This window comes from Thamnophis elegans, chromosome 5 (assembly GCF_009769535.1).
Source record: "Thamnophis elegans isolate rThaEle1 chromosome 5, rThaEle1.pri, whole genome shotgun sequence".
NCBI classification, from domain to species: Eukaryota; Metazoa; Chordata; class Lepidosauria; order Squamata; family Colubridae; genus Thamnophis; species Thamnophis elegans.
The window spans coordinates 67,300,052-67,444,230 of record NC_045545.1 but is presented as its reverse complement, the minus strand read 5'-3'; the positions used below and the strand labels follow the sequence as shown (position 1 = coordinate 67,444,230).

At 39.6% G+C, this 144,179-nt stretch overlaps 5 protein-coding genes and 1 long non-coding RNA gene across 7 annotated transcripts; 3 read left to right on the top strand and 3 right to left on the bottom strand.

Moving 5' to 3' along the window:
• Positions 1-28,759: 28,759 nt before the first annotated feature.
• On the bottom strand, positions 28,760-39,866 carry CHMP4B (charged multivesicular body protein 4B). Its single transcript, XM_032218774.1, has 5 exons — positions 39,368-39,866; positions 36,006-36,183; positions 33,547-33,661; positions 32,275-32,401; positions 28,760-30,905 (listed from the first exon to the last, which is right to left on the bottom strand). The coding sequence occupies exons 1-5, from the start codon at positions 39,558-39,560 to the stop codon at positions 30,838-30,840; spliced, it is 681 nt and encodes a 226-aa protein (XP_032074665.1). The 5' UTR covers positions 39,561-39,866; the 3' UTR covers positions 28,760-30,837.
• Positions 39,867-45,058: 5,192 nt separating this feature from the next.
• Positions 45,059-74,049, bottom strand: ZNF341 (zinc finger protein 341). The gene is made up of 15 exons (XM_032218894.1): positions 73,930-74,049; positions 65,980-66,090; positions 64,007-64,194; positions 62,790-62,939; positions 61,936-62,160; positions 60,028-60,217; positions 58,695-58,779; positions 57,693-57,883; positions 54,821-55,014; positions 53,561-53,769; positions 52,929-53,025; positions 51,185-51,317; positions 50,685-50,796; positions 48,685-48,755; positions 45,059-48,199 (listed from the first exon to the last, which is right to left on the bottom strand). Exons 1-15 carry the CDS (start codon positions 73,958-73,960, stop codon positions 47,688-47,690), a joined length of 2,499 nt encoding a protein of 832 aa, XP_032074785.1. The 5' UTR covers positions 73,961-74,049; the 3' UTR covers positions 45,059-47,687.
• A 1,633-nt stretch (positions 74,050-75,682) lies between these two features.
• LOC116509721 (peroxisomal membrane protein 4-like) lies at positions 75,683-82,759 on the top strand. 2 transcript variants are annotated; one of them, XM_032219001.1, is made up of 5 exons: positions 76,421-76,502; positions 76,683-76,737; positions 78,010-78,072; positions 79,338-79,536; positions 80,492-82,759. In XM_032219001.1, exons 3-5 carry the CDS (start codon positions 78,047-78,049, stop codon positions 80,753-80,755), a joined length of 489 nt encoding a protein of 162 aa, XP_032074892.1. In that variant the 5' UTR covers positions 76,421-76,502; positions 76,683-76,737; positions 78,010-78,046; the 3' UTR covers positions 80,756-82,759. The 2 variants fall into 2 exon arrangements, with proteins under 2 accessions (XP_032074891.1, XP_032074892.1); XM_032219000.1 differs by lacking the exon at positions 76,683-76,737 and having other exon boundaries at positions 75,683-76,502.
• A 4,897-nt stretch (positions 82,760-87,656) lies between these two features.
• Positions 87,657-89,890, top strand: LOC116508629 (peroxisomal membrane protein 4-like). The gene is made up of 2 exons (XM_032217264.1): positions 87,657-87,905; positions 88,861-89,890. The coding sequence occupies exons 1-2, from the start codon at positions 87,672-87,674 to the stop codon at positions 89,122-89,124; spliced, it is 498 nt and encodes a 165-aa protein (XP_032073155.1). The 5' UTR covers positions 87,657-87,671; the 3' UTR covers positions 89,125-89,890.
• A 13,898-nt stretch (positions 89,891-103,788) lies between these two features.
• Positions 103,789-107,768, bottom strand: LOC116509373. The gene is made up of 3 exons (XR_004255498.1): positions 107,631-107,768; positions 104,806-104,992; positions 103,789-104,072 (listed from the first exon to the last, which is right to left on the bottom strand). It is a non-coding gene; the product is annotated as an uncharacterized LOC116509373 (long non-coding RNA).
• Positions 107,769-108,013: 245 nt separating this feature from the next.
• Positions 108,014-136,682, top strand: E2F1 (E2F transcription factor 1). The gene is made up of 7 exons (XM_032218545.1): positions 108,014-108,989; positions 122,487-122,577; positions 123,499-123,718; positions 126,791-126,943; positions 128,056-128,170; positions 130,689-130,893; positions 134,382-136,682. Exons 1-7 carry the CDS (start codon positions 108,762-108,764, stop codon positions 134,630-134,632), a joined length of 1,263 nt encoding a protein of 420 aa, XP_032074436.1. The 5' UTR covers positions 108,014-108,761; the 3' UTR covers positions 134,633-136,682.
• The last annotated feature ends 7,497 nt before the right edge of the window (positions 136,683-144,179 follow it).

Genomic DNA, 144,179 nt, shown 5'->3' with positions numbered 1-144,179 from the left:
ATCAAGGAGTATGTGAAATCCCATGCACCACCTGCCCCACCACATACATCGGACAAACCAACAGAAGAATAAGTGCATGCACTGAAGAACACAAAAACGCAATCAGAAAAGAGGAACCAACTTCTTCCCTGGTCCAACACCTTAAAGCCACAGGACATAAAATTGATTTTAATAAGACTAGAACTATTGCCAAGGCTGAACATTTTAACAACAGGATAATCAGAGAAGCCATTGAGATAGAAAAACGCCCACACAGCATGAACAGGCGGGATGATACCTCCCGCCTGCCAGCCATTTGGAAGCCTGCCCTTATTGATAAACGAGTCCCTAACATGATGAATGACACCAGGCCCACACTCACAAGAGCCACACAGGATATCACCACCAAACATCCACAAAGAAAGCAGACAAAAACCCACACTGATGAGGAGGCACGACCAAGGACCAGAAGCCAGACTGCAAAAGCACAATTAGCCTCCTTAAACCCCTCCTATCCTTACATGCAACACAACCCCCCAACCAATCAGAACACACCTCCACCCAATCAGGACACACCTCCACCCAATCAGGACACAGCCAAGCTCCCACCCAATCAATTCAAACCCCGACTGGCAGTTAAAAGGAAGAAACAGCCGAGATCTCACATTGCTCCTGGAAGCACCAAGCCTGAAGATGACGAATGAGACTTCGTCGAAACGTCGCCAAGACATCTCCAATTCTACGGGGGAGAAAACCCGAATAACTAGAGACCTACATATGTGTGTGTGTGTGTGTGTGTGTGTGTGTGTGTGTGTGTGGTATTTGTCTCCCTTGGAGACTCCTTTTATTTATTTATCAGCACAAATACTACACAAATGTAACAAAGGCAACAGTAAAATATTGGGCTTTCTGTCTGGATGGTCTCTTGTGACGAGCCGATGGACAGAGAATGGAAGCAGTTAGCTTCCTCCCATAATTGGGGCATACCAGAGGTTGTGACTTTAAATAGATAGATAGATAGATAGATAGATAGATAGATAGATAGATAGATAGAGAGAGAGAGAGAGAGAGAGAGAGAGAGAGAGAGAGAGATAGATAGATAGATAGATAGATAGATAGATAGATAGATAGATAGATAGATAGATAGATAGATAGATATAGATAGATATAGATATGAAGTGAGTATTTATAATACTTTGTTGAAAAATGAAGGAATAGCATTTTGGTTTGAATATATGATGTACAAGGACAATAATGAACAGAAGCATAGTCGATGGATGATTGGTGGGATTATATATAATTGAAAATAGTGATATATAAATATAAACAGTTGGTAAATTCTTTTATACTGTAAAAATATTCAGAATGGGATAAGTGATTATATAAAGGTATATTGTTATTAAACAGACAATCAAGAATGTAAGGGAATTGGGTTTATTGAAAAGAAAGAAATATTAATCGTAATTGAATATATGTTGTACAATGAAACTGAGGTATCTAGTTATATTAGACGGAAAATCTGTGATTGTATATGTAATTGAGAATATGGATGCAAAAACACATGTAACCAAATGACATGCTGTATGTAATGGATGAGAATTTTTAATGTTGTTTTTTATGTTTAAAAATAAAACAAACTGCAAAAAAAATAGACACATAGAGGTAATCCAAAAGAGACAATAAAAAAATAGAATCAAAACAACTGAAACACATCCTCTCTAGCAGCCAACACCCAGATAAGCAGGAATTAACACCAGACACAATCAAATAAAAAAACAATATTCTAATCAAGGAACTACCAAGGAGAAAACCATACCCCTCCACCAACTCTGACAGCGCAAGATGATGCTGTATATAAACAAGAAGCAACCACCATGCTCACTAGCAGCAATATATTACCTAGTCAGGTGATGAAATGTCTGCAGACAAACAACCAAACTTAGAGAGCACCAAGGATTCCATAACTGGATAAATATGATAATATAGAATGAAGCAATCTTGAATCAGAATGTTTGGGCAATTGTAGATATGACCTCAAAATTCATAAATCTGCCCCCAGTATCCCATCTTCACTTTTTTTTTTAAGCCACAAGTTAAAAGTAATTGTTTCAAAATATGGAGCTCTTTAACTCTTATTGTGAATTGGACAAATTTGAGTATACCGCATACTTTTTTTTTTTACAAAGATGTATTGATAGTGTCTGAAATTAGAAGAAGGAATACTCTTTTGGCAGTAATATACCTTAGACAAAGTCAAATATTTTCAAATCTCATGACTCAAATTGAGGATACCCAGTGGAAAAAGCATTCAGTGGGATTTAAAGATGTTAAATTTTTGCTGTAGCAAGATTTACGTGATCATCTGGGCTAGGTTATTTAAGGAAAACATTAAAATGTGTTTTTCATCAGAAGGTGCTAAGATAGAATAGATAAATCATTTTTGTTTTGTTGCCTGGAATAAAATAAAATGTCAACACTGTTTTTCATTGGAATTCAATTTTTAGTACATATTTAAAAAACTACAATCTAGCACTATACCATATCAAACCCACCCAAGCATAAAAATTAATAAAACAGCAGTAGAATAAGAAGGGATAAAATAAGGATTTGATCTCTTCCATTTATTCTCTCTTTTGGCAAGAAAGGAGGGGGGGATAACAACCAGACCTCTCCATTTATATGGAAAAAATAATTGTCCAGATGACAAATAAATTAGAGGTAATCCTTGACTTACAACTATTCATTTAGTGACTGTTCAAAGTTACTACAGCACTGAAAAAAGTAACTTGTAGCCATTTTTCACACTTAAGACTGTTGCAGCATCTCTATGGTCACATGATCAAAATTCAGATGCTTGACAACTGATTCATATTTATGATGGTTGCATTGTCCTGGCATCTTGCAACCTTCTAACAAGCAAAGTCAGTGGGAAAGTCAAATTCACTTAACAACTATGTTACTGATTTAATAACTGCATTAATTCTGTGGCAAGAAAGTCATAAAATTATGCACCAAAGACAAATTCCTTGAGAGTCCAATCACACTTGGCCAATAAAGAATTATATTCTGTTCTGTACTATTCTAAAGGTAAAGGTAAAGCAGTGGTGGATTCTGGATCCCGTTCCAACTGGTACGGGTTGTATGATGGCATCCACATGGACGCGGGCAGTACGCATGCATGCATCTTAGCCTCCAAGATGCTCCAGCTGCTCAGCAGAGCGCCGCGCAGGCACTGTACGCGCTGTGCATGTGCACGGAAGCGCCGAAGACTTAAAAGACCGGTAAGGAGCTCAGGCAGGTGGGTGGGCCCTCTGGAGCACCCTACTGGAACAGTATCCGGTGCTCTGGGCAGGCTCCGGTATGCCCGTACTGGGGCATACTGCCTGCAACCCACCACTGAGGTAAAGGTTCCCCTCACACATATGTGCTAGTTGTTCCCGACTCTATGGAGCGGTGCTCATCTCCATTTCAAAGCCGAAGAGCCAGCACTGTGTGAAAGCCTCTCTGTGGTCATGCCGACGTGACTAAACGCCGAGATGCACAGAACACTGTTATCTTCCCACCAAAGGTAGTTCCTATTTTTCTACTTGCATTTTTACAAGGTTTCGAACTGCTAGATTGGCAGAAGCTGGGACAAGTAACAGGAGCTCACTGAGTTACACAGCGCTAGGGATTCAAACCGCTGAACTGCAGATCTTTCTGATTGACAAGCTCAGCGTCTTAGCCACTGAGCCATCTTGTCCCTACACTTCTATTCTAAAATGGATCAGAACTTGCTTAACAAATGTCTCACTTAGCAACATAAATGTTGGGCTCAAGTGTGCTCATATGTCGAGGACTACCTGTATAATGTACAGGAGTTACTGAATAAAAGAAGGCTCAGACATCCAGACACACACAATTATTTTTCTACCCTTTGCAGAAAATCACTCCATTGCACACTTTCCTTACTTCCCCATTTCCAGTCTAGAACGCAAGTCCTCTGTGACAATTCTGAGACTCCACAGCACCAATCCTCTTTTCTTCCAAAGAGCAACTCAGAGCAGTACTTTAATTAGAAACGTATATCACCACTTTCTCTGTGAAGCCCTTTGTCAGTATGAGCTACAGATTTATTCCCATTCTTCCTCAGTTAATAGAGACAAAAGAGGTGTTGAATTCCGCTTGTTAAAGAAATAATGGTGCACAGATAAACAAGAAATGTGGAATGCAACCATTGTCCCTTCATCAGGAGAAATGTTCCAATTAAGCAGCTCATCTTGAAGTATTGGTGCAGGCTAAATGCCAAGGTCTCAGCCAAAGGATGTGCAAATTAATATCTGGCTTGCAGTTTTTAAAGTAGCTGTTTTGATACTATACTATAATCCTATTTTACATAATTATTCATTGGGGAGTTTGTACATGCTTACACAGGAAGCAATCTCAAATGCATTAAATAAATAATGAAATAAGACAGGCACCTACAGAATGACTCTTGTAAAGTGATGACACCGCACACATTCTTTTCTTCCAATCTACCCAATTTATCTGTTTTAAAAGGTTTCATTTGCTTTCTGTTCAGTTTTTCCTCTTCTATGGAATGAATATTCAGCAGAATGAATATTCCATTCATAAAATCTTATCCAGGACAATTTTCTCCTTCTATCCGTGCCTGGCTGATGAAAGCTCACTCTTCTGCTTAAAATTTGACCCAGTAAATACCGTCCAGTTGCATTCACACATGCTCTTCCTGCTCACTATCAATTCTGCATGTAATCATTTCCCCCTAATCAGTTTTCTAGAAGAATTTCATAGAATGGGAGACCTTTTTTTTTTTAAAAAAAAAAACAAATTATATGGCCATAGTGGCTCATATCAGATTCATGTTAATAGTATAAAAAGAAACAACATACATTTATGAAGCCTATAATAGCAGCTGGAGGCAAAACACTATCAATATTAAAATAGCGATATCTCACAGGTTCCCACTAGCCTCCCAAACCTCTTTGCCTTTTAAAGGCTCTATGCATCAAGGCTTTTAAAGCTTTTTGAAAAGCCAGAAAGGTCTAGCATTATTACTATAACTTCATAAAGTAATTTAGTAAAGCAAAGTAACTTCATAAAGTAATTTAAAATATGCTCTGACATTTGGCAGAAGAAAATAATGTATGTTCTGCTAAACAAACAAGGGATGTTAGACAATGAACAAAGTAAATTTGTTTCCAAGCATGAGATATTATTTCCCAAAGTTTGGGATATTAGTCATTTCTTCTTCCCACATGATCTCTTCTGTTTAAGGAAGTGCATCCAACTAAGAACCCCAGTGAGATATAGGGGAAGATTTCCCTGCTCTTCCTCTTTCTATTTCCCCATCCAGTTTTGGAGGGTGTCCTCAATCCATTCCTTAGATTTTCAACAGATGTTTTTTTTAAAAAAAGATGAGACTATGCCAGCAGGAATGTCTGTGAATTCTTTTAATCTTAAAAAAAAGCCTGCAGAGAATGTGTTAGGTTGAGTGGAAGCCCATTGGGGAAAATAGTTCAATAATTTTTTCCCTGGAGATCACTTGTCTTCCACTCATCCTAGAATTGCACCAACTTGCATTACAAAATAAACTCTCAAAACATCATGGAGCACAATTATCTGTCAAAGACAGTTGCAATACATCAGAATAATATTTTCGGGTACTCAGCCTCAACAAAACACCAAGCTAGTTTATAGCGGTAGACAAAGGAGCTGAGGAGATTCTGCTGCAAGAACTTATGGAAGCCAGCTTTTCAGATTAAGGATTGTGTCTCTCTTAAAACACTAGTTATATATGCATATTTTATTCAGAAGTGAGTTCCTCTCAAATCAGTGGAATTAACTCTCTGATAAAAGCAGGGATTGTTCTATGTTAAGCAGAGAGAGGGTTATATACCCATAGTGCAGATGACTCTGATTTGGGCCCTGGCTTCCAAAATGGCTGGTTGCCTTGAAATATTAATTTCTGAAGATTCTGCAGAATGAGATATTAGGCAAAGCTGCTCAAACGAGAAATTGGGGGATGGGATTGCCAATTTTATGCAGCAGCTAAGGGGGCAATCAGTGGATATGTGGACCAGGTTTAGAACCTAAGAGGGCCATCATTCCTGCAGGATATATAACAGTGATGGCAAACCTTTTTTAGCTGTTGTGCCAAAAGCCGGGGGAGCACAGGGGGGTAGTGCGCCAGTGTGCCACACCCATGATGTTATGCACGTATGCCCCCCCCCCCAGTGCACATGCATGCGAGCAATGAACCACAACTCCTCCCCCTGTTTTTGGCATAGTTTTTTCACCTTCCACAGGCTCCAAAGGCTGGGGAGGATGAAAACAGCCTCCCCACACCCCACCCCACCCCGGATGCCTTCCGGAGGCCTCAGAAGTTCCCTGAAGCCTCTGGAGGGCAAAAATGGATCTACAGGGAACATGGAAGTTCAGGAATGGTGACTTTTTGTTTCTCCGTAAGGCTGATTTTCGACCTCCGGAGGCTTTCCTGAAGGCACCGGAGGGTGAAAAATGAACCTACGGACAAACCAGAAGTCACCATTCCCAAACTTCTGGGTTCCCCATAGGACCGATTTTTGACCTCTGGAGCCTTCCGGGGCCTTCAGGAACTTCCGGTTTGCCCATAGGGCTGGTTTTTTGCACTTTGGAGGCTTCAGGGAAACATCCGGATGGCGAAAAACAGCCTCAAAATAAGGCTGAGGTCAGCTGGCCAGCACGCGCATGCGCACTGGCCAGCTGATGACACATCGCTTCGTGTGCCCAGACAAATGGCTCTGCATGCCACCTGTGGTTCACTATCATGGGTATATAACATACTTCCCAGACCATGTGCCAGATTCATATGACTTGCTCCTAGGAAGTTAGGAGCAGTGGCAGTGACACCCTTGGAGGATAAGTAGGATCAAACATGACCCATGATCAGAGTGGTATTCTGCTGGTTCTGACTGGTTCTCCCGAACCAGTAGTGGAAATCGCAGGGCCCCCCGCCTGCCCACCCCAGCTTTGCAGCATCCCATTTAGGCCCCTTTTTTAGGCAAAGTGCATGAGCAAATGCAGAAAGCATAAGCAGCCGTGGTCCATACGCTCCACCTTCTGCGCATGCACTTTGAAGATTATTCAACATCTTATTAAAAATGAGAGTGAACACGAACATTTGCAAACTGGTAGGGAAAGTAAGTGAATTCCACTCATCCCCATGATCATTGACCATTACTTTCTTGCCCATTTTAAGGATGTAAATCATGCTGCAATTTTAGGGTGCGGGGCCAATAAGTAACAAAGGGAAAAAAATTAGATTCCTCTTTAAAGCAAATAAACTTTGATTCAAAGACATTGGGTGTGTGTGTCCATAAAAATGCTAATTGGATGTGTGTCCCTAGATTCTGGCTCAAGAGAATAACATCACCTTTGGAGACATTAACAAATGGGAACAAAACCCTCCACAAGCAAATATTTTCATTTACTTGAGCAACACGTAGGAAGAAAAAAGATGTTCAGGTAATAGAGAGGCAGGACTTAAGGACTAATATTGTTAGAACCATTAAAAAGGGATACAGCAACACCCCCATTTGCTTTTTCAGTAAAAATGTCACCTCTGGTTTAATTTGTATTAAATTCAGTGCTACACAGAGGGTCAGGCATGCACATTTGAATCTAAACCACTTCCATTGAAATGCCATTTTTATTTCTTTTGTAAGCAGGCAGGGAAATAAATGATATGGGAAGCGATAAAGTACAAACAGGTTAGCACACATAATAAACTTCATGCTAAGATTAGGAGCAAATTAAAGCCCATTAAACATGACAGGAAATATAGAATATATTATATGTAAAACCAGAGGGAGCTTAGATTTATAGGGTGCCTTATACCAGGGCTCAGAGCAAATTACATTTGCATTTACACATTTTTAATGGTGAATCGTATATTTTTCTAGGAGAAAACCAATGGTTTAGACTTTACCATGAATATCCATTCTTTTTACAACCTAGTTCTCTCTGCTTTCTTTCAGCCTTGCACTCTGAAAGTCCCTAATTTTGGTTGTATTCCTATTCAAACAATCCTAAAAAGAACAAATGGGATCAATTTAAATGCTTGCTATATATTTGGTTGGTTGATGATAATACAATACAATAGCAGAGTTGGAAGGGACCTTAGAGGTCTTCTAGTCCAACCCCCTTGCTAGGCCGGAAACCCTATACCGTTTCAGACAAATGGCTATCCAACATCTTCTTAAAGACTTCCAGTGTTTGATCATTCACAACTTCTGGAGGCAAGCTGTTCCACTGATTAATTGTTCTAACTGTCAGGAAATTTCTCCTCAGTTCTAAGTTGCTTCTCTCCTTGATTAGTTTCCACCCATTGCTTCTTGTTCTACCCTCAGGTGCCTTGAAAAATAGTTTGCCTCCCTCTTCTTTGTGGCAACCCCTGAGCTATTGGAACACTGCTATCCTATCTCCCCTAGTCCTTCTTTCTATTAAACTAGACATACCCACTTCCTGCAACTGTTCTTCATATGTTTTAGTCTCCAGTCCCCTAATTATCTTTGTTGCTCTTCTCTGCACTCTTTCTAGAGTCTCCACATCTTTTCTATATCGTGGCAACCAAAACTGAATGCAGTATTCCAAATGTGGCCTTACCAAGGCCTTTTAAAGTGGTATTAACATTTCACGTGATCTTGATTCTATCCCTCTGTTTATGCAGCCTAGAACTGTGTTGGATTTTTTGACCTCTCTCTCTCTCCCCCCCCGCCCCCTCTCTTTCTCTTGTGTGTTCCAGCATAACTCTGGAACGCCACAAACAATTTCAACCAAACTTGGTACACAGATGACTTACTCTCTGAAAAAAAATATTGTGAGGGTAAGACAGTGTTGTATAGTAAAAGTTAGTCCTCGCTGTTACGAATGACAGCTCGGCAGCAGCCAGGCGCGTCTTAGCCAATCAGACGCGCCTGTCAGTTGCCGGGCTGTCAGGCGCGCGAGTCTGCGGAACTATAAAAGGCAGACTAGTTCAAACTGTCAGTTGTTCAGCACCAGAGCAGACGAACACTCCAGTCCAGCTGGAGCTGCTTCTCTGCCTCTCTCTCTACACAGATCATCCTTATGTTGCTACATTGTTAAACCAGCACCCTGCCTGGTTGTTTCTGTTACTGTTACAAGTTGTGTTAAAATAAATTGGTTACAGAGTTACCGGACACGAGCCTCTGTCTCATTCCTGAAGATATGATACTGGCGACGAGGACTGGGGACCTGTAACCAGAAGAAAAAGGAACCAACTGCCACTTCTAGTCACATCGTCTACACTCCAACCAACTGCTATGGCCGGAATGCCAATGTTTGCCCCTTTTGGGGTTGGAGGTGAAACCTGGGAGGCATTTCTTGAACGGTTTGAATGCTTTTTAATCGCTAACAACCATCAAGGTCAGTCTCAAGCGAGGAAATGTGGGTTCTTCCTTACGGCTTGTGGCCCAGAAATGTTTGCCACCGCAAGGTCCTTTGCCGCCCCTAGAGCGGTGTACGACCTCACCTGGCAAGAACTAACAGACGGACTGCAGGCATACTACGCACCTACTCCATCTCAAATAGCCAGACGCTTCGCTTACCGCAGGCGAGTCCAAAAGCCTGCAGAAACGGTAAATCAATTTTTGCAAGCCTTGAGAGTTGCTGCAGCGCAGTGTGAGTTCCCAGATCTGGAGGCAAATCTCGCAGAGCAATTCGTCTGTGGCCTAAAGGATATTTTTCTCAGGCGTAGACTTTTGGGCACGCCTAAGGTCACATTAGCTTATGCCATAGACGAGGCTCGCGCTGCGGAGTTGGCAGATTCATCCTCCAACAAAATAGAACGCTACCTCGCGCAGATGACGGTTGCTGGAGGGTTACCTGCCACTCAAGCCTCAACCGTTCCAACGCCTCCTCCGCTCCAGCAGCCAACGTACATTACAAATCTAATTGATGAGCTAGCCCCCCTGCCTGACTATCTACAACAACTTCAGGTAGATAGACTCGGAGCACAACCCCGCCGTCAGCAGCCTTGACAGAGTCAAGCCATCAGCCGTTTTCCTTCAAACACCTCTGCTTGCATTGGCTGTGGCGGAGCGCACGCCCGGGCTAATTGCCCCTTCAAGGCAGCGGTTTGCCACCGCTGCGGGAAGAAAGGACATTTAGCCCATGTCTGCAAGGCTTCACTTCCTACTCCTTCTGCAGCAATTGAGCCACCTCCTCCATATGGTCCTCCTCCACCCCAGCCAAAGAGCTCGCAGCAGCGGAAACCTGCTCAGCGTCAAGACGAATGCTTTAACATCAATCAAGCTTCTTCGTCCCTGCATGACACCTCCATCAACTCATCCTCACAGGGTACGGACAAAGTCAATATTAAAATACTGATTGAAGGGAAGCCGTGTCAGATGGAAGTGGACTCCGGCTCATCAAAATCCCTTCTGTCATGGGACACTTTTTCTATGCTGTGCCCCCACGTAAAGCGTTGTCACTTGTCACCCCTTAACGCAATTGTAACAGACTATCAAGGCTCCCATATCTCTATCCTTGGTTCATATGCCTTGAGGGTTTCTTATGGCAAGTTTTGCGCTGTTTTACCTGCTTTAATTGTTCAGAAACCCTTACCAGCAATTCTGGGGTTAGAGTGGTTTTCTCCCTTGGGTATCTCCCTTCAGGGGATTCATTCTACTGCGGACATGCCCCCAGACATAGCAGCAGTCTTGTCAGACTATGCTGATATTTTTGATGGCCAGCTAGGCCATTACAAAGGAAGCCCCATATCCCTTAGCCTGGACCCCCAGGTTGCACCAATCAGACTGAAGGCCCGCAGGGTGCCCTTTGCATTAAGGCCAAAGGTTGAAGCTGAGCTCGATAAGCTCGTGGCGCAGGGCATACTGGAGCCCGTCAACCACTCACCTTGGGAGACCCCCATTGTCATTGCGGTGAAGGCCGACGGCTCCATTAGGATCTGCGCCAACTATAAGTCGACCATCAACCTTGGGCTTCAGGCAAACCCCTATCCAGTCCCTGTTGTACAGCACCTGCTCCACTCCTTGGGGCAGGGCCGTATTTTCGCTAAACTGGATATGGCGCAGGCCTACCAGCAACTCCCTGTGGATGACGATGCGGCGGCTGCCCAAACCATCGTCACCCACCGGGGGGCTTTCCGTTGTCGCCGCCTTCAATTCGGCGTTTCCGTTGCCCCGGGGATTTTCCAGAGCCTCATGGAACGTCTGCTCCATGGGCTCCCTGGAGTGGTACCTTATTTTGATGACGTCCTGATCGCTGCTGACAGCCGCTCAGACCTCATCAAAGTACTGAGGAAAGTCCTTGACCGTTTCAGGGGCGCGGGTCTTAAATTTAAACGCAGCAAATGTTTCTTTGCTGTGCCCCAAGTGGATTTCCTGGGCTTCACAATTGATGCCCAGGGAATTCATCCTACCCCTTCTAAATTGGCAGCTATCAGGAACGCTCCCACTCCTACCACAAAGGCGCAGCTCCAATCGTTCCTGGGGCTTCTAAATTTCTACACGCCTTTCATCCCTCACAAGGCATCACTAGCCGAGCCGCTACATCGGTTGCTCGACCGATCTGCGCCTTGGCAATGGGGCAGCCGCGAAGCGCATGCGTTCGTGGCTGTCAAATCCCTGCTGACGTCAGAGGCAGTCTTAGTGCAATATAGCGACAAGATGCCCCTGACTCTAGCATGTGATGCCTCCCCCGTCAGTTTGGGGGCTGTTCTGAGTCACGTCCTGCCCAACGGCTCAGAAGCCCCCATAGCTTTTTATTCCAGAACACTGTCCTCGGCTGAGAGGAACTACAGCCAGATTGACAAGGAGGCTCTGGCTGCAGTGTCTGGAATCAAAAAGTTTCACGACTACCTATACGGGCGGCACTTCACCCTATTCACAGACCTCCTTGGGCTACTGGCTGGTGATAGACCGACCCCTCCTATCCTGTCCCCAAGGATGACCCGCTGGACGGAGTTCTTAGCAGCGTATTCTTACGCCCTGTGCTACCGTCCGGGCAAGCAAATAGGGCATGCAGATGCCCTTAGTCGCTGCCCTCTTCCGGACACGGAAGATCAAGCGGTTCCTTGCCGTTCTGTTCTGGCAATTGCTCAGTTAGAATTGCCATTGACTTCTACCAATGTGGCCGCCTACTCTCGGTCTGACCCCACACTGTCACAGCTATTGAACTGGGTCCTAGAAGAGATGCTGAGAATCTCTGGGCTTTATGCCCTCTCGGGGCTTTGAACTTCCCAGAGCACAGGAAGAGTATCCTGATTGGTTGCTGTCAGAGGTCGTAGCTAGCTTTGTAGGTTGTCTGTGTGCTAGGTTTGGTTGAAACTTGGTAGGTGGTACAATGAAGGGTAATGAAATGGCTCTGTCTGAAGAGGGTAGATCTTTGTTATATAGAATAGATTGGCTCAGACCTTAATGGCCCATTGAAAAGGTGGGAGGCTATTAAGAGTGAGTCCGTCTCCTGCCTAAAAGCATGTATAAGGTGAGCGGTATCAATTGATAATTGCTATTAGAAAGAACAGGAAGCTCCTGTTTGTATTGTATTGTGTAAATGTGATGTACGTCTAAGTTGTGTGTGTGTGTATTTTACATGTTTGTTAATAAAAAATTAAATAAAAAACATGTTTCTCCATTTTTCATCCAGGGAAATATAATATTCTGCCTTTTTAATATTTCCCAGGATATTTCACTCTTCTAGGAAAGGGGTGGGTGCTAATGTTCTACGGTATTATTAGAAATACTCTCAGAAATGGTTTCCTGTTAGTGCCTCAGTCCGTCCCTGGAGGAAACGGCTTCTCCAGGGCGGCACCTGGGCACAACAATATCACGTGGGGTCACCCACGAAGCTAATCCTAGAAAGAACTTGAGGGCACGATCTCTCTGGGTGAATGACAACTTTATTATGTAGCAAAGCTGAATATATAAACTTTCATACGCAAATGAGGTTTTCAAACATTGCAAATGTCATTGGTTACAAATTATGCATCTGGACCAATAATAAAATTGATAACTGCGCGCTTCCTAAGTTTCACGTGAACCCTTCTTAGCGTGTTCAAGCAAGTACAAAACAAGCGAATTCTACAGGTGTCAAGAACAGTTTGTGGTCGGCTATATCCGTCCTGTGTAAACCATTTCCTATAGAAGATTTTGCTGCCAGTTACGGCCTAGCAAAAAGGCCTGCTAACAGACAATAAAAGCATGAAAGAAAAGACATTCTCAGAGCATAGCAACATCTCCTCCTTTTCTTTTTATTATCTTTTTGTCAAAAAGACTCTTCCTCTTCATCTACCAGGGCTAATCACAGCATTCTACACATAAACCAATAAAAAATCACATCATGGCAAAGGGGGAATAAACAGTTACAGCACAGCTTAGGGGGGAGAAAGGGCATGTGTGGGAGTTGCTGGCTCACATACTTCATGTTACATGAGGCTGCATAATGAGTCCTGGCCGTTTAGGCCGGAAGGATGCTTCTGGTGCGATGTTTTTGCATCCCTGTGTATGTGTGTTTCAGACAGCAGAAACTGCCCTGCACACACACACCCGGAATGAATTCCAACACTGTTTTTGTTAAAAGGCAGCGTCTCCCTCTTCATTGCTGGGCATGCGGAAGGGATCTTTCCCCATGAAGGGGTTGACTGTTCATGTAACTCCATGTGGTTGACAGTGTGAATGTTCTTCTGTGGAGCCAAGCTAGAGAGTATTCTTACACATAGTGAATAAAGAGGGTGCACATTGAATACAGCAACACAACAGTATCAGCAAAGCAACAAGGGTTATAACAGTCTTGGAAACATTTCCCAACCAGTTAAAATTTGGTAACCAAGAGGTCATCCAATCCCACCAGGAGTCCAAGGCTTTGTATGTTTGTCCAACTGTTTGAACGGTATCATGTAATTTTTCTACACTGGTTTCAATTTGTCCGGACTGGTTCAAATAATGACAACAGGTAGCATTCAACCAAACACATAGCAGGGGGATCTGCGGCGAAAGACAGGACAGCCGGTCGGGGGAGTGGAGGGTGCTCTGCTCTGTGTTCCAGGTCAGAGACAGAGACAGCCTCAAGCTGTGGTTCCTGTTGGTTGGTCATGGTCAGGCTGCTTCTGTGTTTGTGTAGGTGGTTGTATAGGTGGTTTTGGCAAATATGGTCTTACGTGCCGTCCTGGGATCCAAAGAACTTTGTCTTTTAATTGGATTGCAGCGTAGTTCCTTTCCCAGGTCAGCAGGTCAGCAGGTCCTCACCACGTCAAGTCAGGCAAGCAGCGATAGTAGACAGGTGGACGGGAGGTGTCTGCAGTAGGTGGAGCTGCAAAATGACGAGTCGCTGCCGAGGATGGTGGGCTGCCGGTGTGTTGCACTGCTGGGAGGCCAGGGGGCATTTTCCCTATTGCCAATATATCTGTCCAGGGCATGTTTTAATATCTGGTTGGCGCGCTCAGCCAACGCCTGACCCTGGCTGTTATAAGGAATGCCAAATTTCTCTTTTGGGCGTCCCAGCAATGCAAAGGTCCGAATCGAATGATTAATAACATGTTTGGTGGCTTCACCCCTTTGGGGGGATGCCATAATGTAGCCTGAACATGTATAACATGCATTTGCCAAATTTGGCAACACTCTGTCCCTCAGGGATTAACTCCCATAGGGAGAGGGTTTGCCTGCTGGCTACAGGTGGGGCATAGTTGAATAATTGCTGATGCCTCATTTGCAGTAATGCCAAATGGTTTTATGAGCGCTTTTTTATTCTGGTGAAAGTAAGAGCGGCTATCCCAAGGTGTGATAGCAGAACAAACATTGACATGGGGGGGGGGGGCTGATGCCGCAGCGTCAGCAACATCATTGCCCTCCTGGAGAGGCCCAGGGAAGGGCTGACTTCAGATATGGGAGACATGGAAAAAATAACAGCGAGAGGAGACAAGACCTTGTAAAGTGAGAAACAGAGACAAAAGTTGTGAATCAACAGAAGAAGAGAGATAAGACTCACACAAAGAAATTATAATCTGAGTCACATAAAGACTAGCAAGAATTAAGTTAAACGGTTGTTTGTCAAATAACTGAAAGGCCAAGATGGAAGTGGCCAATTCATCTCTTTGAGCAGATTTTTGTGGCTCTGTGAGCTGGGTGTGCCATGTACCATCCTCCTGCCAGGCACATGCTCCCATCAGCAAAGACAGTTATAGCGTCTTTGATAGAAAAAAGCTGTTGAAGGAGGCTTCCACTGGAATGGAAGGGCTTTTGTAATTAGGGCTGCAAAAAGGGTGGGTATCTGAGAAATAGTGGACAAGTGTCTGAGATTTTTCAGCACTCTAAAAGGGAGGGCTTCATAGACGGGAGCAGCGCCCGTTACGTCAACAGGAAAAGCAGAAAGAAGTTCCAGATCATCTGGGGTAAGAGAAGGATCGGCTCGGGCAGAAGCCAAACCACGAGCCACAGCACTGCCAGCTATGGTGGGGAGAGAGAGAGAGGAAGCAAAATAAACGCTGGCAGGATCAGAAGAAGGAGGGGGAGGTGATGTGAGCGAAATGTCAGAAACAGAAGGAGAGGGAGGGGGGGAAACAGAGGGAGAGGAGACAGACGGGACAAAATTTGAAGGGCGATCTAAATAAGGAGGTGGGGGAGTAAGATCAGGGGGTTCTATGGGAAAATCAGGAGAAGGGTCAGAATGATGGAGTCTAACAGCAGCAAGTATAACCTTCCAAGTCAGGAGCATCGGAGTAGGAGCACGAGGTTCCTGATGGAGATAGGTGCCTATTTTCACCCATGGTCCAGGTTTAAGGGAACCATGGTGAGGATAGGAGGGGCAGTTTTGCCAAATGTGTATTAACAGTTGGCGTAATTCAGATTTGGTAGGAAAGACAAATTTCTTTTTTAATTGACTTTAGAAGCTCTGAGAATCTGGCCAAGTTCTTTAACATGACCCACCTGGTCCTTGGACAGATCCGCCCCCATACTTACGAAAGATCAGTCGTTTCCACGAACGACGACGAGCGCGCGGGTAAGCGATGGGGTCTCAGGCACGCAGCGGCGAGGCTGCGTCGGTCCGGCGGAAAAAATCACGTCGGAGGTCACCACTTGTTAGTGCCTCAGTCCGTCCCTGGAGGAAACGGCTTCTCCAGGGCGGCACCTGGGCACAACAATATCACGTGGGGTCACCCACGAAGCTAATCCTAGAAAGAACTTGAGGGCACGATCTCTCTGGGTGAATGACAACTTTATTATGTAGCAAAGCTGAATATATAAACTTTCATACGCAAATGAGGTTTTCAAACATTGCAAATGTCATTGGTTACAAATTATGCATCTGGACCAATAATAAAATTGATAACTGCGCGCTTCCTAAGTTTCACGTGAACCCTTCTTAGCGTGTTCAAGCAAGTACAAAACAAGCGAATTCTACAGGTGTCAAGAACAGTTTGTGGTCGGCTATATCCGTCCTGTGTAAACCATTTCCTATAGAAGATTTTGCTGCCAGTTACGGCCTAGCAAAAAGGCCTGCTAACAGACAATAAAAGCATGAAAGAAAAGACATTCTCAGAGCATAGCAACAGTTTCCCATACTTGGAAACAAAGTATAAGGAGAATATATATGCCATCATGAAGTGACTTGGAATAAATAGGTCTGACGTCGTGCTTCTCCCTTCCTTCAGCACCTCACATTCCTCAGAACTGAGCTGTGGAGTATAAGGAATAGATAAGCTGCCACGTGTACCATACATATTTCACACCTATGGATTCCCTATCACTTCTTCCACAATCAGAATTTGCACTCCTATTTACAGAAAGAAATTCTTTGGATCCAATCTAGCATGATAAACAATTATTGTTCAGAATTACCACGTAGCCAGGTAAATACTTGACAACCAGAGATGCTCTTTCCAGGGTTAGATATAAGAGGAAACAGAAAAATAATTGGCAAGGAGAGAACCACCTTTATGCTCTTGCAGTTGCACAGAAATCTATCGTATCTTTCAATATTATTTCAACATACATAAAATTATTGAGAGAAATGAGAGACATAGAGTGTATTGATATCGGCATTTCTCTGAACTGCAATATTTCTGAGATGTATCCCATCTGTCTTGCTAACATCTCTATGACCTACTAAATGGATATAAAGAGATGTTCATATCTCTTCTGTATCTCTACGATTTTTCTGTTTTTCAGCCAAGGGTACTAAAATAATGAATGACTATCATGGCTGATCATGAGTAAAGGGTTAATTTCTCCTCCTACCTTATCAAGAAAGGAATAGGATAGTGACATTGTAAGAAAAGTTTGTGATGGTTGGATGGAAGAAAGAAAGGAACAGGAGCAACTCAGGTAATGTTTTAATATTTGCCAATGATGGAAAAGGGACACAGTGACTCAGTAGCTAAGACTCTGAGCTTGTCGATCAGAAAAGTCAGCAGTTCGGCAGTTCAAATCCTTAGCGCTGCATAACAGAGTGAGCCTCCGTTACTTGTCCCAGCTTCTGCCAACCTAGCAGTTCAAAAGCATGTACAAATGCAAGTTGAAAAATAGAAATCACCTTTGGTGGGAAGGTAACAGCGTTCCATGTGCCTTCAGCACTTAGTTATGCCGGCCACATGACCATGGAGACATCTTCAGACAGTGTTGGCTCTTTAGCTTGAAAACGGAGATGAGCACCGCTCCCTAGAATCAGGAACGACTAGCACATATGTGTGATGGAAACCTTTACCTTTACCTAATGAGGGAAAGAATGATGACATATTCTCCATAACAGAGACGATCTTGTTCTCCAGATATATATCAGTTTCTATTATCTTTTGGGATAAGAAGAATATTTCTTGGTACACAGGTATCCCTCAACTTATGAGCACAATTGAGCCCAAAATTTCCATTGCTAAGCAAGGCAGTTGTTAAGTGAGTTTTGCTCCATTTGACAACTTTTGCCATAGTTGTTAAGAGAATCACTGCAATTGTTAAGTGAATCATACAGATATTAAGTGAATCTGACTTTGCCCAGTGACTTTGCTTGTCAGAAGCTGGCTGGGAAGATTACACAAATAATGACCACATCACCCCAGGATAGTGCAACTTCCATAAATATATACCAGTTGCCAAGCTCCCAAATATTGATTACATGACTATGGATATGCTGCAATGGTCATAAGCTTGAAAAACAGTCATAAGTCTGTTTTTTCAGTGATGTCATAACTTTGAATGGTCACTAAACAAATGGTTGTTATGGTAGTTGACATCTACTTGTACTGACCAACAATGCTTATATAGGACTGGTCCATATAATAGCCATTCAGAACTTACCAGCAGAGAGACAAAATAGAAAGGAAGAAGGAAAGAGATTACCTTTTCCCCCAGGGTGGGCAGATATCCAAATTAAAATAGGTAGTCTCAACCTCTCCAAGAAGGCAGGGGTATATGGCGTGGGAAAAAGGAGAATCAGGCTTACAAGTTTTGAAAGGTGTGCAGTAGTGGTGGGCATGGCAGGGGAAGGATACTGTAAAATCTCCATTCCCTCCCCACTCCAGGGGAAGGATACTGCAAAATCCCCATTCTTTCCCGATCAGCTGGGACTCGGGAGGCAGATAATAGATGGGGACGGGGCCAGTCAGAGGTGGCATTTACCAGTTTTCCGAACTACTCAAAATTTACACTACCAGTTCTCCAGAACTGGTCAGAACCTGCTGAATACCATCTCTAGTGTGCAGCCTGTAATGATTGGTTCCCAAACAGTTAAAAATTCAGGAGATAATTATATAAAGAGCCAGTTGCAAGCTCTTTTGTTACTAGTGAAAAGATCTATTCATTCACCAGTTCATAGGAAAGCAGCTAAAGCTAAAATAAAGAAATCACCACCCTACTGCACTTTGGAGATATATCAGTTTTAGATGAGAAAAAGTTCCATTAGTTTGAGTTTTTGTAATGCCATATCTTTCTTTTCAATAAATGCTGCTAGGCTTGGGAGAATTATGCTTAGAAAAGAATGACATTCACTTGCAGGTAGAAGCCAAAAAGTGAGGCAGATGTAGAATTTATTTACTCAGTTTTTAAATGTATACACATGTTAATGTTTTACATGTTAATCGTGTTGCTTTTACTGCTACTTCAGTTGATTCTGGCTTATAATCATAGAACTGCCATATCTGGATTGGAAAGATCTGAATGCCAACTAGCCAAAGGCAAGGAGCCACTGAAAACTTCCTTCGTTGCCATTTTAGAAGTTTCCCACTGAAGTTGAATTTCAATGAAACAGTAGTCCAGGGACAAAACAATTCTTAAATTAACCTGGGGCATCAGACACACATACCATCTGCCCCAAATTGGGGGGAAAGACCAAATGGATGAACAGAATGCTAAAAACTATAGCTGTAGAAATATTAGCTGAAAAAGTATCCTGGTGAGACAAGTTAAAATTCCCTTTTGCCTTTCCCATTGTTGAATCAAATTTGTTCTTCTCCCTTTCTCTCTCTCTCTGTCTCTTGCATTCCAAAGAAAGGAAAATGATTTTAATTAACAGAGATGACTGGTGAATTTGTCTCCTATAATGAGACATGTTTAAAACATTAGCCTCTAATTCATGAAAATTTAATATCCTTTAAAGAGGCACTGAAAATGCTTTAGAGTTTCAGATATTGCAAGGAGATACCTAAAACACTTTAGGCAGGGTGAAGCTCAAATGATGTAGCAACTTTCTAAGCAGGTACAGGTAGTCCTCGACTCAAACTACAATTGAGCCCAAAATTTCTTTTCTTAAGTGAGACATTTGTTTTAGGCTAGGCTAGGCTAGGCTAGGCTAGGCTAGGCTAGGCTAGGCTAGGCTAGGCTAGGCTAGGCTAGGCTAGGCTAGAATAGAATAGAATAGAATAGAATAGAATAGAATAGAATAGAATAGAATAGAATAGAATAGAATAGAATAGAATAGAATTCTTTATTGGCCAAGTGTGATTGGACATACAAGGAATTTGTCTTTGGTGCATATGCTCTCAGAGTACATAAAAAGACAAGATACATTCGTCAAGAATCATAAGGTACAGCACTAAGATAATCATAGAGTACAAATAAGCAATCAGGAAACAATCAATATAAATATAAATTGTGAGGATACAAGCAACAAAGTTACAGTCCTGCAGTCATAAGTGGGAGGAGATGGGTGATAGGAACAATGAGAAGACTAACAGTAATAGTAATGCAGCCTTAGAGAATAGTTTGACAGTGGTGAGGGAATGATTTCTTTAGCAGTGATGGCGTTTGGGGAGAAAACTGTTCTTGTGTCTAGTTGTCTTGGTGTGTAGTGCTCTATAGCATCGTTTTGAAGGTAGAAGTTGAAACAATTTATGTCCAGGATGTGAGGGGCCTGTAAATATTTTCACGGCCCTCTTTTTGACTCATGCAGTGTACAGGTCCTCAATGGAAGGCAGGTTAGCAGTAAATTTGGCAGTTTAAGTGAGTTTTTCCCCATTTTACAACATTTCTTACCCAAGTTATTAAGTAAATCACTGCAGTTGATAAGTTAATGACTTGGTTGTTATTAATCTGTGAATCTCATTTCCCCATTGACTTTGCTTGTCAGAGGGTCACAAAAGGTGATCACATGACCCCGGGATGCTGCAATGGTCATAAGTATGAACCAGTTGGCAAGAATCAGAATTTTGACCTCCTGACCGTGCTGAGGAATGCTGGGAAGTTGTAACTGTGAAAAACAGTCATAAGTCACTTCTTTCCGGGCCATTGTAACTTCAAACGGTCACTAAGTGAACTGTTGTAAGTGAAAGACTACCTGTATTGCTAACAGGATTCCACCTGGATGACACCAGACAAACAGCAAATTCACACATATATTCTCTGGAATTACTACTGTTTGTTCACTTGTTTTAAAGACATCAACATGGCATTATCTTCAAAGGATTCTTTTGCAGTATGCCTCCATGCTGCTTCTGTATCTTTTGAAATCTCACAAAACATCTGACAGGAGGGAAAATAGCACAGATCGTCTTAGTTTATACTCTGCTTATATACCTTGATCATTATTAGAGGCTCTACTATGAGTTTTCCCATCAAGTGATGTGGGGGCAAGTGGTCCAAAAGAGAAATCTTCTTGATTTGGTGCAACCTCATTAATAGTCTATCTGACATTCCGCTACTTAGAGACATTTCAATAATTCGGAACATATTTTGACTGAGTGCCAACTATTCATTGGAATAGTGGGATAGACAGACAGACAGATAACATTATGTTACATTATTATACATGTTTATATTTTATTGCTTTTTTAAAAAAATTACCCCTCTTTTTTAAAAGTTTTTTTTTTTTTACAAAGTAATGTTTAACTAGCTTTCTAATCCATCCAAAGAGTATCACATTTTGGGGTAGATGAGAAATTAAATGAATAGCATTCTGGTGGAAGCATTTCAGTACTAAATATGGATTTTAAAACATCCTGCTAAAATAGTTCAGTTTGTTATTCCCATAGATACAAAGCTATATCATATTCATAAATGTAGTTAGGAACAATGAAAGATCAATTATAGTAACAACAATGTACCCTTCTGCATTATGGTAATTACAGTGCCACCTACAGCTTATAGGAAACACGTAATATCAGGCAGCAGTGAAAGACATCCAGATTTGAAGGGAGTCTAAAAATATCCACAAATAAAGGACTGTTTTTTCCTACATGCAATAAATTAAGAAATGATGCTGAGTGCAGAATTAGCAAATTAAGGGTCAAGATTGCAGGAACCTGCTGTGTGGTTCCTTGCTAATATTTCTTTAAGAGAAATGTGGAGAGAAAAAAGTGGAAGTATCTTCTCCTTCCTTTGTGAAAAAGTTATTACACTGAAAGTGCCATTTCCCCCTGCTTCTGTTGGCCCATTGGAACTAATTGGTTTGTGAAAAAGCCAAAGTATCTGGCCTCATGCCTCATGGTTTATTTGATTTTGATTTGCTTTGATACGTGAACCAAGCTATTGTAGTCTGTAAACCTGATTTCATGGTTCAGCTGTGATTTGTGAATAGGTTTTTGCCTTCAACCTTGAACTGGAAATTTATGATGCTCTTGTTCCTATTTTTCTATAAATATTTGTACAGGTAGTCCTCGGGTTATCACCTTTTGCTCAGTGATCAAAGTTATAAAGACACTGAATGAGGGGGACTTACAATTAATCCGCAAAGTTGCAGCCATCACAGAGTCCCGCCATGTGATCGTGAATGCCATTTGCAAACTTCCCTGCTGACTTCTCATGAGCAAAGTCAATGGGGAAGCCAGCAGAAGGTTGCAAGTTGCTCCCGCTTCTGGTTTTTTGTCTGTCTTCCTACTTGCAGCCCCGACCCACCCACCTATGCTTTTTAGCACCACCAGTGATACCTACCCACTTATGGCACTTGCTTGCAGTGCCCACACTGTGTCTGCATTCAGTGGGAATTCCAGTCCCAATTGCCATTGTAAGCCAAGGACTATCTGTACTGATTTTTAAACTAGGATTGTATGATTATATTTCTGGCATCACTGTGTGAGACTCAAAACAGGACAGTCTTGTCCAGTGAGCTGCACTTATTTAAAACAGGTCATCCAAGATAGAGGACAAGTTTTATCTTAAATGTACATGTAATACTGTATGGGGAGTCACTGAGATATACTAGGAAAAGTGTTCACTTTCTCACAGATCAAAGTTCTCCTTTTTGTGGGCATTCAACAGAGGTTTTTTCATTCTTACCAGGGTCATAAACAGGTTTAAAGTATTGAATCAAAGTGACTTGGTTTGAACAGTTTCCCCTTTCTTGCTTCATTGAGAAAGAGGATAGTGTGATGTTTTCTCTGCCCACCAAAACCTCATAAACACTCTCAGAATTCCCATGCGAAGTGTATTGCTATATTTTTATTTTCACTCTATTGCTATAGAGTGCAAAATAAAGTAACAACAATTGGAAATGTTGAGAGTCTAGAGAGAATGCAGAGAAGAACAACAAAGACGATTAGGGGACTCGAGGATAAAACATATAAAGAATAGTTGCTGGAATTGGGTATGTCTAGTTTAATGAAAAGGAGGACTAGGGGAGACATGATAGCAGTGTTCCAATATCTCAAGGGTTGCCACAAAGAAGAGGGAGTCAAACTATTCTCCAAAGCAGCTGAGGGCAGGACAAGAAGCAATGGGTGGAAACTAATCAGAGATAAGCAACCTAGAACTACAAAGAAATTTCCTGATAGAACAATTAATCAGTGGAACAACTTGTCTCCAGAAATTATGCATACTCCAACACAGGAGGTCCTTAAGAGGAGACTGGATAACCATTTGTCTGAAATGGTATAGGGCAGGGGTCCTCAAACTATGGCCCACAGGCCACATTTGGCTCACCAAAGCCATTAATCCAGCCCATGCAGGACCATGAGGCTGCCCCGCCTATAACACCCCATCCACCCACCAGCCCCCATCCACCGGCCAAATGCAGGACTTACCTTTGCAAACCCCGCAGGCTGGAACAGGAAGGTAAGGCCAACATTTTTGACCTGCAGAATGCTTCTGGAGGCAGGGGAGGAGGAAAATGGGGCACATGAATGCCCCAGAAGGCCAAAAACAGGCCCATTTTAGCCCATTTTTCGCCTGCAGAATGCTTCTGGGGGGGGGGAGATGAAAAATGTAGTGCGTGAATGCTCAGAGCCCTGTTTTTGACCTCCCCTGCCTCCAGAAGAGAGGGGGGGAGAAAGATGGGGAGGGAAAGAGAGAGACACAAGACACCCACACCCACAGAAAGATAGATAGAGAGTCAGATAGATAAACAGAAATGGACAGAGAGAGAGAGGGAGGGAGGGAAAGAGAGAGGGGCAACACACACACACAGAGACAGATAGAAAGAGAGAGCGAGTCAGATAGAAAGACAGAGATGGAGAGTGGGGAGAGAAAGAGACAAGACACACACAGAGAGAGAAAGAGATATAGACAGAGAGACAGACAGACAGACAGACACAGAGAGAGAGAGAATAGGCGAGAGGGGGGAGGGAAAGGGTGAGAGGCAAGACACACAGAGAGAGACAGAGAGACAGAGAGAGACAGAGAGAGACAGAGAAAGAGACAGAGAGGGAAAAGGAGAGAGAGAGAGACAGAGAGAATAAGAGAGACAGAAAGAGAGGGTGGGGGAAGAGAGAGAAAGACTTGTTGATTGTAAGCTCCTTGGGGCTGAGAAGAATTGCTGCAAAACCAAGTTTCCTGAAGTGGACCACTAGATTCCTAAACAACTGAAAAAAAATCTAGTAAAAAGAAAAGTCAACTAAAAGAGCAGCATGCAAACAAAAGCAAATAAAACAACTCCAGGAACAAAACAAATTAAAGTATAATTTGTATGCCTTGTTTAATGGATTGCTAAATTGGCCATGCCCACCTCGTCACAAGACCTCCTAGCCATGCCCACTCATCACATGATTACTTAGCCACACCCATCCAGCCAGTCCGGGCTCCATGAATTGGCCCCGTTTAAAAAGTTTGAGGTCCCCTGGTACAGGATTTCCTGCCTAGGCGGGGAGTTGGGCTAGAAGAACTTCAAGGTCCCTTCCAACTCTATTAGTCTATTCTAAGAAAAAGAATTGGAATTTTCAAAATTTTACATCAAACACAATGTCCAAGGAATGCAAGCCTTGTCAGGCAAGGCATCAAAAATCCTTATTTCTGCACAAGAAAAACATGTCTAAAAGCCTGTGTTACCATCCCATGTGCTCTATAATCCAAGCTAGGGAGGAAATTACTTACAGACTGTCTGGATTAACCAAAAATCTCATCTGTAATTCTGCTTATCAAAAGATTTACAGGACCAAATTCCACAGCAGTTGCTCAGAAATCGACACTGCCAAAACTCTTAATTGCCTTTCAATATATCTCAAAGACTATTTTATCATGGGGATGAACTTTCTTCTGAGAGAAGCCTTATGTTCAAATCTATGTTCAGATAATTAACTGATGCCTATAATAACATAGTCTTCTGAGCTGGAAATATGCAGTATACACAGGCATAATCCCAGGTCTAAAGTGAGGGGAGCTCTAAAATTTGGCTGGGACAAGAAGGACATCTATTGGTGCAGGTATATTTGACATTACAAAGATAAAAGATGCCCTGAAGTCCAGCTCAGATGAGGCAAGGAAAGTGACTGGAGAAGAAAGAGGCAGGGAAAATGAAGAGAGTGAACAAATGCATGGGATTGGGCAAAAGGAAGAGAATAAAACAGTAGTCAGGAAGGCAGGAAGCTTCAATAATAGCATCTCCATGAGTGGGAAAGAGGCCATGATATGGAAGATATTTATTTATTTTTATTTATTAATTTGTCAAGCATGTATAACAGATATAAGTATAAACATGATTATGAATACATGAAATGGATGCTAATAAATGGGGACTTTAGGACAGGGATGGTAGCCACGTTGGTGCGCTTATGCATGCCCCTTACAGACCTCTTAGGAATAGGGTGAGGTCAACGGTAGGCAGTTTAAGGTTAAAGTTTTGGGGATTTGGGGAATATGGTAGCAAAATGGACAAGACTTAAGCCTTAAGAGGAAATATCAATGCCTTCGGGGTCACAGGAATTACTTTGCTGTTAGAAGTGGTAATATAATATGGATCAGGGCAATTGCACTAAATGGGGAATGATAATTATCACATTTTATTTTGCCAGCTGCACCTATCACTAGAAAATTACCTTTTCTCCATTGAAAATCAGACTTTTTTATATTTGGCCCTAAGAATGGTATAAATCTAAAACCTCACACTGTGATTTTACAGTACATCAAACAATATGAGCCTGGAAGTACAAAAGGCCAGAGTAGAAAATTGTATACATCAAGAGATACAGGTAATCCTCAATTAAGGACTATTCAATTACAATGGATTAAAAGAAAATTACTTACAACCTGTCCTCAAAATAATGACTGCATCACATAAATTGATCACATTTGTGATCACATGATCACATTTGAGTGCTTGTCAATTGGCTCACATTTATGATTGGTTGTGACCTTTTCTGACAAAAAACGCCCATTTGGGAGAATGGTCACATGGTTTGCTTAAAGACCATGATAACTTGCTTTACACCTCTCATAAATGTGATATAATGTAAAATAAAGTTATGCTATGTGGTAACCCATTTAGTGCAAATGACGTATATTGCTTGATAAACAGTAGTGTGCTCTATTTAAATTAGAATATGCTACAGTAAAAAAAATGGAATTGGAAAATGTGTCTTTCTTGAAATTAACTCATGTTAAGAAATTTCATCAACCTTTTAAAAAAACATTATTTCATCTCATTTCAGTTTACACCAAGCTGAATTTGTATTTGGAATGGTGCAAGTTTGCCACCTAGTGTTCAAAAAACAGTACTTCACATCTACTGTCTGAATCAAGGAATTAATTTATTTTCTTGAAGTAATAATCTATTTGCTCTCAAAGAACACAGAGCAGCAGGCATGGAGATAATCCCTTTAAAATATTGTCATATCTTAAAATGCATTTTAAGCCATATTCTCTCTCTTTTTTAATCTGTGCAATAATGAAGATTGGTTTTCAATGGATCCTGAAATACAATTCCAGATACATTTTCTAAAATACTATTTTTTGTTCGCCAGTGTTTTTCATAAAACACTGCTCAAACTGAAAGGCACAAAATAAAATGCTTAATGATACATCAGCTCTAGGAGCATTTCTAAGCAGTAAGCAAAATCTAGAGTGGCATTTGGTCTTTAAAGACAATATAATAGAATAACAGAGTTGGAAGGGATCTTGGAGCTCTTCTAGTCCAACCCCCTGCCTAGGCACCTAAACCACTTCAGACAAATGGTTATCTAATCTCTTCTTTTAAACTTCCGCTGCTGGAGCATTTACATTCTGGAGGCAAATTGTTCCACTGATTAATTTTTCTAACTGTCAGGAAATTTCTCCTTAGTTCTAAGTTGCTTCTCTCCTTGATTGATTTCCACCCATTGCTTCTAGTCCTACCCTCAGGTGGTTTGAAGAATAGCTTGGCTCCCTCTTCTTTGTGGCAGCCCCTGAGATCTTGGGACATCACTATCTTGTCTCCCCATGTCCTTCTTTTCCTTAAACTAGACATATCCAGTTCCAGCAACCGTTATGTTTTATCCTCGAGTCCCCTAATCATCTTTGTTGCTCTTCTCTGCACTCTTTCTTGTCTCCACATCTTTTTTACATCCTGGCGACCAAAATTGGATGCAGAATTCCAAGTGTGGCCTTACCAAGGCATTATAAAGTGGTATTAACATAATAGAACTGATTGTTCAATTTGGAAGTATTAGGATACAAAGAATGAACAACTTGATCTTTTCTTCTCTTCATATAATTTATAGAAATCTCTCAGATATATAGTATACTTGAGAACGGTGACATTTACAATTTTGTTTTCTTATCTACTCATATTAAAGTCATGAAATTACATATTGTATTATCCAATTATTTTGTTAACACTCATGAAAAATGTTTGGAAATTGCTTTTGATTGATAGAAGCTAAACTTCACTTTGGGTTGATAATAGCTAAACATGAGGGAAGGAAGGAATCTCTATGCACTTCTGCTGTACAATTTGTAAGAAACTAAGTGAGTCTATCAAAGAAACAGGAAAATTCATGGTGAATTTCAATATTTATTTATTGTGGCAATTAGAAAGATGGAAGAAATGGTTGTATTATAAAACTAATTGCAAAAGTGTCAATCGTAGTGAAATCCGAGGTGGCGCAGTGGTTAGAGTGCTGTACTGCAGGCCACTTCAGCTGACTGTTATCTGCAGTTCAGCTGTTCAAATCTCACCGACTCAGGGTTGACTCAGCCTTCCATCCTTCCGAGGTGGGTAAAATGAGGACCCAGACTGTGGGGGCGATATGCTGACTCTGTAAACCGCTTAGAGTGGGCTGAAAGCCCTATAAAGCGGTATATAAGTCTAACTGCTATTGCTATTGCTATCATGTGTAGCTCCAAAGTGGGAGCTTAGATATACACCTATATCTATTGAATAGCAGTTTTAAAAGATAAAAGATTATTTTCCTCATCATATTTTATACACACACACACACACACGATTCTGTGTGTATGTCCCAGCATAACTCTGGAATGCCTTGAGAAATTTCAACCAAACTTGGTAAACAGATGACTTACACTCTGGAGACAAATACTGTGGGGGTAATACACTCCTAACACCCCTTGGTGTATGTATTGTTAAGATGCAGCCTGTTGTGCCTTAAAATGACTTCTACTATACTGTTGTAAAATGGCTTCTATTGTACAGCACAGTGGGGTTGCCATGGTAACAACTTCACAGTACTCCACAGTACTTCATAAGGGGCTCCCTCTGGTAAGGGGGAAAATCCAACATTAGAAATTATGTTTGAAAAACAATGGTCCAGCGGAACTGAAATTTGCCACTAAATGAATCCTTTAGCAGATAAGCAATAACCACACATCTACAAGTATATATACATTTATATCAGATCCAGAACTCTAATGGAAGAGGCTGTGAAGAAAAGACTCCAAATACTTAAGCACTAATATTTACAGAATAGAAAAAGGCCTGAGATGTAGGAAGCAAGAATAAGATAGGCACAAGGGTGTGATAGACTTAAAGGCTTTATTTTCGTTGAGAACCAAATCTTACAGTACTTTTGTAACTGCTCAGCAATAAAATATCTTGTGTTAGTAAAATCCAACCCACCCCGTTTACCGAACAAAAATGAGCTTGTGATCCAGCCTTTACATTTGTTTAAATCTTAGTTTTGGTGAATTTTCTAATTACTTTTCTAATTTAAAAAAATCCATCTGAATCTTTATCAGAAGGGGGAAAAAACATGGTGGCAGGAAGAGCTGTAAAAGCTAGATCTGTGTGTCATTCTCTGCTTTATTCCATAGAAGCAAGATGTATAAACCATTTTATAAATTAGAATTCATATAGATTTGAAGATCATTAAAAAAAATCTCACACAAGCTCTGTTAGGACTGTTCATTTAGGGTCAGCAATGAGGTGATAATCTTAAATGACAAAGTGAATTACAATAACTACATTAGAGAAAATGAACCAAAGAATCAGCTGTTGAGAATGGGTAAATCAGCACTGTATTACGGCTACCCTCAAGGCCATTATGTCTCTATTCAAGACAACTATATAAAATTGCAGTTACTTTGAAACCCAAGAGTATCACAGTAACTTCTATTTCGCCTTCACCATGGGGTGCAAATATATGGAGGAAAGCAGTACTTCAATATAATAGTACATAATCTTCTTTCTCGAGAAAATGGGGTCACAATCCTGAGAACACTGAAGAATTATTAAAAGAAACCATAGAGATGAATATGGGGAACCATACTCAAATGCAATTGTGACATGGATGGTATGCAAATACTTCCTTAGCGATACCAAGAATGCAATTATCTGTTTTAGGGTTTTTAAAAACTGTATGCTGTTCCCAATAAAAACAAAGGAATGTTGCCTTTGTTTCCACCTATGAGAATAGTATCAGTTCAATTATAGCTTTATAGCTTAGTAAAGGTTTCCAATTAAGGTTCTGGTGTAGTCGAGAACAAAGAAACTGGCACAATTCGCCAGCATTAGGATCAAGCATGACGCTTTGGGATTTGATAGCACTTTGGTAAAGACTAAATGCATTTATGAAATGTGTGTGAACATTCACTCAGTTTCATATAAAAAATGACATAACTGTAAAATATATGCATATGCAAAATGAAAATTAATTTTTCATTATATTATTATGAAGGAATTGTTTGTGATCTGACACCAAGTTTCTCTTAGACCTTATTACGAAACCTCACATGGAAAAAAAGTTAGATAATCAACACAGTAAACCATCCAGAATAGGTGAATTTCAAAACTTTTCCAGCAATACTGCTTAATTCTGAAATATATTTGTTTCTAGATTATTTCCTCTGAAAAATAAAAAAAACAAAAGGAAAAAAGTTTGTGGGGAGATATTTGGAATATCTGTACAATATTTCTATCTCAAAGGCAGATTTTGAGAGAATGAGAAGGAAAAACTAAGAAATAAACTGGAAGAAAATCCAATGTTTTCTAAACTTTTGTTATACACAAATGAACACATCATTCAGACAGTATGAAAATTAGTTTAATACAGTGCATTCATATTTAAAATAAATGTATGTTTGTTTCTGCATGGGCTATCGGTTGTCACAAATAGCAAACATCCAAATGCTATATAGAAAAATGTACAGCGAGAACAGAAGTGTAAATTTAATTTATTTCCATAACAAAATAATTTATCATTTCAAACCCACTTCACCAATTAAAATGGGGAAAGTGACCAAGTCATGATGAGAGGCATTTCAATGTTGCCAATATAAATATACATTATATAAGTATATATTATACACAGTATGCACTGTATATAATATACAGACTTTAAAGTACTAAAGCCTAATGCAATTGTACATCTAAACACAGTAAGCCAATAATGGCTTACGAGTTTTCATTTTGTAATGCTTTACAAGACTACTAAAAATTTCATTCAACTTAGTTACCACTTTCACATCCCAAGTCTCAACATAGTCAGAATTCTGAAAGTGAGGATCCAGCAATAGCATTAGCTGTCCAGAAGCTGAATATTATAGGTTTTGGCCAATAACATTTATTATTTAAAGTAATTTAACATTCTATAATACAGGTGCCCTCCTTGGAAACTTTTGCTTACTTTGTTCAAATCATGCTCTGTAGAATGTAATTCCTAGTTTGGGGCTTAAACAAATAAAAGACTTTGCGCTTAATGAAGTCTCCCAAGTATATGTGCACCTTTAGCAATAGGTGACCAGTCCCAATTATTTATCCAGCTCACTGCTGGTACAGTTACATGTTTTCAGCCCAGGCTTCAAGCTCTTTCATGTCATCATCCTCTTCCTCTTCTTTTTTCTTAGCTAGAAGCAAAGCACAATAGTACAGAATTAAGCCTTTTCTTTTCAATACTGATTTAATTACCACATAATGTGCAAGGCATAAAACCCCTATAAGTTAGAAAATCATTAGACTGCTATGCTAAATGAATGAAACTAGAAATTTATGTAAAACCTGTTGTTAAATGAAGCTGAAATATAATATGAAATTACATACATCAAACAGAAAAAAAATTGACAGATGAAATAAGGTTCCACTTACCTTTACTATAGCAAATGTTTTATGTTATGAATTTATATTTCCAAGAACCAATTAATGGCATATCAACCTTTTTGTCATGTTCAGTCACAATTTGTAATATTGTCCTAATTTCAGATTTCCACCATGTAGTTTATAGCACTAGATCAATCAATCAGAATAGAGGTGCAAGGAATCTTGGAGATCTTCTAGACCAACCCAATGCTCAAGCAGGAGATCCTATACCATTTTAGACAAGTGACTGACAAGTCTGTTCTTAAAATCTCTAGTGATGCACCCTTTCTCCTTAATTTCAGGTTGCTTCTCTCCTTGACTAGTTCCCATCCATTGTTTCTTGTCCTGCACTCTGGTGCTTTGGAAAATAAGTTGATCCCCTCTTCTTTGTGGCAGCTACCTCAAATACTGGAATATTGCTATCATGTCCCCACTAGTTATTTTCTCTAGACAAGTCAAACCCAACTGCAACTGTTCTTCATATGCTTTAGTCTCCAAACCTTTAATCATCTTAGTTGCTCTTTGCACTTTTTCCAAAGTCTCAACATATTTTTTGTAATGGGGTGACTAAAACTGGATGCAGTATTCCAAGTGTGGTCTTACTGAGACTTTATAAAGCGGTACAAATACTTCAGGTGATTTAGATTCTATGCCTCTGTTTATACAACCAAGGATTGTATTGGCTTTTGGGGCTGCTGCCGCACACTGCTGGCTCATGCTTAAGTGATCGTCCACTAGGACTTCAAGGTCCCTCTCACAGTTACTGTTTTTGAACCAGGTTTTGCTTAATCTATTTTTGTACCTTTGATTTTTCATGCCCAGGTATAAAAACTTGCTTTTTTCCACATTAAATTTCATCTTGTTGGGTAGGGCCCATTGTTCATGTCCATCAATATATTTGGGGTCCTGAGCTTATCTTCTGGGGTGTTGGCTATTCCTGCCAGCTTAGTGTCATTAATATGTACTTTTATAGTTCTATAAAACTGTTACTGGAAAAAAGATCAGATACTCCTATAAAACAAACATTTTAAATGTGGGCGTGGCAAGATGTTTTTTAAATAAATTGTGGAAATAGGGTATATATGAGTATGTTTGTAAAGCAACTACATTTGTCATAAGACATCACTTTCCAACATTTACCAGGCTTTGAAGGTATAGCTATAGAGGGCACATTGGGTAGTGGGACATTCTCTGGACCACTGATTTCCAACAGATTTTTATCCAGTTCTTCCTGCTCCAGTTCTTCTAATTCAGCCATCAGCTCATCCTGTAATGGAACAAGTGAGGAAAAAAATCATTGCTTGTATTAGCAATAGCAAAAGCAGTTAGACTTATATAGCGCTTCATAGGGCTTTCAGCGCTCTCTAAGCGGTTTACAAGTCAGCATATTGCCCCCACAGTCTGGGTCCTCATTTTATCCACCTGGGAAGGATGGAAGGCTGAGTCAACCCTGAGCCGGTGAGCTTTGAACTGTTGAACTGCAGCTAACAGTCAGCTGAAGTGGCTGCAGTACTACAGTACTGCACTCTAACCACTGCACCACCTCGGCTCTGTAAGTATCTGTAAACACATAGTTCTGCCGCACTCTGTGCCAGCTGTAGCTTCCAAATGCTCTTCAAGAATAGTCCCATACACAGTACATTATAATAGTTGTACATTGTGAGATAATTAGGTCCTAAATGATTGAGTTCAGGGACTCCTGATCCAGCAAAGGCTACAGCTGGTGCACAACCTGAAGTCCTAGCTGTGACTGCCACCTGCTCTTTGAAGAGGAGTTGCAAGTCCAGGACAACCTTCAAGTTGCAGACCAGACCTATTTAGGGTAGTGTCACCCCATCCAGAGTGGGGTGACAAAGCACTGGATCTCGGGACCCGTGACCCAAAGCCACTTAGTCTTGCTACAGTTTTTCTTGTCCCCCATCCAGGCCCTCACAGGCTCCAGGCACAGCGAGAGGGCAGCATCACATTTGTCACCAAGTGTGGAAGTTGGGTATTGTCAGCATACTGCTGATATCTCAACCAGTGGATTATCTCACCCAGCAGCTTCATGAAGATGTTAAAAAGGAGTGGATAAAGTACCAAGTCCTGTGGCATAACTGTTGAGGGCTAGACTTCTCACTCCCTATTAACTCCAAGTGACACCAGCCATGGAGAAAGGAGACAAATCAGCACAAAACTGTGCTGCCCAGCCCCAGGCCCTGTAACCAACCCAAAATGATACCATGTTGGATGGTATTGAAGGCTACTAAAAGGTTAAGGATGGTTTAACAGCTGTAGTTGTCCAATGTTTTCTAAACCATCATAATGCATTGCTCCTGAATAATTAGCCATCACAGTATCTTAAATCACTGAGCTTCCTAACCACTGTATGTCTGACACAGAATGACATTATTTTTAATTATTTATTCTTACGTCATCAAATTCTTCACCAATTCCTACAGGCTTGGAGATAGCAGTTGAAATTTCATCAGCTAACTCTTGCTGTTCTGCAATATCTTGCATGAGTTCATCTACTTTGTCAATATCCCTGTAAGAGAACAATTTGATAAGATTCATCCCTTCAAGTAAAATATCTTGGAGATCAATTAAAACTACCAGGCATTTCTGGAAACCTATATTGAAATCATTTCATCACTGATTTAAATTAAGTTTTTTTATTTAATTTAAACTTTTAATATTAGACTTAACAATTTATGAAGATAAGTTACCATAATTATTTGCAACACAATAAGGATTTATAGAATTTAAACTGAAACAAAGAAGTGAAATGCCTTTTATGCTACATGAAAAATGATTTCCGTATATGAAGTAGAATGCATTTATGAATAAATAATCACAGAAATGAGCTATAATAAGTGTTTCAATATTTCCAAAACAAACGGATTGCTAATTATTAAGCAAAATTGGCATTTCTTTACCTTATTCAATAATGTTTCAGGCTGTTGCCCCTGAGGACGTGGACAAGGCCATGAGAGCTGTAGGTGCCTCCACATGCGTGCTGGACCCGTGCCCCTCCTGGCTGGCTGTCAACAGCAGGGAGGTGACACGGGGGTGGATCCAGGCGGTTGTTACCGCCTCCCTTTGGGAGGGGGTCTTTCCCCCCGCTCTAAAGGCGGCGGTGGTGAGACCTCTCCTGAAGAAACCATCCTTGGATCCAGCCGTTTTAAACAACTATCGTCCAGTCTCCAACCTCCCCTTTGTGGGGAAGGTTGTTGAGAAGGTGGTGGCCTTTCAGCTCCAGCGGTCCTTGGAGGAAGCTAGTTATCTTGATCCATTCCAGTCTGGCTTCAGGCCCGGCTACAGCACAGAAACCGCTTTGGTCGCATTGACCAATGATCTCTGGAGAGCCAGGGATGGAGGCCATGCCTCCATCCTGGTACTCCTGGACCTCTCGGCGGCTTTCGATACCATCGACCATGGTATCCTTCTGTGGCGACTGTGGGAGGTGGGGGTGGGAGGCACTGTTCTACGGTGGTTCTCCTCTTACCTCTCAGACAGGTCACAGTCGGTGTTAGTCGGAGGGCAGAGATCGACCCCTAGGCCCCTAACATATGGGGTGCCGCAGGGCTCGGTCCTGTCCCCCCTACTCTTTAATATCTACATGAAACCGCTGGGCGAGATCATTCGACGGCACGGGATAAAATACCACCAGTATGCAGACGATACTCAGTTGTATTTGTCCGCCCCGTGCCAACTCAATGAAGCAATGGACGTGATGAATCAGGGCCTTGAGGCTGTTAGAGACTGGATGGGGATTAACAAGCTTGTGCTCAATCCGGATAAGACCGAGTGGCTGCTGTGCTTCCCTCCCACTAATTGGCCAAGTGCTCCATCTCTCAGGCTGGGGGGTCAAATACTACGCCCCTCAGACAGGGTCCGCAACTTGGGAGTCCTCCTGGACCCGCAGCTGACTTTTGAACACCATTTGTCAGCTGTGACCAGGGGGGCATTTGCCCAGGTTCGCCTGGTGCACCAGTTGCGTCCCTACCTGAACCGGGAGGCTCTCACAACAGTCACTCGTGCCCTTGTGACCTCTAGGCTGGAATACTGCAATGTGCTCTACATGGGGCTGCCCTTGAAGAGTATTCGGCGACTTCAGCTAGTCCAGAATGCGGCCGCGCGAGCGATTTTGGGTGCACCTCGTTTCACCCACATAACACCTATCCTCCGCGAGCTGCACTGGCTACCTGTTGATTTCCGGATACGCTTCAAGGTGCTAGTTGTCACCTATAAAGCCCTTCATGGTATTGGATCTGGGTACTTGAGAGACCGCCTACTGCCAATTACCTCCACTCGACCAATTAGATCCCACAGGTTAGGCCTCCTCCGAGTTCCATCAGCCAGTCAATGTCGACTGGCAACTACGCGGAGGAGAGCCTTCTCTGTGGCAGCTCCGACCCTATGGAACGAACTCCCCGTGGAGATTCGTACCCTCACCACCCTCCAGACCTTCCGCATAGCACTTAAAACCTGGCTGTCCCGACAGGCCTGGGGCTAAAGACCTTCACCGTACCCGAATTGTATGAATGTTGTGCTTTTAATGATGTATTGTCCTATATGTAACTCGGTTTGTCTCCCCCTCCCCTTGAATTGTGAGCCGCCCTGAGTCCCCTTGGGGAAAAGGGCGGCATACAAATATTAATAAATACAAAAATACAAATGCTGCATGTTAATAATTTCACAATGCTTTATAGTACTCAGACGCTTTGGGGGGGGGGGGGGGAGATCTGAATTGTAAGACGTGCCCTGGATCAATTGTGGAATTTTTAAAAAGCTGATTTTTGCACTAATTAAAACCCAAACACTACAGATCCTAATCATTGCTTTGTACTCATCCCTCCAGAAAGAAACCAATGAGAATGATATCTTACATATTATCATGAGCAGCTTTCATTGCTTTTGCGGCAAACCCCATATTCTTGAGCACTTCAGTGTTGGTGTTAGCATTTTCCAAGGCTTCCCTCTGGAATTCAATTGTGGAGAGTGTGCCATCTATTTGAGCAAGTTGCTTTTCGTATCTCTTCTTTCGTTTTAGAGCTTGGAGTGCAGCTGGATAAAAATAACACAAAGCATGATTGATATATAATGTATCTATACAACTGTCTCTGCTAGAATGCTACCCAGAATATAAAACCACTTCAAATGTGTGCCTACAATTACTTCTCTTTATTTTGCTCCAAACTTCAAAATTAACATTATTACCAATGGATACTGTTTCCTTGACAAACAAAATTTACTTATTATCTCTACATCTAACTCCAGAATAAAAATCCATCAGATCAAAAGATTTACTGGTGTTTATAGAAAGCACAAATGGCCTTGGACCTCTTCTAGACAAGAGGCAATGTGACTAGAAGAAAACAGGGATTAGAATTCTATCTATTGGACTTACAGATGGCTGGGAGTAGGCTATGATTTACTTGAATCTCTCATTAAATTCCATCATAATCTTAACTTACATTGCACCATCAACCTTAGTTCTGACCTATTTATAGAACTTCACTTTCTTGACATCACACAAAATTACACAATAGACAATAAACACCATGTTATACAGGAAACCTATAGCTCATAATGCACAGCCACATGATTGTAGTTTCCATTGAGAAAACAAGCAAGTATTATTGACCAGTAGAATCTATGCATCTGCTCTGAGATGCTCAACTGATAAAATTAAGCCAGGCTTTTGGGAGACTGAGTTACCCAATCAAATCAGTTTAAATCACATCAATTCCCAGGAAAGGCATATTAAATGAGAGTAAAAAAAAACCTAGAATAGATCATTAGTTGTCACAACTCACAGTTAAAGCCATTCAAGCACATTATTAATAAGCAACCCATGCTACAATCCAAATGATACTGCACTTTTTCAGCCACTGAATGACATTCAATGCTTGCATATAAACAACCCCTAAAGTGAAATAGATTCTCAAAAAAAAACCAACCAATAAAACAACAATGTTAAGCATGGGAACCGGAACCAGCAAGAAATCCAGATATATAATTTGTTCCCTAGATGTGTACTTTCATAGAATCATAGAGTGGAAGGGACATTATCATTATCATATCCACACTACTCTACATTGCAAGATGCACTATATCAATCTTGTAAATGACTATCAAACCTCTATTTGAAAATCTCCAGTGAAAGGGAAGAAGTCTATGTAGTGACTTATTCTATTGACTGGAGTTCTTCCCATCAAAATGTTCTTCCTAATGTCCACATCCTTGAGGTTTCATCCTATTAGTTCTAGTCTTACCTTGTGGAGTTTATGAGAATAAGCCTGAACCCCCTACAACACAACTGCCCTTTCCGGGTTCAAGATCCGAGCACTGCCAACCTAAGCAGTCTGATAACATGCAAATGCAAATAGATATATAAGTATCACTTTGGTGGGAAGGTAACAGTGTTCTCAGCATAGAGTCATGCTGGCCAACACTGGCTCCCTCAGCTAAGAAACGGAGATGAGCACGCACACACACACACACACACACACACTCTAGAGTGGATAGGGGAAACTTTTACCTTTACCTATTACAGGATTCAACTTTAACTTATCAACATGAAATTAAATTGCAGGTCAAAGCCACAGAATCCATATAGGCCTTAAATAGGAACAAGGAAGGAATCTAAGTTGAGCAGAGACATACAAAATATAATATAATTTTACATGAATCCAAAGTATTCCTTTAGTACAGGGGTCCCCAAACCCCAGGCTGCGTAAGCCTGCTGCTTGCACAAAGGGAGTTGCGCTCACAAGCACGCTCACTGCAATACCATCTCCTCTCCCCCACCACCACTGCCGGTCCACAAAGCCCGACAGGTTGGGGACCACTGCCTTAATTTCCCACTCAGGCTATTTCAATACCTGATCTCCATATCATAGCAGAATTTAATTTGGGTGCGAGAGGTATATTATTGGAAAGAATTGGAATAGACAAATTAGTAATTTCAATTTGCATGTGCACCTATTATTTATTTTATATCATGCATTTATTTTTTATAATTAACTCAAAATGATGAATATACCTAACACTCCTTCCTCCTCCTGTTTTCCCACAGCAGCAACCTTGTGAGGTAGATTGGGTTGAGAGAAAGTGACTGACCCAAAGGCACCCAGCTGGCTTTCATGCCTAAAGCAAAACTACAACTCACAGTACCCAACCAGCTTAACCAGCTTACTACTTGGGAATTAATATGGTCCAAAATGAGATGCCACTAATGCCAATATAAGAGACCAATCAACTAAAATCATTATAAAATGGTTGATTACATACTGTATTGTACATCCAAAAGATTCTAAAAATTCAAAGAGAGTGTGAGTGAGTGAGTGTGTGAGAGAGAGGGAGGGAGGGAGGGGGAGGGAGGGAGAGAGAGAGAGAGAGAGAGAGAGAGAAGAGAGAAGAGAGAAAGAATGAATTACAACTCCACACAATGTTCCCCAGACACTGTTGTGCCCTGGATGCTACTAGAGTGGGAGAAAGGTTGCTTCAAAATTATTTTAACATCTAAAACTCATGATACTATTGAGATGTAAATAAAGGAACTATTCCCAGTAGCGTGCTTTTCATTAAGAGATTTGCCCCTTACAATCAAAGGTTGCTCCCTCAAAATCACGGATTTCAGAAACAGTAGAAACTTCTCTCAAAAAGTTTGCTCTTCTGTGCTAACTGATATTGGTACGTTTTGCTTCTGCAATCATTCTCGATCGCACCCATTCCATCACATAACTTTTGAGACCAAAGGGGAAGCTGGAGAAAGTCCACAGTATCCAGAATTATGAACCTACCTATTGAAGCACAGGTTTACTCACTCACCTATAGCACAGGTTTACTTACTCACCTATAGCATAGGTTTACTCACCTACCTATAGCACAGGCTTACTCATCCACCTATAGAAGCACAGGCTTACTCATCTACCTATAAGATGCCCAGGTTTTACTCTCCTACCTATAGAAGCACAGGCTTACTCACCCACCTATAGAAGCACAGGTTTACTCTCCTACCTATAAGATGTACAGGTTTACTCTCCTATCTATAAATGCCCAGGTTTACTCTCCTACCTACAAGATGCCCATGTTTACTCCCGAGTAAACACACAGAACACGATCCACCTTCTACCACCACCACCCGATTGACCATCCAAGGAGGGCGTTCAAATTCACCTCATCCGAGTCCACCCACCAAAGCGAGATGGGGATTTCCTCCGTGGCTCCGATCAGCCGGACTCACCGCGCTTGTTCTTGGTGCCGTGTTTGCGGGCCGCCAAGAGCTCCTGTTCGATCTTCTCTTCCAGGAACTCCTGCTTCTTACTCAGCATGTCCTCGGTCTCTTTAAGCCTCTGGATGGCCTCCTGAGGGGAAGGGCCCTTCCCGCCGCCTTTCTCCGGGCCGATCCCGAACAACTTCCCCAGCAGCCCGGACATGGCTGGACCTCGCGCGAGGAGAGGCACCGACCGAAAAGCCCCAGCCCGGAGGAAGGAAAAGAGGGAGAGGAGGAGGATGAAGGAGGCTCTCCCGATTGATGCTAGTCGCTCCCGAGGTGCAGAGATGGACGTGGCGGCGAAAGGCGATCCCTGCGGTCTCCTCAAACCGTCAACCGGGTTAGTTGGCCGCACAGGCCGAAGGCCCCACACTGACCCGTCTCTTACACCAGTCCTCGGCAGCGCACCAGCCCAGAGCGCCCCCCCTCCCCCACCCCCACGACTGACTCACGGACTGGAGTAGAACCGCCCACGATCCCAAACGTCACTCGTAGAGCTATGGCAACAGAGGTAACTCCGCCCATCTCCGTCTCTCCCCCCCTTTCTCGGCTAAGTGGGTGTAAGTAAGCAGCAAAGGCTGCCGGGAGTTGTAGTGTTGCTCGAAAAAAAATACGCTGTTGCATAAATGTGCTTAGACCAGAGGTCCCCAAACTTGGCCACTTTAAGACTTGCGGACGTCAACTCCCAGAATTCTCTAGCCAGCTCCACACAGTTTGGGTCGTGGTAATAGTTTCATCCATAAAGATCGTTGATTAGTAGCCTCGGCTGGAGAATTCTGGGAGTTGAAGTCCACAAGTCTTAAAGTGGCCACGTTTGAGGACCTGTGGCTTAGACATACAGTTTGGTCAGTTCCTGGGTCGTGGTAATAGTTTCATCCATAAAGATCGTTGATTAGTAGCCTCCTTTTTTATGTATACATTTTGAAACTCTCAATTCAAAATCCAGCTTAAAATTTTGGGCCTGGACAACCTAGAACTACGCCGATTAAGGTCTGACCTAAGCGAGCTACACAAAATTGTCTGCTATGACATCCTAACTGTCAACGACTACTTCAGCTTCCAGCGCAATAGTACACGGGCAAGCAATAGATACAAACTCAAGGTAAACTCCAAACTCGATTGCAGAAAATAGACTTCAGCAACAGAGTGGTCAATGCCTGAAATGCACTACCTGACTTTGTTGTTACACCCTTAAACCCCCACAGCTTCAACCTTAAACTATCTAGCGTGGATCTCACCCCTTTCCTAAGAGGCTGTAAGGGAGTGTGCATAAGCGCACCAGCGTGGTTACGGTCTCTGTCCTATTTTCCCCATTTATTCGTACCCATTTCCTGTGTTCATGTCCATGTTTATACTTGTACGTGTTATCTTGTACATGTTTGTTTGATTAACTAACTAAATAAATAAAAATAAAAATAAATGCATGCCGCAGCCGGGTATCACAACATAAGTAACATGCTTCAAAGAGGTTTTTTTAAACGGCGTTTGTTTAAAAGACTTCTGTGGGGTTTTTTTCTGAGCCTTGAATACTATTTTTAAAAGAAAGAAAAGAAAACTGATGCTCTAGTCTTGATGCTTATGTCTTGGTGCCCTTGCTTCCTATGCATGTTTTCTGGACTATTTCATTGGTTTTAATGCAAGGGTTTCCAAACATGATGCCTTGCCCATTTCATTCACTCTGCTTCAGAGATCAAGATTATCTTTATTGAGTTTACTGTACTATATTACTGTATAGTTCAATTGAAATGTAAAATGATAATCACTGACTATTGCGGTACACACTTTATCCATTGATATATCCATTAATATCTATGCTGTGTAAATCTATCAGGAAGATCTGATGAATATTATGTATATTTTTCATGCATGTATGTTTTTTGTTCTGTTAAACCATACACCAGTGGAAAATTAGCTAGGTTTTCAACTATTCCTTCTACCACTCATCAACAAGTACTGTAATTAAACAAATTACTAGTTATGGTACTTTGTGTGCTGTATTTATCAATGTTTGCAAAATAGCCTGCTGATATTTTGGCTGTGGTCTCTATATCTGTCGTTGTGCTGACTTTAGGCCATGAGAAGGTGAATATCAATCAAATCATGAGAAATTCATCATTACTACAGACATTCAGTTGTCTGTAACTTTGAATTTGGTATCAAAACTGTCACTGAAAAATAGTTATTGTAACATCCTTGTTAATAACTGCAAGACTTGCAGACAGAAGTAGTTGTGAAAGAGAACTATGACCCCAAATGTTCTCTGCTGACTTCCTATTGTCCAACTGACAAAGAAGCTGCTTTCCTACAAATCCGATAGGCAGAGGTGCCATGTCCATAGACTAAGTTAGCAATATGTAACCCACTATTTTCCAGATGTTTTAAGCAACTCACACAATCACTAGTATGCCGATTAGTGTTAAAGTCTAAAATACATAGAAAGCACCAGCCTAAATATTTTCCACAAGGCCAAACAGATTCACCTCATACACAGCAAGTTTGAAATGGCTCACAAGCCTGTTCTTTTTGGTGTGAGGAAAAAGAAAAATTGATGCAAAGTGGAATTGGTTCTTTGCTTCTCAGATTGATTAAGGGGAGTGATACAAAGGATCAACTACTGAAATACTCATTGTATTTTAAAATGTTTTAAACTATAAAGTAATAAAATGTAAACACATTTTATAAAAGATTTGCATTTCTTCAATTCGGAATAGAACTGGAAGAGATCTTGGAGGTTTTCTGGTCCAATGCCCTGCTCAAGCAGGAGACCCGATACCATTTCAGACAAGGGGCAGTCCAACCTCTTCTTAAAAATGTCCAGTGATGAAGCACCCACAACATCTGATGGCAATCTGTTCCACTGGTTAATTGTCCTCACTGTTAGGAAGTTTCTCCTCTATTCCAGGTTGCTTCTCTCCTTGATTAGTTTCCATCCATCTGGTGCTTTTGAAAATAAGTTGACCCTCTTCTTTGCGGCAGTCCCTCAAATACTGGAATAGTGCTATCATGTCACCCCAGTACTTCTTTGCTTTAGATTAGTCATACCCAATACCCTCTAGTCATACCCAATCTCAAAACTGTTGTTTATTTGTTTTAGTCTCCAGGCCTTTAATCATCTTAGTTGCTTTTCTCTGCACTTTTTCCAAAATCTCAACATCTTTTTTGTAATGATGTGACTAAAACTGGATGCAGTATTCCAAGTGTGGTCTTACTAAGATTTTATAAAGTGGTACTAATACTTCAGGTGATTTTGATTCCATGTTTATACTACCAATAACATATTAGCTTTTTTGGCTACAGCCACAGTCGGCTCCTGTTTAAGTGATTGACCACTATCCAAGTTACTGTTTTTGAGCCAGATTTTGCCTAATCTTTACTTGTACCTTTGGTTTTTCCTGGCTAAAGTGTGAAGCTTGCTTTTCTCCACATTAAATTTCATTTGGTTGGCTAGAGCCCATTGTTCAAGTCTATCAAAATCTTTTTGGATTCTGAGCTTGTCTTCCGGGGTGCTGGCTATTCCTGCCAGTTTAGTATCATCCGTAAATTTGATGAGTTCCCATTCCATTCAACTAAGTCATTTATGAAGATATTGAAGAGTACTGGGCCTAATACAGAACCTTGTGGTATCCCATTGCTTCCTTCCATGTAATGTAGTACTATTAAGAACTACTTATTGATTACAGTTCATCAGCCAGTTACAAATCCATCTGGTGGTGATGTTGTCTATGCCACATTTTTCTCACTTACCAAGAAGTAGGTTGTGGTGTACTTTGTTGAATGCCTTACTAAAGTCTAATTATACTATGTCCACAGCATTTCACTGGTCTACTAATTTAGTCACTTTGTCAAAGAATGAAATAAGATTGGTTTGGCATGATCTGTTTTTAACAAACCTGTGCTGGTTTCTAGTTATAATTATTTATTTCAAGATGTTCCTAGATCTGTTTTTTGATTAACTTTCACAGTATCTTTTCACATATTGATGCTCGGTTGATTCATCTGTAGTTTCCGGTTTTTTTCCCCTCTCCTTTTTTGAAAATAGGAATCAAATCAGCCCTTTTCCAATCCTCAGGTATTTCCCTAATGCTCCAGGATTTTTGAAAGATATGATACAATGGTTCTGAGATAACGTCTGCCAACTCCATCAGAACTCTGGGATGTAATCCGTCAGGTCCCGGTAAATTACATTCATCTAGATCAGACAGGTGTTATCTTACCATTTTCTTGTTTATTTTATTTTTTATTTCTAGTCTATCTGTTATGGTTATGTTTTTGGTATGTTGGGCTCTAGTTTATTTTTGTGTGTGGAGTGGTGCAAAGAATGAGTTAACTCATTAATAACAGATTCAGATTGGGCATAATCTGATACCAATAATTATTTAAGTTGAATGAGTTTGTTCTTCAACCTCCCCATGTTGGGGCTGATGTTGACCTATAGATCTTGTGCTCATGCCTTAAATATTTAACTTGATTTTGGATCGCTTGTTCTCCCCAATCTCATTTCTGTAATACTGAATCTGGAGAATTAAAAGGATACACACTCTTTTGGATCATTTTGGTCAGTCCTAATAACACTATTGCCAACTGTGGATATTAAAACAGTCAGGATTGGAGCATCTTTCCAATAACAAGAAGTAGCTGAGACTTGGGGGCAGGAGATTAATAGATCAAATAATGGAAGGTCTACAATATGGAGAAAACTGAGAATATTCCAATAGCATTTTCAAATGGATTTGCAACCAATTTCAGAGAAACAGATGTAATGCTTCTGCCAAAATAAAATTGTCTCAGGACATACTGATCATTGCTAGCTTACACAATTTTAATTCCAAGAGATTGTGTATTTTTAATTCCAAGAGATTGTATTTGGGGGGGGGGGGGCAGGTGTTGCATGCACCAATAACAGGAGATTTGCTGTTAATGGTGATGAGCGGATATCCTACCATGACAAAGGATTGAAAATGCTATTTCAAAAAGACCCAATGTAAAAAAAGAACACTCCATGGCTAGGCAGACTAGCCTTGATTTATACACATCCCTTCATCAAAAGGCAACTGCAGACAACAGGATGTGGTAAGAACAAAATTATAGTGTTACTTTTGGGAGCAAGGTAATTGAGAAAAATATATTTAGGAATCCTGCCCCCTCATGTCACTCAAATGTATCAGGGACGGAGGTAAACCTTAGAAAAATATTTTCCTTAAAGGAAGCTCCTGACAAGAATTATACAATATATGAAAATCTGTGTGAAGTTTCCAAGAGTTGGCCTAATTAATTTACGAACCTTGAGACAAGGTTTTTTTTAAAAAAAAAACCATTCATTTATTAGGGCTAACATCTTGGCACGGACTTCTGTGGAGCCGAAACTAAATACCACTTAATGGCATCTGAACTTTACCTCCGTGTCCCCTTCCCTCTGGTTGAGGTCATTAATCACATTCTCCAACAGGACGTTATGGCAGGGTTCTGGACATGCACATTACATCCCAGTACAGAAATAAGAGACTTTTACTCTGGCCAACAGTATGCATGGCATTCCCCCCCTCCTCAAGTTGATAGTAGTCATGGAAACGCTTTAGACATTGACAATCTGTAATACTGGAATAGAGATAATTTAATCTAGTTTTTATTCTGACATAATGAATTTTGTTGAGAAAAACTTTGACATAGGCTTATCACCTGTGCTGGAAGTACAACCTTGGTTTTTGGAGAAATCTAGAGGCAAATTACTGCAGCTAAAACTTTGAAACCACTTATAAGTGGTTTCAACTTATAGGCAACTTGTATCACTTCTCTGTATTTTCTTCACAGTCCTTGTGCAAACAGCAATGGGCATATAGAAACCAGATCAATGGAGATGCCTAATAAAGATGCCAGCCCCTTATGTTCTTGGTATTCTAATGGGCAATAATTGAAAATAAGGATTCACTTTCAACAGACGGATATGGTACCCTCTTGAAATGTGACTTGTAGACAATGTGAAGCAAGGGTTGGGTATTAGGTCTGCATGTGCATGAAACTCAGAGGTTGCAATTCTATGTATCTTTAAAAAAAACTATAGCATTCTACTAAATTTAGAGGGGCTTACATCTGAGTATATACATGTAAGCTGGACCCACATCACACTAAATTGTGTACCATATCATAGATTGTTTTGTTTTGGCTTAGTGTGTTGTGTTACCAAGCTAGTTGGGACCCCCAACTTGGTCTTTATGTAGTCACTAAGTGAAAAACCATGTGACTGAAATTGTACTTTTAATTTTATACAGGACAATGCAAACCAACTATAATGGCAAATACGAGAGAGACATCAGTTTGTAAATATGGGTAATGGTCCCAAAGTTACCTTTTCAGTACCACTGTAACTGCGAACAGTCATTGACTGAGGCAGTCACTAATCAAGGACTGTAGTCTGACACATTAATGAGACAAACCAGTTTAGTACTTTAGTTAAAAACTAAAAGTGCAAAACTGTGTTTCAGAATGCACACAAGTGTGCATGAAGCACCTATTTTTGAATAATTAAAGTAAATGTGTTTTGCTAAATATAGGTTTCTCTGGAAATTGTTCCCAACTGTTCCCACACGTGGAATATAAGTACACATACATAAAAACATCTAGGGATCACACTAATGCCATTATGCAGATTGAAAAAACTGCAGCTGCTTAAATAAGAGACCATACATGCCCATGGTTTTTGAGTTACCTCTCTTGAAGTCAAACCAAGTTCTCTCATTTCCTGTGGATATAACAGCAATTCTAAAATTTCAGATAAAAGTAGTACACAAAAGGCCAAAAATTCTGACTCAAAGATTTAACAATCTGTAGTGTCACAGAATGCATGTTTTCCAGAGGCTTGTGGACAGCATACACTCAAGAACAATTGCCATTGGATAGTATAATTGCAGGACATCTTGGGAAAAAATAACATAACATCAGCACAAGTAATTCATTGGTACTAATATAATTCATTGATTAAATTAATATCATCCATACTTATCTCAATCTGGTCTTTAATAAACCCAAAGCAACTATTTGCTCAGGTCCAAGAAGATGGTCCCCATTCTAGGAGGCTATCTTTCACTACCAGTTGTTTCCCTCTATCAAATAAGTGGTTGTGAGGCACAAGATCAAGCTACAATGCTCCACAAGTGCATTGTCACTGAGCCTAATGTTGAAGTACCTTAGAGTACCGTTTCTCAACCTCAACAATTTTTAAGACGTATGGATTTCAACTCCCAGAATTCCCCAGCCAGCATGAGGTTGAGAAAAACTGCCTTAAAAAGCTTTCTTCTTAAATGTAATGAATAACTGTGGTGTTACAAATGGATGGAAGAGAGAATGAGCACCACTATAGTCCATGCTGGTCTTTCCTCCCTTTTGTCCCCTTTCCCAGTTCTTTCTTAGCAGGTACAAATTTACCAACCCTCAACTCTTGAAAGTGTCACATTTTCCTTTGAAATTGAGATTCCCGTGATATTCCGGTTTCAAAATCATATGTTCAGATGTATTTCCTTCCAAAGCTGCTGTTCAGTATCAGCAAATCTGAGAAAGGTTTTTTTCAAGGAGGAGCCGGGGGTGGGGGGGGTGGGAATCGAGCTTCAACTTGTCTACTGTGTTTGTATACAATTTTCCCATTCTGATATACCCTGAGAAAAGGAAATAGTTAAAAAATACTTTAATGAATAAGTCTCTGAAGTTTTCAAAGGATCCTGTTATGAAAAAACCTTCATCTTGAAAGTGCAACGTATAGTTTAGGACAGAACCATAAATGTGATCCTCGGAGTGCACAGGGGAGCAAGTACCATATGAGTGACGGCATCATCACAGAAATTTCACAACCTGCAAACTTGGTGCAAGTACGTAATATTTGCACAATAACATTTTCTTGCACGTTTTGTCATTTTGGGGTCATTACCGTTTGCTGTAAGTGCTCCATAATGAAACAATAAAATTAAATCAAGAAATGTGGGAAAAAAATGTTGCGGTGATCTAGATTCGGAGTTCAAGAACTTGAAAGAATATTAAAACACCGGGTATCTTTAAATAAGAAGAATATAAACTATCCCCATCTGCTTTTAACAGCTTCTTCAAATGAATTCATCCAGATAAGGAGAGGAATGACTTCACTTTGTAACACGTTTGTTTGAAAGAATGCAGTTCTCTGCATGGGTGAAGCTAAACATTTATACACATACATCACCATTCATTTCTCACTCTCTGCAGTTCTTTTGTATCAGTAAACACAGGGATTCTCCTTCCTACTAAATGGACGCGGCATAGCATTCGTCAATTAGTCAGTAGTGTGGATGTAAACAGGGACTGCCAGCATGGCACATGGACTCTCTGAGCCAGGTTGCAATTCTGTCAGAGCAAGGTTGGGGGAGATGCCAGAATGCTGGCCAGAGTTGCCAGTGTCTGAATTTGCTGCTGATCTGCCAACCACAATGGAGAGAACAGTGTCAGGTTCAGAAAATTGTTCTTTATTGGGACCACTTTTTTGAAGGCTTTCTCCACCTGTAGTGTCTTTGAGTTCCGTGAAAGCCAACTGGGCAGAAAGAGGAAGTCCCACTTTCCGCCCACGTGCCCCCCACTTCTTCTGGGATTTTCTGACTGGTAATTCTTTATCCTTTGATGAGTTCAGCCTACATTTGTGGTCCTTCATGTACTTCTGGCGAGTAAAGCCTTTGCTACACGAAGGGCAACGGTACTTATAGTTGCCAGTGTGAGAACGTTGATGTTCCATCATATGAGCTCGCCGGCTGAAGGCTTTGTTACAATACTGGCACTTATGGATCTTCATACCTTAAAAAAGAGAATGCAATAAACAGCTTAGATATAAAAAAATTTATGTAGGCCTCATCTAGATCCAATTAACACTTTTGTGGATGAAGCAAGATTTGAACCTAAAACTTTATGCAACACTTTCTTAGCGACTCTACATCAATTCTATATAAATATACTGGTGATATAAACCATATTTTGTATAGAGAGCCATGGAAACTCAGCTACATTGAATAGATATTTATTGAGGGTTTTGCTAGCATATAGTTGGCTTTTGGAAATAGAGTCCAGCATAACAATTCAATGTGGAATGGTTAATTCAATCCCAATGGTAGCTAAAATTAGATATTTTGATTCAAAGCTCAATGAATAATTAGGGTGAAGTTGCATTGCTTCTACTCTTCACTGAAGTTAAGAAACAAAATCTAAATGCTTTATTAACATTCAATACATTAATTATAATTATTTCCAGTTCTGATCCAAATCAAAGCAATCATTCCACATACCTGAATGGGATAAAATATGAGCTTTCAGTTTGTCCGGTCTATTGAACTCTTTACCACAGCCTGTGTGATTTCTGAATAACAAAATAAAAATAAGCAATGCAAAGATAAACTTCTAAGATTATGTATTTATTAAAATATCTGTATGGTCATCCTTTGAATAGATAATTCCATTTCACCAATACAACGATAGTCATCTTCCAGAAGCAAGTTATAAGTTTAAATTATCAAACCCTTTGATAGCAAGAAGTATTGAGTTCTTGGTGCTTTCTGAGCTTGGTTGTTTCCTTGCACACATTTTATTTTCATGCTATGTAACATCATCAGCACAAAAGACAGTATGATTTACTGGTTGTTTTATATATACAGATAGTCCTTGTTTAGCAACCACAATTAGGACTGGCAACTCAAGTCATTGAGTGATCGCTAAGTGAAATCATGACTCTGCTTATGATCTTGCTTTAGCTTTATTTTGCTTTACAGACCTCCAAAGGTCGTAAATATGAGGACTGGTTGTAAAGTTATTTTTTCATCACCATCATAACTGCAAATGACTGTTAAACAAGGACTTTATATAGTAGCTTGCTACTTTCCCTCACAAATGTTACCTAGTCTGGTACAGAAAGAGAGCACCAAACACCCTGCAGTTCTACCCTGAGTTACTTATATTCTCTTCTGCTGCAAGAATGAAGTCCCTACACAGTGATGGTAAGAATTTTGTTCTGTTTCTCCTTCATTATCCTATGAAACAAACATCAAAACAAAAAAATAACTGCATATTGATCTTTAATTAAAGAGGCAGAAAGAATAAAAGACTATCACAGTGAACAATCTACCGTATTTTTCGCTTGATAAGACACACTCCCTGCCCCAAAAAAGACCTTTGTGGTCCTTTGGTGAATAGCAGCCGAGCCGCGGTGGTGGGGTCCTTTTACAGTGCTGAATCCTACCTCTTCTGTCTTTGCCATTGCCCGCCTCTTCTATCTCTTTTCCACAGTGCAGGAGTCAATAGGCAGAGCTGGCACATGAGAGGACACCTATCTGTAGTCCTCTCAGGCTCTGCTCCTGCCCTCACTATACTGCTGCTCCAAATTTTTTTGCTTGTTCTCCTGCTCGAAACCTAAGTGCATCTTACGATCCGGTGCGTCTTATGGAGCAAAAAATATGGTACTTCCAAGCAAGATTGTTTCTACTATGCTACTTTATTGCACCATTTAAGAAAGTCAAAGTCATTCTATCAAGCCAAGAATGGGAAGAGGTAAACAAGTCAGATAAAGCAATATTTAATGGAAACAATATTTTCAATATAATGAGAGCTTTGGGATGGTAGGGTCTACATGAGACTACTGACAAACTCTCAGGTTTACAGCAACTATGAGATGATGTGCGATAGTGCCATCTGGAAGCGCCTTACAAAAGGATGGATCATCTGCATAAACCACAATTTTTCTCAACTTTGTCTTTCTTTCATCTCAAAACTGATTTTCAGTATAATAACTCAATGTGTAGCCAGAGCTTTTTAAAATAAGCAACCTTGGTACAAAACACTTAACCCTGTTGCACCCAAACTATGCAGAGATGTATCATGGGATACTTCACTATTTAAAAATGGAGCTGTTAGTGAGAATGTCACAGCCCACGTTGGATACCTCTGGGGCTGTTATGAACTGAGAAAGTTTGGAAACTTCTGATTTAGCCAACCTCAGAGTCAATAAAAATACGACAATTCCATCTCCTTTATGTGCATTTCTTCAAAAAACTGCTAATTCTGCATCATTCTATTTTCTAATACCTAAGCAATCCACTGTTGTCTATGAAACTAGTCCCAAATTTCACTTCTCAACCAAGAAGCTTCTTTAGCTGAGAAGCGAAACATCTTCAAAGAAAAATCAGAAAGTCCAGTTGCCTCTTGGAAAAGTACCTTTGGGACAACCATGACCTGAATAACTGAGAATCTCCATAGACTATGAAGCTAGTGTTGCTCTGGACCCTCTGATACTTACGAGAATGGGCATTTGTATTTCTTGAAAGGCTCATGGATCAGCATATGCCGTTTGAGTTTATCCTTCCTGTTGAAAGCTGAGTCACAGACTGAACACTTAAAAGGTTTTTCACCTGTACAGGAAAGATGTATGAATTCAGCAACAAAGACATACATGGGTTTGGTTAAAAAGCATTCTAATAAGTCATTTTCCAGTCCTGGGTAGCAGAAACATGATTAAACAGAACTGGCATTAGTTCCGCAAGACCTTTCTTGTTTCTGATGTAATATATTGCTTCCAATAGATGCTTGTATACTTAACATACATTCAAATGGTTCCAATCAAAGTAGTGATCCATCAGACAGAAATTAAGAAGCTTGCTAAGTGAACACAATTTTTCAAATAGGGAGGCAAAACCCAACACATGTTAAGGTATCAGCCACCTCGGAAGTTGATGACAGGAGAATCTTAGAACATGAATAGGTTCAACAGATTGGAAACCAGTTTCTGCCATTTCTTACCCGAATGAATGTGTGCGTGTAATTTGAGGTAGTGTTCTCGGCGGAAGAACTTTTTGCAGATCTGGCACTTAAATTTGCCTCCTCCTCCATGCGTAGGGAGATGCCTTCGCAGGTACCTCTCACAGGGAAACACCTGTAAAAAGAAGGCAATGTCGTTAAAACTCTGGTTAAGATCAAGGACATTTAAAAGAGTAGTGATACCAGTCAGACCAGGAGGGGGCACTATTTTGTGGCTACAGTTTGCTCCTAATATTTTTTAAGAAACTGGCTCTAAAAAGTGAATGTGAAGGTCATATCTCAAATGTGGACACGGTTGCATTTTAGAAAGTTTTATGATTGCCTTCACTTTTCAACAGGGAAAGCTTTATCTTAGGGGCTTATTTTACAGTTTTCATTTATTTCTTGACTCAAGGAATAGACACTAACTGGCAGCTGAATACCTTCATCACTTTTCATCAGTTATGATTAGATGGGCACTCTGAGGCCCTCAAGAGCTCTTTTTGATCCAGGGCCTACAGATTACCTACTCTTTCCCCAAGAAAATGGGTATGTACAACAAATCTATACAGTAAAATTCTAAAGCAGATGAGACAAAGACTTTTCTAACATAAATTAAGTAAGTTTTTTAAAAAAAACCAACCCCACATGGATAGTTCCTGTCTTAGGGAATGAGCCACAGGACAGAAAGCATATTGTGCATGGAAGAAGATAATCGTGAGAACTCAGGGGCTGCCACTCCAGTGTCATCCTTTGCAATACAGATGGCACAATACAACTGGATGTAAGTGTGCATCCACTATACAAAAGTGTGACTACAAAAGCAACCTTGGGCAAGACTCCCTTTTCTCATTCTAAAGCCCGAGAAACAAACTATGAAACAAACATGAAAGAAAAAAAGGGGAAAAATTGCTATACTAAATGATTAAATCATAGAATAACTTATTTCTCCAGAAAGTCAATTTAGTTTAGTTTAATTTAGTTTATTATCATTGCACATGGTACAACGAAATGCTGTCTTCAGTGTACATTATAACTATAAAAATAAAAACACAAACACACATCCTTTACTTTCTATATAATTGAAATTGAAAACCGATATCGCACTATATCATAGAATTCAATATGGTTACTGCCCTGAGATAGAAACTATTTTTCAGCCTATTTGTCCCTGTTTTTATTATCCGTCTGCCAGATGGTAATAGTCCAAAAAAAGGGTGCCCAGGATGAGATGGATCTTTAAGAATGTTTTGAACTTTCTTAAGGTAGCGGGAGCTATAAAGCTCTTCCAAAGAGGGAAGAGGGCAACCAATGATCCTCTGGGCAATTACATTAACCCTCTGGAGTGTTGTACTATCTGCCACTGTGCAATTGGCAAACAATACACAGAAGCAGTAAGTTAAGATACCCTCTGCGGGGCAGTGATAGAAGGTCACCAGCAGTTTTCTATTCAGTTGTTGTTTCCTGAGAAGTTTCGGGTAGTATCATCTTTGCTGGGCCCTTTTGACCAGTGGTGCAATGTGAGTGCCCCAGGTCAGGTCCTCTTTTATGATAGCACCCAGAAACTTAAAACTGGTCACTTGCTCCACTCAGTCTCCATTGATAAGCCAGGGCTGGATGTCTGCTCTATTCCTTCTGTAATCCACTATAAGCTCCTTGGTCAGTTAAGGACCAAGTTATTGTCTCCATATCATGAAAGCAACCGTTCCACTTCATCTCATCATTTACTGTTAAGATATCTGCCTACCTTTTGACAATGAGGACAGGGGAAGTTGTGTGTTGCTGTCTGTAAGTGATGCTCCAGGGCTTCTGGTGTGGAATATTTATTTACACATTTGGCACACCTAAAGAAAGAAAGAAAGAACACGTTAGTATGGCTGAAGTCTGCAGGCTGGCTGTAGTTTCCTTGTCCATATGCATTTGCAAAAAACATTGTCAAGGGGGGGGGGGGGAACAGAGAGCCTTGAAGGAAATAAAGGCTCACAATAAATAAGTAATTGCCTAAAGTCTGGGTTCAAAGTTGCCAGATTTGCCAGCAAAAGAATGAAAAGTTATGGAATGGATTAAAAACTTAATTCATTTTATACACCTCTGGTATGACTTAAATAGAAAAAAAATAATCCCTACATCAATATCTATGAAATATATTTTCTTAACTCTAGCAGGTTATTATGCTCTCACAGTGGGGTTTTATTTTGTTACTTTTTAAAGGAAAATACCAAATCATTCAACAGCTAATCCACAACACTGACTGCTCTCCTAGCTGCAGTTTAAATATTTGCGATATATTAATAACATCAAGTTTGAATCAAATCATTTTTCATTAATTTTTCCCTCCCAAACAGATTAGAAATATTGCTATTTGCAGTGCTACCCTACTTGTAAACTGCCATGTCCTTCTTGGGGCTGTGTTGAGGGAGCAAGTTGTGGGAATATTGATGGACACCCAATTCATACAGAGAAGGATAGTCCTTGCTGCAGAGGTGGCAGCGATAGCTCAGCTCTTCCTGGTGGTTCTTGATATGCTCTAAGAAAGAGTCCAGCTTTTGAAATGTCTGGGCACAACTTTTCACAACGCATTTGTACACCTGCACAGTAATGATAAGAAAAGAGAATTTGAATCCACATTATTCTGTGCCACCAGAAGCAAACAAACTGTACTGTACTCTCAGCATTAAATGTATACATGTAATTGAAGGAGACTGATGTGCCCACTCACAGTGAAAGCTATGTATTATGTCCCTAGACAATGAATTACTCTTAACCTTTCTTTTTCCAGTCAGCCTCTCTTGAAAGTTAGCAATGAACCATTCAAATTCTGCCTTATGGAGAAAAATATAAAGCTATTTCCCTGTGGGAGGTTACACATTATATCAGTGCATGAGATTTGCCTCTAGATTTGCTCCCTGCCAGTAAGAAACCTAGGACAGTGCCCGATATGGGCTGATACCATCTAGCTTAGAATAGTTTCTACACTAGCAATGGCTCTCTAGAATTTTGAGCAGAATTTTTGTTCTCTATCTTCTTAGAAATTACAAGAATGAAAACAGGGATGTCCTGCAATCAAAGCATAGGCTCTGAGCAATGACTTATGAATATGCCCAGAATAATTCATGCACGCAAAAATTATATGGTTTTTACACGGTGAAAAAAAATGAAGGTAGTATAACTGCAAAATGTATTTCAACTATTAAGACATCTGTGATTTAGATTCCGTGGAATCACTTGTGTTATTATCTACATTGTGTTATCTACTCAAACACATACTTCTAAAGCTAAATTAAAATATGCATAGGAGGAAATTCCTATGCTGGATCCAAAGAACAATATGTCAAGAACAGTTTGCATGTGTACAAATTACAATTCCTGTACCTAACATCAAAAAGCCTTTGTCAATCAGTGACTAGCCAAATAAATTAAACAGAACATTACTCTATCATAGAGCATAATTTTATGTTTTAAACTGTATAGGCTAAAGATAAAATAGTTGGCAAAACAGCCAACATTTCGCATGTGAGTTTTGTAACCTATATACATAGTGCAAATTTGGAAGTACGCATGCATTGCTCTGCAGCTCATGGAAAAGTGATAAAAAGCTAGGTATGATGGAACGAAGCCATCTCATGATAAACTATCTACCTGTTCATGTTTATGCTGAGTCATGTGTGATTTCAGCTGGAAATACGTATTGAATTTCTTGGGACAGAACTGGCACTGATAAGAACTGTCTATCAAGACCACTTGCTTGGCTTCCAACTTTGCCGTGTCATGTTCTTCCCCAGGAGGCAGGGCTTGGGGCTGTGGAGGGCTGCTTCTTGGAGCATGGCTTAAGCCTAAAGAGGGGAAAAAACATAGAACACAGAAATACTAGTTTTAGTTTCAAACATTTCAATGGAAATAAGCCTTCCGTAACAATTACAAACAAGATCAGCAAAATAGAATGAATATAATTCATTTTTCCAAGATGCAAAACTGTGGAAATTAGATTTCCGTCTTTGTGTGTCTTTGTTTTTCATTCTTTATTATGACGGAGGATAAAGCCTATGCTCAATTTCACTTTAAAGTCAGAAGAAATCCTGTCACCAATGTTACATATTCTCTCCAGTATTGGAAGGATATGCTTGACAACAGCAGTTACTAAAGAACACTAGATAAGGACTTTATTGTACCTGTGAAGTGCTTTCAGGTGGCCCACTGATATCTACAGGGCGGGGCATAACCTTTTCCTAGGGGGTCACAGCAAGATCGACAGCAGTTTACAACTTCCGCGACACCTCATTTTAAAGCCCATAAAAAACTGAATTGAATGAGCTATTAAATGTTAAATTTGCTTTAAGAATGGCTGGAAAATTCGATTCGGAAGAACAAAGGATCATTGACAGAATAAAATGCATTGCCTTTCGAGAGGCTCGCGATGCTGGAGCGACGTTTATCAATCGAAAATGGATTGCAAACAAATTGAAACGTCATCCGGATTGGGTTACTGATAATTGGAACAAAACAGCCCAAGAATGTTTCACAAAATTTGGAGAAGGGCGTCCTCTGCAACTGTCCCAAGAAAGCAAAGCCATCATTGCAACTGGCAGTCGCAAACAACGAAAAGGAAACCGAAAAGTGGCCCAAGAAATCCTTCAAATTCGTGGAAAACGAGTTGATCAAAGGACAATCGGCCGATATCGAGAACGAGAAGGTTTGAAGCCATTCCACGTCATTTGCAAACCATTGAAAACTCAAACCCACGTTCAAGATCGGCTTTGGTTGTGCGATTGGTTGTCTGAATGGACCGAGGAAGATTTTCTTCATTTGGCGCCATCTGACGAATTCTTCGTTTATGCCATTCGAAAACCGAATTTCCAGAACGATCGAATTTGGGCTAAAGACGTCGACGACATCGCCAAACATGAACGATATCGACAAATCGTTCGCAATCCGACTTGCATCGGGATTTTCGTCATTTTCACAGCCAAGAAACTGCATTGGGTTTTGAAGGATAAAGGGGAATCCTGGGATGGCAGTTATTTCCATGAGAAAATTTTATTGGAGAATGTCATTCCATTTCTCAGTGATCCAGACAATGTCTTGGTGGTTGGTGAGGCTGTCTTTCTTCATGACAAAGCTCCTTGCATGCGTGCAAATGCGACTCAGCAATTGTTAAAGGAAAACAATGTCGAATTTTGGGGCAATGACGTCTGGCCGGGAAATTCGCCAGATCTCAATCCGGCAGAGAACATTGGGGCCATAATTAAGGATGAAGTGGAAGCTCTGATGATTCAGGAGCAAGGTCAAAATCGATATTCGGTTGAAACTTTGAGAATGAATTTGGAAACTGTGTTGAAAAATCTGGAAAATCGAACGGAACTGTTTGAAGATTTGTTGTGTTCTTATCCACCTCGTTTGAATGCTGTTCGAAGGGCTAATGGTGGTCATACTGACTATTAAATCGTGTCAATAAACTCAGTTTTTGATGGGCTTTCGAATGGTGTATGAATTATTTGTGTTGTTATTACAAGTGTTGCTGTGACCCCCTAGGAAAAGGTTATGCCCCGCCCTGTATTTCATTGCTGTGGGAATAAATTAGGAACCGAATGATAGGATTTTAAAGTGCTCCTCTCATATTCTCAAGCAATGAACAGCTTAGTTCTTGGTGAAGTCCTTGTTATTTGGGCAGAGGAGACTAAAGTAAAACAAATATTCCCTAACACATAAGATTCATTCATCACTGTCAGGCTTATTTTGTTATATGAGTTCCAACTTTTGCCTTGATGAGCCCAATTATAACTTAAAACAGTTTGGCCCCTACCAATCTTCTTATTGCCTATCAACCAGTTGGTATGTACAACCCAGGAAACAATCTCAGCCCAAGCAGTTACATTCACACAATATGCAAAAAGGCTTGATATGCATGGATCATTGACTGTATTTTTTTATGACCATCCAGAGCCAATAGTAGATATATTTAGGAAGTTAGTGATACCACACACCCAAACACTAGATGCACAGCTTCTGTTTCAGGTATACATCTCATGCAGGCTTTCCAATCTGTTCCTCTCCAGACTCCAATTCTCATAATTACTAGCCAGCAACATCTTCAATTGGAGAAGGCCTGTCTAATGCAAAGCAATTGTATCTAAAGGTTTATTCAGATATTCTCTTCCTGAGGATAGATGATAGATTTTCAGTATGCATCTAATTTTAAGTTTAGTCCATAGAAGGGGAAAAATCAGTATTACAGGTTCCGCAAGCGAAGAAAACATTTGAAAAGGATTAAGAATTACAAGAGTATGAAACAATATTAAACGAAGGACTATGACTGAGCAAGATCGTAACATCTGTGTATTTGATTTTTAGATTCGTATGCTAATAATACATACTTAAACCACCAGTACACCATAGTTATTTTTCTAGCCCTTTCATCTATGAATCTATAAAACAGAATAGTAGAAGCACTATTGTTCAGAAGTTTGGTGAAGCAGGTCCATGTGATTGGCCATTCAGGCAGTTAATAATGCACCTGCATTTTCCTCATCCTCCTGCTGGTTGGGGTTGAGTTGCATGACTTGCACAGTGACAGAGCTCCGAGAGATGGTACACCCAATTCCTGGTGGCCACACCTTATGCGTCTGCATGTGCTTCTTCACATTGGATTTTTGCGCAAAAGCTCGACCACACACAATGCACTGGAATGGCTTCTCTCCGGTATGACTGAAGGAAAAATAGACACTACATCAGAGAACAGGAATCATAATATCTCAATAGAGGGGGAAACATATTACTAGGGAACTCGACTACAATCTTCCCTGTTGTGGGTTCGTCTTTTTTTAGGATGTTTCCTCTGTCAGCATTCAAGGAGGAGACACAATCTTCTAAGCGAGAAAGTTAATCCACCATTTATGTATTTCATCTACTTTAACTTCCTCTATCCTTTTAATACTGAACACTTTTTCCAGCTGGCTCATAACTATAATTAAGTTGCATTCCAAATTGCATGTAGATAGGAATTTACATGATTGGAAAGCTCCTTCACAAGCAACTTTTCTTACACGTAAAAACCGTACCCCTTCAGGGAGAACAGACAAAATACATTGTTTTGAGAAGTATTTTTCTATGTGACAAGAATCTGCCTGGGGAGACATGAAATCATACAAACGCTTCTCTGTAGCCTAACGTGGTACAACTCTGTCTTTCTCTCTCTCCTATTGTAGTTTAAAGTTATGAGTGAATCAGGCCATGATGATTTATTCACTAATAATAAAACAAATCCTGACTTAATAATATGCACAAAAATTTGTTATCCCATGAGGCTCTGGAAGATCAGGACCAAGATTAAGTGTCACACATACACCATACAGAGACCAGTGTTCAACATTTGGGGGATCACACTGACCAAGCAGAGAGATGGCAGCTCTTGCCAGCAAGTAAGAAGGGCTCCAATTGTTGCTCAGAATATCCAATCAAGTCCTTGGCCTGTCCAAATAGACACTGCTTCTGTCCGATTTTGGAAGCTCAACACTACCTCCTGATATGTTGCTGCAGATCAAAATTCTTGGTGAAGGCTTTGTCACAGTATGTACATTTCAGTTTTGGTGACTTGGATTTTCCTGAAATGCAAACAGCAAAAAACAAGCAAGAATTTATGTTGGAAAGGCCATTCCTACTATATGGATTCTTGCTTGTCTACTACCCACCAAACTAGAATGAAGTTTGAGGAATGGAAACGCAGCAGGGATTTTGAGTACATTGCCTTATGGGAAGAATAGAATGAAAATAGTGGAAAATCCAATGAAATGTCTTTATGTGGGAGGAATGTAAAACCACTATTTGCATTTTCTGTTATCATGGAACTTTCTGCTTTACATCTCGTGCTTATATCACATTAATTCAGATTGCATTAATCTTGGCAAGGGAAAAAGCTTCTCCTACCTACACTGGATTTTTCATATTTTCTGATGTCATGGGAAAGAATGGCTTTGCAACATTTCCTACAACATCAGAACAATAACCCGGCTCTCATGGGTTGAAATGTTGTAGTGTGATCCATATTTGTGGATTACAATGAACATATTTGGTTTCCTGAAAAGATTAATGCTGAACTAATATTCCAATAATGTCTATACAAAATGACAACATAAAACATATAAATTTCATGAGGTTTAAATGTGATTTCCTATGTACAGGACACAGACTTCTACTTTGTAAATATATGGCAACATGTATTCAACCTGATTTGTTAAGCAAAAACAAAAACCAAGTCTTAAAAATAACCTGAATGTAAAAACAAAATGAGCCCATTCAACTATATGGCTGTTAGTTCCTTCTTTAAAATGAGAACACAGTAGCTACATAGTGTTTCTGAATTTTATGAAATATGTAACAAACCAAAGTTTCACATTCCTATATCATCCAAAATATTATTTTACGTATTTTATTACATCTTCCAAATAAAGACATCTTGTGCATCTATTAGAAGCTAATGATGTGATTCTTCTATTTCACATGTTTCAGCATTGAATAGGAAATAGTACATTAGCAATTTCATATAAGGCCTAGAGGAATGTTGTCCATAGGGTCGCAATGGGTCGGACACGACTTCGCAACTAACAACGATTTTATATAGATATAAAGCAATGGGTTATAGGGATTCTAATAACCAGTATTTGGGCTATCTGTTCTTCCAGATGATTATTATTGGCCATGTTGGCTTTGGGGTACAAGAATCACAATCCAGGACTATATGGAGGATCATAGATTTTCCTTTACAATATGTCACCCAAGTCGTCCAGTATCATGGACTCCACAATCTGTCTTACTTAAATCTAATTAATCTAATGAGTAGCAAGAAGACATACCTTCAAGCAAGTTATTGTCTGGTTTGGAACGACGGTTCTTGGAAGCAGAATCAAAATTGGTCAGATTTCCTCCACATGTATTATTCAAGGAAGCAGCAGCATTAGCATTTTTAGACTTAAAGCTTTGTTTGCTTGGACTATATACTGGAGGGGAAGGATACACTGGGTTTTCCACACATTGGCTTGGTACCTAAAACAGAAATCAGTGGTAACATGATAACACATCTGACAGAAAAAATATAAATAATTCAAAGCTACATCATTTCTGACAACCATGACTTCTCAACCATCACATAGAAGAGAAATAGGCTATCTTGACTTCTATTGTCAGCTCGAAGTTTGGAAATAAGAAGCATAGCAAAGTTGTGTTGCTTACAGATGAAAAATACAAACTCCTGCATTGTTACACATTTGCATTATCTTCTAGTAAGTCCATGGAGAATCTGGTGCTAATCCTGTTTTTAACTGCTATGTTGGATAAACATTGACAAAACCTAAATATAGTTAGCCTGAAATATAGTTACACCAGTTAACATAAATTAGTACCAGTTGCTTATTCAATTTAACCGCAGTTAGGTTTCAGAAAACCTAAACCAATGTTGCCAAATGTGGATATTTTTCTCTGTGGTTACATTACTTTCATTTCTTCCATAATGTATTGTTTTTTCTAATCGTCCACAATCTACCCTGTTTCCCTGAAAATAAGACCTCCCCAGATAATAAGCCCAATCGGGCTTTTGAGCGCATGCTCTAAAATAAACCGTCCCCTGAAAATAAGCCCTCCCTGAAAATATTGCAACACAGCAGCAGCCATGAGGTGACCACGCTTGCCGCCTCCTGCACCTCAAAAATAATAAAACCTCCCTGAAAATAAGGTCAAACGCTTATTTTGGGGGTCAAAAGAAAATAGGTACTGGGAAACAGGGTAGATTTTCTAATAATCTACTGTATTTTTCAAAGTATAAGACACACCAAGATTTTGAAGAGATAAATTTTAAAAAAAAGTTTTTGCACTGTGCAGGCCTCCCAAATCCTCTGCACACCTCATTTTTTTGTGAAAAATGGGCATGCAGAGAGTTTGAGAGGCCTGCAAAGTGCTCCTGGGGGCTGGGGAGGCAAAAACAAGCAAAAAATGGCCCGTTTTCACTCATTTTTGCCCTCCCCAGCCCCCAAGAGTACTTTGCAGGCCTCCCAAACCTTCTGCACATCCATTTTTGTGAAGGGGCGGGGTTTCAGGAGGCCAAAAATGTATTCAGTGTATAAGACACACCCAGATTTTCACCGTCTTTTTTTGGGGGGGAAGGTGCGTCTTATACTCCAAAAATATGGTAGTTCTAATCTACAACCTAATGACCATTTAAATGCAATTTCTGAATAACAGCCTTCTGAAATATCTTATTCAATCTCAATACTGAGTCTATACAGTAAATCTGTAAGCTCTGTGTCTTGAAAGTCAGATTCTTTTAACACCTGACTTAGCTTTAGCATTTCATGACACATTGTTAAATGTATTTGTGTTAAGTATTATTTATCTTACTTTTCTATTCAAAAATCATTCAAATGTCCATCTACTATACCTGTAAGTTAATATATGATATTCCTTTTTCTGGTCATGTGCGGCCCACATAAGTAATACTTATCTCTCAATTTTGACAATCTGTATAAAACATAATTAATTTCCTTCTTTTGGAGACTGGGAACTATTTCACAACTTTTTTTCTTAGGAAGAAAATCATCACTTATTATAACTTTGTGGATTTAGTTATGCCACTCTCTGTAAACCAACAGAAGTGGCATTTTGAAGCTGAGTAAAATCAGAGCCAGGGTCATTTTACAAAGGCCAATTAGACTATGTAATAATCACAACTGAGAATATAATCACTAATAATCACTGCCAGGCATTTTTACCTCCAAAGGTGGATACGGCTGCATTCCCAGATTCTGTATTTCTACCGTTCCATTCCCAGGCATGGAGGTAGATGTGCTGTAGACTTCTGCCACTCCCCTGCTACCTGGATTGGCTGGGCCTGGCACTCCAAGGGCTCGAGGGGGTGGAGGGGGTGGCTGGGGGGGTGGAGGAGGTGGGGGAGGCTGAGAAAGGTATCCTGCTCCAGGATGCATATTCAAGCTGCTCTAAAAACAAAGAATGAGAAATTAGTCTTTCTTCCTTCCTCCCTTCCTCCCCTTTTTGGTCCATGAATAGGAACAATATTTGCAAGAAGATTTTAACCTTCCTTCTTTAACCAAGGTCAGTATCAATACCCATATTTTTCTGCACACTAGCAAAAAAAAATCTAAATCTATTTATATTTATTTAATAATGAAGGGATCTTTTTAAAGGAATAAACGTGTCAGCTTACATTTTCAACATAACAATATTATTACATCAAAGAAACTTAATTACGGACCACAAAAGATAAAAAATGCCTCAAGTCAAGGTCAATCCCTGGTTCATACACATATATTTGTAGATTTTTTAGGTAGCAACATTAATACAATTCTATGAATGATGAATGGTTTGGAATGGATGGTTTAAGGTATTTCCAATATATTTTATGCATGTGAAGCACCCTGCGCTTCAAATTGCATTTTGTCCTTCAGATTGCTGCCCAGCCCTTCTACACAACATTATGCATACCGTATGTGTTCATCAGACATTAAACATTCTTTTCCAACATACATGTATTAATTTTTGTTTTTATAGCACATTCCAATTGTCAGTGCTTACGTGTGTTTTAAATGGCAGGAAAAAGAATATTTACCTGCACAGTGGGTTGCACTGTGGACATTGGCTGGTCCAGGGTTGTGAAAGCAGACATGGCTGACATCAAAACCTCATCACTCACTAAGATGTTCCCTTGGACCAGTGTTTGGATCAAAGGAGAGGGTGGAACAGTAATATATGTAGAGATCTATTGAGCAAAATGGATAAAACAAAAACTTGCAATGGATATTAGCTAAGACACTTTTCAGAAAATTCTTCAGTAACACATAGAAACGAAGTAAAACAACTCATTCAGTGCAACTACTCGCTATAAGAAATGATGAAGTAAAAATGAAAATTTTGTAAATAAACCTCTCCAATTAAATTATGTAGCATAGTACAAAGGGTAAAATATTGTTCAGCTGGCAATTAGTGATTAAACAGGAGGAAATCAGGTTTTTATTTCAGATATTGTATTGCAGCCTTCCCAAACTTAAACCCTAAGGCCATGGCATATGTGCAAGAAGTAGCACACAGACCCATTTTTCCGGGCACACAAGCTGTCACCTGTTGCTCTTCCGGGTTCCAGTGTGCCGGTCACCTGGTTTTCACGCATGCGGGAGCGCCACAAACTGGAAGACCAGGCATCTGGTATGCATACACGTGCCAGAAATTGGAACATCATCTTCCTGGCACATGCATGCGCACCAGCTGGCTGCTTTCACGCACGCATGCATGCCAGAAACCAGACGACCAGGCAGCTGGTTTCTGGCACGTGTGCACACACCCGGGTCCCCTTTTGGCACTCAGTGCCGAAAAGGTTAGGCAACACTGCCCTAAGCCCACCCATTCTAGAAGTTGCAGCAGCTTAAAATCAGCTATCTCCACTGCCAATTCTCATACTGAGTCCACTGCCTCTGTTTCACAACACAACAGTCACCAACTTCTCTGTAAGGCAGAGGTCCCCAACCCCGGGCTGCAGCCCATTACCTGGCCACAACGTGTTCGGAACCCAGATGCACAAGCAGTGGGAGAGTGAGCATGTACACGCATGCCTGCCACTCATAGAGAACAGTCTCCTCCCCCCCCCCCCCCCCCAATCTGTCAAACCAGAAATATTGGGAATTGCTGCTCTAAGGTAATGGATGACAACCACTAGCAGGTTTTACACATGTTGAGACTGACTTTGGAATATAAGAGGAAACACTGATATGTTTAGTACACAGGTATGCTAAAGTACAATTGATGAAAAGTTTCAACATTCAGCATCTCTACCTGACGATTGGTGGTCTGAGCCTGCTGCACTGAGGTAATGGACGGGGTATACACACTGTTAGTAGCTAGGGAGACTGTAGCCAGTGAGGGGGCATTGCCTTGACACTGTTCCCGCTTATGAGTCATGAATGCTGGCAATGAGTTGAATTGCTTCTTACATTTCCCACAGAGAAATACATCTTCATCATCTGAAATTAGGAAAAGAAAAAAAAATTAATCCCAAAAAGACAGAGTTTCAGCCAAACAAAGTGATAAGAAATAATTAACTAAAATTGTCAAGTTCCAGTTAGGAGAATGCTTAGCTTTCTCACAGCAAGCCACATATGAAGTCCCCAACACATATTCTATTCATTTAAAAACTGTTCAAAGTTATGACGGTGCTGGAAAAAAATGGCTTACCCTACATTCCTTGCATTTACAACTGCTGCAGTGTCCCACAGTCACGTGACTGCAATTCGGACACTTGGCAACAAACATGTATTAGTGACAGTTGCAGCATCCAGAGAAGTCAGCAGGAAAAGTTGCAAATGGCAATCATGTTGTTCAGGGGTGGGTTTCTGCCGGCAATACTACCCGCTCGGTGCACGTGTCATTTTGCTCTGAATGCGTGCACAGTTGCCTATAAATAGGTCTGCACATGCGCAGAACATTTAAAAAGGTTTTTAAAAGATGTCGCGGCAACCGGGGAACCAGTTTGGGGGCGTGGCGAGCATGCAGTTCCTACTGGTTCAGAGACCCAGTCGCCATTTCCACTACCGGTTCCACCAAACCGGTAGGAACTGGTAAGACCCATCTCTGATGTGATGTCTTACTTAACTACCACGGTGATTCGACCATAGCATGAAAAGGCTGGAGATAGTAAGTGGGTCATAAGACTCAACCTGTTTCAGAAAAGGCTACACTCCCCTAAGTGGTCCAATTTGTACGCTGGACATGCTTTTAGATTCATCTCTATAGGCTCAGGCACACATAATGCCTTTCATTGACCAACATTGCAACAACAGCCATGATGCTACTAAAAATAGTCTCGTATCAGTAAATCCTGCTTGGTTAATCTGTTGTCTAGATTGCCATAATCCATTTGGATTATCTCTGAAAACCATCCAGAAACTTCAGTTCTTACCAAATTTGGCAGTAAGAGTACTGACTGGAATTGGAGGTTATAACCATATTATGCCAGTTTTATGCCATCTTTATCTGGTCATAATTTTTTTTCTGATTGCAGTTGATGAGATATTTAACCTCTAAGGTCCTGCATGGTATAACACCATGGCATTTAAACAAAATTTCAACTATTATGATTTTAGCCACACAGAATGCCTGAGTGTGGCAGATAATTTCTCAGATGTGGGCCTTCTCAATGGTAATCCTCCAAACCTGAAATGCTTGGAACCTATTTTATTATCAACACTAGGCAGTAAACGTTCTTAATTGTCACAGGTCTTTTAATATATTCATGATAACATATTACAATACAGGAAACTACTCAGAGCCTTTTTGGAATTGAGTAGCATATAAATTGCAGAAATAAATAAATTAGAATTGGATGCACTACATAGAAATTATTTAGTAATGTATTTGTTATTGTGTTTTTATTGTGTTTTTATACAATGTCTTTCTGTGTTTGTTTTTAAAATATCACCTTAATTTCTAACTGTCCTGGGAAAAACTATCCTGAATCAGCATGTGTCTGTTAAAAAAAGAAAGGTAAACAAAACCAAATAAAGTGCTATCTTATGCTAAATGAATGTATGTTAATGGCAGCAAGGTGACAATACATAGCAAATGCCCTACGGCTAGTAAACATAAAATCATTTCATTAATATTGTTTCGGGATCATATAGCTCTTCGAATACCTGGGGTAAAAGAACAAAGCAGTAATGCATGCATACACTCACCCACGCTGGAACCAATTACTATGTTACTGCCCATCACATGGAGAAGCAACAAAGAAATCCCAATTGAAGACTCACCCATGGACTGGATGGAGGAAGATGTGTTGACTGTCTGTGATGATGGATCTGTAACACCTCCTTGGCCATCTAACAAGGACTGAACAGCTAGCACTGTCTGATTATCCATTCCTGGAGGGAATAGAAATAGCAGTCAGAAAACCTGTATTACTTCCAGGAAAAAATATATGAAAAAAACAACTGCAATAAATCCTATTTCAGCACATTAACTTGCATGTTATTTCTAGGTTTCTTACAATGTAGGGATCTTTGTTAACTGTACTTAATCAGACCTGATCACAGTTCAAACTATTGAGCTGTGATCGGGTTTGTTTACAACTATGGTCACACAAACACTTTTTTTCTCCCTCAAAACTGCCACTTCTTTCCTTCCACTAGATAGGTTCTTCTTTCTTTTTCTGGTTCCAGTGTGGCAATCCCCAGACTCTGGGCTTTTTTAAAAAGATTTTTTGAATTAGTGGGTTAGTTTAAGGCCCAATATGACCTGCCTTCAACATTACAACCATTCTCACAATCAGGTGATCGCAATTTTGATACTTGGCAACTGGCTTACATTTACAATGATTGCAGCATTTTGCAGTCATGTGATCATGATTTGCAATTTTCCCAGCTGGGTTTTGACAAGCAAAGTGAATTTGGGGAGTCAGATTTGCTTAAGGATCATGAGGAGAAAAGGTTATAAAATTTGTCCTGGTGGTCATAAGTCAATGCAGTTTACCATACTGTCATTTTATCCCGTATTGTTTAACATTAATTTTATATATATATAAAATTTTATATATATATAAAATTTTATATATATATAAAATTTTATATATATATAAAATTTTATATATATATATATATATATATATATATATATATATATATATATATATATATATATATATATATATATATATATATATATATATACACACACACACATACATACATACATACATACATACATACATACATACACTGGTTCGATTCCCAGTAAGGGTATGGCTAGCTGATGAGAGCTAAATAGCTTGAAATAGATCTATACTAGTCTCCCTTTATTTATTTATCAGCACAAATATAACAAATGTAACAAAAAGGCAACAGTAAAAAATATTGGGTTTCTGTCTGGATGGTCTCTTGTGACGAGCCGAAGTCCAGAGAATGGAAGTAGTGATCTTCCTCCCATATTTGGGCATACTGGGGTTGTAACTCAATAAAGGGAGACTAGTATCAGCATAAATATAACAAATGTAACAAAAAAGGCAACAGTAAAAAATATTGGGTTTCTGTCTGGATGGACTCTTGTGACGAGCCTAATGACAGAGAGTGGAAGTGTGACCTTCCTCCCATACTTGGGCATACCAGGGGTTGTGACTTTAAGTATATATATATATATATATATATATATATATATATATATATATATATATATATATATATATATATATATATATATATATATATATATATGTTAACCTATGCATGTTAACCTATGAATTAGTTTTATTAAATGCAATTGTATTTTTTCCCCTTTCAACTATACCATATCATGTTAAAAGTGCTTACTAAATGAATACTATTATCACAACCACATATATTTACAATTTTCAAATATCAAGCCTCTATTATATAATGGGTTATTATATCCACTGTCAGCTCCGGTCAGACTAGCGGCTGGGCACTGCAGCGCTGCCACAATGTTCGCTCAGCTGGGCATTTTGGGTTCTGCATTTAGTAAATTGCCAGTTCTGGTGGCCCCACATGAAGAGGGACATAGAGGAATACGTAAGGAGTTGTGTTGTTTGCACTATCATGAAGGCCCGGCCTGGCCAGCCTCCTGGACTTTTACAGCAGGTGGCAGATCCAATTCAGCCATGGGAACAGATAGCCATGGACTTCATTGTGGATTTACTGGGCAGCCAAGGGAACAAGGTCATTTGGACGATAATAGACCTTTTCTCCAAGCAGACACATTTTGTAGCATGTACCGGCCTTCCATCTGCTAGGAAACTGCCCAGACTGTTTATTACCCATGTCTATAGACTCCATGGCATCCCCAAAAAGATAATTTCAGACAGGGGAGTGCAATTCACTGCCTGGTTCTGGCGCAGATTCGTGGCAATGGTGGGGTCTTCACAGGGACTTAGTACAGCCTTCCACCCGCAACCAATGGTGCTGCGAAGAGGGCAAATGCAATGGTGGAGTTCTACTTAAAATGTTACGTCCAGTACCAACAGACCGATTGGGCTGAACTCCTTCCCTTTGCAGAGGTTGCATATAACAATGCAGTGCACAAAAGTACAGGGTTTACCCAATTTCATGTGGCTACAAGGCAGGAGTTTGTCCCAATTCCAGAGTATCCTCAGGTGCACCCAGATGACATGACCTCGCAGGAGTGGATTTCCACATAGGCCAGAGGGAATACCTCTCCACTATATATCTGAGGCTTCCATTGCCATGTAAGAAACTCGGGCCCAAATTCATGGGGCCTTTCCCAATCGTGCAAGTTATTGACTCTCCCCTCTACTGGGGAAAACACATCCAGTCTTCCACTGCAGCCTGCTCCAATCAGTTCAGGCATCTGATATCAGAGGAGACCTGCTACGGCTGCCAGCCCCGGTTACTGTAGATGGGGAAAGCACTATGTAATGCAAAATATACTAGATACCAGGTGGCAGAGGGGATGGTTACAACACCTTTTTTATGGAAAGGTTATCCCCTGTCAGAGGCATCGTGGGTTCATAGCAAGGACTGTAGGGCGCCCCACCTGATAGCGAGATTCCACCGCAGACATCCCACAAAACTGGGGGGAAGGAGTCCTTCGACTCCTAACTGTCTGTAATTTTTAGCTCCCCAATGCTATCTCCATGGTAGGGGGCCGCATGTCAGCTCTGGCCAGCCCAGAGGCCTGGAGCTACCATTCAGGGGAGAAGACCAGGCCAGCTGCTGAGACTCACCAGGCTTCCCTCCTACACAAGCAGCTGAGTAATCTACAAAGCTATTGACAACTGACTGACAATAATCCATGATTAATTGCCAGGTGGTTTTCATTCTAGGTTATGAGGGAGATGGGTGTGCGCATGCATGGGGTGCAGGTTATCCTAATTACTAAGTAACTATAAAAGGTGGTGGAGAGCACTGGGTGGCAGCTCTGACAATTTATTCATTGCCTTAGTGCTCTGTTGGTCAGTTCGTGCCGGAGGAAAAATACAAACTGCATTTACAAACCGTTTCTGTGTTTGTCTGTTTTCATTAACCCTTCGGAACCTGACATCCACCAGAGTAAAACATTCTCAAGGAGAGTCCATCAATAAGAATGGGAAGATTATTGTTAGGGAACCAGGGTGTGTGTTTGTGTATGACTGCAAGACATGGTACTCTATGCTGTGATTAATTTCAATATCAGAATCTCACTATCTGGATTTAGCGACTAGAGTAATCTTTATTTCCTGTTCCTGTACACCTTTAATTACAAAACACTAGGTTCCTCAATAAACATTCAAAAAGGCAACCTTCACTTTTCCCAAACAACTATCTTCTGAACTTTAGTTTTCCTGGTATAAATATTATGAAACCAGTTTTGCAAATATTTTGGCTCTTTGACTGGTCTGCCAATTAATTTTTTTGACTGGAAACCCACACAAGTTTCTCCAATTCAACTTTCATAATATTTATTACTAGAGAAAATCCATTTGGGAGAAAAAGAAAGAGCAGTTAGAGGAGCTTGCTTTTTGTTTATGGTTGAAGAAGCAGCTGTTAGAAGAATCCATTTATTAGTATCCTATACCATGATTTTTCTAGGTGAAAAGACCAATATTACCTTCAGCAACTCCAAAAATAATGGATCATACCAGCTGATGTAGGAATTAATCCAAATATCACTTCAAGGGTAATGAGCACAACAATATACAAATATGAATATAATTTTGCATTAAAATAGCTTGATATTCATAAACAAGCAAATAATTATTGCAATAAGACGGTCCTCCCCCCTACATCTTCCATCTCTTTTTAAAAATGCTAGCCTGACAGATTACTATGGAGGGTAAAAGTCATAGGGGAGACGAAACTGCTTACAGTAGATTTCATAGTATTCCAATGTAGGAAGCCTAGTTATCTACATGCAGAAGGCTTTGTTTAAATACTATAAAATAAACAAACTTCATATTCTTTTATTAGCACAAAATTGTTAGGTATTAATTCTACAGATTGATTACATTAAGCATATGTCACTGGAGGAGAGTATAATACAAAAGAACAGAGTAAATGTTATACTATCCACAGGACTGCTGTTGAAAATAACATCCTTATGGCAGATACTCCTTCTCACCATAGCATTTAGGAACATTCTGTGTATGACTCAGTATCATTACACAGCATGTTTTCCGATGCCTACAGCACCATCATGTTAAAGATAGTTGACCACAATGGGAGCATTCCTAAATTATTACACAGAGGACAAGTCTCTTTAGGCATTTGGTTTTGATACCATATTCAATCAAGGGTATTAGAATCCTTTCATCAGATCATTTTCCAACATTCTCCACATATGGATCTACTTACAGAAAGAGAAAGTACTAATTTAAATAAATATAAATTACTTTCTGTCTGTCCTTGCTATGAAGAGTGAAACACCATTCTGTAATTTGTGGAACAGCTGGTACGACCATTCTAGCTTCCTTGTCAAAAAGATTAGGAAGCTAGAAAAGGACAAACACCAACACAAAGGCACAAATTAAATTGCCAACCATTTCTTCTAAGTAAATATTTATAGGATTATAACCTCAAATTATTAAATGGCTTGTGCATCTTAAACATAAAATCTTTTTAAAAAAATACAAAGTAGATTTTCTCCTCTTCTGCAACATTTAAATGATAGAACCTTAAATCCAGGTCTTTCTTCATACAATGGACAGTTTCACATATTAAACTAAGACATTATTTATGAAACAAATTACAGTTGTTGAATTTATGTATTATACTGAACCAACACTAAACAAACAATATCACTTAACGTAACGTGAAAACTTAATACGTCGTCAACGAGTGGAATTCCAATTGTTAATGCTTTTAAAATGAATTAAACCAATCTTATCCAACTCTGTATATCCTCTTGATTATCTCTAGTCAATCTTTATTATATTACTGAGGATAAAATAAGTTCCAGTATATCAAGATGACACTAGGAGTTTAGGAAATGTTGAACTAGAAAGTCATGCTTAAACATATACTTCTTTTTACAAATGAGGTAGAGATGGCTATTGTTTCATTGTCTGCTTATGAACCAACAGGCAATGATTGTGAGTATCCATACATGGGACAAATGACAACATGTGTCCATGCTGCTACACTAAAGCTATAATTTATTTCAACACTATGGTTTGCCATGGACACTACTGGCAGCTTTAATTAAAAACAGAATTTGGACCTTGACAGAATTTCTTCCTGTTCTGTAAGGGATAAGAAGGGATTTTTATTTTTTATTAAGATCAAATTCACTGATAAAAAAGCAAGCTAAGAATCATTATTAGTTTAGCTTTTGCATGGGTCAATTAAAAATTTACATTCATTTAAAACACCACTGTAATATAGTTTGAAACTGCAAGCCAATATCTTAATAAGATCATGCTTCAAGATAACATAGACTAGTAATAATAATTTCACTTCTTCACTCTTCCTCCTCCATCCATAATCCATACTAATTATCTATAAATAAGGCAAAAAAAGTATCCCTCTTGTCATGTAAGCTCTTTCTCATCACTTCCAATAAAAATATATTGATTATAATATTGGTATAAATATTATGTGTTTTAAATACACTAAATGCTTTCCAAAATTTGGGTTAACTATAGTTGGAAAGGAGCTGTAAATTCATACATAGGTCTTATGTGATGTATATGCAAATGTTCAGATAATAACAAAATTTGTCATCATACTTTACAAATCACTTGAAGTATATGTGTTTTAATAAGATTTCATAAAGAATATACTACATCAACATACCGGTGTCAGTTATCTGTGACAAAAGGTAAAGACTCCAGAAACCTGAGTTATTTTTCATTGTACCAAATAAAGAGCTTTGGGCAAACATCACACATATGTGCTATATTTTAGTGCCATGTAGAAAAGTTCTTTCATTTTTCTACTAACTGGCTGTCAATTTGATCAAAAGGAAATTGCCAAATTGTATATTGTTGTTTGACAAAATAAATTCAGAGGGGAGAAAATCAAAATGAGCCTTTATATCATGAGAATTAGATAGAAAAACTTCAGAAATTTCTTTTAAAAGGAAGATAATTTTAAGAACATCATAAGGTAGATTTTGAAATAGCTTGAGAATATCTTGTGCCCAATATTATTACTAGAGCTATGCTAAGCCTTAAAGATGCATTTAGTAAATAGACAAGATTTCCAATAAAGCAGCACATTCAGTTCTTAAATTGTCGATATTGAGGTAATACATCATGTTTTTTCAAGTTGAGACAGGGCTCGAAATCAAACTGTTCCAAAACAAGAATGCTCTGCACAGACCTAATTATTGTTTGGATAGTGATTTATTCTTTGGTATTAATTTAATCAATGGTTTGGTCAGATTTCGCTATACAGAACATAGAACAACCAGCTTTCAAGGAGTTCTTATAGATTGGAGTATCGGATCTAGTAATTGTTTCTTTTTAAACAGTACTGAAAGGAAATTCATTTTAGCATACTTTTCTGAAAGACTTGTGATATGACAGCCCACTAAAACTGTTTCACTGCTGTGATATCACATGTCACATCAACTAAAAAAAAACATGTCAATAGTTGAATTTGTCAGATTAGGCTAAATATTTATCTGGCTTATGTTTTAATGGTGTGGGCAATAGGGCCTAGTAAATAAACAATAATTAAAGGAAATTACTGTTCAGTACAACATACAAAATGCCTTGGTTTTTTTCCAGATAAACATGATACAATTGATGTTTTAGAGCACTTTCATAAGACATAATTTCATAAATTATGCTAATATGTAGATGCCACCATGATCAAGTTCACTATAGCACAAACTTCAGTGGCTGCATCCACACATCAGTGGAAACTGAACCTAAACTAACCACATTAGTAGGTCCTGAGATATGTAAATCAAGTAACAACCAATGGATGTTCTTTTATATTATAATATTGTGGAGAAAAATCCTATCGGCCAAAATAGACAGGGTGCTGCATGAAATAGATTGCTGATCCAACTAAGGGACCCTTCTTCTTAAAACAGTTTTTACAGAGCATGCAGTATCTTGAAGTTTAAGACAGTTAGGAGGAAGGAACCTAATTTGCAACCAGGGAACATTCTCAATTTTGAACCGCAGGTAGCAACTGCATTTGCATTTGTAAAAAATAAATAACCTTTAGCGGCAGCGTTTTTCACCAATGTACGTGCCCAGACTTTAATGTCACACTAATCACTACGATGCATTTTTTTCCAGGGAATGGTGGCGATGTTACACAAGCTGCATTATTCAAGAACCCAGCAAAGGCACCTTTAGAGGTAAAAAGGAGTTCTTACAGAGAGGAAATTAAAGCAACAAATGCCCTTTGAACGGAACTTGCAGAAGAGGAGGTAGCAATGAGGTAGCAAGCCACCGTCCCTTCTTGCTTTGGGAACGATTTCCAAGAGGACCCGAGCCGCCTGCTTGAATTCCCGCCCCTTGCCAATTTTGGCTCCTCCGGGATTCATCGGGCGAAACAAATTTATCCGCGCACGGATGGTGCGGTTACTCCTCCAACACAGACACTGCACACTGGCTGTTCCAGGAACCCTCCCTCAGCGCCAGAGATGGCTTCGGGCGGCACCAGCGCCTTCTCAGCCCACGTCCCATCCACAACGGCGGGAGGGAGTCGCCCGGCGTGGAATAGCCGCGCTTTTTTTTTTTTAAATGGACTTTCGCACACGCGAGGCCTCAACCCGCCCGGCTCCCCGAGATATACCTTCCAGCGCCTCGAATATCGCCTGCGCCATCTTGAAGCCGAGGCAGCCACAGCAGAACAACCTAAACGGGCATTATGGGAAGACGAGGGAGGGTAGCTCCGCCGCTAGGGGGAGCGCGAGGCGATGAGGTTGGGGTGGGGGGGAGGCTGGCTCAGGGAACAGCCTAGCTGGAAGGGGCGGGGCCTCCTGGCCGTAGTGTTAGAGAGCGGGGTTATTGCCGCGTTGTCCCGGTCTGTCCCTCGGCTTGTTCAGGGAGGGGACCGAATAGAATAGAATAGAATTCTTATTGGCCAAGTGTGATTGGACACACAAGGAATTTATCTTTGGTGCTGCATATGCTCTCAGTGTACATAAAATGTTTTAATTTATGTAGAAGAAATGTCAGAGTTTCTTCAGGAAATTTTGTGTCTAGCGCAAAAAGGGAAAGCAAAGGGGAAAAAAATGGTATTTTGCGATCTGAGCTTAGGGCCAATCTTGTTCTTTGTCCCGGTTGGCAAGAGGAAAAAGTTGTATCCGTGATATTGCTACCAACATCAAATTCCATTTCAGATTGAATTTGAACAGGAGGTCCCATGGCTGGAACGTTTGTCCAGATTTTGGGTCTTCCATGCCTCTTCATCCATTCCTCCTTTTTTGAATCATCTTGCATGACTCATTCATTGGAGAACCTGGAAGTTTCTATGATACTTTGTACCTTTTTATTGGTCCCAATAAAGGTATTATTCAACTAAGGATTTGGACATGCATTCAATATGTGCAGCCTAAAAGTTATTGTAGCAGAATGTAATGTAGGGTACTTATATATTTAGTGTAATGTTTAGACTCAGCCACCAAAGGCAGGTGTAGGATAATAGAGTTACAGTATGTTGTCACTTTCTGCCAGATATTTAGCCACAACCAAACCTGATGAGATTTTCACTATGGGAGTAATTTTCTGAAACACCCAGAACATGTTCTCAAAATTTCAGATATGCTCAACAACTCTAAATGATGCTCACCACCCTAGCTTTCTGCTATGATATTTCAGAACTGCTATAAGACAATATTCATGTTACACTATGTGTAGTCTCAGCAATGGCCTCTATGGGAAGGGAGCCAGCCCTGAAAAGAAATCCAAGTGTTAAAGAGCAGTGGGGAAATTATCTTTGTGAATAACACTGATGAGAATCAGAAAGTTTAAATCCCTCCCAGAAAATGGAAATGCACCCTATCAAAGCAAAGGCTACATTTTGATATAGCATCTGGCATGATTTATTAATAAAGACATATTGAGCCAGCAGGAACTGTTAACATCTTTGTGATCTATCAGAGGGCAGGGTGACATGACCATATCTCTTGACTTAAATCCATAAAGTAATTCAGCCTTATAACCAAGAGACCCTATAAAATTCAGTGAATTAGTGTAGGATCTGCATTTTGTCCAATCTATACTCCATTTTTTCTTCCAGCCTTTTTCTATAATGCCTTTTGACTAATTGCACTTAAAAACTATTTTTATCAGATTGACAAATTTATAAACTATTGGTGCTTAATCCACATGGGCGGGCATTGGGAGGGATTTAGGGGCTCACTCTATTCTCTGTCAAAACATTTTGCTTTGAAATCTTTCTCAAATTGTGTTGCTTTTCATTCATGTTGTTATCTCTAGTAAAATAATACTTTCAAGCTTTAGAAAACAAAACTCTGCCACAAGTGAAAATATGAAAACATAGAAAAGGAAGTATCTGGTTAACTTCATTGAAGGGGGCGGTTGGGGGGGGGGGAATCAGGAGTCTGGTAGAATCTTTTCCAACAAACATATTTTTTTATTAAAAGTCATAAGACAGTTCCATATAATTTTCTTGGCACTGTTTTAAAATGGTTTATCAGTACCTTCTTGGGGCATTAGTGTGTATGTATTTCTCTCTGTGTGTTTTAAATTTCCAATCTAATTTGAACCCCTGGGATTTGGTAATCTTCTATTCCAATCAGATCCAATCCATTGACAATATAGAACATAATTATTAGTCCATATTGTAAAATTGGGGCTTTAAGACAAAGCGATGTTACATTTCTGCAAAATAGATTAATTTCCCATAATATTCGTAATGATAGTTGTGATGACATGGCTTCTAAATCTAAAAATACTGTACTTTAGTAATACTATTGTTGCAATTCGGTCTGGTTCTTAAACGACCGACTTCACGCCTTCTTTTAAAGATGCAGACATAGGGAGAAAGAGTTTCCACTTGAGTAACCATTAAAGGAAAAGTTATAATTACGGGACGGTACATTTTTCTTTGTCTATTAACTTAAATCTTCTCGCGAATTTATAAAATTAGAGCGGAACTAAAATCCAGGGGTTGGTTTTCCGCTTGGACATTATTTCCTGGAGCTCTACTCCTATGCATTTTGTGTTTCAGTCGAGTTGTTTCCCCGGATTGACCGGCTGCTAGATCGCAGGTGTCAAAGCTGAGGCGATGGCCGATCAGACGATTCTCAAGACTTTGCTCTACACCGTCAATTCTCTCCTGCAGCAGCGGAGATATCAGACCACGCTGGCGGTGCTCAAGGGCTTCCGCAACGGAGCGGTGTAAGTTCGAGCTGGGAAACCGTCTTTCTTTCGCATTCCTAATCGAAACTATCGCCGAAAGGGCGATCATGGACGAGTATTTACTCTGATTTCGCTAAGAATTGAATGGGAGGAAGCAGATTTGCACTTGACTGCTCTTGGCTGAGCTGTCTCCAACTTTGCTTTCGCTCTTCTTTACAGCCCCGCACTTTGTGGGATGCTGCAATACCGATCGCCTCTTAGTGTCTGCTGCTTGGTGAGAAAATAATAACTGGACCCTTTTTACTGATATGTTTTGTTTATAGGTGTAAGTGATGTTTTGTGTGGGCAGCTATAGGAGTTTAATCTAATGACAGATTCTCCCAATCTTCTGTAAATAAAGTTTCAAATTATAGACACAAGCTAAATTGAGTGACCGATCAGACCTGGGGTAATTTAAATACCGGTAATTTAAAGTGGTCCTGGCTATTTATATATCAGTACGTTTGCTTCTTATGCTTTATCTGCATCTCATTTCAAAATTATTATGGTTGACTTCAAAGAAGTATTACTGACCAAGTGATAATATGTCTGCAATTAGATTAAGTTTTCATTTCCTTTTAGAGGACAATATTGGTTCAGTATATACTGTATTATGGTAAAACATTGCTGTATACATAAATTTACAAAACAGCAGTGAGCTTGGCTAATGCCTTCTAAGATCTGGATACACCTGGATTTCATTTTTAATCATTCATATTTAATGCTTACCAATAAATCCTTTTTGTTTTCTTCTTGTAGATATCTCCAAAATCCATTCATTCAACTATCATAATAAAGCAATTGTTATTTTATACATTATTCAGTAGTTACCTATCTCAGCTCCTGCAACTTTGTGGCTTGATATTTTAAAATCATCTCGGGTGTTAAGGGTAAAGTTTCTTTTCTTCGAAATAAACTCTGGTTCTCTTAATGAACAAGACTATCTTCCTGTCCTTAGCTGTTTCTATATTTTCAAAGCATTAGTTATCATTTCCCCCATGATAATGAGTATTCTAAGAAGTTAAACGTGAGGAGATTTAAGAACATTGTTTTAGTAAGACAGTAAATCTGAGTATTCAGTTTTATGTGCCATATGAGGCAAGCATGTTGCCTTTAGGGTAGAAAAAACTTAACCTGTTTGTGCAATTTATATCCCAATATACCTGGCAAAGGAGTTGTGAAAGATGCTGATGCTGTTTTCAAGTTACATAAATTAGGGATCCTTGGGGCTCTCTGAGCTTGCTTTTCTTGTAGGTATTTCATTACCCTAACTAGGCAATTTCATCAGTGCAGGCAAGGAGTACTGTTTGCTGTCAGTTTATATTCTGGTGTCTTGCCTGCCTATGTGGGTGGGGGCAGTCTTAGAGAGTCTTCGGTTGGACTGTTTACTGATGGCTTTTTGGCAGTTTCTTAATTGAGGGTATTGCTTACTTGCAATAATTGCATTCAAATACCCATTAAACCTTATTTTACTGACAATTTTATGCATTTTCTTTATTTTTGACAGTTATGGAGCCAAAGTCCGTGCCCCTCATGCTTTGGTAATGACATTTCTCTTCAAAAGTGGAAGGTACATTTCTCACATCATCTTACATAATAAACCCATAGAAGTTGAAGAAGCCTACCTTGTTTGTGTGCATGTTTGTATGCATATTTTTTAAAATATAGGTAGTTCTCCACTTACAACCATTAGCGACATTACTGAAAAAAAGTGACTTACAACTGGTACTCATACTTACAATCATCATAGCGACTTACAACCATCCCCACACTCACATGATCGAAATTTGGGTGCTTGGCAACCAACATATATTTATGTTACTTGATCGTCATTTGCAGTCTTCTTAAAGCAGAAGCCACCTTCCAAAAAGCAAAGACTTACTTAACGATCCTTTGAGTTACTTAATAAGGGCCGTGATTTGCTTAACAACTGTGGCAACAAGGGCATTAAATTGGGCATGACTCAACAAACACCCTGTTTAGCAATGGAAATTCTGGTCTCAATTGTGGTTGTAAGCCGAGGGCTATCTGTAATCTTTTAGTACAAATTGTGATTTCTTCACTGCATTCTTAATGTTTCTGTTTGCATGTTTTTTTACTAAATTAAATATATTAGGACAGAAAAAGAAGAGTTTGTCATCCTTTTTGTACTTAAATCAGACTATAAATATATTTAATACTATGGATATTTATCCATAGAAATAAAATTTTCTAGGAAATCAGGGGTGGTGGTGTTATGATGGCAATCCAACAATACAATTTTGCATATATATTCTCAAGCGAGTTTCACTAGATCCAATGCAATTATGCTGTAATCATATCAGCCCTTATGTAGAAATAACATTGCAATCTTATCCATTGTTAATGTAACTCTGTAGTTGAAGATTCTTTGATGTACAGATGTTCTCCTGCCTAAATATAATAGAGGTGACCTAGTAGATATCAGTAGAATTTCCTTCTTTGAACTTTCAATAATTTTAACAATCTTAGTCATGTCAGATTTAACTTAACAGCCACTCTTTGCATGTTAATTCAATTTTAATTCCAATGTTATAGTTTATACAACTATAAATGTTTTTAAAAGTGCCATTTTAAAAGTTATGAACATTTGAGTACATCTCTACATTGATGAGAAAACATATTCATGCTCTTTTATTAGAAACAGATTTTTAATGTGGCTTTAGTTTTCAAATATTTTCTGAAAGTGAAATGAAGATCATTATTACTTTTTAATGTACATCAGATGCAATGACCAATAAATATTATAATTGATTAATAATATTTCCAGGGAAATAGCATTATGTGTAATAATTGTTCCTTGTTTCTTCCCTTCAGCCTAAAGGAAAAATTGAAAGCAATTCTTCAAGCTACCTATACTCATTCCAAAAACCTGGCCTACTTTGTATTCACTTATAAGGGTTTGATGGCCATGCAGTCACGAATGCAAGGAAAGAAGATTCCATTTCATTCTTTCCTCGCAGCCTTCATTGTGGGCTGGTTAGTGTTTGGGGAAAATAATAATATTAACAGCCAGGTAAGCAACTGTGTGGTTTTGTGTTAGATTTATGGTTATACTGATCTAATGAAGAATGAAAGAGAAATTGGGGAAATTTAGTAAATTCTACCATTACATTCTTCCATTATTAATTTTTGCATATCTGCCACAGATGTAGTAGTGAATTTATCTGAATACAATTCTTTTGCTTCTTTCTTTCATTCTAGCAAATTTTAAGAAAGGAATTAGTAATCATTATAATTTGTTAAGTTTGTATGCTACCCAATTCTCAACTACTCTGGATGGATCACAACAATCACATTAAAGAACATTAATACAAGATAAAAAGTGGAAAGTGGAATGAAGCGAGTGGTCTCACTTTCATGTACCAAAAGCTTGGGTGAAGAACCAAGTCTTCACAGATGATATAAACAATAGTAGACTGGGGTCTCTTTGGGTGTTTGGGGACAATCTTATTCCACAGGGCATGCCCTGCTATAAAGAACATCTGCTATCTATTTGCTAACCACACTCAATGAACATTTTAACAAAATATCAGTATTGTTATTCAAATGGTAAACTCATTTAGAGAAGCATTATTTCTTCTGGGATAAAAAAAATACAACCAATACTTCACAAGGTATATAATTGTGGCAGAAGAATGCCTATCTATGTTGATTTATCATTGTAAAAAATCCTGGTATAATTTGGATGCTTTTTAGGAAATGTACTTAGCACACAGTTTCATTTCTTTTGAAACCAGTTTTCATGCAACTGGGAAAGGATTTACAGCTGATATTTCAAGCATTAGATTTAGAAATAGATGTAAATTGTTGCTGAACCTTATGAAAATGCAAGCAGGCTGGTTAAAATTAGAGACTGATTTTGGTATGAAAGCATTTGATGATCTCCTAAATTGAAAGTTGTTTCAAGTAATCTCATTTTCCTGTTGTGCTAATTGCCTAATTTTAATTCAGTATTTTTTCCTGAACAGATAAATATGTATCTATTATCTCGTATCCTGTTTGGCTTGTCTCGATTGGCAGTAGAGAAGGGTTATATCCCACAGCCCAAACAAGATCCCTTTCCACTTTTTGCTGCTGTGGTTTGGGGGATTGTTCTTTGGCTCTTTGAGTATCACCGGCACACTCTACAACCATCACTACAATCATCCATGACCTACTTATATGAGGACAGTAATGTTTGGCATGATGTTTCTGACTTCCTTGTACATAATAAAAGATCTACTACCAAATAATCCTAACAACTATTTGGATAATAACACATTCCAATGGTGATTAAAAAGATGTATATCTGAGCATCCTTTGTAATACTGCATTTATTTATATTAACATTGGATATTAATTTCTACTTGAAGTCTGTCCACAATGTTTAGTATAGATTGCTGATTTCTGCTAATTGGCGCTTGAGTATTTTACAAGCAAAATATTTTCTTCCTTTTTTCTTCAAGATATCCAGTTTTCCCTTCTATACTACCAGCTGAGGAAAATATCTCTTAATTGTTTTAAAATCAAGAAATATTAATTAAATGTTAAAAGGATCAGATGACACAAGTAACTTTTGCAACTGGTGTCATCTACAATTTCTTCGGCAACAAACACATTTGTTCAGCAAACAAATTTTCTGCATGATGGATATCATTTGATAATGATCTTGATCTGTAGTTATGGTATTTCGAAGTGTTATTGCTTATGTTTTGTTTATCCATACCTCTTTTCTAGGTTATAAGGACAGATAACAGATCAAACAAATTTTAAAGCTGGCTTTTAAAAAATTATGCACTTTTTAAATTCAGTTGCATAAATAATGACACAAAAATTGGGATGCTTTTAAGTACACCATCTTACAAAATGCTTAAGATTTAGTAATGTTAGCAAATAGAGAAGAAATAGGTTTTATTTCTTGGGTTTCTAAAATGAAAGAAGAGAGTAGATAGTATGGTGAATATAGGAAGCGTGTCAAATAAGTTATTCTTGTTATGAAATCCTGTGTTATGAGGGGGGGGGGGCAAAAGTGTGAATACTAAAAAATATTTTCCTTGATTGAAGCTCTACCAGATGGAAAATGATGCAATCATACATAGCTAGAACTATTATTGCAGTTGTCATTCTCTGATCATACAGCCAACAGGTATAATTATGTTTAGTAATACACCAAAAGTGCCAAATGGATTATTAGATTTTATCTCATTCTTTTATTAATGAATACAGATAACTATGTATTGCATTTTTTTGAAATTTATTTATTATTAAACAAATTTATATGATCACCTGATTCTCAGTGTGACTCCAAGCAGTGTATAATTTTAAAAATCCACATTTTTTTTATTTAAAACCACCTAGTGCAGCCACAACAGAATCAGACAAGCCATTTGACTGGTTCAGAATGGGATCCTCAAGCTTTCTGACAAAACCATGTCTTCAAGACCTTGTAGAAAAGCATCAGGGTAGAGGCCAATCTTATCTTTGGAGGAATGATGTTCCAAATATTTATCATCCAATCATGTTAACTGGCTAAAGCTAGACTTTCTGTATCATTTCCAGTCTTGTACAGATGCACAGAAAATTTCTTATTTTAAAAGAACAAAAAATTGGACTTCTAGATGAAATGGAAGATCTTGCAAAATTTATTTGCATAGCAAGCATAGATCTTCCTAAAATGTTAATTTCTTTTCGTAATTTCATCCTTTTGTAAGATAATCAAACTCACAGTCCACAGGCCAGATGCGTCACACACTGGCCATGCCCACCCCTGGTTTAGCAAAGGGGAAAAAAGTTGCAATACCTCACATGAAGATGTGTTCCCACAAGTTTGACACACCTGCTGTGTCATGAATACTACACTTGGCCTCATGCACTGCACGCACACATACACACACTATTGCTGCTGCTAAAAAGCTAGGTTTATAAATTAAAATGTCTGCTATCCTAATCTCATTTTAGAGTAATCACTTTCAATACAGCGAGCATAGTGAAGACTCTGTTTTTAAACACCATTATACAAAGTGAAGCAGCTTTTTTTAATTGAAGAAAACAAATGTACTTTTGTATGTGCTGGAGTTTTATTTGAAATAGGATGCTTAATAGGACTTTGGTTAAAAAGACAAAACAAGACTGATTATAAGGCCTTAAAATTTTTTGGTTTATGCTGTTGTACTAAGTTTTTATTTATCATTGAAAAGTTGCTTACGATACCAAATATATATATATTTGGGAACCAATAAAGTTTTGTATTTAGTTTATAGGACTATGATATTGCTGTGGCTTGTTAATTTTTTTTTTATCACATGTGTTTACTTCGCTTGTTTGATATATTTGTTATCCTCCACCATTAAGCAATTTCCAGGAGGACCCGAGCCGCCTGCTTGAATTCCCGCCCCTTGCCAATTTTGGCTCCTCCGGGATTCATCGGGCGAAACAAATTTATCCGCGCATGGATGGTGCTGTTACTCCTCCAACACAGACACTGCACACTGGCTGTTCCCGGAACCCTCCCTCAACGCCAGAGATGGCTTCGGGCGGCACCAGCGCCTTCTCAGCCCTCGTCCCATCCACAACGACGGGAGGGAGTCGCCCGGCGTGGAATAGCCGCGCTTTTTTTTTAAAATGGACTTTCCCACACGCGAGGCCTCAACCCGCCCGGCTCCCCGAGATATACCTCCCAGCGCCTCGAATATTGCCTGTGCCATCTTGAAGCCGAGGCAGCCACAGCAGAACAACCTAAACGGGCATTATGGGAAGACGAGGAAGGGTAGCTCCGCCGCTAGGGGGAGCGCAAGGCGATGAGATTGGGGTGGGGGGGAGGGTCACACGCTTGACCTCGTATTCCTCTCGGAGCAGTGGAATTGTGATCTTGGTCTGAGGGGTAGTGAGATCTTGCCCCTGTCATGGTCAGACCACTACCTATTGAGGCTTGACTTTCGGAGACCAAACCCCCACTGTAGGAATAGCAGTAGACTAGCAGTAGACTTATATACCGCTTCATAGGGCTTTCAGCCCTCTCTAAGCAGTTTACAGAGAGTCAGCTTATTGCCCCCAACAATCTGGGTCCTCATTTTACCCCACCTCGGAAGGATGGAAGGCTGAGTCAACCCTGAGCCGGTGAGATTTGAACCGCTGAACTGCTGATCTAGCAGTAGCCTGCAGTGTTGCATTTAACCACTGCGCCACCTTGGCTCTTATAAGGAGGAGCCGACCAGGTGGTTCCGCCCCAGGCGACTTATGGACCCTTTGGGGTTCCAGACGGAACTTGGGGTTATTCCTGATACTCTCGCCCACAGTCCGGCGGAGACTTTGGTTGCTGCCTGGAACCTGGCAGCGACGAAGTCTCTCAACCGGATTGCGCCACTACGGCCGCTCCGAGGCAGTGGATCCCGGAGGGCTCCTTGGTTCACTGAGGAACTCCGGGAGAGGAAACGCCAAAGGAGACGCCTAGAGCACTTATGGAGGTCCAGTAAATCCGAATCGAACCGAGCACGTTTAAAACCTGCACCAGAGAGTACATTCGAGCAATTAGGACGGCTAAGAGAACACATATTGCCTCTCTGGTTGCGTCTGCTGAGTCGCGCCCAGCCGCCCTGTTTAGGATAACCCGTTCCCTCCTAAATAGGAGGGACACGGGCGATCCGCTGCAGGGCAGGGCTGAGGATTACGTCCAATTCCTCGCAGACAAGGTTGCTCGGTTCCGGGCGGACCTGGACTCCAATTCTGCAGAACCAGCCGAGGCACTAAGGGATGATCTGGTAAGCCATTGCTGGGTTGAGTTTCAAGCTGTTACCCCTGAGGATGTGGACAAGGCGATGAGAGCTGTAGGAGCCTCCACATGTGTGCTGGACTGGACCCGTGCCCCTCCTGGCTGGTTGTAAACAACAGAGAGGTGACACGAGGCTGGATCCAGGCGGTTGTTACCGCCTCTCTACGGGAGGGGGTCTTTCCCTCCGCTTTAAAGGCGGCGGTGGTGAGACCCCTCCTGAAGAAACCATCCTTGGATCCAGCTGTTTTAAATAACTATCGTCCGGTCTCCAACCTCCCCTTTGTGGGGAAGGTTGTTGAGAAGGTGGTGCCTTTCAGCTCCAGCGATCCTTGGAGGAAGCCAGTTATCTCGATCCTTTACAGTCAGGCTTCAGACCTGGCTGCAGCACAGAAACCGCTTTGGTCGTGTTGACCGATGATCTCTGGAGAGCCAGGGATAGAGGCCATGCCTCCATCCTGGTGCTCCTTGACCTCTCGGCGGCTTTCGATACCATCGACCATGGTATCCTTCTGCGACGACTGCGGGAGGTGGGGGTGGGAGGCGCTGTTTTACAGTGGTTCTCCTCTTACCTCTTGGACAGGTCGCAGTCGGTGTTAGTTGGGGGGCAGAGATCGATCCCTAGGCCCCTAACGTGTGGGGTGCCGCAGGGTTCGGTCCTGTCCCCCCTTCTTTTCAACATCTACATGAAACCGCTGGGTGAGATCATTCGACGGCACGGGATAAAATACCACCAGTATGCGGACGATACTCAGTTGTATCTGTCCGCCCCGTGCCAACTCAACGAAGCGATGGATGTGATGAGCCAGGGTTTTGAGGCTGTTAAAGACTGGATGGGGGTCAACAAGCTTGTGCTCAATCCAGAAAAGACCGAGTGGCTGTTGTGTTTCCCTCCCACGAATTGGCCAAGTGTTCCATCTCTCAGGCTGGGGGGGTCAAACTGTATGCCCCTCAAACAGGGTTCGCAACTTGGGAGTCCTCCTGGATCCACAGCTGACCTTCGAACATCATTTGTCAGCTGTGACCAGGGGGGCATTTGCCCAGGTTCGCCTGGTGCACCAGTTGCGTCCCTATCTGAACCGGGAGGCTTCACCCACGTAACACCTATCCTCCGCGAGCTGCACTGGCTGCCTGTTGGTCTCCGGGTGCGCTTCAAGGTGCTACTTATCACCTACAAAGCCCTTCATGGTACTGGACCTGGGTACTTGAGAGACCGCCTACTGCCAATTACCTCCACGAGACCGATACGATCGCATAGATTAGGCCTCCTCCGAATTCCATCATCCAGCCAGTGTAGACTGGCAACTACCCGGAGGAGAGCCTTCTCGGTGGCTGCTCCGACCCTCTGGAACGAACTCCCCGTGGAGATCCGGACCCTCACCACCCTCCAGTCCTTCCGCGCCGCTCTAAAGATCTGGCTGTCCCGGCTGGCCTGGGGTTAAGATTCTAACCCCACTCGAATTGTGTGACTGTTGTGTTTTCTTTTTAATATGTTGTATTGTCTTCATGTCAGAAAATAGTTTGTCCTCCCCCCCTTTTTTTGAACTGTGAGCCGCCCTGAGTCCCCCCAGGGAAAAGGGTGGCATACAAATAAAGGGAAAATGAAAAAAATGAAAAATGAAAATACTTATATATTTAGTGTAATGTTTAGACTCAGCCACCAAAGGCAGGTGTAGGATAATAGAGTTACAATATGTTGTCACTTTCTGCCAGATATTTAGCCACAACCAAACCTGATGAGATTTTCACTATGGGAGTAATTTTCTGAAACACCCAGAACATGTTCTCAAAATTTCAGATATGCTCAACAACTCTAAATGATGCTCACCACCCTAGCTTTCTGCTATGATATTTCAGAACTGCTGTAAGACAATATTCATGTTACACTATGTGTAGTCTCAGCAATGGCCTCTATGGGAAGGGAGCCAGCCCTGAAAAGAAATCCAAGTGTTAAAGAGCAGTGGGGAAATTATCTTTGTGAATAACACTGATGAGAATCAGAAAGTTTAAATCCCTCCCAGAAAATGGAAATGCACCCTATCAAAGCAAAGGCTACATTTTGATATAGCATCTGGCATGATTTATTAATAAAGACATATTGAGCCAGCAGGAACTGTTAACATCTTTGTGATCTATCAGAGGGCAGGGTGACATGACCATATCTCTTGACTTAAATCCATAAAGTAATTCAGCCTTATAACCAAGAGACCCTATAAAATTCAGTGAATTAGTGTAGGATCTGCATTTTGTCCAATCTATACTCCATTTTTTCTTCCAGCCTTTTTCTATAATGCCTTTTGACTAATTGCACTTAAAAACTATTTTTATCAGATTGACAAATTTATAAACTATTGGTGCTTAATCCACGTGGGGGGGGCATTGGGAGGGATTTAGGGGCTCACTCTATTCTCTGTCAAAACATTTTGCTTTGAAATCTTTCTCAAGCCAACATTTAAAAAAATTCCACTTCCTCACCAGAGACACCAAGTACCTGATTGACAAGGCAGTAAAACTGATATCCTATTTTCATATAAACTACCTGTTTACTTTTAACACAATATTGTTTAAAGGGGGGAAATGAAACATACTCATAAATAATGAGAAATTTTTTAAATTCAGTGTCATGTGATCTGGCTCCATCTATAAAATAAATTATAAAGCAAAGAGAGAAAATTGTGTTGCTTTTCATTCATGTTATTATCTCTATTAAAATAATACTTTCAAGCTTTAAAAAACAAAACTCTGCCACAAGTGAAAATATGAAAACATAGAAAGGAAGTATCTGGTTAACTTCATTGAAGGGGGCGGTTGTGGGGGGGGGGGATCAGGAGTCTGGTAGAATCTTTTCCAACAAACATATTTTTTATTAAAAGTCATAAGACAGTTTCATGTAGTTTTCTTGGCACTGTTTTAAAATGGTTTATCACTACCTTCTTGGGGCATTAGTGTGTATGTATTTCTCTCTGTGTGTTTTAAATTTCCAATCTAATTTGAACCCCTGGGATTTGGTAATATTCTATTCCATTCAGATCCAATCCATTGAAAATATAGAACATAATTATTAGTCCATATTGTAAAATTTTAACAATCTTAGTCATGTCAGATTTAACTTAACAGCCACTCTTTGCATGTTAATTCAATTTTAATTCCAATGTTATAGTTTATACAACTATAAATGTTTTTAAAAGTGCCATTTTAAAAGTTATGAACATTTGAGTACATCTCTACATTGATGAGAAAACATATTCATGCTCTTTTATTAGAAACAGATTTTTAATGTGGCTTTAGTTTTCAAATATTTTCTGAAAGTGAAATGAAGATCATTATTACTTTTTAATGTACATCAGATGCAATGACCAATAAATATTATAATTGATTAATAATATTTCCAGGGAAATAGCATTATGTGTAATAATTGTTCCTTGTTTCTTCCCTTCAGCCTAAAGGAAAAATTGAAAGCAATTCTTCAAGCTACCTATACTCATTCCAAAAACCTGGCCTACTTTGTATTCACTTATAAGGGTTTGATGGCCATGCAGTCACGAATGCAAGGAAAGAAGATTCCATTTCATTCTTTCCTCGCAGCCTTCATTGTGGGCTGGTTAGTGTTTGGGGAAAATAATAATATTAACAGCCAGGTAAGCAACTGTGTGGTTTTGTGTTAGATTTATGGTTATACTGATCTAATGAAGAATGAAAGAGAAATTGGGGAAATTTAGTAAATTCTACCATTACATTCTTCCATTATTAATTTTTGCATATCTGCCACAGATGTAGTAGTGAATTTATCTGAATACAATTCTTTTGCTTCTTTCTTTCATTCTAGCAAATTTTAAGAAAGGAATTAGTAATCATTATAATTTGTTAAGTTTGTATGCTACCCAATTCTCAACTACTCTGGATGGATCACAACAATCACATTAAAGAACATTAATACAAGATAAAAAGTGGAAAGTGGAATGAAGCGAGTGGTCTCACTTTCATGTACCAAAAGCTTGGGTGAAGAACCAAGTCTTCACAGATGATATAAACAATAGTAGACTGGGGTCTCTTTGGGTGTTTGGGGACAATCTTATTCCACAGGGCATGCCCTGCTATAAAGAACATCTGCTATCTATTTGCTAACCACACTCAATGAACATTTTAACAAAATATCAGTATTGTTATTCAAATGGTAAACTCATTTAGAGAAGCATTATTTCTTCTGGGATAAAAAAAATACAACCAATACTTCACAAGGTATATAATTGTGGCAGAAGAATGCCTATCTATGTTGATTTATCATTGTAAAAAATCCTGGTATAATTTGGATGCTTTTTAGGAAATGTACTTAGCACACAGTTTCATTTCTTTTGAAACCAGTTTTCATGCAACTGGGAAAGGATTTACAGCTGATATTTCAAGCATTAGATTTAGAAATAGATGTAAATTGTTGCTGAACCTTATGAAAATGCAAGCAGGCTGGTTAAAATTAGAGACTGATTTTGGTATGAAAGCATTTGATGATCTCCTAAATTGAAAGTTGTTTCAAGTAATCTCATTTTCCTGTTGTGCTAATTGCCTAATTTTAATTCAGTATTTTTTCCTGAACAGATAAATATGTATCTATTATCTCGTATCCTGTTTGGCTTGTCTCGATTGGCAGTAGAGAAGGGTTATATCCCACAGCCCAAACAAGATCCCTTTCCACTTTTTGCTGCTGTGGTTTGGGGGATTGTTCTTTGGCTCTTTGAGTATCACCGGCACACTCTACAACCATCACTACAATCATCCATGACCTACTTATATGAGGACAGTAATGTTTGGCATGATGTTTCTGACTTCCTTGTACATAATAAAAGATCTACTACCAAATAATCCTAACAACTATTTGGATAATAACACATTCCAATGGTGATTAAAAAGATGTATATCTGAGCATCCTTTGTAATACTGCATTTATTTATATTAACATTGGATATTAATTTCTACTTGAAGTCTGTCCACAATGTTTAGTATAGATTGCTGATTTCTGCTAATTGGCGCTTGAGTATTTTACAAGCAAAATATTTTCTTCCTTTTTTCTTCAAGATATCCAGTTTTCCCTTCTATACTACCAGCTGAGGAAAATATCTCTTAATTGTTTTAAAATCAAGAAATATTAATTAAATGTTAAAAGGATCAGATGACACAAGTAACTTTTGCAACTGGTGTCATCTACAATTTCTTCGGCAACAAACACATTTGTTCAGCAAACAAATTTTCTGCATGATGGATATCATTTGATAATGATCTTGATCTGTAGTTATGGTATTTCGAAGTGTTATTGCTTATGTTTTGTTTATCCATACCTCTTTTCTAGGTTATAAGGACAGATAACAGATCAAACAAATTTTAAAGCTGGCTTTTAAAAAATTATGCACTTTTTAAATTCAGTTGCATAAATAATGACACAAAAATTGGGATGCTTTTAAGTACACCATCTTACAAAATGCTTAAGATTTAGTAATGTTAGCAAATAGAGAAGAAATAGGTTTTATTTCTTGGGTTTCTAAAATGAAAGAAGAGAGTAGATAGTATGGTGAATATAGGAAGCGTGTCAAATAGGTTATTCTTGTTATGAAATCCTGTGTTATTTAGTGTGAATACTAAAAAATATTTTCCTTGATTGAAGCTCTACCAGATGGAAAATGATGCAATCATACATAGCTAGAACTATTATTGCAGTTGTCATTCTCTGATCATACAGCCAACAGGTATAATTATGTTTAGTAATACACCAAAAGTGCCAAATGGATTATTAGATTTTATCTCATTCTTTTATTAATGAATACAGATAACTATGTATTGCATTTTTTGAAATTTATTTATTATTAAACAAATTTATATGATCACCTGATTCTCAGAGTGACTCCAAGCAGTGTATAATTTTAAAAATCCACATTTTTTTTTTAATTTAAAACCACCTAGTGCAGCCACAACAGAATCAGACAAGCCATTTGACTGGTTCAGAATGGGATCCTCAAGCTTTCTGACAAACCCATGTCTTTAAGACCTTGTAGAAAAGCATCAGGGTAGAGGCCAGTCTTATCTTTGGAGGAATGATGTTCCAAATATTTATCATCCAATCATGTTAACTGGCTAAAGCTAGTCTTTCTGTATCTTTTCCAGTCTTGTACAGATGCACAGAAAATTTCTTATTTTAAAAGAACAAAAAATTGGACTTCTAGATGAAATGGATGATCTTGCAAAATTTATTTGCATAGCAAGCATAGATCTTCCTAAAATGTTAATTTATTTTCGTAATTTCATCCCTTTGTAAAGTTATCAAACTCACAGCCCACAGGCCAGATGCATCACACACTGGCCATGCCCACCCCTGGTTTAGCAAAGGGGAAAAAAGTTGCAATACCTCACATGAAGATGTGTTGCCACAAGTTTGACACACCTGCTTTGTGTCATGAATACTACACTTGGCCTCATGCACTGCACGCACACATACACACACTATTGCTGCTGCTAAAAAGCTAGGTTTATAAATTAAAATGTCTATCCTAATCTCATTTTAGAGTAATCACTTTCAATACAGCGAGCATAGTGAAGACTCTGTTTTTAAACACCATTATACAAAGTGAAGCAGCTTTTTTTAATTGAAGAAAACAAATGTACTTTTGTATGTGCTGGAGTTTTATTTGAAATAGGATGCTTAATAGGACTTTGGTTAAAAAGACAAAACAAGACTGAATATAAGGCCTTAAAAATTACTGGTTTATGCTGTTGTACTGAGTTTTTATTTATCATTGAAAAGTTGCTTACGATACCAAATATATATATATATATTTGGGAACCAAGGAAGTTTTGTATTTAGTTTATAGGACTATGATATTGCTGTGGCTTGTTAATTTTTTTTATCACATGTCTTTACTTCGCTTGTTTGGTATATTTGTTATCTTCCACCATTAAGTGTCTGTTCTCATCAGATAATCTATGGAAATCTATTGCCTCCTTTTTGAATTCCTCTCATACAAATGTTTGAAAGTCACTATGCCAAAATCATATCACGTTTTATGTTCAAAAGAATAAATACCAATCTGCTTCAGAATATTATTGATATTTTGGGCAACGTCTGCCCTAAGCTTTTATTATTTCTCTTCTCACATCGTTGCTTTCATTCAGTGACACCTTCTGCTGCCTTCTTCTTAAACAATGGGCAGTATTTCTTCTTAAAGTTGAAGGATCAGTATATTTTTAACTAGTACTTCAAATAGATTTTAGATTTTTCTGTGTTTCTTTTGGGCTGCAGTCATCAAACAGTAATACTGAGCTTTTTTTTTTAAGCATATTGTTTAAGACCCTGTCTGAACTCACACAAAGCACAGGACTGTAAAGCAAATTATATGTGATCACTCCACTACTGTTCCTATAGCTTACAGATGAGGTTGAATCCCTTCTGCCACTAATGTGACTGAACAATGCTAGTGTGTGCTAGGGAAGTGAACTAGAAGTAATGGGTCGGTCCAAAGACTCTTGGATACATAAGTTCCATTCCTCACTCTTTCAAATTGTATTGTTTAGCAAGCTAAGTATTCTGTTTGGTTTTCATGCTAATAAGAAAGAAACACAAAAAGAATAAGGCGACCGTTTGGAAATCCAGCTCCCAGGCAGCCTGTCCCATCAAAATTAACCAAGTACCAACTATCTGAGCCCTGAAGATCAAAACAGATGCATATGTGAATTGTGTTAAAAGCAGTTCAGTACAGGTTTTACACTGAGAACATTTTAATAGGAGATCTGGATTCCTGATCTGAGAAAATATCCATCCTTACTTAACATGCCATAATTTTATTAAGCCTGAAAAATGTTTCCCCCAAAAATAATATAAAAAGCATCTATGCTGTATTGATACTATATAAATTGAGTGAATTATTTATATTATTTAAACTGAATGAAATAGATCTAGAAATGCTTTAGAGGCAGCTTTTAAAAAAATAAAATAGAAAATGAGGAAGATTAGAATAAGTCATTATCCTAATTTGAATTGGAAAAGTACAATGTCCTACATAATTCAAAGAACACTACTTAATATAAGCTCCCTGACATGTTTGTGGATGTTAATTGATATTGTACGTGCAGAGTCTCAAATAGTATAAACTAATGGAACAAATCATTTAACAGTATAAAGAATGTGTAAGTACTTTTTTGTTAACTTTCCTGTGGGAATCATGAAAGTTTCTTAGATTTTTTTTTAAATGCTACATATTGGCAACATTACATTTACATGAATTGCTGAATTTAGAAATTTTGGAAAATAGCCATGTGTTTTTTTATAATAATAGATTTCCTCCATTCACTGAAAAAGTCTCTATTCTTTTTTTTTGTTTCCTGTTTTCATATGGATAGATACAAAGTTATTTTTAAAATATAATTTCCAATATAGGCTTTTTCAGGCTGTTGTAAGCTAATCATATTTTTGTATGTTAGAAATGTTAAATGGCTATACAGTAGAGGTAGTCCTCAACCTACGACCACAATTGAGCCCAAAAGTTGCTAATTTGCTTACGGTAAGTGAGTTTTGCCCCATTTTACAACTTTTCTTGCCACATTTGTTAAGTGAATCACTGCAATTCTTAAATTAGTAACATGGTTGTTAAATGAATCTGGTTTCCCCATTGACTTTGCTTGTCAGAAAGTTGCAAAAGGGGATCACATGACCCCAGGACACTGCAACCGTCATAAATGTGAATTAGTTGTCAAGTATCTGAATGTGAATCATGTGACCATGAGAATGCTGCAATTGTCCTAAGTGTGAAAAATGGTCATGTCACTTTTTTCAGTGCTGTTGCAACCTCGAATGGTCACTAAGTGAACTGTTATAAATCAAGGACTACCTGTAAATTATCTATCCTTAAATAGTTCACAGAACAGATTATCTTCTTGAAGTGTATGGGATATCCAGGGTGTTACCTAGTTATTCTCTTCCTCTCTTGCAATAAAACAAGATTTTGTGCAGCAAGTGTATTTAAAAAATAATGATCTTGGCTGTTAAGAAATACTGATTATGAGTCCAGACTGAATTCTTTTTCTCTCAAACCAAATGTTTTTAAAGCTGTGCGGGTTATCTAAATGATTCATCCTGAAATAATAATGCCATGGGCACTACATACCAATATAGAAATGTAACATCATTCATTAGGCTTGCTGAGTTCATGCAGTCAAGTTCATTTTGCTAATTAACTGAATTAATTTTATTGAAATGTATATTTTAAAAAACATTTTATGTTATATATTAAGTTATATAAAATCTTGTTTGGTTTTGGTTTAGTGCAATATGTGAATATGGCCACTGGTTTATAAGCATGGCACATGGTCTAATGCTTGGCAACTTTAAGATGGGTAGATTTTTAATGTATGGCTGGCGTTCTGTGCAGATGGTCCTTGACTTAAGACCATAATTGGGAAGATAATTTTCACATGTTGATTGTAAGCCACCTAGCGTTGCCCCTAAGCAAGATGGACAACACAGACATTTAATAAATAAGTCAAGCAAGCAAGCAAGCAAGCAAGGCAGTTGTTAAATGAGTCACCCAATTTTATAATCTTTTTTTGCCACAATTAAGTGTGCAGCAGCTGCCAAAAAAGCCAACACAGTTCTAGGCTGCATAAACAGAGAGATAGAATCAAGATCATGTGAAGTGTTAATACCACTTTATAATGCCTTGATAAGACCATACTTGGAACACTGCATTCAGTTTTGGTCACCACGATGTAGAAAAGATGCTGAGACTCTAGAAAGAGTAAAGAGAAGAGCAACAAAGATGATTAGGGGACTGGAGGCTAAAACATATGAAGAACGGTTGCAGGAGCTGGGTATGTCTAGTTTAATGAAAAGAAGGACTAGGGGAGACATGAAAGCAGTGTTCCAATACCTCAGGGGTTGCCACAAAGAAGAGGGAGTCAAACTATTCTCCAAGGCACCTGAGGGCAGAACAAGAAGCAATGGGTGGCAACTAATCAAAGAGAAGAGCAACTTAGAACTGAGGAGAAATTTCCTGACAGTTAGAATAATTAATCAGTGGAACAGCTTGCCTCCAGAAGTTGTGAATGCCCCAACACTGGAAGTCTTTAAGAAGATGTTGGATTGCCATTTGTCTGAAATAGTATAGGGTTTCGGCCTAGGCAGGGGGTTGGACTAGAAGATCTCCAAGGTCCCTTCCAACTCTGCTATTGTAAGTGAATCACTGCAGTTGCTAAGGGAATCACACTGCTATTAAGCAAATCCAGCTTCTCCCATTACTTTATTTGTCAAAAGCCAACTGGGAAGATCGTAAATGTGATCATGGGACCCCAAGACAATGCAACTGTTATAAATGCATGACAGTTGCCAAGCGCCTGAATTTTGATCATGTGGGGATGCTGCAACGATCATAAGTGTAAAGACTGGTCATAAGCTGTTTTAACTTCAAATGGTTGCTAATTGAATTATTGTATGTCAAGGACTATTTATATCTTTAAGTTAAGAAATACTGGTCTAATGCAATATGTAAACCGGCTAATGACTTGTTCAGTATGCTTAAGAAGAAAGACTTCATGTAGTGTAATAGATCAGTGTAATAAAACAATAAGTTAAATAGGTACCTTTGATATCAAGAGTGGTGTGTAGTAAATATAAATTGTGAAATTCATGTTTATTTTTTTATTTTAATTGTACTTTTATAGGATGAATAACCTGCAGTTTACAGATTAATGTAAGAAACATGAAAACAATAACTCTGTCCCACATTATAGGAATTTACAAATGTGGAAAACTAAGAAAAGTTGAGTGGAAAAGGATATTTCAAAAAGATTAGATTCATTTTTTAAAATGAAGTTTTTGGGATGGCATATAAAAATTCCACAGTACCTTAAACTTTTAAAATTAAAGACACTTGAACAAGATCCTTATTGTATAATTTTGTAATGTGAATATCAGTTATAATTTAGCATCTGCTGCCTTCATTAAAATAGTATAAAGAGCAGTTGAATGTCCACATTAGAAGCAGCTGTCCTGCCTACAACTCTGCTTGCAATACAGCCACACACACTAACCATGTTATCTACTTCTATTCAAAACGACTGAAGCTGTCAATTAAATTTGCTTTAATATATAATTGTATATGCTTTATCTCCTACCAAAATAACATCCAGAATGAAAATATGAAATATAACATTACAAAGAAAACATAGTAACATTTGTTAATGGAGATTGGCACCAACTCTACTTCAAAGCCAGTCACAGTCTATCTGCTTGACATGAATTGAGCTTACAGCCTACGCCCGTGATGGCCAACCCCTCTCTGCAGGAACGTGAGCCGTTGCGCCTCCCAGCTGATTTTCAGGTGTCTGCAGCACATGCGGGATGCATATGGGAGACATGTGCACATTTGTAGGAGGGAGGGCGCACGTGGGGGGATCATGCATGCATATGTTGGGAGGTGCATGTGAGGGGTTGTGCATGCATGTGCGGCGCACGAGGGTGCACATGCATTGCATTATGGGTGTGCACACGTGCACTTTTGGCACTCAGCGCCGAAAAGGTTGGCCATCACTGGTCTAAGCCATAGAGGACCTTATTCATAACCTTGGTCTTCACAAAGTACAGCACTATACAATGTGGGCCCTTGAAGCTCTCACACTGCTCCACATTATTCCATTTGGAATAATTCCAAAGCAACACTCCACCTCCTATTCTAAACCAGCCATCTGATTGTTCCCTCCTGCTGTTTACACCTTATCACACCTACAGTATATATCACTCTCACATACCTCCATTTTGAGCTTTGTAACACCCAACAGGCTTTCTCCAATACAGAAGTTGGGGGAATGGTAGATTCTCTAGGTGACAGACCCAACACTACACCTGTTCAATAATCCTCCCAGAATCCAAAATGTGGAGATCTGCCCTTCATAGCTATTGAAGCTTCCAAGTGCATCCTGATAACAAGGCAAATAGTCCACAGAAGCTGCCAAACTACTAGCTCACCACTTTGTCTGGATCAGCTTGTGTCTCTGATGAGGCTACCCTGTTTAGCCAATTTTCTTCTGAGCAGTTCTCTAATGATAGCCGCACAGCCATCTCCATGGCTTCCAAGTACACTAACATTTGACAGCCATTCTTTATTTGCTGCTTTTACCACTCACTGGCTCCCTGCCATTTTGATTTGTTGCAAGGCCAGCTATTGCAATTATGATGTTCTTTTCTACCTTCTTTTTCCATCTCTCTTCTTCATTAAGTTTTCCAATACTCCTTACTCTCCCCCACATTATTAAAAAAAAATCCCTTTCTAATCTAACACTTTCTTACTCCAAATAAAATCCTGAAAGCCCCCTGCCCTCATTGCAATGGCACATATCCTTAGAAGCCATCTTAAAAAAAATACAATATTGTATTAAACTTATTTTTATATACATTCCTAACAGGAGAGAAAAGATAAGTCGTATGAAATAATAATTATCTAGTAGCACAAAAGAGAACAGTTACAAATGCTAGTACAGGTAATCCCTGGGTTACGAGTGTTTCCTTAGCGAACGTTCAAAATTACACGAAACGCGTTCCCTAGGGTTTACAAACAAGTCCCAGAATTACAAATGTTGCAGCACCATGCAGTTGTTCGCCCTTATGAACAACCACAGAGACTCTGCAATACTCTCCCTGCCAACACCACCCCCTAGTGCCGGATCTTCATAGGAACTAGACCTGTGGATAATTTGTGTGATACTAAATAGAACAGCTACCAGAAAAAAAAAAACTTAAACAGTTCTGCCACTCCTTGCTTAACACTGTAACTCCCCAAGGCTATTTGTCAAAGTTTCTCTCCTTTATAAAATATTTTTGTATTATGCACATAATGTACACATTCTTTTTATATTCTTTAAATATACAACGCTTCAAAATGAAGATTACAATTAAAATTCTGCACATTTGAGATGAAAGGCATTGACTCTTCTTTTAGTTATTTCAAGAGCAATGAATTGATAAAGAGCTTGGGGAGAAAAGGATTTAGGAACTACAATAAATGAAAAACAACTACAGGCTTTTAAATTGTTGCTTTTGGCCCTGTGTCATCAAAGTCATTTTATGGCTTTATTAATATGTTGTTTGTGGACTCTAAACCTTGCTCATGTATGCAATATACTGCACAATCATAAAATTCTTAGTTTTCTATAAATGAAGGAAACTCAAATAATGTTTTCAAAACACAGATCGGGGTTCTCTGTATTATGGTGCAGAACCTAGTAAAACACAGAGTATAACAACTAATACCAATTTTTAAATGTATTCCATCTATACAATTAGGTCAAATTTTGAACAGGAGATTGAATGTGATGTAAAAATAAGTTTCAATATCATATAGCAAAAATTGGCCAGATAAAAACATCTAATACACACAGTAACATAAGATGGTGAATAAACATAGAGGGTATTAAGGAAGGAAAGAAATTGGTTTGTGTACTGGCAAACAAAGAAGAAATACATGTAAAATTTTCCACTCAAATCTTTTTAATCTTCCTGCTTAGGAGAGCATAAAATACCGTAGATTGGAAGCAAATTGATAAACTTCTATGTCCTGCCTGCCTTCCATCCCATACACTAATTGAAAATATTATGGGATTGACAGCTAGTCTTGTTAAACTCCATTCTCCCTGCCATTTTCCTTTTATTGATTTCTGAAAAGAAATATAGTCATTGGGAGCACACTATTTGCCTTTCTTTTGATTCAATATCATTTATGCAGTTTTGGAAAAACTTAGTGGAATTTAAAAGATCCCATTCTGCTTTGGATGAATCTTTCCAAGACTTCCAAGTACAGCTCTGGGTTATCTTTTACCATCACCTTTGAAATTGACAGGATGATGCTGAAGAAAAGATTCAATCCCTGCGGTCCTGGAGGGAATAGCACTGGCCTGCTTGTCTGCTTATTCTGGACATAGTTAAGCAGACTCATTAACCCTGAATAAATGTACACTGTGAATTCGTAATTTAAACTTTTTAATTCCACTGGGGGCTTCTCAGCAACTTGCCATGGGGGCTGCCTCATCCCCACCACCACAAAAATGACATCTTTTGTGACAGTAGGAGGAACAGCTGGTGCAGCAGCTGTGTCTAAAACCTGCATAATAAGAGACTTGCAGAGATGGGGAAATGAAGAACTATCACAAAACTCTGCTGTAATTTCTCACAGATGGGGAGCAAAAAAAACCTCAAGGTATAGACAGCATCCATCTGGTCAAACTGCTCTTCATTTTGCAAAACTGTACCAGCAATGGGTAGCCTCTGAGACAGCATTTGTATACATTGCCGATGTGACCGTCTGCTAAAATGAAACTGAATGCTGATCTCAAAATATAATTTGCTATAAACATAAAACCAGCCAAGCTTTCTTTGTTATTTAAACAAAGAATTCTGTAGTCACGTGATCTCTTGGCCCAGAGTTATGAAGACTGTGGCCTTCTTAAGTGTAACTAGTATGAAGGCTGCCTCCTAATAGCATGATTTTTAATTGAACTATACTTTGTGTGTGAATAGTTTAATCGAGGTGGGGAGAGAAGGCAGTATTTTGTTCATTCTGTCTGTCTGTCTACCTATCTATCTAATTTCTATACTGCCCATTTCATCTGTGTGACACTGGGCAACTTCCAAATAAAACTATACAATCATATTAAAAAGACAAGAGAAAAATACAAAATCAAAAAACAGTTAAAGCAGAATTAAAACAAAATTAAACAGTAAAAAAGTTTTAAGAGGCAGAGGGAGGCTATGGTATCATACTACAAGGATGCAGCTCAGCCTGAAAAAAGCCTGTAAAAGTTTGTTTGTCTTTGAATCAGGCTTGACTCCTGATGACTGCCTGGACAAATCCTTGCAGTTTTCCTGACAAAATTTTGGAAGTGGTTGGCCAGTGCCTGCTTCTTAGAGTTGAGACAGAATGACTACACAAGATCATTCAGCTGGCTTCATGCCTGAGGTGGGATTAGAACAACTCAAGCACATGGTTTCGAGTCTGATGCCTTCACCAATATGAGAACCTAACTATCTCTCATATTAAATATAAAGGAAAAATGAGTGATTGAAAAAAAAAGTAAATGTCAAAATAGTAAATAATCCCTCAGTATTAAACTAAGAGCAGGCTTCAGGCTACACTGAACCATAACATGGTTGCACCTAATGTGACCTTTACATTTGCATTGTAGCGTTTCCTATCTCAGCCATGGCTCTGGGCAACATTAGACTCCAGAGGGAATAATTTATAGTGAGATCCTTCTTCCAACTACTTGAAGTGAGTCTAGAGATTCAAGACGTGAACCACTCTGCTTGTAGTTTTCTTATTGTTCTCATCATTATGTTTAGGTAAAGGTTCTAGTTGTTCCCAACTCTAGGGGGTGGTGCTCATCTCTGTTTCAAAGCTGAAGAGCCAGCACTGTTCGAACATGTCTCCGTGGTCATGTGGCTGGCATGACTAAACGCCAAAGGTGCATGGAATGCTGTTACCTTGCCACCAAAGATGGTTCCTATTTTTTTTACTTGCATTTTTACGTGCTTTTGAACTGCTAGGTTGGCAGAAGCTGGGACAAGTAATGGGAGCTCACTCTATTACATGGCACTAGGAATTCGAACTGCCAACCTTTCTGATCGACAAGCTCAGCATCTTAGCCACTGAGCCACCCTGTTCCATAATTATGTTTACCACCCGCATATTATACAGAGCTGAAATGGGAATACAAATAGATTGAGTGGGAGGCTCAACTATTCCCCATTCTAACCATGGGAGCTCTTCCCCACATTGAGTATTTCGTATTTTTAAAAAAGAATAAATTCAGTTTGAAAACTATCACAGAGATGATTCATCCAACACCGAAGCTGAGCAGTGGCTATAGCTTGTTGGGTTATCTGGTAAAGCATATATAGGCAAGTACCTTTCCTATTTTCAACTAACTATTGTACATCATTTGCTTCTTGGTAAAAGGGATATTGTTTATTCATAAACAATAAAAGTCCACATATAGAGCAGCTATCCCATTTTTATAAACACCAGGGAGTGGTCCCAAAGTCACCCGTCCTTTAGAGAAATTTGCCAACAAAGCAAATCTAAGAAAGTCCTAGAAAGTCCCACTCTTCTACTTACATTTTTAACATCCTTTTAAAACTAGCCCTTTTATCCAATGATGAGAGGTTAAGAGCTACAATAAACTGAGGGCTGAAGGGCATGAAACATTTGTCATAAAATAGTAAGTAACTTGTAATTACGGGTTCCTTTTCCGAGGCCAGAGACAGAAAAGAGTTAAATTACATTTATTTTGACAAATTATATCCTGTCTTTTTTAAAGTAACAATTAAACATCTTACAAAAGAGTTAGAGTCATTCTTAAACCAAATTAAACAGAAAAGTCTTGGCTGAAGAGTAATTTTTCAGGATCATTTTGGGTGGAGGGTTGGAGCAACTTCAAAGAGAGAACATTTCAGAGTTTGGGAGCAACACTGGAATAGACTTGCTTTGTATCCAACAAAAGGGCCGCAGACAGTGAGTGCATCATGAAAAGGGTGTTGCCTGCTGACCTTAATAACCTGATAGGTTTTTCTGATAGTAGAATTTTTTTATGTCTTTTAGTCAGTTTTGATTCTTGCCAACTGTCTGGACAAATCCCTGAAGTTTTCTTAGCAAGACTTTGGAAGTGGCTGGTTCCTAGAACTGAAATGACTGCTTCCTGAGATTGAAGTGTTAGTGATTGTTCCAACATTCCCCAGATGCCTTTGTGCCTAAAGTGGGACTAAAACTCATGGTCTCCCTGTTTCTACTCTGGTGCCCCAAACACTACTCCAAACTGGCTCTCATAGGAGTAAAGCTATCCCATAAACAACTGTGGGCTATCCTTTTAGGGCATTAACAGTTTTAATTGGCACCTAAGTCTGGAACACCAGCAACTAACAGAGATATTTCAACAAAAGTCCATAATTGTCTTCATATAGGAGTAGGATTTTGATCTCAGCCACCAAACCAAAGTATCTCTCTTAATATTACTTCAAAGATCATTGTTATCCTTCCTCTACTACCTGATTATAACATTTTAAAGCCTATTTATTGTAGAACAAAAGGCTATTTAACAACTTATTTATTATTTGGCATATCCTTATAATAGTTGTTCAACTAGTTTGAAAATGCCCATCATGCTTTGCTTGAGCCTCTTTCTATAACAAAGGGCCTCGAATACCTAGGATAGCTGTGGGAGACTGTTTGGTATCCAAGGAATGATTTTGCCTAAAGCTATGTGAAGGTCAAAAGACCTGTATGGAATAATGACACAAAGTGACTAGAGCCATGCTAACTTAAAAGGAGAATTGAGATCTTGCATTTTTCCTGGATTTTTGCAGAGAGTTTGTGATTTTTATTTTACTTTAAACTACAATTGATTTTATTTTAGGGCATGCATGACTTTTCACAAATTTTCAGCAGTAGAGATGAGAGGAGGCTCCAAGAAAAAGGAGAAATAGGCTTAGGCTGTTGTTCAGTTTCACTGCTCCCATGAACTGGCGGAAATCATTTTGCAAGGATTGTCTGCCAATATCTGAGTTGTTACAGCTTATGTTTAGTCATCTCATTCCCTGATAATTTATCTTTCAATTGTCTTTCAAATATTAATATTTTCTCTAATGATTTTGAAAATAAATTTTAGCTTCATTATTAGCGCTTAATAGTCAGCAGTACAGTTCGTTTGATAATTATTTTTCTCACAACATTTTTTTAAAACAACAGAATTCAAAAGCATCAATGTGTTTCATTCAGAATTTCTAATGATCCAGTTTTCACAGTCATAAGTTACAACTGGGAGAACTATAGCCTTCACAATTGGAAGAGTGATGTTTCTGTATATTAATATTTTATTTAGATTTATTGTTATCTTTCTCCCAATCCCAGTGAATTTTTGAGCCAAAGAAAATAAAAATCTGTAATTACTTCAAATTCTTCTCTACCTCTTTGCATTACACTGCCTGTTTAGTTTTTAACAATGAACAGCAAACTAGCTTTTGCATTCTTCAATTTAAATCTTGGAAGAGATTCCTTATGTCTCCCTTGCTTTCATCAGCCTATCTAGGGTCAGTGGTAATTCTCCTTGCAATTTTACTTCCAATTTCTATTCTAATCCACTATTTTTATATAGTCTAGATGTAAATTAAATAAGGTAGAAGTATATAATCTTTACATATTCCTTTCCCAATTTTGAACTACTTAGTTCATCTTCTAGCTTAACTGTTGCTTTTTTACCATCAAAGAAATTGGAAGATGAGATGACTTTATATACCCATATCTTTGAAGGCCACCCACAATTTGTAGATAACAAGAGTTAAGAGGCCAAGTCCAACCCCCGCACGATTTTCTCCCCATCACTGCATGAAGACTCTATGAGGTCATCAATCCTAAACAGATGCATGTGGACTTCAACTTCCATAACTCCTGGCTGGTGATGTCAAGCTCGTAACATTTGAGAGCCAGTTTGGTCTCGTAGTTAAGGTGCCTGGCTACAAACCAGGAGATAATGAGTTCTAGTTGGGTCTTATACATGAAAGCTGGCTGAGGTGACTTTGGTCTCTCTCTCAGCCCAACTCACCTCACAGGGTTATTGTTATTGGAAAAATTGGAGGAGGAGGAAGGTGTACTATGTATGTTTGCCACCTTGAGCTATTTATAAAAATAAAGGAAATAAATAAATCAAACAAGCAAGCAAGCAACATAATAAACCCGAACTTCTGAAATATTCACCTTATATTTCTCTTTCCTTTCACCAGTGTTTCTCCCTATTGTTTTCCTTACTTACCTATTAGGATTTAGGTGTGAGAGGACAAAAACCCATCCCTTTCCATATGCAAAAACCTCAGTATAATCAATAAAGCAGAAATAGACATCCTTTTGAACTCCCTTGCCTTTTTCATTGTCTTTTGTATGTTAATAGTACAGTCAATTCACCCATCTCTTCCAAATTCATTTGTATGTCAATTTTGTCCCCATATACTATTGAAATATGCATTGCAAAATCTTCAGCATTATTTCACCTGCCTCTTAGGTAAGGTTAATAGCCTGAGCATTCTTTATCATTACCTTTTTTGATACTGAAATATATAAATTGATATTTGTCGGACCTTGGCCACTCCTTTACTTGCTATACCAAGAGACATTATCTTTCATGCGTCATCCCTTTCCATCTTTTCTCCAGTAGATCTTTGCTTGTTTTATCATTTATTGTGCCCATCTAAAGGAGGAAGTTTCCTTTGATTTCTGCAAATTTCTCAAATTAAGCTCTTAACTATTCAGTTTGATTCCGCTGATTATTTAAACATTTCTCTTTATTTCCTTTTGCTTTTCTCTGCAATTCAGCAAATAATTGGACACTAGTTTTTTGTTTCCCTTGCCTTTTGTTTTCTGTCTTTCTTCAGCTATTTTGAATGTATCAAGAGACAGCCATTTTCACTTCGTTTACTTTTTGCATTTAGGAATATTTTTATTGGCTTCATCTTTGAAGGTATCACAAATTTCAATGTAGGGTACCTCAAGCACTCTAAACAAAACTAAACTATTGTCTGTTTTTCAACTTTGTTGTATAATTGTATGGAATATTGCTGAGGCATAACTTGTTGGTCTGATTTTGCTTGCATTAGTTTAGGAAAAAGGGTTCACGAGTTAAGCCACAGTCAGGTTTTCATTGCTGAATGAACAGAACTTCTTCATCTGTCTTTGCAAAGTATATTGTCTATTTAATATTGATGTTATCCATGCAGTGATGTCCTTTTGTTGAGGCTTCTTTTAGGTTACAAAAAACAAGAGAGATATTGAGGGCACATTCTGAATAGGAAATATATTACCCATTAAGTGCTACATGGTTTTAAAGCTGTCAGTGTATCCTTCATTGAGTCTATATATCCTGGTTTGTTTCATATGCTGAAGCAGTTGGGTTACCAGATCTATGCTACAAGATGCTAGGCAATCACATGATATTAGCAAAAAGTGTTAAGTTTTCTGTATCTCTTAGATGCCTTCTACTACTAATCTGCATTTTTACAACCCCAGCTCCAGTTTGGAGGGATGACTGCCCTCCAGTTCTGAATTGCAACATAATTTTAATTCATCTTTATTTTTATCTATAGCAGAAAATGACAAGTTCTAAATGGACTTCTATGTATAGAATACCAATACAGATTTAGACTTTCAATTTTTATATGACACACATGGAACTCTACAAGCAAACCAGAAATACTAGTTTGTTAAATCTAATCAGAGTAAAACCTGTTTATGTTGTTTTTAAAGCTGTCAGTTAACTATTCGACTTCTTCAAACAACAGAACCTTGCCACATTATATTGTCAGGGAATATTTATAAAATTGAATAATAGGAAATTTAAAAAAAAATAATTTTCAATGTGGTTTGCAAGTTTATCAGCAGCACACTAACCCCACTGCAGTATTAAAACATGATTAGGAATAATTTTATGGATAAGTATCTACATTTCAAGTATGAACATAAAATAAATACTTACAAATGCTTTTGAAGTTGATGGACAACAATTAAAAGTATTATGTAATGTGATCCACCTTCTGAAGACTAAAGTCTCAGAAACAAAGAGGTTGGAGTATTATTTTTTCAGTTGATTCTTTTGAGTAATACTAATAAAGGGAATTGTTAGTAGTTACTTGAATTCTAACTTTTCAGCAAGTTGTTTGTATCTGAAACAAATAAGAAATCCAACAGATAAAGCATTGCCGTTTGATCTGACTTCATTCCAAGGAAAGTTGACATTTCAATCCACCACATAAATTATTAAATACACAAGTAATTCATATATCTTTTTGCTCTCATTTACTATGTTCAAAATGCACAGCATTTTAGGCATGGTTTATAGTGTATTTCATGCAGTATCTTGAAAGCATCTCATATAGCAACAAATACAAGTGAACCATGCAAATTCCCTTTAGCAAAGCAGGATGTTAACCCTGAGAGACTTACATTTTATTAATCAGATTAGTGTAGTACTAGAAGAAAAAAACCATGGAACAAAATGTAGTACAGTGCAGGTGCAATGACCTTATTTTCCTCTTCAGAGGCATTAGCCAATGTAACCTGGAGGAAGTATTTCCCAATAGATTTCCTGCATAAAAGCAAAATATATCTACTAAACTATCTCAACAGGAAATTGCTTCAGGGCACTGTCAGAATGCCATTTCACCATTTAGAATCTTGGATTGTTAAAAATTGTTTTATAATATAGATTATCAACCTAACGCACATTAGAAGACACATAAAGTAACTTCACAATCATGACCATATTTTCTGGGTGTATTTTTGAAGCCAAATGTTTCTTTCCTGATAGTAATATGCTGTTATCTTTTCTTTTTCTGTCTCTGAAATTTTAGCTTAAGAAATTTGAGAGGAAACTCCACTGGACACAGTGACTGTTAGTAAAAACTAAGTTCCTAATGCACACAATAACAAAAACCTACAGTTTAAGAGACAGAAAAAGTAACAACACACTCCTATCAGGAAATAAACATTTGGCTTCAAAAATACACACAGAAAATATGGTCAGAATTACTTTCATGAAATAAAACTATGAGAATCTATTTTTCCCATCATCTTACTGAGCATTCAGTAGAGTTTTGATCATAGGAATGAGATGTAAAAAGGACATTAATAGTAATTCGATGCACCAATAGCAAACATTATTGCATTACTGCAACCGAGTAATACTGCAATGCAGTGAGAAAGAAAATAATAATATGTAATTCCAACACGCGTGCGTCATATGTGCCTCAATTTGAGAGAGGATATTTCTCTGTATATATTTGTATATATTTGATTAGTAAAAAGTGCAAAGGTCCTCAATCTGTCCTCTCAATATAAGGTTAGTGAAAATGTCTGAACCCTGTTGCTTGTCAGTGTAAAGTATAAATTATGATTAAATGGTCTGGCCAGTAACACATTGCTGCCTATATACAGTCCTACTCATATACATTACTTGATATTTTACATACACTATAGTTTGCAATAATTTCTTGAATGTGTAAGTTAAATCTATTGGAAAATATTACATCCAAACTTACTGCAGAAAGACTGATCTGCATCGGGCAACCTGCACTTCTTAAACTGTACAAGGCTTTCTGTACTTACTCTACAAGGTTTCAATGAAGTATCAAGAAACTTACCTTTAACAGGAAATAAAAATCCCCTTTCCAAATAAAACTAATCACCAACTTACTGTCCCTGGCAAATAGCATGTTTGTACATAAAAGACACCTGTATGCATGCTCACATTTAGTATGCTGATTAAAGTTTATTTCAGGATGTTTGTACGGCTTTCCTGATAGCAATAAAGAATTGCTTCATTTTTATTATTTATTTCCCACTCTAATCTATAGATCTTGGATATATCCTTTGTGCACAGTGCAATAACCTGGTCGAAATTTCAAAGTTGTGTTTTACCACTGGAGCCTTTTAAAGAGCCCGGAAAGCCACTTGTCTGGAAGGGTCTCCTGCTTGAGCAGAGGATATTTATTTAGTTAGTTAGTTTGTCACTCATGTACAAGATAACAGGAATAAGAATAAACATGAATAAGAACACAGGAAATGGGTACAAATAAATGGGGACATAAGGACAGGGACATTAGGCACGCTGGTGCACTTATGCATGCCCTCTTACAGACCTATTAGGAATGGGGTGAAGTCAACAGTAGACAGTTTAAGGTTAAAGTTATGGGGGTTTGAGGATGTAACAAGAGTCAGGTAGCGCATTCCGGGCATTGACCACTCTGTTGCTGAAGTCATATTTTCTGCAGTCAAGTTTGGTGCAGTTTACCTTTAGTTTGCATCTATTGTGTTCTCCTATATTGTTGTGGTTGAAGCTGAAGTAGTCATTGACAGGTAGGACGTTGTAGCCGATAATTTTGTGTACTACACTTAGGACAGACCGTGGGCTGCATAGTTCTAGGTTATCCAAGCCCAAAATTTCGAGCCTGGTAACATAAGGTATTGGAGTAGAAGGTCTCCAGGATCCCTTCCACCAACTTTGTTATTCGTCACTTTTTTAGCTTCCACTGTTGGCTAGGTGCTGCCACCTATCTGGACAACACAAAATGAATGGGAGAGGAGGAACAGAGCTGAGCTGAGCTGAGCTGAGTGGAACCAGAATGCAGAAATGTTACCAGCCCAAATGCACCCATTCACGATCCCGCCTTAAAAAAAAAAACAAGTATAAAATGGCATGGACGCCGTTTTAATTTCACACGGCACGGTAAGGATTTAAACTACAATGTTTCTGCTTCATAGTAAATCTCACCATTACTTACTAAACCGGGATTGGAGGATTACCTTTGTTTAAACGTCACCCTAGGTTTGAGTTACGTTGCAGGCGGTTAAGCGATCAAGGAGCTAATAAGTAATCTGCCACTTTCGCAGGGCAAGAAATACAACAAGGCGCCCCTGAGAGACTCCTCTCACAATAACGCCTCCTCCCTCACATGCTCTCCGCGTCTGTCCTCCGATTGGCCAGCCTCCTTCCCCCTCTTCCGCAACCAGGGCCCGCTGTCATTGGAAGGCTGTCAGAACGTTTCGAGCCGTCACCGCCGCGCTCCGGCGGCCGCCCGATCGTAACCAACGGCAGGGCGGCGTAAAGGTATCAATCTCGGAGCGGCGACCAATAGAGGCGCGGCTCTCCCCTGAAGCCGAATGTTGATGTGGCTGACTCGGCCAATGGGAGCGTCAGTAGCCTGCTCGTGCTGCTTTCGCGGCAAAAAGGATTTGGCGCGCAAACGTGTGCGAGGCCGGGACCAGCTGGGAACAATAACAGTGGCTGAGTTGAGCGCGAGCGGATCGGCTGAGCTCGCTGGTGGAAAAGACGGGCGGGGAAAAAAAAAAAGCTTCCATTGGATTTTGGCCGGGGCGGGGAGAATCTCGGAGAGACCCGAGTGGAAGAAAGCTGGGCAGCTGGGAAGTCAGCGCTGGCCCGGAGAGAGTGGATGGAAGAGCGCCCCGCGATGTGCTGCTGCCTGTAACCCCCCCACCCTCCCTTCCTCTTCCCCTTCCCCTTCCCCTTCCCCCCCGAGCGGCGCCAGACAAGGACTCGCCGATGTCCTGCACAGCCGCTCTGCTGCTCTCCCTTCTCGCTCTCGCCTTCCAACTTACGGCCTTGGCTGGATGCGGCTCCTCCGGACACCATTTCCCGGGCCTCTGCTCTTAAAAGAGGATGGGGCGTGTTCCATCCTACCAGCCTCTGCCATCCGGTGTCTCCCTCCACCGCAGCGGCCGGGACGATGACATTAGTCCGCTGAGGCGACTCTGATTCCGGGGTGGGGGGACTCAAGACGGGGGGGACAGTTTCGATTTCCTGCGGTGTGTGGAGAAGAGGGGGGGCAACCCGGGCTCCCAACCCCCCACCCCCACTCCACCCCCGCCCTGCCTTCCTCCAAGTCCTCGGGCATGTGAGTCCCAGCGCTTTGTGCCATGTCTCTGGAGGGGCTGGAAGTAACTCAGAATGTGGCAGATCTGGAAGCCTTGCTGAGGGGAGCGGAGGCCATCCATGTGATGGAACAGCAGATTGTGATCATTTCCACTCCAGACCAGCTCCCCGCGTCCGAAGGAGACCACGACACCGAGCTGCTGCTCTTTGCCACTCCACAGCCCGCCAGATTGGAGACTGTAACGCAGAGGCCTGCTCTGGAACGGCCACCGGTAATGCCACCGCTTTTTCCTGCAGCTGCCTTCCAGGAAACCAGGCGTTTTGCCAGCGGCCAAACGTGCTGCTAAATGTGCGAAGTGTGTGTCACGCGTGGAGCATGAATGCATTAGCGTGTTCGTGAATGTGTGCTGTGGATATATGGGGGGGGGTGTTCTTTTCATGCTAGCCCAAATAATATGTAGGGCATTTGTTTAGCGCTGGGTGGGATCTGATTCTGGAGCATTTCTCGAGCAAGCTGCAGGAGGGCCTTGGTGGTGGCTGGGTGCAGAAATACATAGATTATTCTATCAGACAGTAAGAACTGCGTTGGGTTACACATAATGGAGGTTCAATCGTGATAAAATGAGGATTATGATTATTTTTAAATCCTATGTTGAGAATCTAGTGGTCCTAAGCCCTCTTGTCTCTTGCCATGTGTAATATTCAGTTTGTTACTTTTGTGTGAATCTGAGCAATGAGGGAAGAAGGACCATTATATTAGATAGACCTCTTTCTGAGTTTTATAGAATAGCAGGATATGCTAGTAGTTGTATCTATGAGTTGATATAATTGGTTTTAAAAACAAACACAGCCTTTGTCAAGACTTTCTGGATGACTATAATTATAGGAGAGTTTTCAAACTTGTGACTGAAATACTGCTGCTTAAACGTGGCATATGCAGCATACTTGCAGGAAGGGCAGAGTGCTCATGAAAACATGCAAAGAAATGATTAACTAAAAGGCCTAGGCCTCAAAATGTGAAATTGTAGAACTTAATCCTGCAAGATGTTCCTCTCTAACCTACATAGTTAATATGTTTTTTAGTCTGATAGTGAAATTTCTTATTTATAATTGTTTGCAAGTTAACTGAATTATAGTTGGCCTCTTCTTTCCTTATAGAGCAATAGCCTGCAAATGTTGTTAATGAGGCAGCTTCACTTCCTGTTACAGGATGTTAAGGGCTGAGTTCTGTGCAATTTGTTCTTGCAGTAACAAAAGCAAATGTTTGGCTTTGGTTGTGCTATATGTTGCTTTCTGTGGAGTAGCATACTGCTTGATGTTATACAAAAGAGAAGGGAATTCCAAAAGCAATGAGCCTGCCATGGCACGCAGAGGAAATAAGTGGCTTCAGCAATGCAAGTCTTATTGCTATTCTGCCCCGGAATTAAAGTGTTTAAGATGGGGGGGGGGAGCCTAAGGATGTTTCAGTGTTATTCACATACAAAGCTATATACACATCTTTATATAAGCATATACATATAGAAACAATGTCTACATTAACTTTTGTCTAGTACCTTTATCGATGGCTAATGGTGCTGTTCATTTTTTTCTTTAAAATATTTGGAAGAAAAAAACAAACCTGAAAAATATAAGATTTAAAAATATTTGTGCATACTATTGTGCACATAATGTGTAAATAAAGAAATAACCAGGTCTTTCAAGGGTGCTAGAGTGAGAAGGGTTTTATAATAGTAATCATAACATAGGAGTAAGTACCATCTGGATTTTAGATTTCTGTACCACAGACTGTCTAAATTTAAATGTGTGGATCCTTTGGGTACAACTTTTTAGAAGTTAGACTAAACATTCCTGTTTTACTGGACCAGTACTTGCTCTGTTTAAAGCTAAGCATACCCTTCATGTCTGCAACATGTTTTGGTTGTGGCCCAATGGTAAAGTGCCTTGTTTGTGTGGAGAAAGGGTCAAAGTTTAGGAAAGGAAGGTGGGAAAAAAAACCCACTGCTTGGAATCTTCCTGAAAGAGACAGTAATCGGACTTGGTATAAGGGAACTTCTTTGTTCCTTCATGCTTTTTACCACCTATGCTACTGGTGGTATATCTGTGACCCCTTTGTTGAAATGATGAGAAATATATTGTAAGCCTAGCCAAAGATGCTGGTGAAGAGTGAGAGCTCTTGTTTGTAATTGAAATGAAGGAATGATGTGAAAAAAATAATGTGCTTGGCCTTGAAGTTGCCTACACTTGTTTTAAAAATGTTATCAGGCAAACTATTTCAGTCATATTCTTCCACATATTATGGTGATGGAGAAAGGGACTGTGTGCATTAATTCTATCTTTAGCACCCACGTGCTTGTTATGTTTGCAATGGAGTCAGCGGTGTACATGTGCAAACATGGCACTAAATATGAAATGTCAGGTATGAGATTAGGGCTTCTGATAGCATACTGTAGCAGAATAATAAGTGTACGTATGTATGCATCTTTCATATAATACAACTTATTCTGAATGTGGAAGCAAACCCTTCATAATTATGTTTGACAAACCCCCATCCCCTGTCCCTATCTGTATGTTTTTACCAGCATTTCAATTTTATTTTTAGGACTAGTTATAAACTTTTAATTTTGTAATTTTTTGTTTTATTTTGTTAGCTGCTTTGAGTTTTTCTTGATTAGAAATATGGGCTGTATATATTGAATTTATAAATAAGTGTTCAAGCTAAAACTGGAGAATGCTATCTCTCTCTTCTATGGATTGGTAGAAAAATGGAGAATGACTGTAAAGATTTCAAATGAATTTTCTTAAGTTATTTTATACAACACAATCATTTCAGCAGATCAGTCCGCCTCCTACAAAAAGTGTAATTTAACTTTCCTCTATTAACTTATGTAAATGTGTTTTTTTCTGCCTTTCATAAAAGAATGTTACAACTTCCAAATGCCACATTGTAGACATTCGATTTTAGTAATATTGCTTCTGTTTCCATGTGTCTGTATTAAGAAATACTGTTCCTGTTGAACTTTGGCCCATTGTTTAGAAGGTAAAAATGACATTATCTTTCCATAGAAGAAAATGGAAGTTCTCCTGTAGTTTCTTCCCCTGCTTTCTCAGTCAAATTATTTTATTTAGCATGATGCAAACTTGCAGTCCTTAGTCTGTTAAATCTATCATTTGCTGCATTGCTTAGGATTCTCTTCCTTAGTGGTCCACTGCTGGTGAACTCGAGCTCCTGTAGTTTCCTTGTGGAAGAGTTTGATGGACCAATGTAGCAAACATTGTTGCTCTTTCTCAGCAGGCGGAACAAGGGAGGTGATGCCCACAATGCTTTTTTGCTGGCTTGACATCCTCCTCCCACAGAGGCCCTTTCTGTCAAGGAGCCTACAGTACATGGAAGCTTTACAGTTGATTCTTTGTTTTAACTGTGGGGGTCTGCTGTTTGGGTCAAGAATCTGTAATGAACTTTCACTCTGTTGTCTCATGGGGTGCCTGTTATTCAGAGAAGGATTTAAAATATCTGATTTATCCATCATGTAAGCCATTGAGTAGTGGGCTTGAGGGCTTGACCTATAAGGAATGGAGGATGCCAGAGTCCTAGAACATTATTTACATGACTCTGTGGTTGACAAGTAGTCATATGGCGAATAAGGAAGGAAGTTCTCTTAAAAAACCCATCTGGATTAAATCTGGAAAAAATATTTCTTATTCTAAAGTATTCAGTTTAAAGTTTTGGCATGTTCCTGTTCTTTACATTATTAAATGCTTTCTTTACATTAATAGGGATATGTAAAATCTCATTGATGTTTCTCTTTTACAATGGACCTGAAGTTCAGCTTTACTGAACTCTACTGCAGTGGTTCCCAAAGTGGGAGGTACCGCCCCCTGGGGGGCAGTGGGATGACTTAGAGGTGTGCTAAGAGGCAAGGGGGATGGCAGGGGGGGGCGCTAAGAGGCAAGGGGACAGCAGGGGGAGCAGTAGGGGAGGCGCTAAGAGGGCGGGGGGAAAAGTTCGTGTATTGTGTTGGCTGCAGAAGGTGTCACCCCTAGGTTGGTAGCTTCCCCTTAGCTAATTCTCAGATGGAAAGGAGAAACTTGCTGAGCAGAAGATGGACTGTTTAAAGCCCATCAGCGCAGGCAGAAGGACAAAATTACCCAAACAAACATGGAAATAACTGGGGTTTTCCTTTAAGCAATGTCACCACCCTCCCCTCCATTCTCCGCCTTCCTCCCAGGAGAGGGGCACGCATCACTTCAATCGCCTGTCCCCCAACACCGCCGGCCTCTTAAACGCCGGCATCTTAACCAACCAGCTTGGCTTGTGAAAAGGGGTTTTTTTTAACGGTCGGTGGGCGGGGAGATCGTCAGTGGGAGGGGAGATCGTGTTGTTTGGGGGGGGGGAACCCCACCAATTGAATTCTAGTTGAGCTTGCAAGAAAGCTCTTTGCCACTGGTTTAAAAAACAGTCACATATTTCGTGCCATCCTTTTCTTTTGTATAGAGACGCTGCTGGGTAAAAGTAACTGGGGGAAGGGGGTGATGAGCGGAAGTGCAGTTGCTCTCTTTTGGTGATGTGGATTTTGGTTAGGGAAGTTTGGATTACTAGCAGGAAGGGAGCTCGCCCGTTTCTAGCCTTGGAAATACGGGTGTTGTTAAACTCACGGAGCTGTCTTTGATATAGGTATACTATATGTATATACTATTATAGTATAGGTCGGGAGTCCCCAAACTTGGCAACTTTAAGACTTGTGCACTTCAACTCCCACAATTCTCCAGCTAGCATAGCTGGGAGTTGAAGTCCATAGCTGTCTGGAGAATTCTGGGAGTTGAAGTCCACAAGTCTTAAAGTTGCCAAGTTTGAAGACCTGTGGTATAGGTTCTCCTGCTTGAGCAGGGAGCTGGACCAGAAGACCTTCAAGGTCCCTTCCAGCTCATTTATTCTAAAGTTTATAAAAGCTCCACTCAATGCTGGTCATGGGTGGATTTTCTTTTAGGATATGTGTTTAGTTTTTGAAATATCCCCATTCCCATCCTCTCTCCTTGCGGAATTACTGGTTTTGAATAGTTGGTTCGGCAAGCAGAAATTTAGCCATTGAAACCATGTAAGCATTTAAAGGCAGAATGTCTGTGTCGTGCAAAATAATTGGCAATCTGAAGGAGATAAGATTATATTGTGTGCCTTTGTATGTGTGGATATGTGCACACATAAATTTTGCAGCAGGGTTAACAATGACCAGAGCACCTCTTGGTTAGCATAGCCAATAAGAAACTTGGCCAATAATATTAAGGCAAGTATGAGCAATTATCTGTCCATGGTTGCTTTAAAAAATGACACCAGAGTTTCTTGCCATTTCTGGATGAGGACTGGATGAAAACAGTAATACAAATCTTAAAATTGAGATTTTTTTTTTTTAAAAAAGGAAAATAGATTGTACTTCAGTTTTGCTTAGATGTGTGATGTGAGTCAACCGTTTTTGATATTTAGACCACCAAATCTTAAAGACTATGCAGATGGTTTGGAAGGGGTTAGTAGCAAAGCTAGTGTTGATATTGTGGAAATTAATGAAACTGAAAATTGCAATAATGTTATTGCAGGGATGTGACTATCCAGCTAAAGTTGTTTCTCTGACATTTTAAGACTATGTCTGAGTGATATCAGGATCTTTTTTTGATGAAAATTCCAGATTGGGTGATAAATCCATTTTCAGATAATGAGGAAGATGAAGTAGTGAAGGAACAACTCATAGAGCTGCAAAATGACATTGAGCTGAAGCCAAAGTTTAAGAAATTGTACCAAGAGTTTTGGTTACAGAAAGAAATTTCTGATCACTATCCTGCACTATGGACAGTGGTTAAGAAGCTCCTTGTTGCATTTCCAACATCATATTTGGTGGAACGTGGCTTCAGTGTGGTCATCCAACTTCTCTCCAAGCAAAGAAATCGACTCCAGATTACTGAACATGGTGATTTAAGACTCCTGCTAAGTGACTTAAAACCAGACATTGGGAAACTGATATCACTTCATCAAGCCCATCCATCACATTAAGAATTTACTGAACAGTGAAGTAGTTACTAAATTTTACTGAATTTACTAAGTTACTAGTTACTAAGGTTCTTGATAAATGACTATCAGACTTTGAAAACCTAGTATCACTGGATTATGTTCAACAATTTTGTTGAATTAACATTAACTAAAAAGGTTTTTAAATTGGATTTTGAATAAATGTGCAATTCATTGTTGCAGTTTTGAATTTTACTGTTGCTATCTTCCTTCCATCGTGCAAACGGCCCAGTCACATGACCCCCCCAGCCACGCCCACCAAGCCACGCCCACAGAACCGGTAGTAAAAAAAATTGAATTCCACCACTGGGTGGGGGGCACTGAGGATCAGTTTGTAGCACCAAGGGGGCAGTGGACTGAAAAGGTTTGGCAACTATTGTTCTACTGGCTTTACTGATGGTTTGACATAGTTTTCTGTTACCTTTTTCCCCATGTGCTCAAAAACTGGAGATGCCAGGTTATGTAACAGCATAGCCAAATATATACTGAACCCTCTCAAATCCAGATTTTAACTGAATCTATTTTATTCAGATTACCCTTGATGTTTTCAATCAATTTAGTAATGTGTAAATCATTCATTAACATAATTTGGGGTGGGTGGGTTGAACACTGTTTTTTATGTATAAAAAGTACACTTTTGTACTTCTTTTGATAGAACAAGGAGATATTCTACTGGAAGCACCCAATAAAACACCATTCAATAACCCTTTCCTTATGAAGGGAAAAACAGAGCCATAGTTCTACACTGAAGGCTCACCTGGGATTAAGGATATATGTCTCCTGATTTGTTGAATGATGTTCATTGGGTGAAAAATATCCTCTTTAGGAAGACTGGTCACAGTGCAATAGGACATAAGATTATTCTCCTAGCCGGTGCATTTTTAGCCACTGTTAATTTCTTTAAAATGAAGATATTTTCTCATTTCTTTGCAATGATGATGCTTGTACTACTGTTTTGTGCTGATAGAAATGCCATGTCTCCTGCAAGCTAGGAAGGGAGAAGCTGGTTGCAACATTTTATAACATAAATGTGACAGGAAAAGACAAGCTCATAAACAGATTGTTCATATTAAACAGTAATACTTCTCATGACTAAATTAAAAATTATTGTCTTATTCATTGTATAGTTCATTAACCATATTCACTAGTTTCAAACCTCACTCCCATTCAGAGGCATTCTTGGCATCAGTTTTCCAGTATCCATATCTATTCTGCAGATCCAAACTGGTTTAATTACTGCAGCTTTTCACCCAGGGCCTCTAGAAATTCTGGTTTTATGATGATGTGAAGTGTTTTTAATTTATGCTGGGTTCATGATTCCTTTTATTGTGGGAACTGCCTGTTTTCTAAGGTTTCAGTCAGACATGTGTATAATTACTCCCTGAAGTATTTTTGTCATGCTTTGAGATCCTCTGAAATAATTCTAATATATTGTGAAAATTATCTACCAGTCAGATGTATGAGAATACATTTTATTAATGTTAAACCAAACCAATGTGCCCAGTTTTTCAGTTATTGTCTCTTATTTTAGCTGCCTGACTTGTTAGGATTCCAGGTATGTTATACCCGAAAGCAAGTGGGTATAGATATTCAAAGGGCTGAAGGCTCTCCTCGCAGGTGGGAAGGGTGAGATTTAGTTTCATTACTTACCTTTTCATTAAGATACTTCTGTAATCTATATATATAAAAGCCAATTACCACTCACTCACTCATGAAATCTCCAGAGCCATAAAGCCTACAAACTTTAAATTTGGCACGTCTTGGCTTCTAGGTGTTCACTAAGAAAGGATTTTTTAAAATGACCATCAGATTATTAATATTTCTTATACAGTAATTAACTTGCTCTGATGCTAAGGAGTTCTACTCCCCCTCCCCACCTGAAAAGAACTCTGTTCTAACTGCCAGTTGCCTCACATTCCATTACCTCAGTTCAAACTGGCAGACGTTCCACTCCTTCACTCAGGAACAGTCTGAGGTTCCTTACAGTACTAAACGTCGGTATCTCAACAAAATGTCTACCTCTTCCACCTATGGAACTGCTTCCGGACTCAAGATGGCGGGAGCAATATTCCCTTATTATTTCAGTCACCAACCACCACTGAGCCAACGGATTGAACCAAAGTGAACCGGATTTCTTCTGCATTGTCTGATCACACAGTTTCGTCACGAAGCACGGGTATCCAGCTAGTACTCTATATTGTAAAATGAAACCAATTTTGCAATCTTAAATTTCAATCCCAGCAATACCAATGAGAATTCCAATACTAATGCCAATCCAGGGAAACAATTACATCTTTCTTAGCAATTATTTTAAGAACGGTCGGTATTAACCATTCAGTTGTGTCTGACTCTTGGCAACATTGTAGGCTCTCCATGTTACCTGCCAAACACAGCTTCTTTTGGTTGTTGGATGTCCATCTTTGTATCAGCTTTGATGGTATCAAGCCAGCTTTGCTTGCCCCTTCTTGATCCACTAACCATTCCTAACATTATTGAGTTCTCCAATGAAGTTTTGTGTGTGACATGGCCAAAGTAAATCAGACATAGTCTTGTGATTTTGGCTTCTAATGAGGTATCTGGTTTTACGCGATTCAGCACTTCTCTGTTGGTAGCTTTGGTTGCCCATGGTAAATGCAATTATTTACGCCATCACCACAGTTCAGAGGCATCAATTTTAAGCAGCCGGAGCATCGCGGAGGCTTGCAGAGGCATCGCTGGCAGGTACGACACATGTGCGCGCCGTACACATTCATGTGGAGGACGCCAGGCCCCATTGTAACCGTACTGGTTGCAACGGGATCCGGAACCCACCACTGCATTGCTGTATGGTCTAAAGTTATCCTGCGTTTGATTTCAGTTGTAAGACTGTCATCTTGAATAATTTTGATCCAAGGAAGATAAATTCTTGAATTACTTGATTTACAACTTGTTAATTTTAAAGGTCTCACATCCAAAGAGAAGGGTAAAAGGCAATGGCACTACTTTAAAAATTGGGAGTAGGCACTTTTCTTTTTGCTTTATCTTCACCATCTCACTTCATCTTGATATAAGCTTTAAATACATTTCTTGTGCCCAGATAATGTCTTTAAGAGAGCAGGACAATGCAAACAAAAGAGAAGAAAGTGTAGAAACAATAGCAATGTTCCTAGATTGAACATTTTGATGGGTTTCATTGGTCAAGAGACTGTCAGCAGTAAAAAAAGAATGATGCATATTCCCAGTGCTTACTCACTGTTAAGTTCATAGGCAAGCTTTGAGAACAGTGAATAGGAAGAAATTCAAACAAGGCATTCTTAGATCAAATGGAGGTCAACCTTAGCTGAGCTCCATCTGAGAGACCTGATCTCCGTGTGTCTTAAGTGGCAAAAGGACATAAAGGAATTAGGTTGTACTTTTCTAAAAGCATGGGTGGTTATGAGTAAAGCAAGGGAAAAATGAAAAGAGACGTTTCTTGTTACAGAAGTAAGATTAACACATAGTATAACAAAATGTAACAGAAATAAAAATACAAATTTTTCATATCAAACACTATCTGGACTAACTATGATGATCAGGTTATATTTTAAAAATCTTATTATCTGGCCGGATTTATTAAATATACCTACCCATTCTATACAGTGAGAATGTGGGAAAGAGATTTGCTTTCATATAGAAATGATGTCTTTAAAAAACAGTATCTCCTGCTGGTGATTGCTTTGTTAGCCATGTGTTGTGGTTATTGCAGATACTGGCTTATAATGTACTTACATAGTTGAATGATTCAGAAGAAAGCCTATTTCAATTTTGTGTGAAATTATATAAGCAAGCAAAAATAAGATAGTTTGGAAATGTAGACATATAATTTGTGTCTAATGGCATCAAACTCCATTTCATTTCCAATGTATCAGTTTATCAACAATTTGCCAATTTCCTGAATTGTCCTAGCCTCTATTTGCTTCTATTACCTGGATCAAGTTTTTTTCTCCAATCTTGGTACATACCTACTAAAAGTTATCAATTTCTAATTATGTTAGCTAGTAATTTGTTGTAATTGTCATAGCAAAACATAAAAGTATCTTGCAACAATATTGTAATTATGGAAACTAAATATCTGAAAATTTAAAAGGAAAGAATAACGTGATTATATCCTAAGCCCATGATGGCAAAGCTATGGCACGTGTGCCACAGGTGGCACACAGAGCCCTCTCTGCAGTCACGCCAGCCATCGCCCCAGCCCAGCTCCAACGTGCATGTGCGTGTGCCTCCTGCTGGCCAGCTGGTCTTCGGGTCTCTGCAACACATGCTCCGGGGGTGGGGTGCATGCACAGGGGACGCTTGCATTTATTTGGGGGATTCGCCTTTATTGGTACAGCTGGGAATGACTCCACCCCGAGACACTGACCTGCCTTAGGTATTGCATACAAAATTGTGCGTAGTAATGTTTTACCTGTAAATGACTTTTTCTGCTTTAATCACAATAATACGCACACGAACAACCACTTTAAACAATGTAAATTGTTCTAAACTTGACTTAAAATACAATTTTTGTAATAGAGTTGTGAAAACCTGGAATGCTCCACCTGATTCAGTTGTCTCAGCTACAAATTTTCACAGTTTTAATCGCAAATTGACATCCGAGATCCTTAAAGGGGTGTGCATGAGTGCACTCACATGCCTATCATACCCGTCACTGTATTTTTATATTACTCCTGTTTTCGTTTTTGTTTGACAAATTACAATAAATAAATAAAACAAAACAAGACTTTTCACTTAATCAATGTAAGTGCGAACGATTTCAGTAAGCTATCACATCCGTCTCATTTCAGCCTAGAACCATGATGGTGAACCTATGGCACGTGTGCCACAGGTGGCACGCAGAGACCTCTCTGTGGGCATGAGTGCCGTTGCCCCAGGTTAGATCTCTGTGGCGTTTGTTTCGTGAGCTTCTGTTTCCCTGCAAAAATGAAACAGAAGCTCATGAAAGAAAAAGATCTCACCTCTGACAGAGCTGCCAGCGTTGGGATGTCCCGCCTCCTGCTGGCCAGTTGGTCTTCGGGTCTCTGCTGCACATGTGTTTTTGAATTCATGTGCCTTGCAGTTTGGGCACTTGGTGCCTGAAAGGTTCACCATCACTGACCTAGAATGTCTTCATCCTATATCTTACCTTTATCTCTTAGCAAATGTATATATTTAAATTTATATGTAAAGTATATATTGGCAATTTTAATATATATTAACCTTAAACAATGTTCATATTCCTTTCATTTATTTTGTACAATAACTTACTCTTTTTTCTAGAAATACAAATATTTTCTGCCCATGTTTTGGAACTATAAAATATTTAAAGCTTCATCATTCAAAGTTAATCAGAAAAGATTTCATTAAGAACTACCAGAAACATCAACATACTGAAATGTAATCCCATTAAATATTGCCCCACAATTTAAATCTCTTCTCTTCATCTCCTGTTAGAAACTCCTTTGCCGGTTTAACATTTTCTTACAATTTTAATACTATAGCTGATAACCTTCTCTAACAATACAAGAAAAAAAATCTTTTCCCATATTTTTATCTTGTCTTTATCACATCTTTCAAGCTTCCTCATTCAGTCCTGATCCCACTAAAAGCTGCTAGAAAAAAAATCATATAATTTTAATCTTAGTTGAATGAGCTTACTTTTTAAATCTTGTTATTTTAAAAAGTTTATTCCTTTTAAATAGTGTCCCAGAAAAAGGTTTCTTTTCATTCTCTCTTTATCTTTTCTCAAGAACTCCATAGGTTTAATACATCTCTTTTGTAAGTTCAAAATAAAAAATATTCAAGTCATTCTTCTGAATTGAAATCCACACAGAAGCCGCTCTTCTGATTTATTATTTGTGTGTCCCTTTTGCTACTAAAATATCACTACTTTCATTTTTAATCCTTTATATAACATCCTTCGCAATGTCATTCTTGTATGCTGTCAATTTTAAATCCCTATCCAAAGCAGCCTGATTCTGAGTCATTTCTCTTTTGACTCCTCTTTTGAATCCATTTTTATAGAAATGGACAATCTTAAAAGAAAGTTCTACATTTTTGCAAAATATCCTGGAATTCTTCCAGAATTAAATTACTTTTCTCCATTCTATATTAATGGATCTCCTCATTTAGACTGAATATTCTAACAGTGATGCTCATATCATTTGCAAATTAGTTTTAATCTACAATTAATTTGATCTACATAGGGCTGCATTTTAAGATCACCTAAAAACTTAAATCAGCCAGCATGCAATGGCCCTCTTGCTTCCTGTCTGGTCACATTCCTGCAGCGTTCATTGCCAGTCTGTTTCCAAGTAAAATTCAAAATAAAAATAAAAACAAAATGTTAATTACTGCCTTTAAAGCAGTGGTCCCCAGTCTTTCTGAACTGGTGGGGGGCAGTGGCAGTGAGGGGGAGAGGGGATGGTTCCATGCAAGTGGTGTGCATGTGTATGTGTGTCCAAAGGCTCTTTATGTGCAAATGAAGCTTTTGCGCGTGAGCACTCATGCCCCCCCCCCGCTTGTGCAAATGGAGTTTCTCCCACTCGCTTGCTGCTTGTGTGGCCTCAGGAGTGGGGACCGCTGCTTTCAAGCAGATATGCCTTCCACCCTGCTCACCTAAGACAATAAGACTTTGCCTTTGCTCTATAAATTCTGCATATCTGACTTGGATGGCTAGGACTGTCTACCAGGTGTATTCCCCAACTAGAGTGTGCTATGGGAGGTGGTTTGATGGTAGATGTTCTTGGTGGCAGATTGCTTCCTATGGAACATCCTTTTCCTTAAGATGAGAATGATCCTAGGACATGCTAAAATGAAATGATGGGAATGGTTTGCCCCAGATAGAGACAATGAGAGGATGTAAGATAGGAGATTATCCAGAAGGTCAGCAGCTGGTATAGAATTGGTCACTGCTGCCATTGTGCTGGTCAGCTGTTTAGCAGGCAGTGATGTGGCAGCAATGACAGAGATAGAATCAGCAGAAGTTCCAGAACCTCATGGTACTATTTGATGAGTGGAAATAGTTGTTCTGGATGTCAAATGTGCTAGCTACATTCCCGGAATGGCCCCCACTCTCTTGGCCCTGTAGAGGCTATTAAAGTGACTGGATAATATCAGTAAAACTTCATAGACAATCTTTATGATAGTCATCTAAGTTTATAATCCACCATTAGAGCAACAGAGTAGGGATTCTGGTCAGAGTTTTATCATCTGGTTCAATCTGAAACTGATAGAACAGCAAGCAAGATGAGCTGCCTGTAGGTGAAAACTGGAAAACCAAAGCTGCTGCTAATTTTTGCCCTTAATGTATTGAGAAAATGAGGAATTTTTTTGTTTAAAATGTAACAGTTTATTCAACTAATTAAATGTAATAATTAATTTTCCACAAACCCATATTTATTTTCTTTCTTTCTTTCTTTCTTTCTTTCTTTCTCTTTCTTTTTTCTTTCTTTTTTCTTTTTCTTTCTTTCTTTCCCTTATCTATCTATCTATCTATCTATCTATCTATCTATCTATCATTAATTTTATTTATTTATTCATTAAATTTATTTGCCACCCATCTCACGGTTCAGGCAACTCTGAATGGCCTTACATTTAAAGGCAGCCCTTATTCAATAACAGTAAGATGTGTAGATATGCTCCTAGTTTTACATGATTACTACTTGTTTTATTAGAGCTTAAGTGGTGTGGTTATTTACAAATCTCGCTTATTTTCCAGGTAAAACGGAAATTGAATTTGGAGACTGACCATCAATACATTGCAGACCATGCTCAGGTGGCTCGAGGAAAAGCAAAAAATCCTATAAAAGGTACTAGTATATAGATGGGAACTTTGGCACCCTAATTTCTGCAGCTACTTCAAGAATCCTTGTCTTAGTGGCTTAATAATGCCACATTGGTCCAGTAAAATCTTGGAAATGACTGCTAGTACTGGGACACTGGAGTATTGATGCTTTTTCAGCCTTGCTTTGCTTTTGAATTCATGAGGGAAATGGCTTTTGTTTCTGAAATGACATGTATATTGTGCAAAGTTGCTTTTGGGGTTTCAGAATTTAGCACCCTAAAAATCAGAGATTTCATTTTTTTTTAAGGTTAATTTCCTTGAAACACAGGCATTTGTTTTAACTCATTGCTAAAGTTGAAAGTCTCATCTGAGTTCACAGTTGAGTTTGGCAAATGATGCTATATTATCCACAATTGCCATTCATTCAATTGAATCAATCAGTCAATCAATTTATATGCTGCCCATCTCACACTTCAAGGAAACTTTCGGCAGTTTACAATAGCAATAGCAATAGCAGTAGACTTATATACCGCTTCATAGGCCTTTCAGGCCTCTCTAAGCGGTTTACAGAGAGTCAGCATATTGCCCCCAACAATCTGGGTCCTCAATGTACAATCCATCCCAAACATCTAACCAAATTCAATTCCTTTGGTAGTAAAATCCATTTTTCATATCCCCACAATGTATCTTGGCAACATACTTGGTCAGTGTGGGAAGGGTGAGTGGTGTTTATTCCTCTCTTTCTATTTCTAGGGTAGTCATTGCAGCTTTCAAGCTAGGTGAGACCGAGAGAATGAAACTCTGAACCAGAGGATGCCTATCTCCAACAACGGTGTTTGCTTTCTTGTCAGATAAATAGTGCAAGCTGAGCAAATTGATGGTTTAAGTTTGAGATTTATTTAAGAAGAATTGCAGCTGTTGTAATTAAGCCCTGATTCATCCCCAGGTTTAAAGTCTCCTGGAGAGAAATCCCGCTATGAAACGTCTCTCAACTTGACCACCAAGCGCTTCTTAGAGCTATTGAGTCAGTCTCCTGATGGTGTTGTGGATCTCAACTGGGCTGCTGAAGTACTAAAGGTGCAGAAGAGGCGTATTTATGACATAACAAATGTCCTGGAGGGCATCCAGCTCATCACCAAGAAATCCAAGAACCATATCCAATGGCTGTAAGTAGAATGTCACCTGTCAATCTTCCAACTTGGTGTTCTGGTGATGTTTGTTTGGCTCCATTATATTGTAACCCAGAAGTAGAGCACTGTCTGTATAATAGTTATATATTAAGTTGCCATAGTTTCCATTTATGTTGTTGGTACACTTATTTAACTAATATATATATATATATGTATGTATGTATGTATGTATGTATGTATGTATGTATGTATGTATGTATACACACACACACACACACACCATATTTTTTGGAGTATAAGATGCACCTTTTTCCCTCAAAAAGAGGCTGAAAATCTGGGTGTGTCTTATACATTGAATACAGCATTTTTTGCCTTCCGAAACCCCATCCCCTTCACCAAAATGGCTGTGCAGAATTTGTAGGAAGCTTTTGGAGAGCTCCTGGGGGGGGGGCTGGGGAGGGCAGAAATGAGCACAAAATGGCCCGTTTTTTGCTCAATTTTATCACCCCCCCCAGCCCCCAGGAACACTCTAAAAGCTTCCTAAAAGCTATCCATGCCCTTTTTTTTTTTTTACAAAAAGCAGGCACCTTTTTTGCAAAAAATCACCAATGTTTTTGCTCGTTTTTAACCCCCCTCCCTCTTGGGAGCACTCTGCAAGCTCTCTAAAGGCTATTTGTGCCTTTTTGGGGAAGAAAAATGGGCCGGTTTTTGCAAAAACAGGCCGTTTTGGGGAGGTTTGCAGAGTGAAAAATCTTTTTTTAAAATTTTCCTCTTCAAAACCTTGCTGCGTCTTATACTCAGGTGCATCTTATACTCTGAAAAATACAGTATTTTATAGATTCTTTGTATGTCTATATGTGTTTTCAATCAAGAGAACTAGAACATGTTAATCTGAATTATCCTAAAACAAATTACAAATGGAATATGTCTGTAAGATTATTCTCTTATAATCCCTTAGATGCCTCTATGCATTTGTGGAAGTATATTCAAAAGAATATTTGTCTTCATTTACTTTAAAACAGTACTGCAGGGGGGGAAATTATTGCAAGGAAAACCACATTAACAACATTAGACTAGTGAGAATAACATGAATAAAAGTTCATTAATCTGTGTTCAACTTAGTTAAAAGTGAGACAATAATTGTTTATAAAAATTTAATCAATTGCGTAAATAATTTTAAACCATCAGTTTCTCCATGAACATATCATTGTTGCTTATTATAAACTTATGTTCTGAGAATTTAGTATATTTTGCTGCTTATTATCAGATAGAAATAAATACAGTTAAATATGAAAATTGAATCTTTATGGGTTGGTGGACTACCCAGTTATGGCAATAATCCAACATTCTTGCAAAATGACAACTTTATTGTTTCCACAGTGTTTATACAATTGGTACTATGGCTTATAGATGAGAGACTCAGGGAATTTTTAAGTTTGCAGATGAACAAGAAAACTGGCTACTGACAGTAGGATGTGATGGTTAAAATATTGGGTTACTACTCTTATAAGCCATGGAAGCTCACTGAATTATTTTGGTCAGACATTATCTCTTATCCCAGTATATCTTAGAGCTTTGCTACAAAAAAAAAGTTGGTAGAAGGAGTGGAGTGCAATTCATACCATAATGAGACCCTGAAAGAAAGATAGAATATAGTTCTAATAAATAAATGAGAAGTGAGCATGCTTGGTGACCACTAAATGTGGATGAGAAGAGAATGGAATAATTAAGATGGGAAAGGAATTATTTTAGGCAAATTTCTGAAGCTTCCTGGTGATATTATACACTACCAGTTCCAGAACATATTACAGACAAAAACTAAGAATATAAAAGCCTCAAATACCTTAAAATCACTCAGGATTTATTAGGCATGGTCAACGGGAAGAAGATTGTTGCTTGGGTCACTACTTTCCAGGCATTTCTCACAGAAAGCTCCGTAAGCAGATCTACTACAAAGATCAATCTGTTATATCTCATAAATCAGCACTGATATCATCTTGGAAGCAAACAGATAGCTATACTGTCTCTAATGACTTTGTATGACAACCAGTTACTCTAAGCGTAACCAAGAGGTTGAATTCTGCACTTACTAAAGTCTCCCAAGAGGTTTCAAAGGCAACCCCATAAAAACTGAATTACATTAGTTCAAACATGGGATTATTAAGACAAGGATCACTTGATCCTTGTGACAGTTACAAAATGCGGTTCACCGACAAAAGGGCGACCGACAAAAGCGCGCCCGACTAAACCGCGGTGACAAAACCGCAAGTTCTAAGGTGCTCCAACGAATGAGCGCTGAATCGCGCTGACAACAGCGTGGCGACAGAAGCACGCTGTAAACCTAAACCTAACTCTAAACCTAACCCTAAACGTAACCCTAAATGTAACGCTAACCCTAAACCTAACCCTAATCCTAAACCTAACCCTAACCCTAACCCTTACCTTAATTTAAATCGCCCTTCTGTCGACGCGCTGTTGTAAATCGCCCTTCTGTCACCGTGCTGTAGTCAGCGCGTTGATGACATTGCGGTTTTAGCGATGCGGTTTTGTTGGCACGCTTTTGTCGGGTCACGCAAAACGCATTGCTTGGAGTTATTCCTTAATTCATCTGCTGCTTTGAAAGAGCTCAGAATTATCTAGAACTACCTGTCTTCCTAATTCATAGGCTGGAACTCCCTCTCAACAACATTTCAGTCTTGTTGGGATTCAGACACAGTTTATTGGTTCCCATCCAGCCACCTACTCTCCTAGAACATATCCTGCACAGCCTCTTATGCCTATTGATGATACCTTGGTTAAATCTCAGAATGATTTTTCCCAATCGCTTTATATAGATATTAAGGATATTAAAAGAGACAACATGGAATCTTATACCAGGCATAGGGTTAGAATACTATGTGGCAAGAATATTTTCTCCAGGTAATTTGTTGAACTTTCCCTTTAAAAATTAGCTAATTTACTTAATTGAGCATTTGTCTGTCTTTTGCTGTGTTATTCTGACAATGTGAAAGCACACACAATGTAGTTTACTTCTCATCTATCTTAATGCTAAGACTTGCCAAGTTATTAGTCATAGAGTATTTCATCTTGCCTTATTCTTTTTTCTAGGGGGAACCGGACTTCTGTGGCGGGCACCAATAAGAATCAAGTGTTAATGAAGGAACTACAGGATCTTCAAGCAGCAGAACAGCATCTGGACAGCCTCATCCAGATGTGTACTACTCAATTCAAGATCCTTACTGAGGAACCTGAAAACAAGCAATATCCTTCTTTTCAAGATGAATGGGGATTGGATGGTTTTATCCACTCATAGAGCATAAAACAGGTTCATAGGAGCAAATTTTCTGCAGTAACCAGTAGCAGTAAAGTGTCATATTCCAAAGAGGCAGCTGCACTCCCAACATTCCTGGATTGGGTGTTGGTACTTTAATTTGTACTTCCACACCCTGTGAGTTAATGGAAAATCCCTACCTGGCTGTTGGCTAAGGCTCTGAATTGTCAGTGAGGTATACATGTGTGTATATATCTCAGAAAGAAAGGGAAAGAAGGGTGGTGATGGTGGTGCATCTGTCAGATGTTTCTTGTTGATTTTTGCCTGGCAGCTCTGTAGTTGAACCTGTTCCTGATAATGAAATCTGCAATCCACCCTTTCTGGTAAATGAACAGTCTTAACATATGCATATGAGAGAAAACTTCAGCTATTCTTTCTTCTCTTCCCTGCCCCCCATTTTTCCCCTTACAATAACGTTCCAATAAAATAGGTTTGTAAGTTCCATGTCACAGGTAAAATATATTTGGTAAGGACTTAAGTGTGCTGAATAAAATTGGTTAGATTAATCTCTTCATCATCTCACTTCACAGGATTAAACTAATGAGTGTGCTCATAATTTTGAATAATTGAAATTAATTTTCTGACACTCTACAAACTTGTGGAGAATTTCACAGATCTCAGAAATTGCAAGTCAGAAGACTGAGAGTTAACAAGCACTGTTTTCCAACTAAAACTGTGTCTCCTGAACAGATTATTTATTACACAGAAATTGTAGAGGGAGGGAAATAATTAAAATTTGAAATAGACTGGCATCGAAATATTAAAAAGAAAGAAATAGAAACAGGCATACAGACATGGTTATTTTGAATAAGATTAAATCTTCATGGCCAGATTAATTGCATCCTGAAATTAAGGAAGTAGCTAGTCTAAAGCTATTGTAACCCTGAGTGGTTGTTAAATGACTGTTCATTAATCAAGGACTTCTTGTATGCCTTTTTCCTAATAAGTAGTGATTTGAGCCTAACAGTTGTATATTGCTATTCTAGTTTTGTATCTTGACACATATCTTGTGATATTTCTGACAAAACTTGACTGACTATACTTCAGCTTATGTGACTTGCCAAGATCTACGCAACATTGCAGACCCCTCAGAGCAGTTGGTGATGGTCATCAAAGCCCCCCCTGAGACACAGATGCAAGTCTCTGATCCTGCAGAGGTAACCTTCCTGCTTCCAAGAATTACAGAGGCCATTTGGGGCCTCTCATGGAATCCTTACACACTTAAAACTTTCAGAATCCAAATCCTCTTTACTATGTTTATCCTTTCCATTCCTCATTAGATAGGAAAGGTTTCTGCAAGTCCATTTAAGTGTAGTATATCTTGAAACAGTATGGTGACTGAGAAATATAGCCACCAGTATGATAGATCCAGGGAAGCTTGGTTTTTAAATGCAAGATTCTGTATGCTGATCCATTCATCCATCCATCCATCTAATTGCTATAGCTGCTTAGCTCAACCAAATGACACTCTGACATATTGAGCTCAGTCTCTTAGAATACAGTTTAGCTGTATGTCATTGAGCTACATACATTGTACAATATTTTACAATAATCAACTGGCACAAATTGTTATATCCTAGATTAGTTAAACAATCAACAAGAATGAAATCCTATCCACTTATTGTGCTGCCCTGTAAAAAAATGTCCTTTTGTAGGATAAGCCACCTGAACCAATGTTTTGTGAACCAAGTATAACTGGTGAGCTAAGGGTCTGAGACATTTGTTGACATGGTGAGGAAAGTTTGGGGCATATGAAATAGAGGTTGTACGTGTTGGGTTAGTCTAATAGAATAAGTTACTGTCTATTTGGAGCCAATTATGATGCACAGAATAAAGGCTTTTGCAGCCCTTGGTTACCTAAGCAGTTAACATCTAGGTAGACGCAATGCCTTGTTAGCTCATGAATAGCATTGTTAAAGTGATATATAACAAAATAGAATGCTTCAAGTAGAACTTCTTTCTCATTTTACTATTTTTGATTTAATACATTTCTACAAAGTATTAAAACTATGAGCAGAGATCATTACAAAATAGAATGTTTTAAACTCAGATATTGAGATGTACCGGGCATCTCAAAATTTCCTTGCAGAATTTAGGAACTGTCTATTGTTATGAGCAATAATTGTCCCAGGCAGTGAAACAAGCCAAAAGAGTTAGATGTTTTTTGTCATCTAGTCACAAAGAGATAAAATTCTGAAGATTTTATAAAATTGGATGTTCCCAAAATATTCTTCATAGAAAAGATCTGCAGAGGCTTACCACTACCACCCTCACAACAAAAGTGTATGCAGTCTTCTCCAAAGTTGGTGGAGACAGTGGTTATGCATGGGTTAACTCAGTCAGTAACCTATTGTAGCTCAGCAGGATCCGTTTGAGCTGCTGATGGACTCGGATAGCGAGGAAACCTATGAGTCTGCTATGGAAGATGTGGAGGACCCTGGGCAGGGTTCAGACTCAGAGCAGGGACCAGAGAGGCTGGTTGGCCACCAGGAGGCGCCTGAGGCATGGAACAGTGGGGAAGATCAAAGGGAGTTTGTCCCTGACACCAGGCAATGTAGGGCGGAGAAACAGAGGCAGCAGTTACGGAGACAGACTCATAAGAGATAATCAAGCCCAGGTGGTTGTGGCTTGGCCCCTCCCAAGAGAGTATATAAGAAGAGACTTTGGAAGGAGTCCTTTTGCAGGACACAACTGTTCGTAGTAATCTGGAGAACTACTTGTCTGGTCTGCCTTGTGTTCACCTGTCTGTTGGAGTCTGGGTTGCTGCCAACTTCTTGCCAGTGAGTCATGTCTAGGCTTTCAGCCAACAGGATTATAATTGCTGTGAATAAAGAGTGGCAAACAGCTAAGCCTGTGTCTGCATTCATTACCAGATAGAGGGGGGCCAGAACCAGAACCAATAGAACTGAGTCTACCAAAGTGATGTCATCGCCTCTGAGGAGCATGCTCCTCCTTTTTTAGACTCAGTTCGATTGGAACTGGCTGTGCTAATCGCTTTCTCCTCAACTAATACTTAATAATTGATTACTTTAATTGCATTTAATTGGATTTCACTCAAACAAAGAAAGAAAATTACTTTTCTAAATTGGTCTCTCGATTGGGCTCGGTGGAAGAGATCTGCAAGGCAGCGACCTGATCTACTCCTAATTCATTTATACAACATTACAAGGTGGATTGATATGGATCGGCAGATGCAGCTTTCGGACGGCGAATCCTCCAACAGGTTCTCCCTTCTTCCAGCTCCTAGGCCAGTCTCATGCCCTCCCGGGGACATGCCAGCTTTGGTACGTCCCATGCATAACCACTGTCTCCACCAACTTTGGAGAATGGGGCGTTGGTTCTTACCTTCTCTGGGCAGGCGGAGACAGCGGTCATCCTTACCCTTGAGATCCTGGCCTACCTTGCAGGAGTGATCTGGGAGCATGTTGTGTAGTCACTGGACAGAAAGCGATTGTTCACCGCATAGCAGTCTACTTATCTCCTTCGTCAAGAAAAGCGGGAGCCTGCTCCTCAGAGGTGATGACATCACTTTGGTAGACTCAGTTCTATTGGTTACTGACTGAGTTAACCCATGCATGACCACTATCTCCACCTGCCCAGAGAAGGGGCGTATCAGGTAAGAACCAACGCCCCATTCTATGTCTCCTCAGATGTTCTTTTCTCCATCTCTGTTAGGCTTTCCAGATTGCTGTGAAAAGTACTCAGGGCCCTGTTGATGTGTTCCTGTGCCCAGAAGAAAGCTCTGGTGTCTGTAGTCCTACCAAGAGTCCATTGAAAGTGGCTCCTGAGGAGCCTTCTTCACAACCTTCACAAACAACACCCTCTGTGCTTCTACACCCTTCTCAGGATACAAGTTTGCCATTGCTGAGTGGAGACCAAGGTATGTCAATTGTTGCCTTAAGAATTGGCACCCAAAAGTAACTGAGGCCAGCAAGCCTTCTGTGTCAAGCTTGTGTTTTGACTATTGTAGCTATGCATTTCCTAGTGTGGCCTTCCGGTAGAGCATGTACATAAAACTGGGAAGAACACAGAAGCATGCTCAGAATTGTTTCATCTACAGTGTTTTGATTTTGTAGATATAATGCATCATGATATCTGAATATTTTTTCTGAAGCCTAAATTACCACTCTATCAAGAGGGGGAAAAATTTTTTTATTTTGATCTTAGCCATGTTTTTTCCACTGAACTCCTTAACTTTCATTGTTAGATCATTTGAATTTTAGCTGTCAGAGTAGCACAGTGTAGGTCAGAGGTCCCCAAACTTAGCAACTTTAAGACTTGTGGATTTCAACTCCCAAAATTCTCCAGCCAGCTTAAAATTGCCAAGTTTGGGGACCCCTGGTGTAGGTGATAGATGTTTCTTCTTCCAGTTTTAAAACCATGCTCACCTTGGTTGAGAGCCAAGGTGGCGCAGTGGTTAAATGCAGCACTGCAGGCTACTGCTAGATCAGCAGTTCAGCGGTTCAAATCTCACCTGCTCAGGGTTGACTCAGCCTTCCATCCTTCCGAGGTGGGTAAAATGAGGACCCAGATTGTTGGGGGCAATATGTTGACTCTCTGTAAACCGCTTAGAGAGGGCTGAAAGCCCTATGAAGCGGTATATAAGTCTACTGCTATTGCTATATTGCTATTTTTCCAATCCAGCATCTCTCAATATGTATATTCAGAATGTGTGTTGAATAAATAAGAAGATAGTTCAGGTATCATATTTTTCGGTGTATAAGACACACTTTCCCTCCCCAAAAAAGAGGGTGAAAATCTGGGTGCATTTTATACACCGAATTTTTGGCCTCCTGTGTCTGTCCGTCTCTCTCTGATTCCCTCCCTCTCTGTCACTGTCTCTCTCTCTCTCAAACACACACACACGCACACACATACTGTGGTCACCTTGTTGAGTGTTCCAATCACATTTGAAACACTCAACAACTGACCTGCATTTATGATTTTTTGCAGCAGTCATAAGACCAAAATATATGGTTAAAAGTACCTGGCAGCTGTGCCGAGGCTCAGTGCGGCCGGCAATCACTCCGGAGCCCATCTGGAAAGACGAGGAACACAAGGGGGATACCGCCCCCGCAGATGGGCTCCAGAATCATCACCGGCCACCCAGAGCCTCGGCACGGCTCCACACCGTGGAAAACATAGAAGCGTGCACACACCCCATACAATTACAGCCTCAGAGACTTTGTAACGATGGGAATTTGTTCTCACTCACCCGGGCTTCTGCAGAAGCTTCCCCCCGAAGCCCTCCAAGGGAGGAAGGGCCAGTTAGAAGAGGGGCTTTGGTCCTGCTCTGGGCTGTAATTGTGCGGGGCGTGTGCGCGTCTATGTTTTCCACAGCGTGGGGCTGAAGCTGGAAGGTGAGGAATGCAAAGGGGACCAGCAGGGCCTCGTCCTTCTGAAGAGGACCTGTCCTGAAGAAGGCAGATGTGGTGGCATCGGTCTTGGGATGTTCTGCGGAGCCCCCCAGGGAAAAACGAGGCAGCTGTCAGAGAGAAGAGGGCAGCGTACGCCCCTGTCTTAGGCAACCTCTGTGACCCCAAAGGGGTCGCGACCCACAGGTTGACAACCGCTTTCCTAGAAGATGGTTCTGCCGCTTCATCTGCCATTGGGGCGTAAAACCTTCTTCCGCTTTCAAAACCATTGACTGTCTTCTGCTGCAACCCTGGAAAGGGGCCCTTACGAGGTACTACCAGCCGGGCCAGCTGGACCAAGGTTTTTTAAGGAGGTGTTACTCCTCCATCACTCACTCTTTGTCCTGGCTTGTGACAGGCAGAGACTGACTTCCCAAACGTTGGGCCCAGGATGGTGGGTTTAGTTATGCAATATGCATCCAAAATAATATCTCTTGTTCTCTATTTGTTTTCCTTAAACCATCTTAAATGACTGGTATCTCCCTTTTCATGTCTTGTTCTAATATACAATTGGATGATCTTCAGTGTTATTTTGCTAGGGTATGAAATTAGGGATATTGTCCAGTAGTTTGTGGACTCTGCTAAGTCTCATTTTTGTTGTTATTGATATTTAGACTGATCCCTTTCAATCTGTTGTTACTCTCATTCTTCAAATTTGCTGGCATAGTTTTGTTCAGGCTGAGATTATACTGCCAAAATTGAGCTGGAAATGACTGTGCTAAGCCTCTGTTAGGCAAAACAAATTCAGCCTTCAAATCTGTCCAACTTCCAAAACAAATAATTTCGCTCCGTAGCAGTTCTAAATGTAAATTATGGCCCTAGTTTGAAGAATCATGCCCATTTTTATCTTAAGAAAGAGGAATTCCGGTATCAAAATGCCATAAGGGAGGACATTCTATTCTGTGTTTTTATTTCATAGCATTTGCAATATACAAAATACACTAGATACAGAAAGGCTTCCACATCTGATCTTAAATTATGAGCAAAGAGCAAACTAGATTTTCAAATACCCTGGCTCTAAAGCAAATACATCCTTTTGCAATATGAATGCAAGTTGTTGTTGGTCTTCCATTGTTGGTTCTGCACTTGAATCTTTTTGGCAAAGATGTGGAATAAAGAGAGGAGCCGAGGTGGCGCAGTGGTTAGGGTGCAGTACTGCAGGCCACTTCAGCTGACTATTATCTGCAGTTCACCGGTTCTAATCTCACCGGCTCAAGGTTGACTCAGCCTTCCATCCTTCCGAGGTGGGTGAAATGAGGACCCAGACTGTGGGGGCGATATGCTGACTCTGTAAACCACTTAGAGAGGGCTGAAAGCCCTATGAAGCGGTATATAAATCTAACTGCTATTGCTATTGCTATTGCTATTGGCATGGAAACAGATGGCATTAGGGGAGATGATATACGAGAAACCACATATGATACGATAAGGGGGGGAACTTAAATGCTTGAAGTATTATTCAGGCTGACATTTTCAATTCATAAGACATATTACTTTGACCAAAAGATAAGTATAATACCAATCTAGTGGGATGGAGAAGCATTGAGAAAGGTGACAAAAGTTGTGTTTTTGCTAACATACTTCTACAAAGGCTCTACATAGAAAGACTTTCTGGGGGAAAACTACAAATAAGAAAGAAAGGCAATGCATTTCTTGGTACATTTCTGTACCAAGTCTTAGGAGTTTTTCTAAGAAAATGTTTTTACATTTTGTTTCAAATTATATGTAATTTATTCCTAATTTGTGATAGAGACCAAATCAGATATTTTTGTAGTTGCAGCTGAGCCATGAAAATCATTTATACAATTTTGGAAGAAATTTTATATAATTGGAAGATTAAGCAACTTTTGTTTTTGTGTACAGACAAGGCTTTATTTGAGATAGTCACTTGGGTTTAAAGGTGCTGGTATATCTATTATGCTGGTTACTAAGTCTCCCCATTATCTCTTGGCAGAACCTTTGTTATCTGGAGAGACTACACTGCCTCTGAAGTGTCCCGGGGATGATGTAAACCTCTCACCACTGGCTTCCGTGGATGCCTTGCTTCTGCAGGGCAAGGATGACTTCTCAAGTTTTCTGCCCTCTGAATTCATTGCACTTTCACCACCCCAGACTCAGGACTATCATTTTGGCCTCGAGGAGGGTGAAGGCATCAGTGAGCTCTTTGACTGTGACTTTGGAGATTTCACCTCCTTGGATTTCTGAATATCCTCGGATTGGGGAAAGAGGAGCACCACCTGGTCAACTCTACCCCACCACGGGGGGGATCTTCTTGCAGCTGACATCTGAACCTAATTCCAGGGCTAGTTGTCATCTTCAGGGCCAGTGTGCTGTAAATCAGATGCCAGGGAAGAAAAATGGCAGAATGTGGGTCTGGCATCAATGACAGTGAGAGCACTCAACTCCTGGAAGGGTTGCTGCCTTTTGCTGGCCATCTCCCTGTAATTGAGGGAGATGGCTGTGAAGCTAATTGCTGCTGTGAATGTTGCAAGCTTGTTTTTGTGAGCTGATTGAGAGACAGCAGGCATCACCTCAAGCCTGCTGTGCCCAGGCCCAGAGTAGTAATAATACTTAGGAATAGGGAGTAGGGTCATCTTGATTCTCTGGTGCCATGTTTGGAATCTATAGGGATAGCTTTAGAGATGCTGTTGCAGCAGCCTAGTTATTCTTGTTGAACCACTCCTTTCCCTGAATTTCACTTTAGATAATACTTGGCTGTGGGCAGGGCCCCTATTTTTATCAGGTTCTTAATTTTCTATGTTGTGAGCAATTTCTCAGTCTTGGCTTAGAAAAACACGATGGTCAGAAGCTATCCTTAGAAGAGGGGGCCCCTCCATTCCTGTTTTGGTTGTATGGCAGAAGCACTGAGCACATTATTGTGAGGGACACCTTTCTGCCAGGCAGCGATGGGAGAAGGTGACCAGAATGGTACTTCTCAGAACAGTCATTGATCTGTCCTCTTGCAGTCTATCTCTATCTGTTTGGCTGGCATTTTTACCTTTACCTAGGACTGGGAAATTCTGTATGCTGGCAAATGATGAACCAGAGATTTGCAACTCAGTAGTTAAACAATGGTCAAGTAGAAGAAAGAAAACCAACTGGATGGATAGCATGGGTGATACAATGGGAGCCTTTTGTTAAATATGCTGCTCAAACTAGTGAAAGGTAATGGGTAATTGGATATGTTAGAAAAGTGGGCATTTTTTAAAAAAATTGCTCTTTTTTTAAAAAAAATGCCCTGGTTGAAAAGGAGAAACTGGCTTTCAAATATGAGGCACCAAGAATGGTGGGGTGAATTGTTTCTGGATGCCGATGCAAACATTTTTTTTTTTCTTTTTCCTCATAAGCCTCGCCATAAAGCTTTAAGGAGGGTCCTGTACAGATTATTTATTTATTTTGGGTGTTCCTCACCACCCACTATGGATATTATTTTGTGGAAATTCCGTTCCCTGGTAGAATACATCTATATCTATCTGGGGATGTGATGGGTTTTTATTATGATGATTTTTTTTTCATAGTGAGGTGCTCAGTCTGCTCAGCTGTCTTTAGGTTTAGAGCAGACAGCCAGCAAGGCAGAGGGGATACTGCTTGTCGTAGGAAATGAAGTTACTGGAACGTTTTGCTTCAGCAGGAGGAAAGGGAGAGTTGCTGGCTATTCTCCATAATCGTAAGGGAGGTTAACCCTACACATTATTGTGAGACAGCAACCAACCAATGCCTTTGTTTGCCCCTTTCCTGTAAAGTGAAGGGAAAAACACTGACTCTTTCTCTTTATTATCCCAATCCCCATGCTAAGCATAAGGTGCGTCCAGAAATCATGGATTCATATTATTTATTTATTATTTATGTGGCTCCATCCAGTGTTCCTGGAAGATAAAGGATAGTGACAGAGAGAAATATGGGTGCATGAACTCAACACGTCCAGGTATGTGGAAAGAGACCTTTTAAGTATCCGATTAGAATTGCTGACCTAGCAAATGGCAGCAGAGGACCAGGGAACAAGTAGGTTGTAGTCAGAGAGCCTTGAATGGTGAAGAGATTCAATGTCTCATCAATATGTTGAGATAGTATGACTGGTCAAGACAAGTGAACTGAAATGCTATTTATTCATAGAGGATGGACAGCAGGTTCATCTTGTAGAACAGTATTTCTCCACTTCATTCATTTTAAGGTGTGCAGACTTTTAACTCCCAGAATTCCTCAGCCATTCAATGCTGGGAATTGAAGTCCACGCATCTTAAAGTTGCTGAGATTGAGAAACACTGCTGTAGAGAAATATTTTGATATGTTGAAAGGGAGGGTGGGGGAGGGAAACACACACTGTGCTAGGATAAGAGTTTGTGGAAGGAATGGTTTTATTTGAGGTTTATCCATTTTGAGAAGTAGCTTTAGTTGAAGGAATGGGGCTTTAGCAGCAGGTAAGGATGCCATTAGCTTGACTAGGAGTTGTTCCTAGTGCATCACAAAGCAGTAATTGGTGCTGTCCCTGAGGTGCCTTCATAGTCCTTTAAGTATTATTTACTGGAACTCACCAAAGTGTGCTCCTACATGTTAGGAGTGTATTTTGCTTTATGGATGGAAAGGTAACCATGACTTGGTGTATGGCTTTGGATGGGGGTTGTGCATAGTGTTCTTAACAGATGAGAGAATTACTAACGTAAAGTGTTCTGACACCTAGTCCCAAATAATTTAAATTTCATTGGAGCTTTTTGGGGGGGCGGGGGGAGGGACAAAGCCTGAACAAAAGCATCTCTTAACTGGTCTTCTTTCAAGTTAACACATATAAATATGCTTCCTCAAATCAAAATTCATCAGGCAACAGGTGGTTTTATAAACATACCGTGATTCCCGTCCTCTCTCCTCACCTTTCAACTCTTTCTCAGGTTGCCGGTTCCTAAGCTGAATCAAGTTAAAAATTATCCCTGTGTTGCTAGGCTCTGCATAAGGAGAAACAGATAACTCTCTCTAAACATCACATTTTCCACGTTGGACATTTGCAACTAGACTGTCCTCAAGAAAGTTAATGCCGTGTTCTCTTAGACTGCACAACTTCAGAATAATAGCTGGCAAAACATGTTTTTCTGTAACCAAGGTAGACCTTATTTCTGGTTTCAGATACAAACAAGAGAGCAATTTGATCATACTCACATTCATTACTGATCTTCGAAGTGAGCCTTATCTGGATGCCTTCTGGATTTCCTATAATATTAAACATTAGCCAAGTTGGCTGGGGCTGATCGCAGTTTTCATTCAATTTATCTACAGAGCACCAGGGTTACAAATCTGGATGGCATTTCTGTACATAGGTCATCTTACCTTTATTGACACATTTATCTTTTTGTAATGTGGATATCTCCCTCTGCAGCAAACAGAGTGACAATCTGTTCCAAAGGACTCATTGATAGATTTATATCTTTAGATATATCCATTTTGAGCACATCTTGCTTTTACAAGGGAAGACAGGTGCTGTTTTGGCCAACCTCTTTTTGATGCAGCTCATACAAAGTCACTGTAATGTGCCTGATATTTTTTCTCTTTAGCTTACCTAGTGTAGGGTACCATCACCTCCCCCCTTCAGAAGAAAAAAGGTCTTGCTAGAAAATAAGGGAAAAGATTCTCTAAAGACTGTGTTGATATTTGTCTACTGGAATATTCCAATACTTTCCTGAATTGATGTTCTATTTACTGGTTGGGGGAAAATACTATGATGCCAGGGCCCAGTTTTTGGATATATCAAAGCAATTAACCATACTGTATTCTTTACATTTTAGATAATTCTTGAATTATTTCCTTTTTGATAGTTACCTAGAATGTAAGGAGTACAGCATAATTATCTGTGGTAGAATGACAAACTCCGCATAATTGTTACTACAATGTTGTCCTGCAAAAGTCCCTGAAGAGGCTTCAGCAAAATGCAGTACATTATGATTCAATAAGCTGAACAGTACTTCCATAATAAGTCAGAATTTGAATCCTCTTCTGCCTGCTTGGGATTGGGGGCAAAATTATGCATGATTGCATAACAACTTCCTATGGACCTTTCAAGTTTCCCCCAATTCAACAGATAAAATGGCCACTATCTTCCCTGATAATCTCAGTTTTCACTTCTACATGCTGTTTATTGTTTTCATCCTTCAACTTCAGCATCACCTGCAACAGAAAGCTATTCCATAATTTTTCAAGTCATGATCTTTACATCATGCCTTCTTACCTTACCTCAGTGTAGGTAACCCTCCTGGCTAAGATATCAGGATGCTGTTTGAAAGGACAATCTTCATGCTATTTAAGGAACTCCAGCCCCTCTATTTAAAGCGGTGGATTGGAAGATCCTAAATAAACTGATCAGCACCATTGATAGCTGAGAAAATGGCCAATGGTCAAAAGCTTCAGTCTGAGAAAAGCAATCTAGATTTTTTTTAAAAAAGAGAAACAACTTGAATTAAAGATGGAATGGAGAGCTATGTTGCAGGCAACCCATGAGAAGAGCATGATTTATGCAAGTTGGTCTTGCACAGCGGAATTGAATATTCTGTAACTGGTTAGAATGGTGACCTCCAGATGTTTAGTAAGAATTTCCAAGCACTTAAGAATAAAGATCTGAGATCATTTGCTGCTGTTGTGATTAAAATGATTTTTGGAGAATCAGGTACATGTATGAACAAGAATGCCTGTTGCACCAGAAGCCTATTATAAGAAAACCCATCCACCCTGCCCTCTTCCTTCTAACAAGTTATCTTGATTCTGAACATGGTGACCATATGCACCCCAGATAATGTTGCTGCTATCAACCTAAGAACCAGGGAGGATTGGAGCCAGAGAGCTCTGGTACCTTAATCCGAATGGGAAGCACTTAGTATAGCTCATAATGCAAATAGTTCTACAAAGCCTTAAAATCTATTGGATCAAAGAAATAAGCCTAGAGTGCACATGATTCTCCTTTCAGCAGACGACTTCTAGTGAGGAGCATGAGAAGTCCAGTTGGGCAAGTTCTTTTATTAAAATTGAAAGCACAGCAGAGGAGAAGGTGCTGTATCTATACCCCAGCAAGAGAACTAAAAGTGCCCGGTGTAAATGATGTGGATTCAAAGCATTATCTGGAAAAGTTGGGGGATCTTGTTGAGATGGCTATAGGTTGCTGAGATATTGTTATAGTTCTTAAGGATTGCAACTTCTTTGGTAAATTTCCAGGACAGACACCCAAGATCCTCTGGCAACTAAGTGACCAAATGTGCTGCAAAACATGCAGCATTTTCCAGGTGCCTGAACATTGAGGGAAGTGCACGTTTTTGTCTGTGCCTATTTTTAATAACAAGCCTTGTTCATGATTTGTGCCTTTAGTTTTAATAAACATTTCTAATAATTTCCTCTTGATTTACTGTCTTGATTATTTAAATATTGCTTATTTAAATAATGGTAAGCACTTTGCACAGATAGGCACTTATTTTAAGCATGTCCTGAGAGAAAGCTGCTGTATTCGCTTCTATGCAGATAACTATTTGACTATTGGTTGCCTAGCAGTTGGGAAATTTACACATCAAAGTAGTAATAACAGCATCAGTCACCTAAGGCAGATCAAGGATATAGCAAGTGTGCTGCAAGTAATCAAAACTACACAATCCATCAAGGTTTCTCGGATCAGCTTCTATAAAGCCCACATACAGTGTAGTTCTCTAGAATATGGTGTAAGAGGTGAAATTACAGGATCTATTTATTGAATTTATTCACCAATTTGCTAGACTGTCCTTTCAAAACAAGGATATTCATGTGATGTGGAGCCAAAACCAATGAAATCTGTTTGGGCATTCTAAAGGTTATATATAACCTCCAAAGCACGCAAATCATGTTGACAAAATGTTGTGATTTGGGGGCAATGCAATTTTTGTTAGGAAGATAAGCAGGTTACGGATCTACTCACTTAGCCCCTTCCCTGCACCATGTCTTCAGGATACAAAATCCTGCTAATTTCAATATTAAACCCTACAAAATAGGAAAGCCTGGTTCAACAACGATTGGTCTTGCTCTTGTAATGTCACCAGAATGATTTATACAACCAGTAGCAGGCCTGGAGAGATTAAGTAGTGGTCCGCAACTCAGAAGAACTATTTTCTACAATAAACATGTTCTGCAAGGATTGGGGAGAAAACACCAAAGCTTCATAAAAACACATTGTAATAGGTCTGTGATGGCGAACCTATATTTGGTGGCATGCCAGCTGTCATCTCTGTTTTTTGCCCTTCTGGAGAGCCAAGGGAGCCGTTTTCACCTTCCCCAGGCTTCAGGCAAGCCTCTGGAGTCTGGGGAGGGGTCATGTGCGCATGCGCACAGAGGGATTGTGTCTGCATGTGCAAGTGGATGGGGAGAATTGAGTGAGCGCACACATGCTATTTTGGCACACCGTAAGAAAAATATTTGCCATCACTGTAATAGGTGTTTCTTGACTATGTCTACTGCCGTGATGGCGAACCTATGGCACGTGTACCACAGGTGGCACGCGGAGCCATTTGTCAGGAATTCTGGTTTGTCCTTAGGGTCATTTTTTCATCCCTGAAGGCTCTGGAGGGCTAAAACCGGCCCTACAAGCAAGGCGGAAGTGACTTTCAGTTTGCTCATAGGATCATTTTTTGCCCTCCTGAGCCTTCAGGGAAGCCTCCTGAAGACCCCTGAAGGCTCCGTAGGGTTAAAACCGGCCCTACAAGCAAACCGGAAGTCCGTTCCTGAACTTTCGATTTGCCCGTAGGGTCAGTTTTTCGTACTCCAGAGACTTCAGGGAAGCTCCTGAAGCCTCCGGGGGGTCTCGGGGGGGGCTGTTTTCGTCCTCTCTAGACTCCTATAAAGCCTGGGGAGGGCGAAAAAAGCACGCCAAAAATGGGGGGAAGCGCTGGTTGTGCGTGCATGGCACACCCACACATGCCCCCCCTGCGCTCCCCCCACTTTTGGCATGCGAGCAAAAAAAGGTTCGCCATCACTGGTCTACTGTCTATATCAGGGGTGGTCAACCTTTTTATACCTACCGTCCACTTTTGTATCTCTGTTAGTAGTAAAATTTTCTAACCGCCCACCAGTTCCACAGTAATGGTGATTTATAAAGTAGGGAAGTTACTTTACTTTATAAAATTTATAAAGCAGAGTTACAGCAAACCCCTACCGCCCACCATGAAAGCTGGAACACCCACTAGTGGGCGGTAGGGACCAGGTTGACTACCACTGGTCTATATGTTTCTTGACTGTCTTGTTGAAAAGGGGCAAAGATTTCTGTCAAAGATACAAAGCCAAGGCAAGTGATAAAGGTTCTTGATATTTTTGGGGCTGGGGTGGGTGGGAGAATTGGGTACTAATCAAAATATTTTGTCTCTATTAGAGATTATTACTATAATCCCTAATAGAGACAATGGAAGACTGGAGATTTAGGTGCTAATTATCTGAACAAACTATCCACCAAGGATTTTCCTTGAATTATTGAGATTAATCAGAATTACAAATAATCCTGCAACACAATCTTACCATGTGGACCTTTTGCACGGAGATCCACTTGTAGGCGGAAGAGAGGAGGATCTGTCTCAAGTCTGAGTTCTCAAGGGTCCAGGTCATTGTCTGAAATGGCCTATGATCGTCCCCTGAGATAGTTCACTGTGGGCTAAAAATTACAATTTAGTGGTGCAACAGCTGCTTAAGCAACCATATTTAAGAGTTCTAATTAATAATAGCTTAAAGGGAATTTCCAATGTGTTTAACATTTTAATAAATTGGATAAGGGTGAACAGGGAATTTTAATCAAAATTACAAATGTGACAAAGCTGGAAGGGATGATTGGCATACGAGATGACTGAATCAAAAGTTCCACAGGCTGAGTTATAACTAATCCATATTCTCAATATGGCACATCAAATAAAACGATTTTTAAAATCCACATTAATTTTTAGCTTTATCATATCACAAATATCTTTGCCTTCCAAAGCACAGGTTGTTGTCTTCTAATCCAAAAGCCTTCTATTTCTTTGCAACACTCACACAGACCAAACGAGCTGCAAAATTAAATTTCAAATTTAGTAACTCCAGTACTCTTACATTTTGTCAGACTTCATATTTAACTCATTCTTCCCCCACTTGCTCTAGAAGTGATTCTCAAATAGTTAAAAAGCTGTTATAGGGAAGGTGAGAGTCCTCTGTTTTAGCAACGGAGCAGAAAACGGAAGAAGTTGGCTGCATATTAAAACAATCACAACAATTTGAAGTAGACCCACTGGATTTGTGGGACAATTGCTTGCAAGGAATATTGCCGAAGTAAGCAGACAGTGGGAATGAATTAATGTGTTGGGATATTATTGCAGGAACTATTTTTCAGGTAAAATGTGTAGTAATTATTATAGTAACTACATATTATATTATAGCTGACTGGCTGACTTTAAAAAACAAAGTAAGTTTGGACCTGTTCAGTATTTGAATCGAACATCATCAGGAAATATCACAGCAGCAGGCTAGGCCCAGCAAGTCCAACTAACATCTCTAAAGAAAGCAAGAAATGAATATGTCTCTGAATGATGAACAGTTGAGCTTGACTAAGGAGACTTGGTCTTACTAGTTTTTTCAAACAGGTGAAGACATTTTTCTGATCACATTTCTGTTGAGAAGAGAAGGAATTGCATCCTTTTGTCACTATTAAAGTGCCTATTTACCGGAAAAAATGGAATGAATTAATTATTTTAATTATACCTCCTTTCTTTGCTTTCTGGATGGAGAGTTCAAAGTTCAGTTCCCTCTAAGGATGCATCCTGGCTGTAAAGAGAAAAGATCATTAGAGGAACCTCTGCAACTCTCTTTAGGAGAAAAAAGTGTCTCTATGTAGTGAGCAAATAGTGCAACCTGAAATCTCAACAGATCTTGCTTCCAGTCTGGTTCTGAAGATCATCTAGAAGTAACCAAGGAATTTGTGGTTGTCTCCTAAGCCAATCTTATATTAACAACATGTACAATCTGGTTAATCCATAGTAAGAACAGGAAAAAGTTGGAGCTTCCTAGAATTTTGGTATTAATTTTGTGTAGAACATTTATAGGCAGTCCTTCATGGGCTATGATTTTGGAAGAGTCACAATGCAAAGTACAAAAAAATGGATATGTATAAGTACACATCATTAAAAAGCATTGAAGTAATACAAAGATATGGTATCCTATATAATAAAATGATTACAAGTATATGCTGATTGTAATTAAAATGTGCCAGAGAACATGGAATCCTCCCCTCTAATTCCTAAAATATATAACTAAAGACCCGTCAGGCTCTTTACCCCCCCCCCAAAAAAAGTCACTCTGCTAATTGTCAACTGTAAGAGTCAATGAGGGTGATAATTTCTATTGTGACATTATACCAGAGGTGGTATTCCACAGGTTCTGACCAGTTCTGGAGAACCGGTAGCGGACATTTTGAGTAATTTGGAGAACTGGTAAATACCACCTCTGACTGACCTCACTCCCATCTATTCTCTGCCTCCTGATTCCCACCTGGAGTGGGGAGGAAATGGGGGATTTTACAGTATCCTTCCCCTGCCATGCCCACTAATCATGCCATGCCCACCAAGCCACGCCCAGAGAACCGGTAGTAAAAAAAATTGAATCCCATCACTGCATTATCTGGTGATCTGGTATCCTTGAGTTGAGTTGAACCAGAGGTGGGATTCACTTACCTTCCCTACCGTTTCACAAATGTGAGTGCACATGACTCATCTACTCATGTGCATGGCCTTCTGCGCATGCGCAG

What these genes read in the sequence shown, in the direction of transcription:
- CHMP4B (XM_032218774.1), bottom strand. Translation starts at nt 39,560, where the DNA reads ATGTCCGGGCTGCTGGGGAAGTTGTTCGGGATCGGCCCGGAGAAAGGC. An exon ending in TTGGTGAAGAATTTGATGAC is followed by an intron (nt 32,402 to 33,546) that starts GTAAGAATAAAT and finishes GTTCCATTACAG; the next exon opens with GATGAGCTGATGGCTGAATT. An exon ending in AGCTATACCTTCAAAGCCTG is followed by an intron (nt 30,906 to 32,274) that starts GTAAATGTTGGA and finishes CTTTGCTTCTAG; the next exon opens with CTAAGAAAAAAGAAGAGGAA.
- ZNF341 (XM_032218894.1), bottom strand. Translation starts at nt 73,960, where the DNA reads ATGGCGCAGGCGATATTCGAGGCGCTGGAAG. An exon ending in CAGTGCAACCCACTGTGCAG is followed by an intron (nt 62,161 to 62,789) that starts GTAAATATTCTT and finishes CTTTGTTTTTAG; the next exon opens with AGCAGCTTGAATATGCATCC. An exon ending in AAGGACATGGCAGTTTACAA is followed by an intron (nt 53,026 to 53,560) that starts GTAGGGTAGCAC and finishes TTCTTTCTTTAG; the next exon opens with GTGTGCCAAATGTGTAAATA.
- LOC116509721 (XM_032219000.1), top strand. Translation starts at nt 76,390, where the DNA reads ATGGCCGATCAGACGATTCTCAAGACTTTGCTCTACACCGTCAATTCT. An exon ending in GGCTTCCGCAACGGAGCGGT is followed by an intron (nt 76,503 to 78,009) that starts GTAAGTTCGAGC and finishes TATTTTTGACAG; the next exon opens with TTATGGAGCCAAAGTCCGTG. An exon ending in TTTCTCTTCAAAAGTGGAAG is followed by an intron (nt 78,073 to 79,337) that starts GTACATTTCTCA and finishes TCTTCCCTTCAG; the next exon opens with CCTAAAGGAAAAATTGAAAG.
- LOC116508629 (XM_032217264.1), top strand. Translation starts at nt 87,672, where the DNA reads ATGTGTAATAATTGTTCCTTGTTTCTTCCCTTCAGCCTAAAGGAAAAA. An exon ending in ATAATAATATTAACAGCCAG is followed by an intron (nt 87,906 to 88,860) that starts GTAAGCAACTGT and finishes TTTCCTGAACAG; the next exon opens with ATAAATATGTATCTATTATC.
- E2F1 (XM_032218545.1), top strand. Translation starts at nt 108,762, where the DNA reads ATGTCTCTGGAGGGGCTGGAAGTAACTCAGAATGTGGCAGATCTGGAA. An exon ending in AGCAAAAAATCCTATAAAAG is followed by an intron (nt 122,578 to 123,498) that starts GTACTAGTATAT and finishes ATTCATCCCCAG; the next exon opens with GTTTAAAGTCTCCTGGAGAG. An exon ending in AAGTCTCTGATCCTGCAGAG is followed by an intron (nt 128,171 to 130,688) that starts GTAACCTTCCTG and finishes CATCTCTGTTAG; the next exon opens with GCTTTCCAGATTGCTGTGAA.